This window comes from Scyliorhinus torazame, chromosome 11 (assembly GCF_047496885.1).
Source record: "Scyliorhinus torazame isolate Kashiwa2021f chromosome 11, sScyTor2.1, whole genome shotgun sequence".
NCBI lineage: Eukaryota > Metazoa > Chordata > Chondrichthyes > Carcharhiniformes > Scyliorhinidae > Scyliorhinus > Scyliorhinus torazame.
The window spans coordinates 71,566,243-71,710,421 of NC_092717.1; the positions used below are offsets into that span (position 1 = coordinate 71,566,243).

The following is a 144,179-nucleotide window of genomic DNA, read 5'->3' on the forward strand; positions in this document are numbered from 1 at the left end:
GGGGATCAGGGTGGAGCCATGCCCGAGAGCAGCAGTCTTCAGGGTATCAGCCAGATCTCTTCATGGGGAGGAGGGCCGTCGCCTTTTCCTTTGCTTCCCTAATTGCCCGCCGGAGAATCCTGGTTGGCTGGCAATCAGCAGCACCACCCAAAGCTGCCAACTGGCTGTCCGACTTGTTGGAATTTCTCCAGATGGAGAAAATTAAATTCGCCATCCGGGGGTCAGAAGAGGGCTTCCACAAAACATGGAGCCATTTACCCAGTTGTTCCAAGACCCATTTGCAGCCAAGAGCCAGTAAGCCAGAGAACGAGAGAAGGGAACCACGGTACAACAACGATCGCAAACGAAAAGGGGGAGGGAATAAAGGGTATGGAGCCCAACCATGCCCAGCACATAACAAAATACATGGCATCACACCCACCCAACAGGAACAGGATATACGAGTTGATGAGCGAAGAGAGCACGCCAGACAACGAAGGGGAGGGGGGTCAGGAAGGAAAGGGGGAAAGGAAAGGCAGGGGACCCAGCCAGAAACAAACACCGATTAGAGAACGCAAAGAGTTGTTGGCGGAGAGGAGGAAGAGGTTGCAGAAGCAGTTTGATAAGCTGACAACGGAGAAGGCAGTGGGGCAGTTATGTAGGGCGAGGGAGGTTGAATATGAATATGGGGAGAAGGCGAGTCGCATGCTAGCCAAATCTTAAATGTAAGAAGGGAGAGAGGGGAGGTAGTATCAGAGCCGGGGGGAGATAAATGAGGCATTCTGGGGGTATTATGAGAACTTATATAGGGCGGTGCCAGGTGGAGAGGAAGGGGACATGGGTCGGAATGGCTTGGAGTTCCTGAGGTTGGAGGAAGAGAGGAGGCAAGCATTTGATGAGCCGCTGGGCCTGACGGAGGTGATTGACAGTATTAGGGGGATGAAGTTGGGGAAAGCTCCGGGGACAGATGGCTTTCCGGCAGATTCTATAAGGCTCTTGCAATAGAGTTAGCACCGCATTTGTTGGGGATGTTTAATGAGGCACTGGAAGCTTCCAGAGACACCGAAGAAGGCATTAATTACATTAATCCCGAAAAAAGAGGAAGGATCCGCTGGAGTGTGGGTCATATAGGCCCATTTTGCTGTTGAACACCAATGTGATGGTGCTGGCTAAGTTGGTGCCTTAGATGTGTGCCAGGGATGGTGGCAGAGGACCGAATGGATTTTGTAAAGGGCAGGCAGCACGGCAGTAATATCAGGAGGCTATTGAATTTGGTAATGGCACCGTTGAGAGGGTGAGTGCCGGAGGTTGTTGTCTCCATGGGATGCAGAGAAGGCCTTTGATCAAGTGAAGTTAAGGTACGTATTTGAGATTTTGTGTATGTTTGGTTTGGACCGAAGTTCATGGCGTGGGTGCACTTGTTGTATACGGCTCCGGTGGCACATGTAGTCATGAGTGGGACGAGGTTAAGTAGTTTTGGGCTGCACAGAGTTATGAGACAGGGGTTTCCACTGTTGCCATTACGGTTTGTGCTAGCGATTGAGGTCTTGTCGATGGAGTGGCAGGGGATTGTGAGGAGTAGAGAACACCAGGTGTCGCTGTAGGTGGACGATTTGTTGTTGTTTGTGTTGGATCTGCTGGAGAGTATGGGTCGGATCATGGGAATACTGGAAAGGCTGGGGACCTTCTCAGGGTACAAGTTGAATGTTGGGAAGAGCGAGTTATTTCCGGCGAACGCAGCAGGGCTGGGGTTCAAATTAAGGGTGCTGCCATTAAGGGGGCTAGGGAAGGGTTCAGGCATGGGCGGCATGATAGCACAGTGGTTACACTGTTGCTTCACAGCGCCAAGGTCCCAGGTTCGATTCCCAGCGTGGGTCACTGTACGGAATTTGCACGTTCTCAGTGTCTGCAAGGGTTTCCTCCCATAATTCCCAAAAGACGTGCTTGTTACATGAATTGGACATTCGGAATTCTCCCTCAGTGTATCCGAACAGGCGCCGGAGTGTGGTGACTAGGGGATTTTCACGTAACTTTATTGCAGTGCTAATATAAGTGTGCTTGTGACAATAATAAAGATTATTATTTGGGGATCCAGGTGACGAGGGAATGGACTACAATACACAAGTGAAATTTGACAACGTTGCTGGAGGAGATCAGGGGGGACTTCAAGAGAAGGGGACACACTGCACCTGACTCTGGAAAGGAGGTTGCAGATTGTGAAAATTAATGTGCGTCCAAGGTTCCTGTTTGTTTTCCAGGCCCTCCTGATCTTTCTCGCGAAAGCCTGCTTTTGGAAATTGGAGCCGGTGATCTCAGAGTTTGTATGGGCGTAGAAGGTGCCAAGGGTAAAGTGGACCCGACTACAGAGGCAGAACTCAAACCTGCTACATTATTATTGGACAGCGAATGTGGAGAAGATGAGGCGATGGAGGGGAAAGAAAGCAGGCAGAGTGGGTTAGGATGGAGAAGTCCTGTTGGGGATCTAGCCTGAGAGTCATTGTGATGGCTCCACTGTCGTTTGCTCCAGGGAAGTACATGGAGAGCCCAGTGGTGTAATCGACAGTAAAGGTGTGGAATCCGCTGAGGAGGCACTTTAAATTGGAGGGGATGATGGTGTTGTGCAGAAACCATGGGCTGGATTCTCTGCCGTTTTGCCGGCAGCCCAGGGGTTTTCCGACAGCATGGGCAGCCCCACAATGGGGAAACTCCATTGACCGGCGTAACGGAGCATCCTGCCAGTGGGGGGGGAGAAACAGAAATGTGGCGCGGCGGGGTGGGAGAATCCAGCCCCATAGGTTTATGCCAGGAGAGATGGGTGGGAGGTGGAGAGAGGCAGGGCTGGAGAGGGTGAGGGACTTCTATCTGGAAGGTGAATGGCCTAGATGGTCTGCAGGAGAGATTGGAGTTGCCGAGGGGGCGTGAATTTAGTTATATGCAGGTGCGGTATTTCGCAAGAAAGGTGTGGAGGCTGTTTCCCAGGTTGCCGGGTGAGTTACCCTCAATAACGACGCTTAGAGTGTAAACGGTAAAGAAGGCTTTATTAGACTAAGAACTATGCTAGAGCTGAGACATGTGCTGACTGCTGCACAGCCCATGAGGCAGCCCTTTATATATGGCTCCCAGATGGGCGGAGCCAGAGGTGGAGTCCCCATAGTTCCAAGCCTGGTCTTAAAGGGGACATCACCTTACATGATGATAAGGCAGTAACCGTTCATCACACCGGGGTATACCCTGCTTGAGCAATTGCTGCTCCCGGATGAGTTGGGAAAGGGTAGAATTGGAGATATATATGGGAAGCTTGGGAGCAGTGGGGGGTGCCGGTGAGAGTGACGAGGATCAAGTGTAGATGGGAGATGGAACTGGGTGGGGCGGGGGGGGGGGGGAATAATTTGGGGTCTGTAGTGCGAGGCGATGTGTAGGGCGAATGCTACCTCCTCCTGCACGCGGATGAACTTGTTTCAGTTCAGGATTGTGCAGAGGATGCACATGGCTCAGGCAAGGATGAGTGGTTTCTTCGTGGGGTGGCTGACAAGTGAGAGAAGTGTGGGCAGGGCCGTCGAATCATGTACACATGTTCTGGGGCTCAGAGAAGCTGGAAAGGTCCTGAGAAGCGGTGTTTGTGACGTTGTCCAAAATTCATAGAACTATCATAGAATCCCTACATTACAGAAAGAGGCCATTTAGCCATCTAGTCTGCACCGACCCTTTGAAAGAGTACCCTACCAAGGCCCAATCCCCCGCCCTGCAACCTCACCCTAAGGGGCACGTTAGCATGGCCAATCTACCTACCCTGCACATTTTTGGACTGGGAGGAAACTGGAGCACCCGGAGGAAACCCACGCAGACACGGGGAGAATGTGCAGACTCCGCACAGACAGTGACCCAAGGTGGGAATTGAAACCTGGTCCATGGCACTGTGAGGTAGCAGTGTTAATCACTGTGCCACCATGCTGTAGAGGTGGAGGTCAGGCTGGACCCAATGGTGGCGACCTTAGGGTTATCGGAAGCTGCGGCCTGACTGGGGGGGCCCGTATAAGTTTCTACAATTGGAAAAGATCAAATTTGAGTTGAGGGGGTTTTGAGGCATGGTGGGGGTTGTTCATCGCGGGGAGGTGGGAGGATGGAGGTAAAATGGGGAAAAAGGTACAAATTGTAGGTTATTGATGACGTGTTAAAACTAGACCAGACTAGCTCTGATCCACGTGTAGAAGGTGTTGAATGATTTGGACACCCTGACTGTCACTACAGTTGTCACCAGTGGAAAGAGGCAGAGTGCTGATGCCTCGTGTGTTTTACAGTGGGAGACCACCTTCTAGTGTTCTGCCTGGTGATTGGTTGTGCTCTGTCCTGTGTTGATTGGCTGTACTGGGTGTCTGTCACTGCCTGTCTGTATCTCATTATGTGCATGAGTGCATATCATGACATCTCCCTTTTAAAAAAAACGTTGGTTGCTTGGAGCATATGCGACTGAATTTGCATGTAGAACTATTTACATGAAATGGCGAGTGGATGAATATATACACAAGAGGTGTCGAGCGTGCAGATACAGAACAAAATTTACAAGAGAAATGTCTATAAGTCCAATCTTTTGGGCTTGCGTCTGATCCTTGTCGACCGCCTGAGAGGTGGAGGTGGGGATGACGGCACCTTGACAGGCAGGATTGCTGCCAGATTGGTGGCCTCGTGGTGCGAGGTGTCCGGAGGAGGCACGACAACATATGGAGAAGTAGGATCTGGTGGTGGGCAGGCAACTTTGCGCTGTGCCCTTCTGTTGCGCCTGACAATGGACCCATCAGCCATACGAACATAGAACATAGGAGCGCAGTACAGACCCTTCAGCCCTCGATGTTGCGCTGACCTGTGAAACCACTCTGAAGCCCATCTACACTATTCCCTTAACGTCCATATGCCTATCCAATGACCATTTGAATGCCCTTTGTGTTGGCGAGTCCAGTACTGTTGCAGGCAGGGCATTCCATGCCCTTACTACTCTCGGAGTGAAGAACCTACCTCTGACATCTGTCTTGTATCCATCTCCCCTCAATTTAAAGCTATGTCCCCTCGTGCGAGACATCACCATCCGAGGAAAAAGGCTCTCACTGTCCACCCTATCCAATCCTCTGATCATCTTGTATGCTTCAATTAAGTCACCTCTTAATCTTCTTCTCTCTAATGAAAACAGCCTCAAGTCCCTCAGCCTTTCCTCATAAGATCTTTCCATACCAGGCAACATTCTGGTAAATCTCCTCTGCACCCTTGCCAATGCTTCCACATCCTTCCTATAATGCGGCAACCAGAATTGCACGCAATACTCCAAATGCGGCCGCACCAGAGTTTTGTACAGCTGCAACATGACCTCATGGCTCGGAAACTCAATCCCTCTACCAATAAAAGCTAACACACCGTACGCCTTAACAACCCTCTCAACCTGGGTGGCAACTTTCAGAGATCTATGTACATGGACACCGAGATCTCTCTGCTCATCTACACTGCCAAGAATCTTACCATTAGCCCAGTACTCGGTCTTCCTGTTATTCCTTCCAAAATGAATCACCTCACATTTTTCTGCATTAAACTCCATTTGCCACCTCTCAGTCCAGCGCTGCAGCTGATCTATGTCCCTCTGTAACTTGTAACATCCTTCCGCACTGTCCACAACTCCACCGACTTTACTGTCATCTGCAAATTTACTCACCCATCCTTCTACGCCCTCCTCCAGGTCATTTATAAAAATGACAAAACAGCAGAGGCCCCAAAACAGATCCTTGTGGTACACGACTAGTAGCTGGACTCCAGTCTGAACATTTCCCATCAACCACCCCCGTTTGTCTTCTTCCAGCTAGCCAATTTCTGATCCAAACTGCTAAATCTCCCTGAATCCCATGCCTCCGTATTTTCTGCAGTAGCCTACCGTGGGGCACCTTATCAAACGCTTTACTGAAATCCATATACACCACATCAACTGCTTTACTCTCATCCACCTGTTTGGTCACCTTCTCAAAGAACTCAATAAGGTTTGTGAGGCACGACCCTTCACAAAACCTTGTTGACTATCTCTAATCAAATTATTCCTTTACAGATGATTATACATCCTATCTCTTATAAACCTTTCCAAGATTTTTCCGACAACAGAAGTAAGGCACACTGGTCTATAGTTACCGGGGTTGTCTCTACTCCCCTTCTTGATCAAGGGGATAACATTTGCTATCCTCCAGTCTTCTGGCACTATTCCTGTAGACAAAGATGACTTAAAGATCAAAGCCAAAGGCTCAGCAATCTCCTCCCTAGCTTCCCAGAGAATCCTAGGATAAATCCCATCCGGCCCAGGGGACTTATCTATTTTCACATTTTCCAGAATTGCTAACACCTTCTCCTTATGAACCTCAAGCCCTTCTAGTCTAGTAGCCTGAATCTCCGTATTCTCCTCGACAACATTGTCTTTTTCCTGTATGAATACTGATGAAAAATATTCATTTAGCACCTCTCCTATCTCCTCTGACTCCAAGCACAACTTCCCACTATTGTCCTTGACTGGCCCTACTTTTACCCTAGTCATTTGTTTATTCCTGACATATCTATAGAAAGCTTCAGGGTTATTCTTGATCCTGCCTGCCAAAGACTACTCATGTTCCCTCTTGGCTCATCTTAGCTCTCTTTAGGTCCTTCCTAGCTAACTTGTAACTCTCGAGTGCCCTAACTGAACCTTCATGTCTCATCTTTACATAAGCCTCCTTCTTCCTCTTGACAGGTGTTTCGACTGCTTTATTAAACCATGGTTCCCTCGCTCGACCACTTACTCCCTGCCTGACAGGTACATACTTATCAAGGATACGCAGTAGCTGTTCCTTGAACAAGCTCCACATTTCCATTGTGCCCATCCCCTGCAGTTTTCCTCTCCATCCAATGCATCCCAAGTCTTGCCTCATCGCATCATAATTGCCCTTTCCCCCAGATATAACTCTTGCCCTGCGGTATATACCTATCCCTTTCCATCACTAAAGTAAACAAAATTGAATTGTGCTCACTATCACCGAAGTGCTCACCTACCTCCAAATCTAACACCTGTCCTGGTTCATTACCCAGTACCAAATCCAATATGGCCTTGCCTCTCGTTGGCCTATCTACATACTGTGTCAGGAAACCCTCCTGCACACATTGGACAAAAACAGACCCATCTAAAGTACTCGAACTATAGCGTTTCCAGTCAATATTTGGAAAATTCAAGTCCCCCATAACAACTACCCTGTTGCTTTCGCTCCAATCCAGAATCATCTTTGCAACTCTTTCCTTTTTTTTCATTTCCTCTACATCTCTGGAACTTTTCGGAGGCCTATAGAAAACCCCTAACAGGGTGACCTCTCCTTTCCTGTTTCTAACCTCAGCCCATACTACCTCAGTAGACGAGTCCTCATCAAACGTCCTTTCTGCCACCATAATACTGTCCTTGACGAACAATGCCACCCCTCCCCCTCTTTTACCACCTTCCCTGAGCTTACTGAAATATCTAAACCCTGGCACCTGCAACAACCATTCCTGTCCCTGCTCTATCCAGGTCTCCGAAATGGCCACAACATCGAAGTCCCAGGTACCAACCCATGCCGCAAGTTCACCCACCTTCTTCCGGATGCTGCTGGCATTGAAGACACACTTTAAACCACCTTCCTGCCTGCTGGTACACTCCTGCAACTTTGAAACCTTACTCATGACCTCACTACTCTCAACCTCCTGTATACTGGAGCTACAATTCAGGTTCCCAAGCTCCTGCTGAACTAGTTTAAACCCTCCCGAAGAGCATTAGCAAATTTCCCACCCCGGATATTGGTACCCCTCTAGTCCAGGTGCAGACCATCCCGTTTGTAGAGGTCCCACCGACCCCAGAATGAGCCCCAATTATCCAGAAATCTGAAACCCTCCCTCCTGCTCCATCCCTGTAGCCACGTGTTCAACTCCTCTCTCTCCCGATTCCTCGTCTCGCTATCACGTGGCACGGGTAACAACCCAGAGATAACTCTGTTTGTCCTAGATCTAAGTTTCCACCCTAGCTCCCTGAATTCCGGCCTTACATCCCTATCCCTTTTCCTACCTATGTTGTTGGTACCTATGTGGACCACGACTTGGGGCTGCTCCCCCTCCCCTTAAGGATCCCAAAACACGATCCGAGACATCACGCACCCTGGCACCTGGGAGGCAACACACCAACCGCGAGTCTCTCTCATCACAGAATCTCCTATCTATCCCCCTAACTATGGAGTCTCCAATGACTAATGCTCCTCTCCCCCCTTCCCTGGTGAGCAACAGGGACAGACTCTGTGCCAGAGACCTGTACCCCATGGCTTACCCCTGGTACGTTCTCCCCCCCCCCCCCCTCAACAGTATCCAAAGTGGTATACTTGTTACTAAGCGGAACGACCACAGGGGATCCCTGTACTGATTGCTTCCTCCCAGCCCCTCTCACCCTCACCCATCTATCTTTATTCTTCGGAGTAACTACATCCCGGAAGCTTCTATCTATGACCGCCTCTGCCTCCCGAATGATCCGAAGTTCATCCAGCTCCAATTCCCTAATGCGGTTTATGAGGAGCTGGAGATGGGTGCACTTCCCACAGATGAAATCAGCAGGGACACTGACGGCATCCCTCACCTCAAGCATTCTGCAGGAGGAACATTGCACTACCTTCCCTGCCAATCCCTCTAGAAAAAAATGAAAAAAAAAAAAAAAAAGAGCTTACCTGTTATTCACTCCTCTTCTCAGCAAGCACTCTCAGCAACCTCTGCGCCCCGCACGATAACACCGGAGGGAAAATAAAAGAAAAACTACTTACCAGTCACCAGCCAATCCCTTACCTGCAGGCTGTGACGTCACGGTTCAACTTCTTTCTACTGCTACCTGCAGTAGTGTCACTTGACAACCGCTCCTCCACAAACCACCTTCAAGGTAGTGACCGCGCCGGACGTATACAAATTTTCCCCGCAACAGCCAATCAGCAGCTCCGCTCTACTGCCCTCTGCTGGATGGAACAGTCATCCGCAGGTCTCTATTCATGAGGAGTTGAGCCGAAGACATACCGGTGGACAGAGGGGTTGCCCTGTACGCCAACAGCGCAAGGTTGAAGTCAGAAGCAGAGTCCACAGCCTTGCTGAGCTGTTGTTTCACTATATGGCCCCCTTTCTTAACCTTCCCGTTGGAGTGCGTGTAGTGTGGGCTTGAGGTGATGTGGTTGAATTTGTACGACTTGGCAAAATTGGACCACTCTTGGCTGTGGAAGCAGGGACCATTGTCACTCATGACAGAGAGTGGAATACCATGCTTGGCAAATGTCTCCTTGCAGGCCTTGATGACGGTCCTTGATGTGAGGTCTGTCAGCTTCACAACTTCCGGGTTATTTGAGAAGTAATCTATGATGAGCACATAGTCACGCCCATTGGCGTGAAAAAGGTCGATTCCCACCTTGGACCACGGAGAGGTCACGATCTCGTGTTGCTGGAGTGTTTTGTTTGTTTGAGCAGGTTGGAAACGCTGGCAGGTCGCACAATTGAGGACCATGTTGGATATGTCCTGGCTGATTCCAGGCCAATAGACAACCTGTCGGGCCCTGCGCCTACACTTTGACATCTAGGTGTCCCTCGTGGATTTGTTTGAGCACTAAGCTCTGCAGACTGTGAGGAATAACGATACGATCTAGCTGGAGGAGGATCCCCATGACGACTATCAGGTCATCCTTCACATTAAAGAACTGAAGGCATTGCCCTTTTTGCCAGCCATTTGCAAGGTGGTGCAGAAGAGGGTCTTTGCGAGTCTCTTCACAAGTGCTGATCACTCTTTCATCTGAGGCTGGGAGGTTGCTGGCACACAGCTGCACCTGTGCCTCAATCTGGGGAATGAAGTCAACCGGTTCACAGGGCGAGGTGATGGAGTGGGACAGGGCATCCGCAATTATCAGCACCTTGCCTGGTGTGTATACTAACTCAAAGTCGTACCTTCGGAGTCGAAGGAGAATGCGCTGAAGCCTGGGTGTCGTGTCATTCAAATCCTTATGAATGATATGGACCAAAGGTCTATGGTTAGTCTCCACTGTTAATGTAGGTAGACATGGAACTTTACAATGCCGGTTTGGAGGCCAAGGCACTCTTTCTATTTGGGCGTACCTCTGTTCAGTAGACGTCATGGCCCTTGATGCATAAGCAACTGGAGCCCAACACAAGGAGTCATCCCTCTGGAGGAGCACCGCACCAATGCCGTCCTGGCTTGCGTCCTTGGAGATTTTTGTTTCCCTGTCCGGGTCAAAAAATGCTAGTACCGGAGCAGTGGTGAGTTTTGCTTTCAGCTCGAGCCACTCTGCTTGATGTGTGGGTAGCCACTGGAATGCAGTGGACTTCTTCACCAGATGCCTGAGAGTTGTGGTGTGTGAGGCCAAGTTGGGAATGAATTTTCCCAAGAAGTTCACCATTCTGAGGGAGCGTAGTACCGCCTTCTTGTCTTCTGGGGTCTTCATGGCGTTAATGGCCTTGACCTTGTCAGAATCTGGTTGCACACCCTGCTGGGATATCTGGTCGCTCAAGAACCTGATGGTTGACATGCCAAAGGAGCACTTGGCCTTGTTCAGCTTGAGGCCGTTTGCAAGGATACGTCGAAAGACTTGTTTGAGACGAGATACGTGTTCCTTGGGAGTCGTGGACCATATGATTACATCACCTACAGAGACACACACACCCTCAATGCCCTCCATCATGTGTTTCATGATCCTGTGGAAGATTTCAGAGGCTGAGACAATGCCGAAAGGCATATGGTTATAACAGTACCTGCCAAATGATGTGTTAAAATGTGCAGAGCTTCCGGCTGGACTCGTCCAGTTGTATCTGCCTGAAACCACGCTATGCATCTAGCTTCATGAAGAATTTGGCGTGTGCCATCTCGCTGGTCAGTTCCTCCTGCTTCGGGATCGGGTAGTGTTCCCGCATTATCTTCTGGTTAAGATCTTTGGGATCTATGCATATTCGCAACTCTCCTGAGGGCTTCGTCACACAGACCATCGAGGTGACCCAGTCAGTCTGTTCCGTCACTTTGGAGATTATGCCCTGGTCTTGGAGCTCCTGTAGCCGTGCCTTTAAACATTCCTCCAGAGGAGCCAGCACCTGGCGTGGTGCATGGATTACAGGCGTGGCATCAGGCCTGAGTAGGATCTTTGTAGCAGTATGGCCCAGTTCCCATTCCATCAAACACATCCGGATATTGAGCAAGGATGTCATCAATGTCAGCCTGAAGATCCACATTGGAAGAAGACATGGCATGGACTCGCTGTACAAGGTTGAGTAGCTTGCATGTATGGGCACTGAGCAGGGATGCCTTATCAGGCTTGACGATTTTGAATCGCAGCGTGACATTGATGGTCTTGTTGGAGACAAATAGATGACAAGATTCTAGTGCAGTTATGGCATTGCCATTATAATCGAGGAGCTGGCAGGCTGGCGAAACAATTTCGGGTTGCTTTTTAATGCGGTCAAAATCAGCTTGAGAGATGAGATTGGCAGAAGCACCAGTGTCCAGCTTGAATTGGATGCTGCATTTATTAACTTGTATGACAGCACGCCATTTGTCCGCGGAATCCACATTGAGGATAGATAGACGTCTTGCTGAATTTGAAGAGGCATACTCACATGTAGTGATGATGCCCACACGATAGGGGGACTCCAGGCAGTTGTCCTCTGGATCCGTAGTGCTACCAGGATCAGAATCCAGTAAACCTTGCTGTACACATCGAACGCGCTGGCGTTGGAATTGGGATCGCTGGTCCTTAACTGGTGGTGCAGACCTGCACAAGGCTGCATAATGTCCAAGCTTCGCACAATTTAAACATTGCCTGCCTTTTGCAGGGCATTGCCGCTTTAAGTGGGCGGTGCCACAGTTCAGGCACATCATGACATTGACGTCGTTATGCTCAGTGTGTCGTCACACATGCGCAGCGCGGTCAGCGACGGTCGCACCTGCGCAGTTTGGTTTTCGGTCGCTTCATTCTCCCGTTCGTGTTGCGCATGCGTGGGCCCCCGGGAAAAGCGCACAAAATGGCTGCCTTCATCGATACTGAGGCGCTGCAGCCAGGCGATGGCCTGTACACTCTGCCTCGTGGGAGGCAAGTATTTTGTATTCTGCCGATTTGAACCGGGGTACCGATTTCTCGCATGCTCATGAACTGTAAACGTCTCGATTGTGACTGGTGGGGTCATGTGCTTAATTTTGAGGAGTTGCTCCCACAAGGAATCGGAGTGGACCCCAAACATGATCTGATCCCTGATCATGGAATCAGCGGTTGCACCATAATTGCAGGACTGCGCTAATTCACGGAGATTAGTTAGAAAGGATTGGAACGGTTCATCCTTACCCTGAAGGCGTTGCTGGAAGATATAGCGCTCAAAGGTCTTGTTTGCTTCGACTTCACAGTGACTGTCGAACTTCTCCAAAATGGTCTTGAATTTGGTCTTGTCCTGGCCGTCGGTAAAATTAAGCGAGTTGAAAATCTGGATGGCTTGGTCCCCCGCAGTTGATAGGAGCAGTGTGATTTTTCTGGAATCGACGCATCCTCGAGGTCAGAGGCCTCAATGTAGAGAAGGAACCTTTGCTTGAAGACCTGCCAGTTGGCGCCAAAATTGCCGAAGATGTGTAGCTGTGGAGGGGCCTGGATCTTCTCCATGCCGCTGGAAGGCACTTGCTGGTCGTCACGGTATCACTCGAGGTAAACCACTTAGAGATAGTAGACTACCATGTCGTGTTTATCACCCTGGGGTAACACGGACTGCAACTGGATGCAGTTGTACTTGAAAGTAGACTCCAAGCTTTGGTGTTGGTTCCATATGCTTTATTGAACTTGTTAAGCAGTGCACACAGTTCGCTGTTGGGTTTGACACTCTACTAATCTAAGCGTGCTTACTATAACTAACTAGACCAGACTAGCTGAGCCACGTGTAGAAGGTGCTAACTGATATATACACCCTGACTGTCACTACAGTTGTCACCAGTGGAAAGAGGCAGAGTGCTGATGCCTCGTGTGTTTTACAGTGGGAGACCACCTTCTAGTGTTCTGCCTGGTGATTGGTTGTGTTCTGTCCTGTGTGTTGATTGGCTGTACTGGGTGTCTGTCACTGCCTGTCTGTATCTCATTATGTGCATGAGTGCATATCATGACAATTGAGTGTGTTGCTGCATATGTTACTGTTCATTTTTATACATATTTGTAATAAAAAACATTTTAAAAAAAAGGTCTTGCATCCAATCTATCAGGCAGTGGGCGAGAGAGGAATGAATCACCATGATCTTCCTCCAGGTGCCCCATCGCATCCAAAGCCAGGGATGAGAAGGGGAACAGAAGAGTGAACATATTGCTCAGTTTTATCATGTACAAAGTAATTCATCAACAGCCAGAAAGCTGGCTAAAAAAAAGCTCCCTGCAAAGTTGCAGAAAATATTTTTGAGAATTAGTGAGATAAATTGCCCGTAAACATCAAAAAAGGTTTTGTGGATTACTACCTTTATTCAGTGCAGGTTTTTCAACATCTAAAATAAGAAAACCAATAGAAAAATCAGAAGTAAAACACTGTAAACCAATAGAAGTTGATAATAGCATATTGGGTGATGGTTACTTTGTGTGGGCAGATGGACAGTCTCCATTCACCTCCATTAAAAAACAATCGAGAGAAAAGCAATAAATTAAATTTCACCAAGCTGAGTCACTTGGTTGAACAACTAATATTTGTTCAGAGATGACTGAATGAGAAGATCTCCATGATAACAAATACCTACTTTCCTGATAGAACAAGGGAATGCAATCTGTATTTTTGGTCAAATAGAAACCCGAATGGAGAAAATCAGGAAGTTTGATCTGAACAATAAAATTGCTAATATTCAGGTGACTTTATTTCTCTCAAGGGGACAATTTTACCATCTGTGCTTCCATCGAATCCTGGCAATTCCAATGGGAAATTTAGACAGGAGTCGTGAAAACAATGGCCAGTGGTACTAGAACTCCATTGTGTTGCTTATTGGAGTGATTCCTCACTGGCCATGGACTGAGAAAGCCAATTCCTGTAATCTGGTCACAACTCTAAACTGTTACAGAAATGTAAAGGAAACAGAATTTGATATTTGGTGCAATCAGTTTCTTAAAACAATGGTCAATAAAGATATTTAAAAAGTAATGGTGCAATCAGTTTAAAACAAAACTTCTGTGGCAATGCAGAACTTGGAACAAGTGTCAGATGTGTGCAGTTTAGGCATTTTAGTTGTTGAAGCAGTTAGTGGCTTTCTTTAAAAATGAATTTTCAGAAAGCTTTATTGCCAGGTCATGGACCCCACCAATTCACCTGATGTTGAGACACAGATCACATTTGGCAAAACTACTTTAAACCCAACATGTCCAATACACACAAGGCCATTCTTGAAACCCTGGCACTTAGTTAAAAAGGTTCTTGACATTAAGAATTAGAAAACTTATTGTGGAATAATGGAAACATAATTGGAATAATCTGGTTTTACAAAAAAATACTTCCTATACTCAAAAGGATCAACAGTCATATGCTAATTATATGAAGTACATATAATAGTTTAGAAAATACAAATGGTTAATGATGCAACCTATGCAAAAATTCAAAACTGTTTAGCATGTGATCACAATCGTAACTATAGTCATGGGAAATGTCAAGCACACAATGAAAATGATTTACATTTTTAAGGAAGAAATGGGGAGTGTTCACAATCAAATAATAGACCAATAAAAAGTCTGAATTTTCTTCATCTAATCCCTTTGGATCTAATTTGCCCGAATTCAGGTTTACAGTAAATGAACTCCTGCTGTTACTGGTATTGGAATATTTTGTTTGTGAAAAGTATAAATATTTGGATGACACACTCGGCACCCAACGTTCAGATAAAGTGGAAACTACTTTTAATTTCCTATTTCACAAACTTCTGAACTTAACACTGAAAATGATCATAAAAAAGCTCTTAATTTATAAACAAAAGCCATCACTGCTGCAAAAATACTTCAGTGTAAAAACAGATTCAGCCTACGAAAGGACCACCCTTCTCTTGGGAAGCTTCTTCCATTGGTGTTTGAAAGAGTTTTGTGCCAATGATAATGAAACCAGCCATTCGCACCTTTCCAAACAGTTCATATGATGCAATTCACAGCTTCCATCTTCTCAAAGCAAGACCCAAACTGCACGCATAACACAGAGTAACGACAAAAGAAAATATCTGAAATAAGAGGGGGAGAAAATTAGTCTCACCATTAAATTTAAAACTGCATTGTTTTAATTTGGGGTTATGTTGTATTTCTCTGCAGAATTGTCTGCAGTTGTTAGTTTCTAAAATGTGTGCAAGTTACAACATGGAAACAAACCTTTTGTCAAACCAGTCTGCCTCGGTGTTTATCCTCCACGTGAGCAATAACTTTAATCTTATTTGCCTCTCCCACCCCTCATTGTTTATTCTCCTTTCCTTCAGCCACCTATATAACCAAATATTAATTATTGACATGCTCTTCTCTATTAAAGTGCCTCCGACAACCCCAAAACATTGAAAATTATATTTCCACATTCTGGAACCCTCATTCACTGTAAATTGGTCACTATGTCTGATCATGTTTTCAACACTTGTCAAATTAACATCCAATCTCCTTGGTTCCAAAAAACCTCAATTTACAAAAACTGTATTCCTTTCTCAAAGTGGACAGGGCAAGCCCTTAACCCATCTCCTTGCTTGCTCCAAAAAACAGTTCAAATTAAATCCAATTGATGAACCTCCCCCACAAAAAGGATGTATGAGACCCAAGTTAAGAATAAGCATTACACCTGATCATGGTCTTTCTTCCATTTTTGTATTTACATATGTCACTAAATTTGCATTGTTCCGTTCTTACCCAAGTGCCCATCTTATAGTGTGGAGCAACAGATTACAAAAAGAATATCCTAATTAATTTTTTAAATTTTCATTATTACATTTAGATTTAGATTTCACACTGCTCGGCATAAAATCCAGTATTCAGTTAGTTTTTTTAATAACGTTATAGTGAACTTGAATCCCCAATTCCCTCTGCTCTTCCAGCTATCACTCATTATATAATTTTAACAAAAATGTACTACCCAAGCTGCTATTGACAGTGGGGTAGCACAGTTGCTTCACAGCTCCAGGGTCCCAGATTAGATTCCCGGATTGGGTCACTGCCTGTGCTGAGTTTGCACTTTCTCCCCGTGTCTGCGTGGGTTTCCTCCGGGTGCTCCGGTTTCCTCCCATAGTCCAAAGATGTGCAGGTTGGATGGATTGGCCATGATAAATTGCCCTTCATGTCCAAAAGGTTAGCTGGAGTTACTGGGTTACAGGGATGGAGTGAAGGCTTGGGCTGAAGTATGATGCTCTTTCCAAGAGCCAGTGCAGACTCATAGGGCCGAATGGCCTCCTTCTGCACTGTAAATTCTATGATTCTATGAATTCAATCCAACACTTTTTACATTTTCCATCATCTCCTTAATATCCCTTGCAGTTCCTTTGGTTCTCACTTATTCACTGTACTATTTTGCAAATTGCAAATTTGCGCTCAGTGTCCTTTATCCTATATCCAAGTTGTTAATAAGCACTGAATATTTCTGTTTGGGTTGGTCATTTTACTACCTATGCATCACACAATAACTCCGTAATTAAAGAAACTCTCTGCAGTGAAGATATTCAAGCTTAGAACAGCAGGCTGAAGCATTAACAAAATATTCCTAACAGGTCGAGCAAGAACAATCCTATTTGTCATACCAAAAAGAAAATGCTGGAAAATCTCAGCAGATCTGGCAGCATCTGTAGGGAGAGAAAAGAGGTAATGTTTCAAGTCCAAATGACCCTTTGTCAAAGCTCGAAACGTTGGTCATTTTCTCTTACTACAGATGCTGCCAGACCTGCTGAGATTTTTCAGCATTTTCTCTTTGGTTTCAGATTTCAGCATCTGCAGTAATTTGCTTTGATCCACTATTTGACAAAGGCTGCTTTTTTTCTGGCGTTCGCTTAGGGTGATACTGATACAAGTAATTGCAGTATTATATAACAAGGCTAGATTCACAATCCAGACTCAAACACACACAAGCAAGAGCGCTTCAGGAAAACATAGTTTAAGGAATTGCTTTGAATATTAAAAACCGGGAAGTCATAGATATTAAATTCAAACATTTGTGAGCCCTGTTCCACAAAATTAAAGGAAATCTACTTCTTCCCAAATTCTATATTTGCAACATGCAAGTACTAGTTGGCAATCCACTAGCTTTTGTTCAGCATTGTTACAATTGCCCAACCTCTTAATCAGAAAAACTTGTTGGACTTGATCAGAGCTAGGTGGGAAAGAACTAACTAATACACGCAAACCAACGGTGAAGTGGATCTGTGTAATGTACACTCTCAGGCAGAGACTTAAAGTCCTTCAGACCATCCTTCTTGGGTAAACTCCAAGAAAAAGCAATATCTCAGGGCATTGTTATTCCAGATTCTCACAAAATAAACTTCTATATTTCAAGAGGCATTGAAAGCCCTACCAACATGCTGCTGACTTGCTCTTAACTATTGAGTTCAGTAGTCACTGAGTGGATGCATGAGCAGTTGGGAGAGGCATCACCCGAGTGAGACACAATTACAGTGAGTATATTTGGGAATTTGGGAAGAAGTGGGAACCCCGGGGGGGGGGGGGGGGGGGGGGGGCTAGGAAAGAGATGCTCTTTTGCTTTCTAACTTTTTCATCTTCAGAAAATGGTCTAAATATCCAGCATTTTAAACTTATACAAGAAAATATCAGAAGATTAAATATCCACATGAACAAAATCCACCAGACCCCAACCTCCCCGATACTAACACCCCACCCCACCTTCTTAATTTCACTGCCCCCCCCCCCGAGAATCTTGGAAATCACGACAGTGAACCCCCACCAGAATCTCATCAACCTCGGACATGTGGGTGTGATTCACGGGCAACCCTGCACACCGCCCACATCTATCCTCCACTCCTGCAAAGAGCCTGTTCATCCTCACCACTGTTATGTGGGCCCGATGCACCACCTGAAATTGGATGAGGCTTAACCTCGCACACGACGAGGATGCGGTCACAGGGCCTCTTCCCACGTCCCAGCCTCCACCAGAGCACTCTCCCTTTCCATCAACTCACTGTAGATATCCGTTATCATCCTCCGATAACAGCTTGTCCTGCAACATAGGAGGCAGCTGCCCCAGAAAGGGGCAGCCGTACCAGCCTGCCCGAACAGGCGCCGGAATGTGGCGACTAGGGACTTTTCACAGTAACTTCATTTGAAGCCTACTTGTGACAATAAGCGATTGTCATTCATTTCAAGGACGGACCTCGCTCCTCACAAAATCCCTCACCAAGTTCAATTTATGCAGCAGCGCCCAGCTCCACACTACCTGGATTCCTAGATACCGAAAACTCGCTCCCACCACCCAGAACGGCAACTCCCCAAACCTCCTTTCCTGCCCTCCAGCATTAATCGGGAACACCTCGCTCTTCCCATATTCATTTTACACCCTGTGAACTGGCCAAATTCCCTCAACATCTCCTTGATCCTTTCGAAGCTGCCCACTGGGACCAAAATAAATAAAACTGGGTGTCCGCATAGAGCAAGCCTCTATTCTCCGCCCTCCCCTCCCGCTCAATCCCTTTCCAAATGCTCGACGCCCTAACTGCCTTAGACAGCAGCTCTATCAGCAAGGCGAAAAGCAATGTGGAGAGCGGGCACCCCCTGCCTCGTCCCGGTACCCGGAACTCATCCTGTTCGTCCGGGCACTTGCCATTGGCGCTCTCTACAGCAGCCGAACCCACTCCACGAACCCCTGGCCAAACCTGAACTGACCCAGCACTCCACCTGATCGAAGGTCTTCTCCGCATCCATTGCCACCAACACTTCTACCTCCTGCCCCTCAGAGGGAATCATAATAACATGAAGCAGCCTATGCACATTCGTTGACAACTGCCGCCCCTTTAGAAGCCCCCTCTGGTCCGCCACTATCACCCCTGGCACACAATCCTCTAACTGCACCGGTAACACCTTTGCGCCCACACTAAGCAACGATATCGGGCGGTACAACCCATGTTGCTCCGTGTCCTTATCTTTCTTCAAAATCAGGCAAATGGATGTCTGCGACATCCACCTTCACCCCCCTCGCCCCTTTGTACATCCGCACTAGCAGAGGCCCCAACTCCGCACCGAACCTCTTGTAAAACTCCACTGGAAACCTGTCCAGCCTGGGGGCGTTCCCAGTCTGCATCGCACCAATGCCGTCCATCACCTTCTTCAGCCCGATCGGGGCCTCCAATCCCAGCACCCTCTCCTCCTCCACCCTAGGGAACTCCAATGCATACAGGAATCGTCTCATCACCTCTTCCCGGACGGATGCTTCAACTCGTACAACCTTCTGTCGAAGGCCTCAAATACCACATTCACCTCTTTGGGTCTGACACCACCTTGCCCTTCTCATCCCTCACCCTAACAATCTCCCTTGCCGCAGCCCGCCTCCTCAGCTGATGGGCCAACATGCGACTTGCTTTTTCCCCGTAATCGTACAATACCCTCTGTAATTACCCTACCGCCTTCCCTGTGGACACCAACCAAAACTCCATCTGGTGCCTGTTTCTCCTTTAACAACCCCTCCGCTGGCGCCTCCAATTACTTTCCATCCACCCTCAGAATCTCATCTACTAGCCTTGCTCTCTCCTCTTGTTCCACCCTCTCCCTAAGCATCCGGAACAAAATAAACTCGCCCTTAATTACTGCCTCAAGTGCCTCCCATAACGTGGAGGCATTAACCTCCCCGTGTCATTTAGCTCCACATAGCCCCGGCTGGTGGCCTTCACCCTCTTGCACACTTCCCCATCCGCCAACAACACCACATTCAACCTCCACTGTGGCCATTGGGACCCCCAGATCACTGCAAATCCACCCAGTGCGGCGCGTGGTCAGAAACCACAATCGGCAAAGATTCTTGAGTCGGCCACCCAACAGCAGCGCTTTGTCCATCACAAAAATCAATCTGGGAGTACACCTAGTTCACGCGAGGAGTACGAAAACTCCTTCGTCCTCGGCCTCTCAAAACTCCACAAGTTCCGTTCTCCGTTCCCCCCCCCCCCCCAACGATCCATGAACCTTCTCAGCTCCCTAGCCACTGCTGACACCTTTGATGACTTACGACTCGACCTCCGGATCCAGAACAGTGTTAAAATCGCACCTAGCGGGCAGCACGGTGGCGCAGCGGTTAGCACTGCTGCCTCACGGCACCGAGGTCCCAGGTTCAATCCCGGCTCTGGGTCACTGTCAGTGTGGAGTTTGCACATTCTCCCCGTGTCTGCGTGGGTTCGCCCCCACAACCCAAAGATGTGCAGGGTAGGTGGATTGGCCACGCTAAATTGCCCCTTAATTGGAAATAATTGAATTGGGCACTAAAATAAAAAAATTAATGAAATAAAATAAATAAAAAAAATGTAAAATAATTTTTTATAAAAAATCGTACCTTGCACCACCCCTTATTACCAGCTGCTGCGTGTCCAGGTCCCCATAACAGCCGCCTTTAAATCCTCATCGTCCCAATTTGGGGCATAAACATTCACCAGGACTCATGGCATCCCCTCCAGCTTTCCACCGACAACCACATACCTACTCCCTGGATCGGCCATAATGTTCCTCACCTCAAACGGCAGTTCCTTATTAACCAGCACCGCCACCCCCTCGTCTTTATGACAAATCCAGAACAGAACACCTGCCCCACCCTCCCTTCCTCTGCCTTGTCTGGCCCCTCAACTTCAGGTGCGTCTTCTGCGAAAACCTGTCAGCCTTCAAACTGGTGTGCAAAAATATGCGACCGCTTAAATGGCCCATTCAGCCCTCGCATGTTCCAAGTGACGAGCCTGGTCGGGGGGCTCCCCGCTCCCCTGATCAGCCATAACCCTTTTTAAGACAGCACCACCCCCACACACATGCCCGCATCACACACTCTGCCAAGCCCACTTCAAGATCGCTCCCTTCCCAACTGAGCCACACCAATCACACGCATGTCACTAACCCTCTTTCTCCACCCCCCCCCCTCCCTCCCCCACACCCAAACAAAGAAGCAACCCATTCTCCCCACCCACCCCTACCTCTTGGCAACACCAAACTTCACTCCCGTTAGCCAGCCCACCCAGCTATGGGTGGGCCCCTCAGCCCCTGCAGAGGCCTCTCCAGTACCCCTCACCCTCCCAACCCACCTCTCCCACCAACCAAAGAGAAACAAAAGTCACACTCACCATCACCACTCCCTCATCAGAACCTTCCCCAATTCACCCAGCCGATATGCCCCACAGTTTACAAAGATCTCCGCGACAAAGTTCAATGTCCTCACACTTCTCCCAGTCCATGGTCTCTGATAAAGTCCATCACCTCCTCCAGAGAATCAAACTAAAATTCTTGATTTTGGTGCAACACACAGAAGTGGACAGGGTGCAAACCCTGAACCTCACCGCCTTCTTGTAGAGGTCGGCTTTCATCTGATTATACACGGCCATCTTTTTGGCCAGCTCCACACCCAGGTCCTGGTAAATCCGCAGCTCACTCCTCCTTCCGCTCTCCCTCTTCCCCCCCCCCCCCCCAATACACTTTTGGTGGCCTCCTCCTCAGCGTCCTGTGCGCTCAGTCCGCCTCAAGGGGATGTCCAAAGGCATCTTCTCCCCTTCTCGGACATGCTTGCCACATAGTTGGGGGCCTCCGTACATTCAGTGCCTTCAGGCACCCTCACAATCCGTTGATTCTGCCTCCTGGAGCGGTTCTCAAGGTCCTCCAGCTTCTTCCACAGCCTCTTCTGGCTGCTCACCACTATACCCATATCCACCTCCAGTGAGGTCAACAGGTCCTCATGCTCCACCACCGACTCCTCTATCTTTTGAATCGCCAGGTCCCGAGTCTTCTGCCTCTGCTCCACCTGCTTGGTCACTACCCTAAGCGCCCCACCATCGCGGCCAAATCTTCCGAGGCCTCCTTCCTCTGCTGCTGAAATTTGGACTGCCCCCTTGCTCGCTGCCATCTTATCCTGTGTTGCACCCCTAAAACTTTTTTGCTCCAGTTTCTCGCTCTTCCTCATGGCATTCCTTGTCCACTGAACCCACCAAAGGAGTATTACAATCCCATGGCACTTGTGTACCTTTTGCCCTCAAACATCGCACAATTCAGGTGGGGGAGGACCAAAAAAAATCCACCTTGAGCGGGAGCCACCAAATGTGCGATCACACATTCCATGGCTGCCACTGGAAGTCCTGAAGTAGTGGGTACGTTGTCTTCTCATGTAAATCTACAGTAAGGAAAGCCAAGACGCTGAATGTGCTGCTTCCAGCCACTGCTGCAAATGGAAAAATTCCAGTTTGCGCCCGGCGCCGATTCTGATGCCATGATCCAGTCCCCTGTTGGCGATGTTATGATCGAGACCTGAAAATAGGGGACATGATCACTAAATTCACAGATGACATGAAAATTGGTGGGGTGGTTGTTGCTAATTGTATTCTCTTTACTTGGCTCTCAATATGGTGGTCAATATGGTTGCCTTCCTTAATTCTAATTAAGTTTTGCTCTAGAGTCGCCAGGTATCTTTCGATACCACCACAAGGTTCAAACCGAATACTGATCAAAGACTCTATACACCAGTTAGTTAGTTCAAAGTCGAATGCTTATTTATTTACACAGTTAAATATACTCATGCACAAATACTACAGACTAAACTATCACTACTGCTAAAGCCTATACTTAGCTTCGGGCACCCACTCAGTCAGAGGAACAATTGCCATTGTTCGGTTCTGAGGCTGCTGGGGTCAAAATGGTAGAGGGGAAACAGCTAAGGTCACCCGTCTGGTAGCGAGCATGGACCTTGGACTTACTTGTTCTGGTGCAGGTGTTGGGGAGGTCTCTCCTCGCTGAGAGCCGGAGCCAAGAGAGCGATTCTCTCTTGGGGGATCCTTCTTATACCCAAAAGGGGCTTCGCGCACTTTTGGGTGGGCCTTGAACTTGGCTCCAATTAATTGGGACGTTTCTCAATCGTTCCTATCTATTTCCTCCAATAAAGGGGTGGGTGCCCTGATGGCTGGGCGCGTCCTAGGTGGCCGTTGGCCTGCTTTGTTCTGGTCTCCTCTGGTGCCGGGGTGTCTGCCTTAGTATCGTTTACTCAAATGTTACGCTTTTGTCCCCGGAGATGGCCCATTAGTATGCTAATGGGTTTGCAGTTTTGGTCTTGTCTGGGAGTTGCGGCTCTAATCAACAGACACACCCTGAACCTGCTTCTTTTCTCAGTATTGTCCATTTTCCCTGCAATCTTTGCAAAGTGTCCATTTTGTAACCGGGAAGTGGCCATCCCATATGGTTACATGGTAAACAGCGGGGGAAGAAATCTTTAGATTACATAGATGGGCAAAAATGGCGAACGGAATTTAGCCCTTAAAAGAGGTGCATTTTGGGAGGACTAATAAGGCAAGGGAACACACAATGAACGTTAGGAAGTATAGAGTTGGGGTGCATGTCCAAAGATTCCCAAAGGCAGCAGGGCAGGGAGATAAGGTGGTTAAGAACGCAAATGGGTGCTGTTCGAGAGGGCCCACTAATCACACGGACATGTTTTAGTCCTGTCCCAAGTTTACGGGTTTCTGGGTCTCTTTTTTCAGCACCATGCTGGTGATCCTGAACATTTTTGAGCTGCTCTTTAGCGGCTATATTTGGGGTTCTGGAATGTGGATGGATGTGGGGGCAGACGTCCTCGCTTTCACCTTGTTGATTGTTCAGAGACAAATCTTGTTGGGTTGGAGGCTGGTGACGCCACCTAGTGCCTTGGTGTGGCTAGGTGACTCAATGGAGCTTTTGCACCTTGAGAAGGTCAAATACACCATGAGGGGGTCAACTGAAAGGTTCTACCAGAGATGGCAACCGTTAATATTGTGTTTCAAGGAATTTGTCAGTGTTTTCTGTTAGGGGGGGGGTTAGGGCTTGTTTACTGGAATATTGTTTTCATTGTTTAGTTTACTGTTGTCTGGATTTTTTGAACCTTTTGTATTTTATTGGTCTAAAATGACAAAAGTCTGAAATATTTTTTAAAGAACAAAACAAAGAAAAAATACAGCGCAGGAACAGGCCCTCCGGCCCTCCAAGCCTGTGCCGATCCAGATCCTCTATCTAAAACTGTCGCCTATTTTCTAAAGATCTGTATCCCTCTGCTCCCTGCCCATTCATGTATCTGTCTAAAGAACAAAGAAAAAAGAATGCATATGGGATACTTGTCTTTATTAGCCCAGGCACAAGAGCAGGGAAGTTATTATGGAGCTGCATTAAACATTCATTAGGCCACAGCTAGAGTACTGTGTGTAGTTCAAGATGCCACACTATAGGAATGATGGGACTGCATTAGAAAGGGTGCAGAGGAGATTCACCAGGATGTTGCCTGGGCTGGAGCGTTTCAGCTATGAAAAGAGGCTGGTTAGGCTGTGATTGTTTTCCCTACAGCACAGAAGGCCAAGGGAGGACCTGATGGAGGCATACATTTAAGGGTCAGGAGATTTGGGGGGGATTGGAGGAAAAACATTTTCGATCCACCCTCCCTGTTTGCGAACCTCACCCCGGAATGCAAACCCGTCGCCACTAGGGGCAGATGGTACAGTGCCCAGGACAAGACCTTCATCAGGTCGGCGGTCCAACGGCTCCTGTGGGAGAGGGTCATTGAGGCCAGCAGCAGCCCCTGGAGAGCTCAAATAGTGGTAGTGAAGACTGGGGAGAAGCATAGGATGGTCATTGACTACAGTCAGATCATCAATCGGTAACATGCAGCTCGACGCGTACCCCCTCCCACGCATATCTGATTGTTTTACTATTGACAACGACAAATCCCACTGCTTGGGCCCTAGGCTCTGGGCTTCCTTTCTTAAACTTCTCTGCCCCGAAAACCTAATTTTTGGTCACAGCCCCAACCTCCATTATGTGCCTTGGTGTCAAACAATATTCTTGGAAAATGCCTTGAAATATTTTATGTTACTTGCAATACTATAAATGCAAGCAATTGCTGTTCCCATCATCAGCTCAGGGATTTGCCTTGTGACCAGGTTGCAAAGCAGAAATTCCTGTCAACTAAGGCTGTTCAAGGTTCATGTACATGAAGCAACATGAAAATGCTAATTCTTGCACTGCCACCAAACCTAGGAGCAGAGAGGATTGATCCAAACATAGTCTTGCTTGGAGCAGGGAGAAAGGGGAAAAGGTAAAGCCTTGGTTAGAATCAAATCTTTCAAGACCAAATTTTTATTTTACAAAATGATCTGTACATTTGTATGCTCGGCTGGGATTTTTTAGAAAAAGGTCTTGGGCTCACATTGAAACCATCAACAAGCAGGCTTCTTCCAAGAAATCACCTGACTTTTATGGACTCGAGGAAGAATCTATCTGGTTGTCTGTTTTGAGCTGCAATCACTAATTATTAGGGAGAAAAATAAAATTGCAAAGGACAGTTGGTGACTTAAACCAAAAGAAAATGCTGGAAAATCTCAGCAGGTCTGGCAGCATCTGTGGGGAGAGAAAAGAGCTAACATTTCGAGTCCAGATGATCTCTTGTCAAAGCTGATTTTCTTTTCGGTTTCAGATTCCAGCATCCGCAGTAATTTGCTTTTTTCCAGTTGGTAACTTGCTGGAAATCACAAGGGGCGAAAAAAAAAAACTTTGCGGGCCTGCTGGTTTTCAAAGCAGTCTTGTTGGGGAACAAGCAGAGGAAGGAAGGTAATTTTAATTGGTGCTCTCTCTCTCACCCTCACCTACAATTGTGTGAGGCTATCAACCTGCAGCCAGATAACCTTCACCCGAGTTTAACTGCTCTGCATTTGAACCTGCAAAGCAAGACCAGTTGGTGAGAACACCCAGATGCCCAACGTTTCACAGAATGAACTACAGGTCGACGTCAAGACACAGAACTTTATCCTTTATAATGCCCATCCTCAAAAGCCCATTTCTGAAGACTCTACTGGTTTATCCTTTGTTTGTCTATGGTACCTATGTGTTCTGGGGAATTCTTTGGGAAAGAGATAGATCGTTATACTTTTCGATGACCATTGTGTGTCAACCAATGCTCGCAACTTGTTTCAAAAGTTTTATTTTATGATAAACAATCAATCATTCATTTTATTGAAAAAAGCCTGGTTAAGGTCTCTTCTATTCTGGGCACCAATAGGGGAAATAGACGATTGGTTATTTTGGTGTGCAAATTGAACTTTTAAATTAGTGGCACGATCTGCAGAGTAATAGGGCTAGTACACGCACTCTTTGCATCCTGGTTGTAATGCATTCCTCATGATATTCCTACTCAGCCATCTGCTGAAGATCAGTATAATGGCAATAGAGTTTGAATGGGAGTTTGAAGTCCAATACCACAATATCTCAAATGTACTGCCCTAGTCTACCATGTCCTCCTCACCTGCTTTAAGCTATCAATTTCATTGCTGGCACTGGCAGTAGGGGATCAGTTGTGCATTTTAGTTAATTGTAGAATTCTTTCACATTTGATAGGAAAGCAAAATGAACATTTTTGTTTATATTCAACAGACTAACATTACCCATTGCAAGTTACTTGAAGTTTTGTCAAATGAGCAAGTTAGTTCTTGCAAGGTTAAACACAAAACAAATACTTACTCATTGAGATCATCTTCATACCTTACTTATTTGACGGATCCCATTCCCACCCTGCTCTCAAATCCCCCTTATTCAGAGGCACTTCAGCCCATTACTCCTTTACAAAAGGCACACTTTTCATACACCTTGCTCAGAGACACTTTCCTTTCACCAGCCTCTGTACCACCCCGCGGTTCATTCTTTCTTCAAATTATACTTGCTATTTCTCCTTCTTGGAAGAATGCACTCTTCACTGCTGATCCTGTCAATCTCACTGGAACTCTTGCTTCATTGCAGGAGGGGGCTTTCTGCTCTATGCTGTGAGCAGGAATTTATGATGTGACCAAAAATATTCAAGTGTGATATGGATCAAGCCCATTCAAGCACAAAGCAGCAAATTTCACATGGGAGAAACAGCCTTAACCAGCAGCAAGGTTGGATCAGAGAGCACAGAGGGAGTTACCTTGCCCCCTCCTTCCACCCAAATTCACACTTTCTTTAGCTCAATTTTCTGGCCCAAACAGGAGTGTAATATTCACAGTGCCTAAACTAGTCATGGTTCGGGATCCTGTTGTCACTTGAGAATGACTCGGATGTGATGATTGTGTGTGGTTCAGGTACAAGCAAATGTTACCACACAAAATAAGAGATCATGTTGCAGAGGGATACATTTCAGAATGGGTAGAGGATTGCTCAGCTAACAGGAAGCAGAGTAAGGATAAATGGCCATTTTCAAGTTGTCAGAATGTGACTGGTGGAGTACCTACACCAGTGATCTAGATGAAGGAACCAAATGAGGAAAAGCTAAATTTACAGATGACAGATAGGAAAGCAATATGTCAAGAAGACAATGAGTCTATAGAAGGATATAGATAGGTTAAAAAGTGGGCAAAATTTTACTAGATGCTGTATAATGTGGGAAATTGTGAACTTGTCTACTTTGGCAGGAAGAATAGAAAAGAAGATTATTTAAATGGAGAGAGACTGCAGCGCTTTAAGGGTGAAACTAACTAGGGGGCACAGTTTAAAGATAAGATGCTTCCCATTTAGATCTAGAGAAGTAGATAAATATTTCCTAGTACCCAATTATCTTTTTCCAATGAAGGGGAAATTTAGTGTGGCCAATTGACCTACCCTGCACATATTTTGGGTTGTGGGAGTGAGACCCACGCAGACAACCACTGCACCACTCTGCCGCATTTGAATTAGTCATGATTTATCAAATGGCGAAACAGCTCAAGGGGCCGACTGGCCTGCGCTTGCTCCTAATTCTATGTTCATATAAATTAATTTTGCTTCACAATCTCTTATTTTTCCCCGATAGTTCCATACTGGGTTAGACATCAATGGAAGGGTTAGACATCAATGGGCAATAGAGTGATCAGAATGTTGAAATGGGTACTTGCTTTGTGCAGGTCCTAAACAGTGACTCATTTGTTAACCAGGTCTGGTCATTCAAGGTGCTAGATGTCTCCTGATAGTGACAAAATTCTTTGAATGGAGATGTTTTAAAGAATCAACAAAGACACCAAGTCTGACGAGCTGCAAGCTCTGAACAGTTCTCCTGGTCAAGAGGCTTTTATATCAAAGTTGGCTAGTGGACAATTTTTTTTGAAGTGTATGAATTGGAAATTAACTAATTGTACCAGTTGACTATTATACTTAGCATGGTGTACATTTTACCTACTGCTGAATAGAGCAGTTTACAAACTAGGCCATGTGATATCAGACCTTATATTGATTTGTCACCCCTTGGAGGTTAAAAGAACTGTTACAAGCCACGCTGACCCCATTGTTTTCTCTGAACCCGATAGGTGAATTCACATCTTAATTTCTCCAGACATCTGCCTCTCATCAACTCCGTTGTTTTAATCTTAGTTTTCCCCAATTCATAGAATAATCGTATCATAGAATTTACAGTGCAAAAGGAAGCCATTTGGCACATCGAGTCTGCACTGGCCCTTGGAAAGGGCACCCCACCCACACCTCCACTCTATCCCTGTAACCCCACACAACCGTTTTGGACACCAAGGGCAATTTATCATGGTCGATCCACCTAACCCACACATATTTGGACTGTGGGAGGAAACCGGAGCACCTGGAGGAAACCCACGCAAACATGGGGAGAAAGTGCAAACTCCACACAGACAGTGACCCAAGCTGGCAATCGAACCTGGGACCCAGGAGCTGTGAAGCAACTGTGCTAACCACTGTGCTACCCTAACACTACACATGCTTAAGATATGATCACTTGCCAGTTTTGTGCACATGCAGATTCTACAATCACCCTGCCAAATGCAGGGCCGAGAGTCAACTTATGGAAAAAAAATGCACAGACTGACTGACAGTACTGAACCCAAGCAGACACTGACAAAGAACCAAATTTTTAACATCTAACTCAGTAGTTTAGCAAACGTTGATCATACTGAATTTGCAATTTGTTTTTGTTCCTTCAAAGGTCATTGTTGTGTTCAGTGATCTAACCGTCGTGATGAGTACACAGAACATATAGTTGTTTAACTAGGAAGATGATTGATTAACAAACACGTCGAAAGATAACAAACTATAATACAAAGTGCAACTATCTTCTTTTACGACTTACTACCAACTGGCCGCTGTCTCGAGTCACGTGATAGATCTCCAGCACTACCTGCTGGTCGGAGGTCGTACCAGTAACTATGTGCACAGATAGACAACTATATACATTGATATCACCAGAGTCATGTTCCACCTGTTTAATCTCCTTGCTTAATATAGAGGGAAATATATTTTTACAGAAATTGAACTTGCCTTCCTCGACTTGGTCCCCAAAATACTAATTTTACCTTCATACCAAAGATCAAAATAATGTTTTATTTGTACATTAACAGCTGAAGTGGCATTGGTGAACAACTCAGTGGGACGTTGTTCAGATGTCCTGGATATTCCTTTCAAGTATCTGATACTTAGTTGAACATTTAAAATATTTGTATGCAAGTAAATTACAGAAGAGTACAGCATCTAGGATTGAGTTTTACCAACAAGGAGTGCATGAGCAGATGTATAAAGTTACTCTACTTGAAAATTAGACATTAACCCAATTATTTTGATAAATAGGATCTGAAAAAGAATTAATCTTCAATTCAAGGGATTATTTGATTAGAACATTCGAATATCTTCATCATTCTGACAAATAAATATTTCTATCAGTTGTATGTTAAAGCCCCATTTCAACATCTGTCGCAAATAGTCACTTGGTAGAACAGAATTTGAGTACTGCTGAAAGAGATATGGTGTTGAAGTTTTCATCTTGCAGTTGACTTGCCTGGTTTTAATTTAAACAAAAGCTTGGTAGTTAACTGTTCCTTGGCGCATTCTCCAATTGGGAATGTTTAGTAAAATACTTCTAATCATAGCTAATGTTGGACACTATGTTCTGAGCTCTGTAAGCACAGGCTGGTTGAGTATGGTCAATATTTTGCCTGTTTCGAACAGAAGGGACATGATGTTTGATGTAATCCACCAGTCGTTTGGTATAAAATGTTGTTCTGAGAATTGGTATTCTAGCATTGTCCTGATGAATGCAAGATGTAAAGCATCAACAGCATGTTTCCTTTTTCAGCAATATCTCAATCTCAGATATAATACAGATCAGAGACATTTTTCACACTGGGTCCTGCTGTTCAATCAGTAAACCAATCTCAGGTCTCAGGAATTTCCAAAAGCTACATTTGCATAGTTCAATCACCTCAAACTTAGGATCTCCATGTTTAAGAACCTCTACAGTCGACAAATGTTACAAATGTACTCTAAACACTATCCATGAGAAACACAGGATTTGGGTATTATACATAATTTGAAAGTTACAGTTTATAAGTAGATCAATTCTCAAAAACCTATATTGTGTTAAACAAAAAAAAAAAAAAAAAAAAAAAAAAAAAAAACTTACCGTAGCAGCAACATTTATACTGTATTGACGATAATCTAGAACCGTTACAAAAATAGCTGTAGTGGCATTGATGGCCTTGCGTTCTACAGCTGCAGCTGTTGTTGCAGCTTCAAGAACTGATGCTCCAAAGTAGAATACAAAGGCAACAAAATGATAGACGAAATCCTGCAATTAAAAAAGTGACCATTACAAACAGTACTCAGGATTAAAAGAAAACATCAGTGCACTACTTACTTTGAAATTTTGCCAGCAATTATTGAAAAACATGTCTGCCAATCTTACCTTATTAATAGTAATTGATTAAAAGGTTCTGCAAACATATGATAATTCTACAATCGTATGAATATATACTTTGAGAGAAACATCCATCATGGAACGGAACCATAAATTCTATGGCTGCCAAGACACATGTGGACAGAACCCCAAATGGTAATTTAAAAAAAAAACAAACAAACACCTAGTTCCCTTCGCAACTTAAGTTGGTTTGGGTAGAGAATCATTGAGTCAGTCATTCTTCAAGATGGTCCCTGGTTTGATCTGTAGCCTTCCAAGAATTCTCAAGCAAAATGTATTTAACTTCAGGATATCTGGGTTAAAGAGGGTCATCATTCCCCAATGCTATCCATTGATTAGCTAGGCATGTGGGTCAGGAGCAGATTGGCTCAGGCTCATTGATAACATATCTAGTTACTTACTGAGCCGACAACCAATTAAATAAGGTTGTAGTATATATTGAATATATTCAAGAGGCGGCTGGATATAGCACTTGTGGAGAATGGGATCAAAGGCTATGGGGAGAAAGCAGGATTGGGCTACTGAGTTGGATGATCAGCCATGATCGTGACGAATGGCAGAGCAGGTTCAAAGGGCCAAAAGGCCTCCTTCTGCTCCTATCTTCTATGTATCAATGTATCTAGAGAGCAGCTATAACACCAAACACAAAAATAAGCCATATTCAACAAGAAGTCCTTGCTTTCAGGAAACATGGGAGAAAGAGAGGAAAATCTTCCATCATTTTCAAGATGAAATGACCGTTTCAAAAATGTATTTAACCTAGAGTTAGGCTCCTGTGTGGAAACAGACACATGTAGCATTTGCGAAAAGTATAAATTAACTGTGCTGGTAGAAATAATGAGGGTGAGCTGTCATTTAAAACTCTGTGCAGCAGGACTTACACAAGAGTTGAAACAATTAAGAACGATCAGAGACTTAAAGCCTTATGTCGTCCAATTGTGACGAAAACAAATGTAGGGGCTGGTTTAGCACAGGGCTAAAGAGCTGGGTTTTAAAGAACACCAAGGCAGGCCAGCAGCACGGTTCAATTCCCGTACCAGCCTCCCCGAACAGGCGCCGCAATGTGGCGACTAGGGGGTTTTCACAGCAACTTCATTTGAAGCCTACTTGTGACAATAAGCGATTTTCATTTTCATTTCAAATGTAACGTCGAAGTACCCAGTTAACGAGTGGGAAGAATCCATGAGACCCCATGGCTATAGCTCCTCTACCTTTGCAAAACAGATATGATGAATGAAGATACTAGTTTTTTTCTCACTATGCTTTTGTAAACTCGGCATAATTTACCAGCCAAGATGGGGGTTTCCTCGGCAGTTCTGAAACAAGGTGCTTCAAATAAGCAAAGTAACCTAGCCATTTTCCGATTTTCTTTGACAGCTTGCAAGGATTCTATTCTGCTTGGGCCTGTTCCAGGTAAGTGCAGCTGTGATCACAGACTGTGGACACGCACACCAAGAACAGAAACACCCCCACACACCAATGCAAGGCAACAAGGGTGTAAATGGTAGTTGGGCAAGACACGAGTAGGGTCATAGAACATAGAAAATACAGCACAGAACAGGCCCTTCGGCCCACGATGTTGTGCCGAACCTTTGTCCTACATTAATCATAGATTATCATTGAATTTACAGTGCAGGAGGCCATTCGGCCCTTTGAGTCTGCACCGGCTCTTGGAAAGAGCACCCTACCCAATCTCAACACCTCCACCCAACACCAAGGGCAATTTTGGACACCAAGGGCAATTTATCATGGCCAATCCACCCAACCTGCACATCTTTGGACTGTGGGAGGAAACCGGAGCACCCAGAGGAAACCCACGCAGACACGGGGAGGACGTGCAGACTCCGCACAGACAGTGACCCAAGCCGGAATCAAACCTGGGAACCTGGAGCTGTGAAGCAATTGTGCTATCCACAATGCTATTGTGCTGCCCTTAAGAACAAATAAATCTACACTATATCATTTTACCGTAATCCATGTACCTATCCAATAGCTGCTTGAAGGTCCTTAATGTTTCCGACTCAACTACTTCCACAGGCAGTGCATTCCATGCCCCCACTACTCTCTGGGTAAAGAACCTACCTCTGATATCCCTCCTATATCTTCCACCTTTCACCTTAAATTTATGTCCCCTTGTAATGGTTTGTTCCACCCGGGGAAAAAGTCTCTGACTGTCTGCTCTATCTATTCCCCTGATCATCTTATAAACCTCTATCAAGTCGCCCCTCATCCTTGTCCGTTCTAATGAGAAAAGGCCTAGCACCCTCAACCTTTCCTCGTAAGACCTACTCTCCATTCCAGGCAACATCCTGGTAAATCTTCTTTGCACCTTTTCCAAAGCTTCCACATCCTTCCGAAAATGAGGCGACCAGAACTGTACACAGAACTCCAAATGTGGCCTTACCAAAGTTTTGTACAGCTGCATCATCACCTCATGGCTCTTAAATTCAATCCCTCTGTTAATGAACGCGAGCACACCATAGGCCTTCTTCACAGCTCTATCCACTGGAGTGGCAACTTTCAAAGATGTATGAACATAGACCCCAAGATCTCTCTGCTCCTCCACATTGCCAAGAACTCTACCGTTAACCCTGTATTCCGCATTCATATTTGTCCTTCCAAAATGGACAACCTCACACTTTTCAGGGTTAAACTTCATCTGCCACTTCTCAGCCCAGCTCTGCATCCTATCTATGTCTCTTTGCAGCCAACAATAGCCCTCCTTACTATCCACAACTCCACCAATCTTCGTATTGTCTGCAAATTTACTGACCCACCCTTCAACTCCCTCATCCAAGTCATTAATGAAAATCACAAACAGCAGAGGACCCAGAACTGATCCCTGCGGTACGCCACTGGTAACTGGGATCCAGGCTGAATATTTGCCATCGACCACCACTCCCTGACTTCCATCAGTTAGCCAGTTCATTATCCAACTGGCCAAATTTCCCACTATCACTTGCCTCCTTACTTTCTGCAGAAGCCTACCATGGGGAACCTTATCAAATGCCTTACTAAAATCCATGTACACTACATCCACTGCTTTACCTTCATCCACATGCTTGGTCACCTCCTCAAAGAATTCAATAAGACTTGTAAGGCAAGACCTACCCCTCACAAATCAGTGCTGACTATCCCTAATCAAGCAGTGTCTTTTCAGATGCTGAGAAATCCTATCCTTCAGTACCCTTTCCATTACTTTGCTTACCACCGAAGTAAGACTAACTGGCCTGTAATTCCCACGGTTATCCCTTGTCCCTTTTTTGAACAGAGGCACGACATTCGCCACTCTCCAATCCCCTGGTACTTGGATAGGCTGGTATTTCTAGGTAGTGAAGGATAGATAGGACTTGATGAGAAGCAGCAGCTTGGTGAGTGAGCTTGGAAGTCTGAAGGCAAACAGAGTTTCAGTGACAGTTCAGGTGCAGACCGACAGGGCATTTTATGGAGTTAGAAACTGGCAGTTTTGGATTTTGGAGAGATATAGAACATAGAAAATGCAGCACAGAACAAGCCCTTCGGCCCACGATGTTGTGCCGAACTTTTGTCCGAGATGAAGAACAAATTAATCTACACCCCATCATTCTACCATAATCCATGTACCTATCCAATAGCCGCTTAAAGGTCCCTAATGTATCCGACTCAACTACTTCCACAGGCAGTGCATTCCATGCCTCCACCACTCTCTGGGTAAAGAACCTACCTCTGACAACCCCCCTTTCTCTTCCACCATTCACCTTAAATCTTTGGCCCCTTGTAATGGTTTGTTCTACCCGGGGAAAAAATCTCTGACTGTCTACTCTATCTATTCCCCTGATCATCTGAGAAACCTCTATCAAGTCTCCCCTCACCCTTTTCCGTTCTCATGAGAAAAGGCCTAGCACCCTCAACCTTTCCTCGTAAGACCTACTCCCCATTCCAGGAAACATCCTGGTAAATCTCCTTTGCACCTTTTCCAAAGCTTCCACATCCTTCCTAAAAGGAGGCGACCAGAACTGCACACAGTACTCCAAACGTGGCCTTACCAAGGTTTTGTACAGCTGCATCATCACCTCACGGCTCTTAAATTCAATCCCTCTGTTAATGAACGCTAGCACACCATAGGCCTTCTTCACAGCTCTATCCACTGGAGTGGCAACTTTCAAAGATCTATGAACACAGACCCCAAGATCTCTCTGCTCCTCCACACTGCCAAGAACCCTACCGTTAACCTTGTATTCCATATTCATATTTGTCCTTCCAAATGGACAACCTCGCACTTTTCAGGGTTAAACTCCATCTGCCACTTCGCAGCCCAGCTCTGCATCCTATCTATGTCTCTTTGCAGCCGACAACAGCCCTCCTTACTATCCACAATGCCACCAATCTTCGTATCGTCTGCAAATTTACCGACCTACCCTTCAACTCCCTCTTCCAAGTCATTAATGAAAATCACAAACAGCAGAGGACCCAGAACTGATCCCTACAGTACGCCACTGGTAACTGGGCTCCAGGCTGAATATTTGCCATCGACCACCACTCTCTGACTTCCATCAGTTAGCCAGTTCATTATCCAACTGGCCAAATTTCCCACTATCACATGCCTCCTTACTTTCTGCAGAAGCCTACCATGGGGAACCTTATCAAATGCCTTACTAAAATCCATGTACACTACATCCACTGCTTTACCGTCATCCACATGAATTCAATAATACTTGTAAGGCAAGACCTACCCCTCACAAATCCGTGCTGACTATCCCTAATCAAGCAGTGTCTTTCCAGATGCTCAGAAATCCTATCCGTCAGTACCCTTACCCTTTCCATTACTTTGCCTGCCACTGAAGTAAGACTAACTGGCCTGTAATTCCCAGGGTTATCCCTATTCTCTTGTTTGAACAGGGGCACGACATTCGCCACTCTCCAATCCCCTGGTACCACCCCTGTTAACAGTGAGGATGACAAAATCATTGCCAATGTCTCTGCAATTTCATCTCATGCTTCCCATAGAATCCTTGGATATATCCCGTCAGGCCCGGGGGACTTGTCTATCCTCAAGTTTTTCAAAATGCCCAACACATCTTCGTTCCTAACAAGTATCTCCTCGAGCTTACCAGTCTGTTTCACACTGTCCTCTCCAACAATATGGCCCCTCTCATTCGAAAATACTGAAGAAAAGTACTCGTTCAAGACCTCTCCGATCACTTAAGACTCAATGCGCAATCTCTCGCTACTGTCCTTGATTGGACCTACCCTCGCTCTAGTCATTCTCATATTTTTCACGTGTCTAAAAGGCCTTGGGGTTTTCCGTGATCCTACCCGCCAAAGATTTTTCATGCCCTCTCTTAGCTCTCCTAATCCCTTTCTTCAGATCCCTCCTGGCTATCTTATATCCCTCCAGCACCCTGTCTGAACCTAGTTTCCTCAGCCTTACACAAGTCTCCTTCTTGCTCTTAACAAGACATTCAACCTCTCTTGTCAACCATGGTTCCCTCACTTGACCATCTCTTCCCTGCCTGACAGGGACATACATATCAAGGACACGTAGTATCTGTTCCTGGAACAAGTTCCACATTTCAATTGTATCCTTCCCTGACAGCCTATCTTCCCAACTTATGCACTTCAGTTCTTTTCTGACAGCATCGTATTTACCCTTCCCCCAATTGCAAACCTTGCCCTGTTGCACGCACCTATCCCTCTCCATTACTGAAGTGAAAGTCACAGAATTGTGGTCACTATCTCCAAAATGCTCCCCCACTACAAATCTATCACCTGCCCTGGGCAGCACGGTAGCATTCAGGGTCCCAGATTTGATTCCGGCTTGGGTCACTGTCTATGCAGAGTTTGCACATCCTCCTAGTGTGTGCATGGGTTGCCTCCCACAGTCCAAAGATGTGCAGGTTTGGTAGATTGGCCATGATAAATTGCCCTTAGTGGTGTGTGGGGTTACTGGGTTATGGGGATAGGGTGCAGGTGTTGACCTTGGGTAGGATGCTCTTTCCAAGAGCCTGTGCAGCTTGATGGGCCGAATGGCCTCCTTCTGCACAGTAAAGTCTATGATTATCAAGTACCAAATCCAATATGGCCTCCCCTCTGGTCAGACAATCTACATACGGTGTTAGAAAAGCTTCTTGACACACTGCACAAACACCACCCCATCCAAACTATTTGATCTAAAGAGTTTCCACTCAATATTTGGGAAGTTGAAGTCATCCATGACTACTACCCTGTGACGTCTGCACCTTTCCAAAATCTGTTTCCCAATCTGTTCCTCCACATCTCTGCTACTATTGGGGGGCCTATAGAAAACTCCCAACAAGGTGACTGCTCCTTACCTATTTCTGACTTCAACCCTCAGTAGGCAGATCCTCCTCGAACTGCCTTTCTGCAGCTGTTATACTATCTCTAATTAACATTGCCACCCCCCACCACTTTTACCACCCTCCCTAATCTTATTGAAACATCTATAACCAGTAACCTCCAACAACCATTTCGGCCCCTCTTCTATCCAAGTTTCCGTGATGGCCACCACACGGGTGAGTAAATTTGCAGACGACACTAAAGTCGGTGGTGTTGTCGACAGTGCGGAAGGATGTAGCAGGTTACAGAGGGACATAGATAAGCTGCAGAGCTGGGCTGAGAGGTGGCAAATGGAGTTTAATGTAGAGAAGTGTGAGGTGATTCACTTTGGAAGGAATAACAGGAATGCGGAATATTTGGCTAATGGTAAAGTTCTTGGAAGTGTGGATGAGCAGAGGGATCTAGGTGTCCATGTACATAGATCCCTGAAAGTTGCCACCCAGGTTGAGAGGGTTGTGAAGAAGGCCTATGGAGTGTTGGCCTTAACTGGTAGAGGGATTGAGTTCCGGAGTCATGAGGTCATGTTGCAGTTGTACAAAACTCTGGTACGGCCGCATTTGGAGTATTGCGTACAGTTCTGGTCACCGCATTATAGGAAGGACGTGGAAGCTTTGGAGCGGGTGCAGAGGAGATTTACCAGGATGTTGCCGGGTATGGAGGGATCATCTTATGAGGAAAGGCTGATGGACTTGAGGTTGTTTTTGTTAGAGAGAAGAAGGTTAAGAGGAGACTTAATAGAGGCATACAAAATGATCAGGGGGTTAGATAGGGTGGACAGTGAGAGCCTTCTCCCGCAGATGGAAATGGCTAGCGCGAGGGGACATAGCTTTAAACTGAGGGGTAATAGATATAGGACAGAGGTCAGAGGTAGGTTCTTGACGCAAAGAGTGGTGATGCCGTGGAATGCCCTACCTGCAACAGTAGTGAACTCGCCAACATTGAGGGCATTTAAAAGTTTATTGGATAAGCATATGGATGATAACGGCATAGTGTAGGTTAGATGGCTTTTGTTTCAGTGCAACATCGTGGGACGAAGGGCCTGTACTGCGCTGTATCGTTCTATGTTCTATGATAGCCCCAAGTACTGATCCATGCCTTAAGTTCACCCACTTTATTCCTGATGCTTCTTGTGTTGAAGTATACACACTTCAACCCATCACCGTGCCTGCAAGTACTCTCCTTTGTCAGTGTTCCCTTCCCCACTGCCTCACTACACGCTTTGATGTCCTGAATATCGGCTACCTTAGTTGCTGGACTACAAATCCGGTTCCCATTCCCCTGCCAAATTAATTTAAACCCTCCCGAAGAGTACTAGAAAACCTCCCTCCCAGGATATTGGTGCCCCTCTGGTTCAGATGCAACCTGTTCGGCTTGTACAGGTCCCACCTTCCCCAGAATGCACTCCAACTATGCAAAAACCTGTAGCCCTCCCTCCTACACCATTCCTGCAGCCACGTGTTCAACTGCACTCTCTCCCTATTCCTAGCCTCGCTATCACGCTATTGCGGGTCAGCACGGTAGCCTTGTGGATAGCACAATTGCTTCACAGCTCCAGGGTCCCAGGTTCGATTCCCGGCTTGGGTCACTGTTTGTGCGGAGTCTGCACATCCTCCCCGTGTGCGCGCGTTTCCTCCGGGTACTCCGGTTTCCTCCCACAGTCCAAAGATGTGCAGGTTAGGTGGATTGGCCATGATAAATTGCCCTAGTGTCCAAAATTGCCCTTAGTGTTGGGTGGGGTTACTGGGTTATGGGGATAGGGTGGAAGTGTTGACCTTGGGTGGGGTGCTCTTTCCAAGAGCCGGTGCAGACTTGATGGGCCGAATGGCCTCCTTCTGCACTGTAAATTCTATGTAAAAAAAAAATCACGTGGCACCGGCAACAAACCAGAGATGACAACTGTCTGTCCTGGCTTTTAACTTCCAGCCCAACTCCCTAAACTCTCAGTACAAGGTTAATAAGGACACTAAAGGTTGTAAACTCTCAGTTCAGCCCAAGGTATTGGCCAGGGAGGGGTAGTTGAGTCAATGGCCAATGCAACCGTTTGCGGCAAGGACCACAGATCGCAAGCCTGGCATTCCTGATATTTAGCCATGGAAACAAATTTGAAGACAAGAGATTCCTAACAAATAACATCTTAGCAAATCAAGGGAGTGGTTTGATGACTCCACAAGTTGTAACATAATGGCACAATATTCCAGTCGATGATTTTTGAAGGCATCTTTATACTTGACACAATAAACCCAATATTATTAGCCAAAATTCTTCACATTCCTATTTCTAATTCCTGTCAAGAGAAAAGATGAAAAAAGGTCATGTACTATCCTCGGAAACAAAGAAAATTTACCAATAGTTCCAAAAAATGGACAATTTAGAGCTATCTGATTGAAGGCATTCATTGTCCATGCATAATTCTGCTCGAGTTCTTTGAGGATGCAACTAGCAAGGTGGATGTAGCAAATCGAGATTTCCAGAAGGCGTTGCATAAAAGACTGATCCAGAAGGTGAGATCGCAGGGGATTGGGGGTAGAGTACTAGATTGAATTAGGATTGGCTGATTGACAGAAAGCAGAGGGCCGGGATAAACGGGTTCTTCTCTGGCTGCCAAACTAACTAGCGGGATGCCGCAGGGGTCAATCCTCGGACCTCAATGGTTTACAATTTATATAAATGATCTGCAAGCAGGGACAAACTGTAATAAAGCTAAATTTGTGGATGATACTAAAATAGGTAGGAAGCAGGCAGTGAAGAGGGGATAAAGATTTTACAGACGGATATCGAATCACAGTAAAATACAGTGCATAAAAGGCCCTTTGGCCCATCGAGTGTGCACCATTGCATGAAAAGCACTTTGTCTGCCCATCCTAATCCCATTTGCCAGCACTGGGCCCATAGCTCGAATGTTAAGACGTACAAAGTGCTTATCCAGGTACTTTTTTAAAGATGTGAGGCACCCGCTTCTACCACCCTCCCAGGCAGTGCATTCCAGACTGTCACCACCATCTGGGTTAAACAGTTTTGCCTCAAATCCCCCAAGGCTCCGCCCCTCACCTTGAACCGGTGTCCCCTTGTAACCAACCCTTCAACTAAGGGGACACTTTGCAAAGATTGCAGGGAAAATGGACAATACCGAGAAAACAAGCAGGTTCAGGGTTTGTCTGTTGATTGGAGCCGCAGCTCTCAGACAAGACCAAAACTGCAAATCATTAGCATACTAATGGGCCATCTCCAAGGACAAAAGAGTAACATTTAAGTAAACGATTCTAAGGCAGACACCCCATCGCCAGAGGAGACCAGAACAAAGCAGGCCAACGGCCACCTAGGACATGCCCAGCCATCAGGGCACCCACCCCTTTTTTGGAGGAAATCGATTGGAACGATCGAGAAACGGCCCAATTATTTGATGCCAAGTTCAAGGCCCGCCCAAAAGCACGCAAAGCCCCTTTTGGGTATAAGAAGGATCCCCCAAGAGAGAATCGCTCTCTTGGCTCCGGCTCTCACCGAGGAGAGACCTGCCCACCAACTGCACCAGAACAAGTCTGAGGTCAACGCACGCTACCAGACAGACGACCTTAGCTGTTATCCTGTACCAGTTCCACCCCAGCAGCCTGAAAACCGAACAATGGCCATTGTTCCTCTGACTGAGTGGGCACACGAAGCTAAGTATAAACTTTAGCGGTAGTGATAGTTTAGTCTGTAGTATTTGTGCACGAATATATTTAACTGTGTGTAAGTAAATCAGCATTTGACTTTGAACTAACTAACTGGTGTATCGAGTCTTTGATCAGTATTCGGTTTGAACCTTGTGGCGGTATCGAAAAATACCTGGCGACTCTAGAGCAAAACGTAATTAGAATTAAGGAAGGCGACCATATTGACCGCCATATTCAGAGCCAAATAAAGAGAAACACAAATTAGCAACATTTACTGGTGACTCCGCCGGGACTCGACCTAGAAGTGGTCCAGTCACTCCGAGAGAACCCAAATTTGAATTGGAATCCAATTGGAAACAGAAAAACCATAAGTGTAAGAACAATACTGATCAAACCTCCAAGATTCGGAAGTGTGTTAATGCATGCGTACTAACAGGGATATAAGGTAAACCGGAGAGATTTTATTGCGTAAAACGGTCAGGAGGTTTGTAGGCCAGAAAATAGCATAAGCCGTACCCGTGTTTATATCACCACTTTATCACCCCCTGTTCCAAATTCAGTAGAGAACCCAGAGAGAGAAAATGGCAATGAAGGCAATGAAATGCCTTATGAACCCCCAAGAATTCTCGGACAGTGTCCCGTGTGGGAAGAGGAAATCAGGAAGTACCTTAAAGGGAAAGGATGGCCCCTTTGGAGCGAATTCTGCGCGAATGATTAAACAGGTCCCGGGAGGACTTACTTGGTGGGAGAACCTGTCAGAGATCCACAAGAAGAGCTTAGGGAAAGCTCACAAGCCGATGGCAATCGTGTCCTGCTTGGCACAATGGCGAGGCACAGAGGAGGTTGTTAGGACGCTCCGTAGAGAGATTGAGGAGAGACACAGAAATAGTGAGGGAGATGTGAGCGAGTTTGAGAAGGAGAATAAGGATTTGAGAGAATAGTTAGGAGTGAGGGACAAAGAGATGGATGATACCAAGAGGGCACACCAGTCTTGTCTCGCCCATTTGAGTAGTTTTCAGACCCAGTACGATAAGGCTTACCAGGACGCGCAACGTGCGGTCTTGGTAAGACAAGAAACCGAGCAACAAGTAGAGCAATTGCAGAAACAGTGCAATGATTTGAAAGCAGCCCTACGAGCACTCCACACTTCCACGACGGAACAAAGGCAGAACTCAGTCGATCACGCAAAGTGCAGGAAGCAAACTGCAATCTCTGCTTTCTGTCCAGAATTGGTTTCAAAGTACGTTTGGACCCCAATCAGACCAGGAAACAGCCCACAGAAACAAACATGGGACAAGTACGCAAGAAAAACACAAGAGAAAAGCACCCCAACCCCCGACTGAACAGACTGAACCCTGTAGCCACACACCGCAGGGCCGCAGCAGAAGGAAAAACAGATTTCCTGTATACAACCCCTGTAACCGTGACCCAATTACAGGACGCGTGTGGAAAGATTACACTGTTCCTTCCCACATCAGACCCCCACCAGTTTTTCGCTAGAGTTAAACAGCAGGCTACCATGTACGGCCTGAACGAAAAGGAGCAAGTGAAGCTCACAGTTTTAAGCCTCGACCCTTCAGTCGTGGTAGCCCTTCCCGACTCACAGAATGTAGGTGGAGGCACACTCCAAGAGATGCACACAGCGATCCTAGATGCGATCGGCTGTAACAGTGGAGACCCCGTAGAAGGCCTAAACAGGTGTAGGCAAAAGAAAACCGAGCACCTCAGTGTTTGCTGGACCCTTGCGGATACATTTTACAGCGGTATTCGGAGAGTTAGCCCGCGCCCATTTGTCCACAGATAATATGGCCGAATGGACTTGAATCCTAGTCTCCCATGCGACAGAGGCAGGACAGAGGGCTTGCGCAAATTACGACCCCTCAGACGAGGCCCACAACGAGAAATGGGTTTTGAAGAGATTGTCCAGCACTTGGGAACAATCAGTCCAAGGCAAAACCGCATTTGCAAAAGCCGAGGAAGAGCAGGTAGACATGAATCCAGTTGAAACGCACCAGAACCCCGCATGGGTAAATGAGGGCAGGAACAGCCCACTGCAACCAAAATCCCAGGACTGTTACAACTGTGGACAATTAGGACAATTTGCACGAGAGTGGAACGCGCCCCAAAAGCAGCAGAGAAACCAACAGACAGGCACCCTAAATAAGAATAGGGCAAAGCCAATCCATAGCGTTAGCGCCCGTTCAGAGAACATAGACATGAATGGCACCGACTGACGGTGTTCGGGCTCCCCAACTTGGGTCTGCGGCACCCTTTGGGACAGGTCCGGTAGACCGGTCGTAGCAGGCAAAGTTCGGGGACACCCCGCAGAATTTCTTTGGGACACAGGAGGGTCCCGCACCACACTCAATTCTTCCACAACGTTTCAGCGAGACACGTGGCCCACAACAGACACCATCACACTCAGCGGCTTTACAGGTCATTTACAACAAGGACGCATCACAGCCCCTGTAGCGATACAAATAGGGAACATTACAACTAAACACCCTGTAGTTTTGGTCGATCTACCCCAGACAGCTGAACACATCCTAGGAATCGATTTTATGAGCTCCCACAACCTCTTTTGATCCAGTTAATAAATGTGTATGGAGAATGGCAGAGACAGCACGAGCCCCCACCACGCTCACAGTTAAAGACTATGAAAACAGGATTAGCTCAGTCGGAGACTTCTGGTTTGACCCTCGAGCCATTAGTCAGAATAAAGAAGTTAGGGAAGTCCTGCAGCAACACAAAGCAGCATTTGCACAGCACAAGCACGACTGTGGCAAAATAGCTGGCTTGGTGAACATTACAGGTCCCGATCCCAGACCCCAAAAGCAGTATGGTTTTCCCCAAGAGGCAGAGGGAGAAATCTCCAAAGTAATAGAGAGTTTGCTTGATCAAGGCATACTCCAATCAGTAGACTCCACGAATAATGCACCAATTTGGCCCTTCAGGAAACCCGATGGATCATGGCGACTGACCATTGATTACCGGGAACTGAACAAAGCAACCCCAGTAGCAGCCCCCACGGTAGCCACGAGTCCCGAGACAATGCTCAAACAGGGACTCCAGTCAATTTTTTTTTTCGGTTTTGGACATTAGCAATGGCTTGTGGTCCATTCCATTGGATAAAGCTTGCCAATATAAATTTGCCTTCACATTCCAGGGACAATACACGTGGACGCACCTTCCACATCTCCCCCTCCATTTTTCACCGACAGCTGGCAAATGGACCAGCAAAATTTTGCCGACCTGATTGTCTGGTCCAGTATGTAGATGACTTGCTACTACAGACAGACACAAAGGGAGAGCACATTTCGCTTCTCACCGAACTCCTAGCACTCCTAAAAGAAATTGAATGTAAAGTCAACCCCAAGAAGGCACAGATTTTGCAGGAAATAGTGATTTACTTGGGTACAGTAATCACAGGGTAAACGGGAGATCGAACAAAAGAGAATTGACTCGCTCGTCAAATTGCCCCTTCCCCATAATGTCTCAGCCCTCCGGTCATTTTTAGGACTGGTTGGCGACTGCCGAAACCACATTGACGGTTTCGCCACAAAAGCAGCGCCCCTATCCGAACTTCTCAAGAAGCAGGCACCTTGGGAATGGTTTCCACAGCACAGGGATGCCATGGGTGCTTTAAAAAGAGCCCTCAGCACAGCCCCCGCATTACAGGTCCCAGATCCACTTTCCCCATACGCAATCAAAGTAGCAAGCACCGACCAAACCCTTTTGGTCGTGCTCCTCCAGGAACACCATGACCGATTGGGCCCCGTGGCATACGCCTCACGCATGTTACATCCTATCGAGCAAGGATTTTCTGCCTGCGAAAGGCACCTGCTCGTAGTTTTTTGGGCAGTACAGTACTTTGCCTACATTACAGGACTCAACCCCATCACCATTCTCACTGAACACACCCCAACACAGCTATTATTAGACGGTCGACTTAAAGATGGTACAGTCAGCCAAATCCGCGCAGCCCGTTGGACCCTTCTTTTACAGGGCCGGGATATTACAATTAAAAGAACCAAGACCCACACTTTCCTAGCCGATAATTTGCAATATGCAGGTGCCCCACATGAGTGTGAGATCATCACCACAAAGCACAACGCAGTCCCTTTTATACCCAAGTCAGCTCCAAGGAAAGCAGGCAATATTCCCCAGAGACCCCAACACGCAGCTGATAATTTATGTGGATTGCTCCTTCACAGTTTTGAATGGAAAGAGAATTACCGGTTGCGGCATTAATGTAGAGGACGCGCAGGGACGCGCCCTAGATGAGATTTCACTAAAGTTGCCAGGACATCTAGGCTCGCAGGCAGCAGAACTGGCAGCCATAGCGTACATTGTAGACCACCCTGACTCGTTTCCGACCCCAGCAGACATCTATTTGGACAGCTTATATGTCTGTAATAGCTTAACGGAATTCCTACCCCTGTGGGAAACTAGAGGATTTGTTTCCGCAGACGGAAAGCCCCTACCCTCAGCTCCATTACTCCGGCATATCCTAGAGACAGCTAAAAATAGGAAAAACGGCATAATGAAGGTTTGCAGTCATCACCGTTCTTCCCCCCACTGGTAACGTTAAAGCAGACGCCCTGGCGAAGGCAGGTTCCAGACATGGTTACTTTTGGAACCCCCCCCCCACCAGAAAGCACCCCAGTACACGCGGTTCGGGTCTCACAGGCCAACATTCAGGATCTAGCGAAAGCCCAAAAGGAAGATGAAAAACTCTCGGAAGTTTTAAAAGGAACCTTCCCAGCCCCGTATGACAAGTTTAAGAACACAATAATCACACATGACTGTGATTTTGGAAGACGGCATTTATATAGTTCCCAGCCAGGACCGGAACCAGATTATTTGTCAGTTCCATGACAATCATGGACACCAAGGCATTGAACCCACCCTTACCCACGTCAGACCTCTCTGCTGGTGGCCCGATTTAAAAGCCGATGTAACCCATTACATTGAAAATTGCTTGATCTGCCCCCAGAACAAAGCCGGACAGATAGAACATAGAACATTACAGCGCAGTACAGGCCCTTAGGCCCTCGATATTGCACCGACCTGTGAAACCACTCTAAAGCCCATCTACACTATTCCCTTATCGTCCATATGTCTATCCAATGACATTTGAATGCCCTTAATGTTGGTGGGTCCACTACTGTTGCAGGCAGGGCATTCCACGCCCTTACTACTCTCTGAGTAAAGAACCTACCTCTGACATCTGTCCTATATCTATCTCCCCTCAATTTAAAGCTATGTCCCCTCGTGCTCGACATCACCATCCGAGGAAAAAGGCTCTCACTGTCCACCCTATCCAATCCTCTGATCATCTTGTATGCCTCAATTAAGTCACCTCTTAACCTTCTTCTAACGAAAACAGCCTCAAGTCCCTCAGCCTTTCCTCATAAGATCTCCCCTCCATACCAGGCAACATTCTGGTAAATCTCCTCTGCACCCTTTCCAATGCTTCCACATCCTTCCTATAATGCGGCGACCAGAATTGCACGCAATACTCCAAATGCGGCCGCACCAGAGTTTTGTACAGCTGCAACATGACCTCATGGCTCGGAAACTCAATCCCTCTACTAATAAAAGCTAACACAACATACGCCTTAACAACCCTCTCAACCTGGGTGGCAACTTTCAGGGCTCTATGTACATGGACACCGAGATCTCTCTGCTCATCCACACTGCCAAGAATCTTACCATTAGCCCAGTACTCGTCTTCCTGTTATTCCTTCCAAAATGAATCACCTCTCACTTTTCTGCATTAAACTCCATTTGCCACCTCTCAGCCGAGCGCTGCAGCTTATCTATGTCCCTCTGTAACTTGTAACATCCTTCCACACTGTCCACAACTCCACCGACTTGTCATCTGCAAATTTACTCACCCATCCTTCTACGCCCTCCTCCAGGTCACTTAGAAAAATGACAAACAGCAGTGGCCCCAAAACAGATCCTTGTGGTACACCACTCGTAACTGGACTGCAGTCTGAACACTTCCCATCAACCACCACCCTTTGTCTTCTTCCAGCTAGCCAATTTCTGATCCAAACTGCTAAATCTCCCTGAATCCCATGCCTCCGTATTTGCTGCAGTAGCCTACCTTGGGGAACCTTATCAAACGCTTTACTGAAATCCATATACACCACATCAACTGCTTTACCCTCATCCACCTGTTTGGTCACCTTCTCAAAGAACTCAATAAGGTTTGTGAGGCATGACCTACCCTTCACAAAACCGTGTTGACTATCTCTAATTAAATTATTCCTTTCCAGATGATTATACACCCTATCTCTTATAAACCTTTCCAAGATTTTGCCCACAACAGAAGTAAGGCTCACTGGTCGATAGTTACCGGGGTTGTCTCTACTCCCCTTCTTGAACAAGGGGACAACATTTGCTATCCTCCAGTCTCCTGGCACTATTCCTGCAGACAAAGATGACTGAAAGATCAAAGCCAAAGGCTCAGCAATCTCCTCCCTAGCTTCCCAGAGAATCCTAGGATAAATCCCATCCGGCCCAGGGGACTTATCTATTTTCACACTTTCCAGAATTGCTAACACCTTCTCCTTATGAACCTCAAGCCCTTCTAGTCTAGTAGCCTGAATCTCAGTCTTCTCCTCAACAACATTGTCTTTTTCCTGTGTGAATACTGACAAAAAATAGTCATTTAGCACCTCTCCTATCTCCTCGGACTCCAAGCACAACTTCCCACTACTGTCCTTGACTGGCCCTACTCTTACCCTAGTCATTCTTTTATTCCTGACATATCTATAGAAAGCTTTAGGGTTATCCTTGATCCTAATTGCGAACATAAAGGCAGCCCAGCTCACAGCAGCTGTGAGACTTGGGACCAGGAGGAAACAAAGCAAAGCTTGCTTCGATAAAACGGTACATGCCACCAAGTTTGTAGTAGGGCAGCAAGTGATTATTTCCCTTTGCAACCCCAGTTCATTCCTTTCCCCCAAATTTTCAGGACTGTACTCCATTTCGGACAAAGTAAGCCCCTCTGTGAACAAGATCACATATCCCAATGGCAAGTCTGCGTGGTTCCACATAAACCAGCTTATGGCTCGCAGAACAACCATGCACAACATATCTCGCTCACAGCAACAGACGGGCCCGCCCCTCCCACAGATGACGTATTCCTCCCCTCCCCCAGCCAGCCCAGCCCGTCCTCAAACACAACTTCAACTCCACCCCCAGAGGCATGACTCTGCCTCTCCCTTCCTTCAACCAGCAGTGACAGCGACAGTGATAACGATGGCAATGACGACAACCACAGCAAACCACGTTATGATTACACCCCTGCACCAGGATCCACTCCCAGCTAATCCAAGCATGATTCCAGTGACCCTTTCTAAATTACGTACATCAAAGCCCCTGACCCAGACCCATCGGCTGACGATTGCGGATTACAACGTAGCAGCTCCAACCTCTACTCACTATTCTGGCACCTCGACAATTTGTTCAGGCTCATCCGGAATGATGAGATGGACCCCAATTCACCCCAAGCAGCTTTAGCCAAACTACTCCAGTCAAGAGTATGGCAGCCAGGAGAAGATGATCAGATAGAGTCTGACTCCCACCAAATGAATCCCTTTGCGACCCTGTTCGCTACTGAGCAACGAGGTGTCCACATGATGAAAAAAAAAGGAACCGATGGAAAGATACGGTGTCCTTTCTGATGGAACCTGCACCATGTTTGTTGTATTTTGTTTGTTTAATGTACAAGTTTGTTGTTTGTGAATATGAAATTTTTTCATGGCCCCACACCACCACCCTTTTAACGCCCAATGGCTGTCAGAGGAACCAGTTTGTCGGCAGACACCACTCATAGCTACTCTCCTGAGGTAGCCCCCACAACATGCATCCAGGTAGGACGCACCAGAACCTCGCATGGGTAAATGAGGGAAGGAACAGCCCACAGAAAACCAAATCCCAGGAGTGTTATAATTGCAGCCAATTAGGACACTATGCACGAGAATGCAATGCGCCCCAGAAGCAGCAGAGAAACTAGCAGACAGGCACCCTAAATAAGGGTAGGGCAAAGCCAATCCACAGTATTAACTCCCGTGTGGACAGCACAGATATGAAGGGCACCGACTGACGGAGTTTGGGCTCTCTAACTTGGGTCTGCGACACCCTTTGGGACAAGTCCGGTAGACCGGTAGTGGCAGGCACAGTCCGGGGACATCCCGTAGAATTCCTTTGGGACACAGGAGGGTCCCGCACCACGCTCAGTTCCTCCACGATGGCCCACGACAGACACCATTACACGCAGCGGTTTTACAGGGCATTTACATCAGGGACACATCACAGCCCCTATAGCAATCCAGATAGGGAATATTAAAACAAAACACCCGTAGTTCTGGTCGATCTACCCCAGACAGCCGAACACATTTTAGGCATTGACTTTATGAGCTCCCACAAACTCTCATTCGGTCAAGTAAATAAATGTGTATGGAGAATGGCAAAGGCAGCACGAGCCCCAGCCACGCTCACACTTGGAGAGTATGAAAATAGGATCAGCGCAGTGGGAGACTTCTGGTTCGACCCTCGAGCCATTAGTCAGGACAAACAAGTTAGGGAAGTCCTGCAGTGACACAAAGCAGCATTTGCACAGCACAAGCACGACTGTGGCAAGATCGCTGGCTTGGTGAATATTACAGGTCCCGACCACAGACCCCAAAAGCAGTACAGTTTTCCCCAAGAAGCAGAGGGAGAAATCTCAAAAGTGATACAGAGTTTGCTTGATCAAGGCGTACTCCGATCAGTAGCTTCCATGAATATTGCACTAATTTGGCCAGTCAGGAAACCCGATGGATCATGACGACTGACCATTCATTACTGGGAACTGAACAAAGTAACCCCAGTAGCAGCTCCCACCGTAGCCATGAGTCCCAAGAGCATGCTCAAACAGGGACTACAGTCAAAACATTTTTCGGTTTTGGCCATTAGCAACGGCTTTTGGTCCATTCCATTGGATAAAGCGTGCCAATATAAATTTGCTTTCACATTCCAGTGACGTGCCTTCCACAAGGCTTCCACAATTCCCCCTCCATTTTCCACCGACAGCTGGCAAATGGATTAACAAAATTTTCCCGACCCGTTTGTCTGGTCCAATATGTAGATGATCCTATCTTTGGCTACTACAGACGGACACAAAGGGAGAATACATTTCGTTAACTATTAGGACTCCTACAACAAATTGGCTGTAAAGTAAACCCCACGAAGGCCCAGATTTTGCAGGAAAAAGTGATATACTTATGTACAGTAATCACGCATGGCAAATGCGAGATAGAGCCAAAATGAATCGACTCGATCGTCAAATTACCCCTGCCCCATAATGTCACAGCCCGCCGGTCATTTTTAGGACTGGTTGGCTACTGCAGAAACCATATCGACGGTTTCGCCACAAAAGCAGCGCCCCTATCCAAACTTCTCAAGAAGCAGGCACCTTGGGAATGGCTTCCACAGCACACGGATGCTGTGGATGCTTTAAAAAGAGCCCTCAGCCCTCAACCCCGCATTACAGGTCCCAGATCCACTTTCCCAGTACGCAATTGAGGTTGCAACTACCAACCGAACCCTTTCGGCCGTGCTCCTCCAAGAACGACATGATCGATTAGGCCCCGTGGCATACGCCTCATACATATTAGATCCAGTCGAGCAAGGATTTTCAGCCTGCGAAAGGCACCTGCTCGCAGTTTTTTGGGCAGTACAATACTTTGCCCACATTACAGGACTCAACCCCATCACCATTTTAACTGAGCACACCCCAACACAACTCCTACTTGATGGTAGACTTAAGGAAGGCACAGTCAGACAGATCCGCGCAGCCCGTTGGACCCTTCTCTTACAGGGACAGGACATAACAGTTAAGAGGACAAAGACCCACACTTTCCTCGCTGACAATTTACAATATGCAGGCACCCCACATGAGTGTGAAATCATCTCCACTAAGCACAATTCAGGACCCTTTGTACCGAAGTCAGCTCCCTCGAAAGCAGGTACCCAGTGCGCACCCCTAAGAATCTATGTGGATGGCTCCTCCACAGTTTTAAACGGGAAAAGGATTACCGATTGTGGTATTTAGGTAGAGGACGCGCAGGGACGCGCCCGAGAGGCGATTTCGTTAAAATTGCCAGGACATTTAGGCTCGCAGGCAGCAGAAGTGGCAGCCAGAGCGTACGTTGTAGAACACCCCGACTTGTTTCCGACCCCAGCCGACATATATTCTGATAGTTTATATGTTTGCAAGTTTAACCGAATTACTAGAGGATTAGTTTCCGCAGACAGAAAGCCCCTACCCTCAGCCCATTTGCTCCAGCATATTCTGAAAACAGCCAAAGATAGGAAATATGGAATCATCAAAGTCTGTAGCCATCATTGTTCTTCCCCAAGGCAGATGCCCTAGCAAAAGCAAGTTCCAGACACGGTCACTTTTGGAACCCACCCAAAAGCGCCCCAGTACACACGGTTCAGGTCTCTCAGACCAACATTCAAGATTTAGCACAGGCCCAAAAAGACACAGCTCAGGGACGTTTTAAAAGGCAACTTCCCAGCCCCCTATAAGTATAAAAACACGTTAACCACACATTACAGTGTGATTTTAAAAGATGGAATTTATGTAGTCCCCAGTCAGGACAGGAATCAAAGTATTTGTCAGTTCCATGACAACCATGGACGCCAAGGCATAGAAGCTACCCTAGCCCACCTCAGACCTCTCTGCTGGTGACCTGATTTAAAGACTAATGTTACACATCACATTGCGAATTGCTTAATCTGTGCCCAGAACAATCCGGACAGATACGCAAAGAAAGGTCAGCTAAGCCACACCCGCCCCGTAATGGCCCCTGGATGAATTTGCAAATCGATTATATAAGACCCCTTCACCCTCTGCAGGAATGGTTTCAACTATGTGTTGGTGGTCATCGACACCTTCACAAAATGGGTGGAAGCGTTTCCATCCAGAAAGAACAAGGCCAAAACAACAGCTAAAATCCTAACACAAGATGGGGCCTCCCACGCAGTATAGAGTCCGATCAAGGCTCCCATTTAACAGGATGAGTGATGAAAAACGTTCTTATAATTTTTGGCATAAAACAAAAATTCCATATTGCATACCACCCCCAATCAAGCGGTATAGTAGAAAGAATGAACAGAACTTTAAAAGCGACCCTCAGAAAAATAGTGCAACACCACAAAAGCACCTGGGACACCATTCTCCCATTTGCATTAATGTTCATTTGAAATACAGTATCCACGTCCACAAGATACATCCCCACCCCACACCCTCATGACCGGATGCCCCATGAAAGGGACAGAATATTTATTAGGACTGGATTTGGCCAGCAGCACAGTCACCGCCCACACACGAGAAAGCCGTACAACAGATTTTAGAAAATGTGAAAGCAGCCCAGCTTGGAACCCGCAAGAAACAAAGCAAAGTTTGCTTTGATAAGACAGTACACGCCACTGAGTTTGTAGTAGGGCAGCAAGTTATGCTATCCTTATACAACCCCAGTTCATTCCTTTCCCCCAAACCTACCGGACCGCACTCCATCCCTGATAAAGTCAGCCCCTCTGTATATAAAATCACCTATCCGAATGGCAAGTCTGCGTGGTGCCACATAAACCAGCTTAAGGCTTATGGCTCGCAGAACAACCATGCACACCACATCTCGCTTGCAGATGAGCACGCCCCGCCCATGAGCGACCTATTCTTACCCTCCACCAACCAGTCCAGCATTTCCTCAAACACTACTTCGAGTCCACCCCCAGAGGCACGACTCCACCTCCCCCTTCCTCCAACCAGCAGCGACAGCCCCAGCACATCACGCTATGATTATACCCCTGCACCAGGCCCCACTCCCAGCGACTCAGAGCATGATTCCAGCGACCCCTTTGAAATAACGTATATTAAAGCCCCTGACCCAAACCACTGCCCGATGATTATGGATCAACCCCTAGCAGCTCCAACCTCGATACAAAATTCTGGCACCGAGACAATTCATTCAGGCTCATCCGGAATGAGGAGATGGACCCCAATTCGCCCCAAGCAGCTTTAGCACGACTACTCCAGTCAAGAGTATGGCAGCCGGAGAAGATGATGACATAGACTCTGACTCCCACCAAACAAATCCCTTGCGACTCTGTTCGCTTTAGAGCAATGAGGTGTCCAGATGATGGTAAAAAGGAACCGATGGAGAGTTACGGTGTCCTTTCTGATGGAACCTGCACCATGTTTGTTTGTTATTGTGAATGAGTAAGTGTTGTTTGTTCATTTAAAGTTTTTCATGGCCCCACGCCACCACTCTTAGCGCCCACTGGCAGCTAATGGAACAGGTTTGTCCACAGACAAGCGATCATAACTGCTCTTCTGCTTTGAAGGTAGAAGTTAGCAACAAATGCAACCCCCACGACGACCACAAATTCTTACCGTTCCTGCTGGTCACTCAAGCAGTGGAGAAACGGCACTGGTCCCCGCCCTGCCTGAGGACTCCCATCTGGACAGCTACGCTCGGGTAGAGCACATACGGCACTGATCACCGTCCTACCCGAGGATTCCATCCATTCTTACCAGCCCATACGCACCCCATTTGACACTTTTTGTTCAAAAAACTCTTCTGTTTGTTTATGGTGACCCTGAGGTTGCTTCAAAATGCTATTTACATCCTCAAACACTGGGATGAAAGAAAGGAGAAAAGATTAAGACAATCATCATGCTCTACAGTTGGGTCTTAGCTTGATCCCTCTAGGTGCGCGTGGATGCTACCCCTATGACCCCCACCACACAGGCCATGAATGTTTCCCACCCCGTCAATACACTACACCCAGAGATAGTTACCGATACACCGACCTGGTGTGACAAGTTTATAACTTGGTATTCCCTGTCCTACGTCGTGGAAGCACTGTTAGTAATTGCAATACTCTGCAGTGTCGTTCAGACCCTTAGACTCGGGAAATGGCAGAGGAAAGCCTCCCGCACTCTAGTATACACCTTCAGATCCCCTATTTTCGGACTTCAACAAACCCCCCAACCCCTTTAAGTGAATTAAAGTACATCCATGTTCTTGTGTGTTTGTTGTTCTAATAAAAGAAATGTAAAACTGTGCTTGACTGCCAAGCCAGAGAAACCGGTGTTGCTGCTATCGTACAGTTTAAAATGTTGTAAATTCTTTTGATTGATTAAGGATAGTTTAGTTAAGGACAGTAAGAGGTTCCAGTTTTTTTTTGTAATGAATGCCTGAATGTCATAGCGCCCCATAGAATTTTATAATGATGTGTGTACATAAAGTAATTTAGGTAAACCTTTCAATTCATAGGACAGAGTAGTGTAGGGCCTGACCTTGCTTATGGGTGCCTGTCTTAGGAGGAGAACAAAGAAGATGCAGTAATTTGATCCTTCACGCTTCGCGTTGAGGATCACAAGGAGGGTGTGTAGCCATCTGGGATGGCCACTTCCAGAATACAAAATGGATGCCCGCAATGAATGAAGGGAAACTATGGACAATGTTAAGAAAGCAAGCAGGCAGAGACTGTATGCATATTGAAGAAACAGCTCCCAGTCAGGACTGAAACTGTAGGGTAATTAACATATTGATGGCCCATCTCCGGGAACAAAGGAAAGACACTCAAGCAACCGACACAGCTCCAGACATCACGGCGCCAGTTCCCCAAACCGAAAGCATAAACAAAGCAAGGCCAACGGCCACCTAGGACATGCTCAGCCATCAGGGAACCCACCCTTTTATTGGTCAAGATCAGTACGAGTGATCAAGATACGGCCCAATTAATTGGGGCCAAGTTCAAGGCCCGCCCAAAAGCACGCAAAGCCCCTTCTGGTATAAGAAGCCCCGAGAGACAATTGCTCTCTTGGAATTGGCTCTCAAAGCGGAGAGACGCTTCCACCGGCTGCACCAGAAGTAAGTCCAAGGTCAACGCTCGCTACCAGACGGATGACCTTAGCTGTTCTCCTGTACCTCTTCGAACCCAGCAGCCTCAGATCCGAACAACGGCCATTGTTCCTCTGACTGAGTGGGCACCCGAAGCTAAGTACAAGCATTAGAGTTTGTAGTAATTTGTGCACGAGTAGAGATTACTGTGTGTGTAAATAAAGAGTATTGACTTTGAACTAACTGGTGTATCGGCTCTTTGATCAGTATTCGGGATTGAACCTTGTGGCGGTATCAAGAGATACCTGGCGACTCTAAAGCAAAGGTAATTACGATGAAGGAAGGCGACCATATTGACCGCCATATTTGGAACCAGAGAAACAGAGCAACACCAGAAAGCCTTTGACAAGGTGCCACACAAAAGGTTGCTGCATAAGATAAAGATGCATGGCATTAAGGGTAAAGTATTGCATGGAGAGAGGATTGGTTAATTAATAGAAAGCAAAGAGTGGGGATAAATGGGTGTTTCTCTGGTTGGCAATCAGTGGCTAGTGGCGTCCCTCAGGGATCAGTGTTGGGCCCACAATAGTTCACAATTTACATAGATGATTTCGAGTTGGGGGACCAAGGGCAATGTGTCCAAGTTTGCAGACGGCACGAAGATGAGTGGTAAAGCAAAAAGTGCAGAGGATACTGGAAGTTTGCAGAGGGATTTGGATCGGTTCAGTGAATGGGCTAGGGTCTGGCAGATGGAATACAATGTTGACAAATGTGAGGTTATCCATTTTGGTTCGGACTAACAGCAAAAGGGATTATTATTTAAATGATAAAATATTAAAACATGCTGCTGTGCAGAGAGACCTGGGTGTGCTAGTGCGTGAGTCACAAAAAGTTGGTTAACAGGTGCAACAGGTGATTAAGGCGGCAAATGGAATTTTGTCCTTCATTGCTAGAGGTACGGAGTTTAAGACTAGGGAGGTTATGCTGCAATTGTATAAGGTGTTAGTGAGGCCACACCTGGACTATTGTATTCAGTTTTGGTCTCCTTACCGGAGAAAGGACGTACTGGTGCTGGAGGGTGTGCAGAGGAGATTCACTAGGTTAATCCCAGAGCTGAAGGGGTTGGATTAAGAGGAGAGGATGAGTAGACTGGGACTGTACACATTGGAATTTAGAAGGATGAGGGGGGGGGGATCTTATAGAAACATATAAAATTATGAAGGGAATAGATAGGATAGATGCGGGCAGGTTGTTTCCACTGGCAGGTGAAAGCAGAACTAGGGGGCATAGCCTCAAAATAAGGGGAAGTAGATTTAGGACTGAGTTTAAGGAGGAACTTCTTCACCCAAAGGGTTGTGAATCTATGGAATTCCTTGCCCAGTGAAGCAGTTGAGGCTCCTTCATTAAATGTTTTTAAGATAAAGATAGATAGTTTTTTGAAGAATAAAGGGATTAAGGGTTATGGTGTTCGGGCCAGAAAGTGGAGCTGAGTCCACAAAAGATCAACCATGATCTCATTGAATGGCGGAGCAGGCTTGAGGGGCCAGATGGCCTACTCCTAGTTCTTATATGCCTTCCTCACCACCCTATTAACCTGCTCGTGCCTTCAGATATCTATTTACAAACACGCCAAGGTATCTTTGTTCCTCAGGACTTCCCAGTGTAGTGCCATTCATTCAATATTTTCTCGTCAAATTGCTCCTTCCAAAGTGTAACACCTCACACTTTTCAGGATTAAATTCCATCTGCCATTTTTCTGCCCATTTCACCATCCCATCCATATCATCCTGTAAGACACTCAGCTTCACTGTTAACCACCTGGCCTACCTTTGTGTCATCCGCAAACTTACTGATCCTACCCCCCAAATAGTCATCTAAGTCGTTTATATAAATGACAATTAATAAGGGACCCAGCACAGATTCCGGTGGTTCGCCACTGGACACTGGCTTCCAGTCACTAAAGCAGCCGTCTGTCATCTCCGTGTTTCATACAGTTCATCTACCTTATCAGGTTCTCCTGTATCCCAGGTGCATTTGCCTTCTTTATATGTCTCCCATGTGGAACCTTGTCAAATGATTTGCTGAAAACCATGTAAACTACATCAACTGCACTACCCTCATCTACTCAGTCACATGCTCAAAAAACTCAAATCAAATTTGTTAACCTCCCTCTGAAAGCCATGCTGACTATTTCTGATCAAATCTTGCCTCTCCAATTGGAGATCGATTCTCTCCTTCAGAACTTTCTCTATTAGTTTCCCCACCATTGACGTGATACTCACTGGCCAATTATTCCCCAGCTTACCCCCACAGCCTCTCTTAATGAGACCATATTCCCGGTTTTCCAATCCACGGGCACCTCTTCCGTGGCCAGAGAAGAATTAAAAATTGGGATCAGGGCTCCTGCAATTTCCTCCTTCGCCTCCCACAGTAATGTGGAACACAATTCATCCGGACCTAGAGATTTCGCCACTTTCACGCCTGCCAACACATCAATACCTTGTCCCTCCCTACGATAACTTGCTCAATAACCTCACAATCTCTCTCCCAGAGTTCCATGATCTGCCTCCTCATTCTCTTGGGTGAAGACAGATGTGAAAACTCATTTAACACCCTACCAATGTCCTCTGGCTCCACCCACAGATTCCCCCCTTGGTCCATAATGGGCCCAACCTTTTCCCTAGTTATCCTCTTCCCATCAAAATACTTATTGTACATCTTGGGATTTTCCCTACTTTTACCAGCTAGAGATTTCTCATATCTCCTCTTTGCTCTCCAAATTGCTTTCTTAAGCTCCATCCTGTACTTTCTGTACTTCACTGGTGCCTCTGTTGATTTGCTCCCTTTGTACGTATTAAAAGCCTCTCTCTTCCTTCTCATTGTATCCCGAATATCTCTGGTCACCCATGGTTCTCTGGGTAGACTAGGAGATAGACAAGTGTGAGGTTATCCATTTTAGCCAAAAAAAAAAATCTAAAGGCAAAATTATCTAAATGGAAAGCAGATTCAAGATGATTCTAGGCAGAGGGATCTGGATGTCTTTGTTCATGATTCGCAGAAAGTCGGTATGCAGGTATAGCATGGAATTAAAAAGGCAAATGGAATGTTAGTGTATATTGCAAAAGGACTGGAGTGTAAAAGGAGAGAAGTGTTGTTGCAATTGTATAGAGTGTTGGTGAGATAACATCTGGAATAGTGTGTCCAATTTTGGCCTCCTTATTTGAGGATGGATGTGGTGGCATCAGAAACAGTTCAGAGGAGGTTCACCATATTGTTTCCAGGGATGAAAGGTTGACATACGAGGAGAGATTAAACAGTTTGGGCTTATGTTCACTGGCATTTAGAAGGATGAGAGGGGATCTGATCAAGGTGTAAAAAATACTAAAATAAATAAATTAAATAAATAATTAAAGTAAATGTAGACCAAATGTTCCCCCTTGTGAGGTAATCTAGAACGAGAAGTCAAGGATATAGGTTCAGAGATGGTAGATTTAGAACTGAGATGAGGAGGAACTACTTCTCGCAGAGGGTGGTGAATTTGTGGAACATGCAGCTCCATAGTGCGGTGGAATCTGACTCATTAAATGGTTTCAGGAAGGAGATAGATATATTTCTGATTTTAAAAATGGGTTAAAGGGATATGGGCAACAGGTGGATTTGATACCGGGAAGAGATCAGCCGTGATCTGATCGAGCCTGCTCTGTCATTCAAAGCATTTCCTTCTGCTCCTAATCCTTATGTACCCTTGAACCGAGTGGCTTGGTAGGCCATTTCAGGGGGCATTTCAGAGCCAATTACATTGCTGTGGATCTGAAGGCACACGTAGGTCAGACCAGATTAGGATGGATTTCCTTCTATAAAAAGGGTATTAGTGAACCAGATGGGCTTTTATAATTGTTGATGGTTTGATAATCGTTTTTGTCACAAGTAGACTTACATTAACACCGCAATGAAGTTACTGTGAAAACCCCAGAGTCGCCACATTCCACCCCTGTTCGAGAACACATAATTCGGAATGTCCAAATTATCTAACACCACATCTTTCGGGATTTGTGGGAGGAAACCGGAGCACTTGGAGGAAACCCATGCAGCCACGGGGAGAACATACAGACTCTACAGACAGTGACCCAAGCCGGGAATCGAATCGGAAGCCTGGAGCTGTGAAAAAACATTGCCTAACCACTGTGCCACCATGCTGCCCCTTTTACCCTTGACCCTTGTTGTTTCTATCCCTTTCCACCCGTGTTTGTCTGTCTTGTGTGGGTAGAGGTTGGGACCGTAAAGGGGCAGGGTAATAGGTTAGCTTGGCATTATTCTGTTGTAACTACTGCATATTTAATCTTTATTTTGGTTATATATGAACAGTAATTGTGTTTCAACTTACAAACCTGGTGACTAAATCATTGGACAGCCAAGGGCCAAAGATTGCAGGAATTCTAAATGGGTTATTAGTTCAATCAGTTCTGTTGGGACTCCTGGACCTGTGGGGCTGGAATTGATCGTGCACTAGCCAAGGGTGTTGTAACAAAAGGAAGTGTAGCTTAAGAACAAAGGTCATGAGTGTGACAGGCGTGCTAATGGAGAGGACAGTCATTTGTCGGCATTTGACATGTTGCAATCTGTAGAGGCTCTAGATCAAGGTCATTAAGTTTAGGGTTGGGGAATGAGTCTTATACCAGTGGAGGTAGGGGAAGAGGTGTGCATTTTTAGAACTTAAATAATGCAATATAGTTATCTATAGGAGAAAGCTGCAGATATCGACATTCAGCACATCTGGAATTCATGAGGTGGCTGTCAGAGAAGTAAATGGGTCAAGATCTCAAGCAGCCTTTCCGTTACCAGATCATTTTGGTGAAAACAAAATTGAATGTGGAAATGCAAACTCCCAGCAATGTGAAATATATGAAACTTTGGAAGGTCACGGTTGTGTGTACTTTCCAAAGGTTAACAGGCAGGCTAATCTGACGCAAACGTTAATAAGTGTTCCATTAAGTACTGTTTTTGAGTAAGACGGAGCAAGATTAATTTGGTGTCAAGCATTCTTTCAAATTAATGTCAAATGATTAGTCCAATTGTTAATTTTAAAAGATCCTCAGAAATTCACGCATATCATTTAATGTAAAATAGAAACAATTTTCACTCAGATCGGTACATTCGTTCACTAAGTGGGAAAATTATTTTGTGCATGCATTTTACAATTTGATTTGTATCTTTTCACAGTCACTTCATTGCAACGTAAGCCGACTTGTGACAATAAAGATTATTATTAATAAAGTTTTGGCTTAGCAACTGCATCCATGAGGCCTCAACAAATCAATTAAACACATTTAATCAGCTTCTAAATATACTACTGGATATTACAATTCATGACAAAATGACGACTGTGCACTTTTTAAAAAAAACGCGTATCTGGTGGGGTTTGGAAACAGACGTTGATTAAACAATACGGCAATCGCTCACAGGGTCGTGGGAAATAGTCATTCCTGGCAGACGGCTGTGTTTGCTCTCTTTATAACTTTTATTTTAAAGCAGTACTTTTAGCTAATGTGCATAAAAGGAAAATTTAACTTAAAATTGAGCAGTCTTGATATCAAATCAGAATTTCAAATGTTTATTTTTGCTTTATTTGTGATTAGTAGGTGCACATGAAAAATCTACCCTAAACCATCTAAATTTTCCAGTTTTTGGGAGGCATTGCGGGAGGAGGTTGGCAGTGGAGGGCAGAGAATAACCATCCTAAAGTACACACAAAAACAGAAGACAAATAAACTATTTGGGATGATTAAGCCTTCAATTAGCAAGTCCTCAACCTATTTTTTGTTCAGACTTGTCAAATTAACAATTTGCACCTGGTTATATTTTCAGAGCACCATCATATGTTTTGCTAGTTATCCAGTGTGTTGGTGAGACTACGTCTGGAGTACTGTGTACAGTTTTGGTCGCCTTAGTATAAATACATTAGCAGTTCAGAGAAGGTTCACTCAACAAGAGACCTGGGATTGGGCATGGCGGTGGTGATTATCTTACGATTAAAAATTGAACAAGATGGGCTTGTAGCCATTGGAGTTTAGAGGATCAAGGTGATCTCACTGAAACATTATATTCTGAGGGGACTGGACAAGGTGAATGCTGAAAGGGTGCTTCCCCTTGTGGGAGAGACTAGAACTAGGGGCACAGTTTAAAAAGAAGGGATCTCCCATTTAAGGTGGAGATGTGGTGAGTCTTTTTCTCGGAGGCTCGAGTGTCTTTGAAACTCTCTTACTCAGCTGGTCTAGCCAATTGAGCTGAACTGGCCCCCAACTTATCTAGTCTCCTCTTAAATGCATCTAATATCTGCCTCAGCCATTCCCTATGGTCGCAAGTTCCACATTCTCACCACTCCCTGGATAAAGAACTTTTTTATGAATTCCCCATTTGGTTTCTTGCTGACTATCTTACATTGATGGCCTCCAGTGTTGTTCTTCCCTACAAGTGGAAATATCTACTCGTATCAAAACCTTTCATAATTTTTAAAGACCTCTATTAGGCTTCAGTGTTCACTTTTCAACAGAAAGACCGAGACTATCCATTCTTCCTTGACAGACAATCTCCTGTTCCTCATATCATCCAAAGCTTGTTGCACCCACTCCAGAACCTCTTTTTAAAAATAATATAGCGACCAAGATGGTACACAATAAATGTGGTCTAACTGAGGTTCCATACAGGTTTGGAATTATTTCTAGACTTAAATCAGAGTGCCTAGTTTGCTTTTTTAAAATTAAAACTGAACTTAACCTACATTGCTACATTTAGTGATTTGTACTACCAGATCACTTTGTTCCTGTACTCCATTTAGATTATTTTCTAAATTGTGTTCAACATTAGCTGTGTTGAAATTCATCTGCCAATCATGTTTGTTCCGCAAGTTCAATAATGGCCTGTAACTTCCTGCAGGATTTACGACTGTCGCTGGTGCGCTGACATGCACGGTGTGATAACCCAGAAATGTGTGTGTTCAGGCATGCGTGCTAAAAGCACACTGCGTTTAAATTCCCAGCCGGTTTATCTCTCCCTGCTGAATGAAAAATCCAGCTGCAGCGCAAGTTATGGGTATTTATCCGGATAATTGGTGAGATGCTTTGTAAAATAAATTTATTGGCATTTTCCAATTCTAACAGTATAACAGTTTAACATATAAAGCAAATAATATTTATAAAGTATGATGTTTCTTATGTACACTTTTACATGCACCCCTTCCACTACAGGAACTACAGGAACACTACAGTGATCATTTGGTAACAATTTGATTGTCCACCTAAGATACTCAGTGTTACTGGCCACGGGTTCTGTGGGTCCTTGTGGCTGATGAGCCCGATCCTAGAGCTGCATCTTCAATCACTCACTTGCCAAAAGGTGGGATCGGTCCTTGGATGCTAAGTCGCGGGTATTCCTTTCTCGGGCACCTTTTCCGGGTCTCCTCTTGCCATCGGGTGTTCTCGAAGAATTGTGTCCCTTCAATCAGGAGGCTGCTTCAAGTAGGTCTCCTCTGAGCAAATGTCTCCCAGGCATTGACATCTATGTTCCATTTCTTGATGTAAGCCGACAAGATGTCTTTGAAGAGCTTCCTTTGTCCTCTTGTTCGGGATCCTTCCTTGAGCTGGGTGAAGAAGATTTGCCTTGGCAGTCGGGACTCTGACACCGTTAGCATATGGGGGGCCCAGCGGAGTTGGTTTTGGATGATCATGACCTCGATACTGGTGCTATTGACTCCTTCAAGCATTTCTTCAAGGACACCAATGTTAACACGCCTGTCCTCCCAACTGATTCAGAGCTGAAGTACATTGGAATTTTGCAATGTATTTTAAGCTTGAGTTGTTTACAAGTCTCCTTGATGTAATGTTCATCTTTACATATCTGCCTCACAACACCAGGAACCAGTGTTCAATCCAGACCTTGGGTGACTGTGCGGTGTTTGTATACTCTCCCCATGTCTACATGGGCTTCCTAGAACCATGGAATAGCACCATTGAATTCCTACAGTGCAAAAGGAGGCCATTCAGCCCATTAAATCTGCACCGATCCTCTGAAAAAGTACCCTACCTGGGTCCACTCCCCCACCCTATCCTGAAAACCTAACCTGTACATCCTTGGACACCAAGGGGCAACTTGGCATGGCAAACCACCTAATCGGCCATTTCCTCCAGGTGCTTCGGTTACCTCCCACAGTCCAAAGATGTGCAGGTTAGGTAGATTAACCTTGCTAAATTGCTTTTTAGTGTTGAAAGGTTAGGTGGGATTATGCGGATAGGGCAGGAGCAAGGAATTTCAATATGGTACTCTTTCAGAGTATCAGTGCAGACCTGATGGGCCGAATGGCTTTCTTCTGCACTGCAGTGATTCTATAAACACTAATCAGAAAAAAATAGATGTTACAAGCACAGTGACAGCAAAAAGCCTCAGGACTCTTTTAAAATCTTATGACCATAATCAAAATGAAAACATAGGAACATATTGAAGCATGCCACACACAAAATAATATAATAGAGCAGATTTAAATAGTTTCACAGATTTAAAACTAATAACCAAACCTATGTTCTCTTATAAATAATCACCCGTCATAAAAAAAATTAAAAATTACTTTAATCAATAAAAAAAAATCTACATACTGTAGCCATCTGAGATGGCCACCTGCAAAGGACCATGGGAATTATGGCCAACCCAGGACTCAGACAGATACAGAGCTTGTGTATTTGAAACACAGGTAGCTAGACCTGATCGAAACCCCTGCTCGTTTGCATTCTAATGGCCCATTTCCCCAGAACAATAGGACTGCACTCAAGAAACCAATACAGCCACCGACTGATCGACGCCACTCCCTTTACTCAGAGAGCCCGACTGCCAAGGTCAATGACCGCTAAGGACCCGCCCAGCCACCAAGGCACCCATTCCTTTATTGGCCGAAATCAAAGGCAGTGATCAAAGCCCTGTCGAATTATGTGCTCAGTCTCTTTTGGACCCGGCCTGTGCCAGCCTCCTTTGAATCCGACCTGTGCCAGCCCAACTGCAGCATAACGACCAGACAGCCAAGTCCAAGACCAATGATCGCTACCTGACGGCTGACCCCAGCAGAGACAGAGCCACTTCTTCAAACCAGTCACGTGAGATCAAGATAAAGTCCTTATCCACTTGCACGGTGCCGGTCGCATGAAGTTAAGTATAGGTTATTGTAGTTGATAGGTGTAGTTTAACTTGTAGTATATTGTACTTGCATGTCGAAGTAACCCGCGTGTGTAAATAAACCATCTTTGAACTTGAACTGACTAACTGGTTGTGTGGTCATTTGACCGATATACGGAAAAGCCTTGTAGTTCAGAGAAACAGAAACACCCACAGTATTGGCGACGCTGTTGGGACAGAACATATCATAAAAAGAACCTCAGTATCATATTGGCGACTCTAAAGAGCAACATTATTGGTGACGTTCGTGGGATAGTATTCCATTAAATTGGCAACATTATTGGCGACCCCTGGCGGGATTCGATTTAGAAGTGACTTCATCACTCCGAGAGAACCCACAAAACTTTGAAATCCAATTGCGAGAGAAAGAAAGAACCACAAGTGCAAGCTCATATCGACCAAATCACCGAATTTCGGAAGTGTGTACTAACCTGCATGCATACTAACAGGGATCTAAGGTAGATTGTGTCAAAACTATCGACGGAATTGTGCACCAGAAAATAGCTTAGGCCATACCTGCAGTTAAAATCGCCGTCTAAAATCCCCCTGTCCCAAATTAACGATAGGAAACAGAGATTAACGGTAGGAAACGAGAGAAGAGAGAAATTAAAGAGATATTAGAAGCGATGGCCACAAAAGCGATGGAACGTTTAATGAACCCACAGGAACCAGAGGTCGCAGCGACCAACACAGCAGAGCAATGCCCCATATGGGAGGAAGAGTTGAGGAAGTATTCGAAGGGGAAGGATGGCCCCTTTGGTCCAATTTTTGTGCAAGTGACGAGTCAAGTCCAGGAAGCATAGGACAAACTTGGTGGGACAATCTAAGTGAGGTCCATAAGTAAAATGCAGCGATAGTCCGAAAGCTCCGCAGGCAGTTAGTTGTGAAAGACGAGAAGAATGAGGGAAACTATAGTGAATGTGAAAAGATTATTGAGCAACTCTGGGATCAGTTGGCAGCTACAGATAAAGAGATGGCTGATGTAAAATGTGCACACCAATCTGGTTTAGTTCACCTTAGCAGCTTTCAGACCCAGTACGATAAAGCCTACCAAGATACACAGCACGCAGTCCTGGTAAGAGAAGAGACAGAACAGCAGGTAGCACAGTTAATGAGTCAATGTGCGGACTTAAAAGCAGGTTCGCGAGCGCTCCACAGCTCCACGAAAGAACAGAGACAGAGCACAGTAGACCACGCGAAACGCAGACAACAAATAGAGAAACTACAGTCGCTGCTATCAGTGCAGAATGGATTTAGATATACCTTTGGACAAAGTTTAGAGGAGGAAGATGCCCCCGATTGGCAAGAATTAAATGAAAGCGCCCGGAGATATGTTGAGGATACAGGAAATCAGAATCGAGCCCCCCATGCCCCAAAAATAAAAGCACCCACACCACCGACTGCACAGGCAGCACACACCCCCATGAGTCCGGTTACCACGCAGCGCAAGTCCTCGGATCAAGATGAGCCTGATTTCATTTACTCCACCCCACTATCCATAACCCAATTGAGAGAGGCTTGCAGAAAAATTATTCCATTCCAGCCCACCACAGACCTGCACAGCTTCATTGAGGAAGTGCGCCAACAAAAAGTTATGTACGGCCTAGACGCAAGAGGGGAAGTCAAACTCATAGTTATGAGCCTTAGCCAGTCCGTAAGATCAGCTTTGCCTGAAGCCCAAAATGTAGCAGGAGGAACCCTACAGGAAATGAAAACGGCCATATTTGATGCAATTGGGTACAAGGGAGATCTGGTAGAAGGTTTAAATCACTGCAGGCAAAAGAAGGGAGAGCATCCGACCGCATTTGCAGTTCGCCTTTGGATCCATTTTAAGGTAGTATTTGCGGATTTGAACCGGGCACACCTAAATGAGGACGACACCACTAAATGGTCCTGCACTTTAGTCTCATATGCCACAGAAGCAGGTCAAAAGGCTTGTGTGAATTACGACCCCGCAGACCACACACAATGAAGTTTGGGTTTTAGAGAGACTCTCCAGCGCATGGGAATAATCCCTACACAGACAGGCAGATCAGGAACAGATAGAAGAAAACATGCACCTAGTTAGAACTAACCAGGACCCAGCATGGATATACAAGGGTTGACACGAAGGACTGCACCCCAGAGCACAGGCACCATGATGTTGCTACATTGTGGACACATGGGACATTATGCCCGCAAATGCCGACAAAACCCCTTGAACCAGCAATGATGCCAACAACCAAACCCCCGACCTAGGAACAATGTTAGGCCCATACACAGTGTTAGTGCCCGTTCAGACAATTCAGCAGTCAATTCCACAGATTGACGGTGTTCGGACTCCCCAACTTGGGTCTGCGACACACTCTGGGGCAAATCAGGCAGACCAGTAGTCACAGGCACAGTCCGGGGACAACCAGTTGAATTTCTTTGGGGCACAGGAGGGTCCCGCACCACTTTAAATTCCTCCACCATATTTCAACGTGACAAGTGGCCCACCACAGACACCATCACCCTTAGTGGATTTACCGGACACATACAACAGGGATAAATCACAGCCCCCGTAGATTTCAGATAGGGAACATTAGCACCAGGCAAAAACCCCGTTGTTTTAGTCGACTTGCCCCAAACAGCCGAGCACATTCTAGAAATCGATTTTATGAGCTCCCATAATCTTTCCTTTGATCCAGTGAATAAATGTGTATGGAGAATGGCCAAAGCAGCTAGAGCCCCCGCTACACTCACAGTAGGGGGTAATAAAAACAGGATTTGCTCAGTAGGAGACTGTTGGTTTAATCCGCAAACAATTAGTGCAGACCAGACGATTAGAGGTCCTCATAAAACACAAAGGCTTCATTCGCACAACACAAACACGATAGTGGGAAGATCCCAGGTACGGTCACAATTTCAGGTCCCGATCCAAAGCCACAGAAGCAATACGGTTTCCCACAGCAAGCAGAGGGTGAAATTTCTAAAGTTATCAATAGTTTTAGACCAAGGAGTAATTTGGCCCCGTAGCATCAACAAATAATGCCCCAATTTGGCCCGTAAGAAAACCCGATGGTTCATGGCGATTAACGATCGACTACCGAGAACTTAACAAGGTAACTCCTTTAGCAGCCCCCACCATTGCCACGAGTCCCGAGACCATGCTCAAACAGGGAGTACAGGCAAAGTACTTCACAGTGCTTTTGGTCCATCCCATTGGACAAGGCCTGTCAATATAAGTTCGCGTTTACATTTCAAGGGCAGCAGTACAGGTGTACATGCCTCCCGCAAGGATTCCACAGCTTCCCGCAAGGATTCCACAACTACCCCTCCATTTTCCACCGACAATTGGCCAACAGACTTTCCAAATTTTCCCGACCCGAATGCCTTATACAGTATGTGGACGACTTACTCCTACAGACGGACACAAAAGAGGAGCATGTACAGCTCCAATCGGAATTACTAGGTCTTTTGCAATCCATTGGATGCAAGGTCAACGCCAAAAAAGCCCAGATCTTAAAAGAAAAGGTTCTTTACTTAGGCACCATTATCACCCACAGGAAGAGAGAAATTGAACACAAACGAATTGAATCAATCGTTAAATTGCCCCTGCCCGACAATGTCACTGCACTCCGGTCATTCCTGGGTTTAGTAGGATATTGCCGCAGTCATATAGATGGTTGCGCCACAAAAGCAGCCCCACTCTCAGAACTCCTTAAAAAGAACGCCCCATGGGAATGGCTTCCGCAGCACACAGGTGCCATTGATTAATTAAAACGTGCCCTAGGCACAGCCCCCACTTTGCAAGTTCCAGACCCACACTCGCCCTATGCCATCGAAGTGGCAACCACCGACCAAACCCTATCAGCAGTACTCCTGCAGGAAAGACGTGATCGCTTAGGACCCGTAGCATATGCCTCACGAGTTTTGGACCCCCCTAGAGCAAGGATTCTCAGCCTGCGAACGGCACTTGCTTGCAGTCTTTTGGGCAGTACAGTATTTCGCGTACATCACAGGCCTTAACCCAGTAACGATCTTAATCGAGCACATCCCAACGCAATTCGTTAGATGGTAGATTAAAGTACGGTTCAGTCAGCCAAATCAGAGCAGCTCGCTGGACATTGCTATTACAAGGAAGGGACATTACAGTCAAATGTACCAACACCCACACATTTCTGGCCAATAATCTCCAATATGCAGGGACCCCACATGAGTGCCAGATCATAGCAGCCCAACACCACACAGGACCCTTTATTCCAAGGTCACTACACGCACGAGCAGGCAGTAAAACACAGGATTCCCAGACCACGGACAACATTTAACGATTTATGTAGACGGTTCCTCCACGATAGAAAATGGAAAGAGAATAACTGGTTGTGGAATTCATGTAGAAAACGCGCAAGGATGCGCATTAGAAGAAATCTCTTTAATTGCCCGGCCACCTCGGTTCACAAGCAGCAGAACTCGCAGCCATAGCATATGTAGTGCAACACGCAGATTCTTTCCCAACGCCCTCAGACATACATTCGGACAGTCTATATGTATGCAATGGCTTGACAGAATTCCTGCCCCTATGGGAATTTAGAGGATTCATTTCAGCCGATGAAAAACCCCTACCCTCTGCCCCATTGTTGAAACACATTCTTAGGACAGCCTCAGACCGCACGTACGGTATAATTAAAGTGAGAAGCCATCATCATAGTTCGTCCCCACCAGGTTATGTAAAGGCAGACGCCCTAGCCAAGGCAGGATCACACCAGGATCTGGAACTTTTGGCAGCCCCCCCGAAAGCGAACCGATACACGCAGTCCAGGTTTCATAGACCAATATTGAGGATCTATCCCAGGCCCAAAAGGCAAACGGCACCCTCAAACAGGTTTTATACGGCAACTTCCCAGCCCCCTATGATAAATGGAAGGACGCACTGACGGTACAGGACGGCATAGTTTTAAAAAATGGAATCTATGTGGTCCCCACCCAGGACAGAAATCAGCTCATTTACCGGTTATGATGGTCACGGACATCAGGGGATAGACAATACCATTGCCCATTTAAGACCATTGTGTTGGTGGCCCGCTTTAAAAACCGATGTAACACATTGTGTAGAAAATTGTCTTATCTGTGCTCAAAACAATCCGGAACGATACACAAAGAAAGGACAATTACGTCACACCCGACCTGTTAATGGCCCCTAGACAAACTTGCAACTCTACTTCATTGGCCCCTCCCCCCTTTCAGAAATGGTTTCAAGTAGGTGCTAGTTGTAATCAACACCTTTACTAAATGCGTAGAAGCATTTCCCTCACGGACAAACACAGCAAAAGCCACCGCTAAGATTTTGACCCAATAGATATTTACACGCTGGGGTCTCCCCCGCAGCATTGAGTCAGACCAAGGTTCCCACTTCACTGGCAGAGTCATGCAAAATGTTTTAACGATTTTTGGAATCAGGCAAAAATTGCACATAGCATATCACCCCCAATCCAGTGGCATTTTTGAATGAATGAATCACACTTTAAAAGCGACCATTAGGAAGATGGTGCAACAGAACAATACCACATGGGACACAGTTCTCCCATTTGCCCTTATGTTTATTCGGAACACCGTTTCCAGTTCCACAGGTTTTACCCCCCACTCTCATGACCGGACGACCCATGAAGGGAATTGAATATTTCTTAGGCCTCGATTTGGCAAACCCCACAGTCACTTCCCTCACCCATGAAAAAGCGGTCCAACAAGTCACAGAATATTAAAGCAGCACAGCTCACTGCAGCTGTCTGACTAGGCGCTAGAAGAAAGCAGAGTAAAGCTTGCTTTGACAAAACCACCCACCCCGTAGAGCATACAGTCGGTCAACAAGTGATGGTTTCACTTTACAACCCCAGTTCTTTCCTCTCCCCCAAATTTGAGGACCCTACTCCATTTCGGACAAAGTCAGCCCCTCAAATAACGTACCTCAATGGTAAAACTGGTTGGTTCCATATCAACCAACTCAAAGTCTATGGAACCCAATGTAGCAACTCCCACCACATCTCTCTGGCAATAGGAGAAGATTCCACCCCGCCCATCGACAACCTAGTCCAACCCTCCCCCAGCCATGCCAGCACGTCCACAGACCCGACCTAGTCTCCACCCACAGGTGCGACCTTCCACCTTGAGCTTGACTCTGACGACAGCGACAACCTTCCCGAATTGATTGGTTTGGTATGATCTCTCTGCCCCCAGTCACCCCAGGCCCCGGTACCACAACAAGGATATCTTCGCCCCCCCCCCCCCCCCCACAGCCACTGCCACAGCCCGACGACAGTAACTTGCCCTTCACTGCCACCGCCCCTTCGCCTCACGACAAACAAGTCCCCCTATGGCACCACGGCAACTCTTGTAGACTGGTAAGATATGACGATTCGGATCCTACGACGGCCCACGTGGCCACGGCACAAAAACAGCAGAAACGAGTCTGGAAACCTCGAGATGGTGATGATTCATATTTGGGCTCTCGTTTCGGTAATTCTTTTACAATGCTGTTTGGTACAGAACCCAGAGGTGTCCAGATGAGAAAGAGACACCGCCTAAGTATTAAGATGTCCAAAGTAGTGATGGAGCCTGCCCACCTTTTTCCTTCTTCTTTTCTTGTCACATGGTTTTAATTGATGTCGACCTAACACTCAATTTCTTGATAACAGTCATAGTTACTCTTCTCAGACACAGATGCAATTTACTGACCAATGGCTGTTAAAGATACAATTGTTGGATCTCATATGACTACAAATTCTTTCTGCTCGTTTCGGTCACCCAGGTAGGGAATCACGGCACAAATCCCCGCCTTACCCGAGGACCCCAAATGCATGCGGTCAGTTAAGCTCGGGTAGTGGATCAACGGCACTGATCACCGCCCTATCCGGGTATTCCACCGATTCTTGCCCTGCTGCGGCCCACACGCACCTCATGTTCCCGTCACTTTGAGTACTCTGGAATGGTTCTTTACACTGTTCACGGTCTTTGGCAGGTCTTAGTTTTCCCTTCTCTGCTCTTTTATTGTGGTTTGTACACGCTCTGTACACTCATGCCCTCTTTCCTTTACCTTCCGCTACCCTTTGGTCGCACCCCACCTGCTATTACACATATGACACACTTGGTTTCCACATATGCTGCTACACGCAAACTACCTCTGGACCCTGGGACGAAGAAACTTTATAAAACTGGCCGCCCTAAAATTCGGCTGGTTAACATGAGCCTCAACTACCACTGGTTGCAGGTAAAGAAAAGACTGGTCGGAGAAATTGTCCACCCACTCCCCGCATCGACCACAAGCTGCGAGAATCTCTATACTTTAAAAATTGGTATTTCTGGTCTCTCAAAACGTTATTTCAACAAAAAAAAAAAAAAAAAAGAGTCACACATGGTGACGATCATAATGGGTAATTGGAATAAAGAGAGAAAGACAAATAAAACGAGATATTACCCGAAGATAATAACAGATACTATGCTTGCACCCCCAGGATCACACAGAACACGGAAGAAGACGAGATGAAGCAAGGACTGCTGACATAAGTTTGATCTTCGCTGGACTCCAACAACTGCGTGCGCAACGGACTATTTTAATGTACACCACACCAGGCCCGAACACTACCATGCAACATGACACCCCTAGCCCGGACACTACACCACACATGGAGATAGACATTGACACCCCCACTTGGTGCAAAAATATTGCCAATTGGAACCCCCTTTCATACACAATAGAGGCCCTTTTAGTAATTGCAATAATCTGCAGTGTCATTCAGACATTTAGTCTCTGTAAATGGCGAGCAAAAGCCTCCCGGTCCCCGATATATACAGTTCGAGCCCCCTTTTTCGACATTCAACAAAACTGAATTTCCTGCTGTAAGAATTATAACCATGTACCTCTGTAAACTTTGCTAGATTAAGTAGAAATGTAATGCTGCGGTTTAAAAATTTTTGTATTGTACACATGTTCTTTTTGATATTTGCCAGCAGCATGAGTAGCTTAGATAGTGTTAGTTAGTGATCAACGGTACGGACAAGTTAAATGTTGTAGTGACCAGTTAGAAATTAGTAATTTGTGATGTGTTAATAGAATTAGGTAAATGCCCCAAAATATAGGACAGAGTAGTGTAGAACCTGTCCTTGACCAAGGGTGACCGGCACACCAAGGATGATAGGGATCAATAGTGTGATCCACCACGCTTCGCGTTCAGGACCAAGAGGACGGGATGTAACCATCGGAGATGGCCACCTGCAAAGGACCATGGGAATTATGGCCAACCCAGGACTCAGACAGATACAGAGCTTGTGTATTTGAAACACAAGTAGCTAGACCTGATCGAAACCCCCACTCGTTTGCATTCTAATGGCCCATTTCCCCAGAACAATAAGACTGCACTCAAGAAACCGATATAGCAACAGACTGATCGGCGCCACTCCCTTTACTCAGAGAGCCCAACTGCCAAGGTCAATGACCGCTAAGGACCCGCCCAGCCACCAAGGCACCCATTCCTTTATTGGCCGAAATCAAAGGCAGTGATCAAAGCCCTGTCGAATTATTAGGTCCAAGATTAAGGACCACCCGAAAGAGCGTGAAACCCAGGAGGGATAAAAGGGGACACAGCCATGTGCTCAGTCTCTTCTGGACCCGGCCTGTGCCAGCCTCCTTTGAATCCGACCTGTGCCAGCCCAACTGCAGCATAACGACCAGACAGCCAAGTTCAAGACCAACGATCGCTACCTGACGGCTGACCCCAGCAGAGACAGAGCCACTTCTTCAAACCAGTCATGTGAGATCAAGATAAAGGCCTTATCCACTTGCACGGTGCCGGTCGCATGAAGTTAAGTATAGGTTATTGTAGTTGATAGGTGTAGTTTAACTTGTAGTATATTGTACTTGCATGTCGAAGTAACCCGCATGTGTAAATAAACCATCTTTGAACTTGAACTGACTAACTGGGTGTGTGGTCATTTGACCGATATACGGGAAAGCCTTGTAGTTCAGAGAAACAGAAACACCCACAGTATTGGCGATGCTGTTGGGACATAACATCATATCATAAAAAGAGCCTCAGTATCATATTGGCAACTATAAAGAGCAACATTATTGGTGACACTCGTGGGATAGTATTCCATTAAATTGGCAACAATACCTTGGAACAGTTGCTAAAATAGTTGCCTGTTGTTTTCTATCTAAATCTATTGGTTAAATGCCTGCCCTCAATGGGTGTTTCCAAGCTGGCCACATCATAAGGGGGCGGGGCTGCACTTACCCTGCGCTGGAGCCTGAGCAGACCAGGGCGTTGGTGGACAGTGGCTGCCGCAGGGAAAAGAACAAAGAAAATTACAGCACAGGAACAGGCCCTTCGACCCTCCCAGCCTGCACCGATCCAGATCCTTTATCTAAACCGGTCACCTATTTTCCAAGGATCTACTGCCCTCTGTTCCCCGCCCATTCATATATCTGCCTAGATGCATCTTAAATGATGCTATCATGCCCGCCTCTACCACCTCCGCTGGCAAAGCGTTCCAGGCACCCACCATCCTCTGCGTAAAAAACTTTCCATGCACATCTCCCTTAAACTTTCCCCCTCACCTTGAAATCGCGACCCCTTGTAATTGACACCCCCACTCTTGGAAAATGCTTGTTGCTATCCACCCTGTCCATACCTCTCAATTTTGTAGACCTCAATCAGGTCCCCCCTCAACCTCCATCTTTCCACCGAAAACAATCCTAATCTACTCAAGGAGGCAGAACGCATCAGAGCGCAGGTAAGTGTGCAGATTTCGCTTTTAAAATCAGTAGTCGTGGCTTCCCGCTGCTAGCAGTAAGTAATGGGCCAATGTCGTTTTGCAACAGCGCTCCTCGGTATTTACTATATCCCCAACCCATAATTTGTTTTCATTCACAAATTTATAAACCATTTTTGATTCAAACAACAATGGCATTGAACCTTGTGGGACCCTACCTTTCACCTTCTGCCACTGTGTTTACCCCTACTAGATTTGCCTTGAAACCAGCTAGCTATTCCTTCTGCTACTTGTCCTGATTCTGCATACACTGGCCTTGTATATCAATTCATTAATCTATATTGTGGCAATTTGCTGAAGGTCTTTTGGAAATCTAGATAAATTACATTCACTGCATTACCCTTATCCACTCTCATAACTCCAAAGAATTCAACAAGATTGATCAAACAAGACATTCCCTTTTGAAATCCATGCTGACTGTTATATATTTGGCCAACAGATGTTTTTCTATTTTCAGATTCAACAAGGATTCCACCATTTTGTTTTCTAGCTGTAAATATTAGGCTGGCTTAGACCCTGGACATGTTCCCTCTTAAACAAAGGTATGTTAGCTATCTGCCAGTCTCTGGTACTACACCATTTCTATTAAATGATTGGATATGCAGAATAGTACCCTTTCTATTCCTTCCCTAGGTCATTTTAAAGCATGCAAATACAATCTGTCCCAACCAAGGTTCTGTCGTGAGTTTAATTAGTTTTTAAAAAACATTTTAACCAGTTACATCATTTCTAATTTCATCTTCTGATGTCATGTCCACTTGATCCCTCTCCCTGTAACTATTGAAGCAATTCAATTAATATTTCTCCCTATTCACCATTGCTGTCTGCAATTTTATCCTGGCCATTCCTTAGTGACCCGATTCACAACCTGCCCATCTCTTTTTTCCATTATGTACCTGTAAAATATTTATTTTTCAAGGTTCCTTGGTAACAATTTTAGAGTTCATCCTTGCCTCAGTTGTCATTTCTCCTAATCTCTTTGTATTCCCCCTCATGGTGCTTTTCCCTGCTGCCATGTGCTTTATTCATTCAGTGTGTTTCATTGGTGCTTAGATTTCTCTCGTTTCTTTTAATACATTTTTTTTCCTGGAATCTGTTTAACACCATTTAAAAGGTTTCCCATTTCTGTTCTACATAGTCAGTATTGTGGATGATTTTATTTTTGTCGAATTCCACTCCCAGCCCTTCAAAAATCACCTTCTCTCCAATCGAGTGTCCTGGTTTTCACCGCACGCATGACTTTCTCAACTACGATTTTGAAGTGTATATTTTGGGCGGCACGGTAGCACAGTGGTTAGCACTTTTACTTCACAGTGCCGGGGACCCAGGTTTGATTTCCGGCTTGGGTCACTCTCTGCATGGAGTCTGCTCGTTATTCCAGTGTCTGCGTGGGTTTCCTCCAGGTGCTCCGGTTTACTCCCACAAGTCCCAAAAGACGTGCTGTTAGGTGAATTGGACATTCTGAATTCTCCCTCGGTGTACCCGAACAGGTGCCGGAATGTGGCAACTAGGGGATTTCCATAGCAACTTCATTGCAGTGTTAATGTAAGCCTACTTGTGACAATAAAGATTATTATTATGGCCATGATTACCTGGATGTTCCCTTACTTTTACTTCTCTTACCTGTTCCAATCCAGTCCCCATTTCCAGGCACAGTACCATTTCATGGCTTAACTTCAGTAGTAGGGAAGATGCTGGAATCTATCATCAAGGAAGAAATAGCGAGGCATCTGGATGGAAATAGTCCCTTTGGGCAGACGCAGCATGGGTTCATAAAGGACAGGTCGTGCCTAACAAAGTTAGTGGAATTTTGTGAGGACATTACCAGTGCAGTAGATAACAGGGAGCCAATGGATGTGGTATATCTGGATTTACAGAAAGCTTTTGACAAGGTTGCTGCATAAGATAAAGATGCATGGCATTAAGGGTAAAGTAGTAGCATGGATAGAGGATTGGTTAATTAATAGAAAGCAAAGAGTGGGGATTAATGGGTGTTTCTCTGGTTGGCAATCAGTAGCTAGTGGTGTCCCTCAGGGATCAGTGTTGGGCTCACAATTTACATTGATGATTTGTGCAATGTGTCCAAGTTTGCAGACGACACTAAGACGAGTGGTAAAGCAAAAAGTGCAGAGGAAACCGGAAGTCTGCAGAGGGATTTAGATAGGTTAAGTGAATGGGCTAGGGTCTGGCAGATGGAATACAATGTTGACAAATGTGAGGTTATCCATTTTGGTAGGAATAACAGCAAAAGGGATTATTTAAATGCTAAAATATTAAAACATGCTGCTGTGCAGAGAGACCTGGGTGTGATAGTGCATGAGTCGCAAAGAATTGGTTTACAGATGCAACAGGTGATTAAGACAAATGGAGTTATGTCCTTCATTGCTAGAGGTATGGAGTTTAAGACTAGGGAGGTTATGCTGCAATTGTATAAGGTGTTAGTGAGGCCACACCTGGAGTATTGTGTTCAGTTTTGGTCACCTTACCCGAGAAAGGAGGTAGTAGTGCTGGAGGGTGTGCAGAGGAGATTCACTAGGTTAATCCCAGAGCTGAAGGGGTTGGATTATGAGGAGACGTTGAGTAGACTGGGACTGTACTTGTTGGAATTTAGAAGGATGTGGGGGGATCTTATAGAAACATATAAGATTATGAAGGGAATAGATAGGATAGATGCGGGCAGGTTGTTTCCACTGGCGGGTGAAAGCAGAACTGGGGGGCATAGCCTCAAAATAAGGGGAAGCAGATTTAGGACTGAGTTTAGGAGGAACCTCTTCACCCAAAGGGTTGTGAATCTATGGAATTCCTTGCCCAGTGAAGCAGTTGAGGCTCCTTCATTAAATGTTTTTAAGATAAAGACAGATAGTTTTTTGAAGAATAAAGGGATTAGGGGTTTTGGTGTTCGGGCTGGAAAGTGGAGCTGAGTCCACAAAAGATCAGCCATGATCTCATTGAATGGTTGAGCAGGCTCGAGGGGCCAGATGGCCTACTCCTGCTCATAGTTCTTATGTTCATCTTTCTCAGGCTTCTTACATACGGAATCAGGAGTCCTGTGTATTAGAACAAAGAACAAAGAACAAAGAAATGTACAGCACAGGAACAGGCCCTTCGGCCCTCCAAGCCCGTGCCGACCATACTGCCCGACTAAACTACAATCTTCTACACTTCCTGGGTCCGTATCGTTCTATTCCCATCCTATTCATATATTTGTCAAGATGCCCCTTAAATGTCCCTATCGTCCCTGCTTCCACTACCTCCTCCGGTAGTGAGTTCCAGGCACCCACTACCCTCTGCGTAAAAAACTTGCCTCGTACATCTACTCTAAACCTTGCCCCTCTCACCTTAAACCTATGCCCCCTAGTAATTGACCCCTCTACCCTGGGGAAAAGCCTCTGACTATCCACTCTGTCTATGCCCCTCATAATTTTGTATACCTCTATCAGGTCGCCCCTCAACCTCCTTCGTTCCAGTGAGAACAAACCGAGTTTATTCAATCGCTCCTCATAGCTTATGCCCTCCATACCAGGCAACATTCTGGTAAATCTCTTCTGCACCCTCTCTAAAGCCTCCACATCCTTCTGGTAGTGTGGCGACCAGAATTGAACACTATACTCCAAGTGTGGCCTAACTAAGGTTCTATACAGCTGCAACATGACTTGCCAATTCTTATACTCAATGCCCCGGCCAATGAAGGCAAGCATGCCGTATGCCTTCTTGACTACCTTCTCCACCTGTGTTGCCCCTTTCAATGACCTGTGGACCTGTACTCCTAGATCTCTTTGACTTTCAATACTCTTGAGGGTTCTACCATTCACTGTATATTCCCTACCTGCATTAGCCCTTCCAAAATGCATTACCTCACATTTGTCCGGATTAAACTCCATCTGCCATCTCTCCGCCCAAGTCTCCAGACAATCTAAATCCTGCTGTATCCTCAGACAGTCCTCATCGCTATCCGCAATTCCACCAACCTTTGTGTCGTCTGCAAACTTACTAATCAGACCAGTTACATTTTCCTCCAAATCATTTATATATACTACAAAGAGCAAAGGTCCCAGCACTGATCCCTGTGGAACACCACTGGTCACAGCCCTCCAATTAGAAAAGCATCCCTCCATTGCTACCCTCTGCCTTCTATGGCCTAGCCAGTTCTGTATCCACCTTGCCAGTTCACCCCTGATCCCGTGTGACTTCACCTTTTGTACTAGTCTACCATGAGGGACCTTGTCAAAGGCCTTACTGAAGTCCATATAGACAACATCTACTGCCCTACCTGCATCAATCATCTTAGTGACCTCCTCGAAAAACTCTATCAAGTTAGTGAGACACGACCTCCCCTTCACAAAACCGTGCTGCCTCTCACTAATACGTCCATTTGCTTCCAAATGGGAGTAGATCCTGTCTCTAAGAATTCTCTCCAGTAATTTCCCTACCACTGAAGTAAGGCTCACCGGCCTGTAGTTCCCGGGATTATCCTTGCTACCCTTCTTAAACAGAGGAACAACATTGGCTATTCTCCAGTCCTCCGGGACATCCCCTGAAGACAGCGAGGATCCAAAGATTTCTGTCAAGGCCTCAGCAATTTCCTCTCCAGCCTCCTTCAGTATTCTGGGGTAGATCCCATCAGGCCCTGGGGACTTATCTACCTTAATATTTTTTAAGACACCCAACACCTCGTCTTTTTGGGTGACAATGTGACCCAGGCTATCTACACCCCCTCCTCCAGACTCAACATCTACCAATTCCTTCTCTTTGGTGAATACTGATGCAAAGTATTCATTTAGTACCTCGCCCATTTCCTCTGGCTCCACACATAGATTCCCTTGCCTATCCTTCAGTGGGCCAACCCTTTCCCTGGCTACCCTCTTGCTTTTTATGTACGTGTAAAAAGCCTTGGGATTTTCCTTAACCCTATTTGCCAATGACTTTTCATGACCCCTTCTAGCCCTCCTGACTCCTTGCTTAAGTTCCTTCCTACTTTCCTTATATGCCACACAGGCTTCGTCTGTTCCCAGCCTTTTAGCCCTGTCAAATGCCTCCTTTTTCTTTTTGACGAGGCCTACAATATCACTCGTCATCCAAGGTTCCCGAAAATTGCCGTATTTATCTTTCTTCCTCACAGGAACATGCCTGTCCTGTATTCCTTTCAACTGACACTTGAAAGCCTCCCACATGTCAGATGTTGTTTTGCCCTCAAACATCCGCCCCCAATCTATGTTCTTCAGTTCCCGCCTAATATTGTTATAATTAGCCTTCCCCCAATTTAGCACATTCATCCTCGGACCACTCTTATCCTTGTCCACCAGTACTTTAAAACTTACTGAATTGTGGTCACTGTTACCGAAATGCTCCCCTACTGAAACATCTACCACCTGGCCGGGCTCATTCCCCAATACCAGGTCCAGTACTGCCCCTTCCCTAGTTGGACTGTTTACATATTGTTTTAAGAAGCCCTCCTGGATGCTCCTTACAAACTCCGCCCCGTCTAAGCCCCTGGCACTAAGTGAGTCCCAGTCAATATTGGGGAAGTTGAAGTCTCCCATCACCACAACCCTGTTGTTTTTACTCTTTTCCAAAATCTGTCTACCTATCTGCTCCTCTATCTCCCGCTGGCTGTTGGGAGGCCTGTAGTATACCCCCAACATTGTGACTGCACCCTTCTTATTCCTGATCTCTATTGTTGGAACCTCATTCCCTATCCCTTTTATGACCTCTTCCGGCCAATTAATTTCAGCGTAGGTTGAAATCCCCCATTTTAATTGTTTACTATTAATTTTGTTAATGTTTGTGCTCTTTTTCACCACCTTCCTTGCACTATTAAGTGACCTGTAGACTTCCCAATGAGTGTGATTTCTAAAATCTCTAGCCACATGAATTATATTTATTTATTACTGATAGCTATTCAACTAATAAATTACATCCTGTTTATGCCAACATTCCCCGTAATTTCAAGATTAATGGATTTTATAATCCTCTCATTGCAACACCATGAAACCTGGCATTTTAGGATCTGGCCATCAACAGCAGTTACAGCACCACTGACAAACTGAATGGCTCAGATTATAGCTGTTTGGTATTTTATTCAATCACGGATAGTTGTGAGAAAACAATATAAAATTCAATTTTAACCGGGGAGCATTTAATTTACATTGCATCAAGCTGCTAAACGACAACTTCTATCGCTTAGTTTATTGGAGTACTTTTCTGCATAGTGAGCCAAATTAATGTAGCATTGCCTAAAAATATCAAGATGCAAGATGTAAAACTGAGATGACAATTGAATTATGTACATTATCAGGCTTCATATTATATTAATGATTCTATCTAGTGAGACGAAATAGTAATATAACGAGAGACTTGAAAAGTTGGAGCTATTTTCATCAGAATAAATGGGTGATTTGATGAAAGACGTTTAAATTTAAGGGAATAGACTTGGGAGATCGAAACAGAATGTTTGCAAGCGTTAAACAGTATAGAATTAGGATTGCCAATTCTGGTTCGACATACTCCTGGAGATTTGATCATCTGGCATTCAATCAGATGACAATTTTCCCACTTGAGTGTCTCACTAAGAATCGAATACAATAAGACTTTGTGCTGGGGAGATGAACAATTCATAGATTAACACAATAAAAGAGAATGGCTAGATTCTCCGTTCCGGAGATTAATTGTTGACGCCGGGGCAGGATCCATGGACTTCTACGACAGCAAAGCTGGCACCGTACCTGAACCGATTCAGCAACTGTTAAGGGGCTAGCACAATCTATTCCAATGAGAAACTGTGCTGGATTCACGATCAACAGTCAGGAGGTTAACAAACTGCAGCAGCATATATATATTTCGCGCCCCACATACACCATCCCAGCCAACAAGATGGCAGCGAGGACAGCGGCACCTGTTTCACAGGCGCCGAGCTGGAGACCCTCCTGGACGCAGTGGAGGACGAGAGGCGGGCTACCCTGTACATCGGCCCAGAAAGTGGCTGCCAATCACCGCCGTTTGCCGTGCCTAGGTACAGGTGGCAGAGGCAGTCAGTATCACCACCCAGACCAGCCTGCAGTGGAGGACGAAACTGCAAAACCTCCCTATGGGGGCCAGGGTGATTAGGTAGCACTGTCCCTCTAGCACTAACCCCATCGTCACCACGCACCTCCCTTACCCCACGCCCCCCAGGAGAAGGACGCTCATAATAGCTCGGAACAGGAGAAGACTAGAAGGTGACCACCGGATCTGCGGCCCCTCACCATGCCTGAGCAGAGGGCCTTGGACGTGGCCAGATGCAAGGATGGTCACCAGGGTGGAAACCGGCCGCAGGCGAGGAAGTGAGACCCGGCTGCGTTGCGTTTCCCAATGCCAAATGTGTCACCAGCCTGAGCCCCACCGTGTGCCAACCAGCAATGAGGAGGGCAGCACTTGACTAGAGACCAAGGTATCCCAGAGCTCAAGTCAGGAGATGACACCGATTTCCCATCACAGCTGTCTCCAACACCCACTATCCCAGAGACACTCACCTCGGTTGGACACTTTAATGAAGAGGCTCCTGGGACACTCTGGTGCGCAGCACACAGCAGCAGGTGGAGGTAGGAACACCTAAGGGGCGGACGTCGGAGGGCAGGCTGACCCCAGGGGCTAGCTGCCATCCAGACGGGTTTCAGGCTCCCGGAACACACCATGCCATCTGTCGTGGAGATGCAGTCACAGAGTCAGAGACTACATGAGGGGTTGTCAGCGAGCATCCAGTACCTGCAGGTGCAGCTGGAGAAGTCCAACCACATGGAGGAGCTGAAGGTGGTGCCGACCATGCGTGCTGCCCAGGCCAACACCGCACGGTTACATCCGCAGTGGAGGCTTGGGGGGGGGGGGGGGGGGGGGGGGGGGGGGGGGTTGGGTTTTGGCTATGGGTCAGCATGACCAATGCCTGGGGCATTCTGTGCAGGCGTCAGCCGAGGCCCAGGACAGGAGCCACCTGGAAATAGCAACGGCGCTCCAGAACTGCATCTTCTGGATGCCGAAGCACTGCTGAATCACGCCCTTGGTCGCTGCATGGGCGTCGTTGTAGCGGCTCCCCTCGTCGGCCTGTGGCCTCCGGATAGGCGTCAACAGCCATGACCGCAATGGATAGCCCTCGCCACCCATGATCCAACCCCTCAGCCGGGGCAGGGGGCCCTCTCGAATATGTCAAGAATCATCGAGTGTGCCAGGATGAAGTGTACACTGCCCAGATATCGGGCGCAGACTTGCATGATGTGCAGCTCATCGTCATGTATCAGCTGCACGTTCATCGAGTGGAACCCATTTCAGTTTGTGTACAGTGGCCTGTCATCTGCATGTGCTCGTAAGGCTACATGCATCCCGTTGATCACCGCCTGGACTCGGGGCATCCCGTCGATGGCAGCGAACCCCGCTGCCTGGGCATCCTGGAGTGCTCGGTCCACATTGATGTGGATGTATTGTGTTGACTGGACATATAGGGCCTCCATGAATGCACGGACACACCTGCGCATCGAGCTATCGAGTTCCCACGTGACGCCTGGATGAAGCCCGTGGTGAATAAGTTCAGGGCGACTATAATCTTGACAGTTGTCCTCCCCTATTCTCCCATGGTGCCAGATATGCTATGATCTGCCAGATATGTCCCCCTGCTCCTCGAATGACAGGCGCTGCCTGTACACACGAGACCTCATGCAGCGCCTCCTTTGCACCTCCTCCGCGGCCTGTTGGGCACACGGCTCTCCATCCTGGGCGGCTGCCTCTTGTTCCTCTGGGGCACACACTGCTGCTGCAGCTTCCTCCTCCTCGAGCAGCTCCAGCTCCTACAGCCACATTGCATTCCCCAGGGCTGCAGCAACTAGGAGGAAAGCCACCATTGTTGGTTGAATTCCAATATCCATTATCTGCAGGGGGTGAAAGGCACGCACATTAGCATTGTGCATACCTCCTTGCCCAACCAGTCCAATGGCCTATATGGTGGTCCCTGTTGGCATTGCGGACCCTGCCCCTCATGTCACCCCCCCCTAACCCCACACTCCTGGCCCCATGAATGCCCATATTGTGGGGACTCTGGCCCTGGCGACCATCCCTGCTGCCAGTGATACCGTTGGCTGGCACTGCCCTTGCCAAGCGTACGCACCATGGCCCCGGTCTGGTGCCCCCATAGGGGCGACAGCAGGCGTTGCCCTGGGTGGGCTACCTGATGCTCCGCCAGTGAGTGGCAGCCTGTTGGGTGGTGAAGAGTATGGCAGAGGGTGGGATGCAGGTCCCTATATGGCTCGTGTCACTCTGCAGAGCCTGGGGCAAAGGTAGGTCATTAGGTGGTCAGTGGGGTGCCCAGCATGATGGCTGCCTTGCAGTCCGTGCTTGCATACCACACGAGTGCCATGGGGGTCACCCCAGCCACACAGCCCATTCCCCCATCACACCCTTCTTTCCCCACCCCCCCCCCTCCTCACCACACATGCCAGCCCGATCAGTGTCCGACCCAGCAGCACGCCTCTCCGTGTCCCAACTCCTCTCTGCCCCTCATCAGCCACAAGGCCGGTTTCACGATTTTTAAAAGCACAAGTGAACCATGCCATCGGGAATTAGGTCCATCGGAGGCAGAGAATCGCAGAGGCCCCGGAGAATACCAGCTCGCGCCTGCTAATGATATACCAACGGCATTTACTGTACATACACTCCGGAATGCATTGACGGTGCTGTCGAGGTGACGGAGAATTGCCATTTGACATGAAAACTGGCGCCCGCCACGATTCCGGCGTTGGCCGACAGAGAATCCCACCCACTCTGTCTCTACAGTATCAACTTCAAGAAGAATCAAGTGAATACCACAAACACAAGGAGCCTCTGATATTTTCATACAAATTTTATGACTGTTTACGCTACATATCAAGTCATAAATTGGGGGGGACCGGATTGAGATGTATAAAATTATGAGGGGCTTAGATAGGCGGGAGGGAAGGAACTTTTCCCCTTAGCAGAGGGGGTCAATAACCAGCGGCATAGATTTAATGTAAGGGGTAGGAGGTTTAGCGGGAACGCAAGGAAAATATTTTCACCCAGAGGGTGGTTGGAATCTGGAACTGACTACCTGAAAGGGTGATAGAGACGGGAACCCTCACACATTTAAGAAGTATTTAGATAAGCACTTGAAATGCCATAGAATAGAAAGCTATGGGCTGTAAAATGGGATTAGAGTATATAGGTGCTTGATGGTCAGCATGGACATGATAGGCCGAAGGGCCTCTTTCCTTGGTGTAAAATCTCTATGGATATAAAAACCACAAGTCGATGACTTCCGGTGGCGGCTATGAAGGAGTAAGTCGCACATTTGGTGGCTCCCGCTCTGGTCGGACTTTTGGACCTTTCCCCCAGATCTTTTAACGGACTTGAATTGGAGAACGGATGTCAGTGGCAATTCTCTACTGAATTCCCACTTCGATGCATGGAGAAAAGGACGAAAGTGTTCGTAAGGGCAGAAATAAGAAGACAGAGAAGACTTGGGCTGTAGTTGCAGCAGGGAGCAGCATGGCGGAGGGGCGAACCTCTGGCTTGTCGACACAGCAGTCTACGGAGCAGCTGATGAAAATCATCCAGGAGGGCTTTGCTACGCAGAAACGGGACTGCTTGGACCCGATAAAAGCATTGATTGAGCGGTTGGAGCTCAGGTTGGACGCCCAGGATCGGGCGACCCAGAAGGTGGAGAAGGCGCTGGCTGAGCAGGAGTGTTGTTGCTGGAGGGGGGGGGGGGTTCTGCTGAGGGACAGAGAAGGGGGCGGGGGCTGCCTGGGGATGGACCGGTGGAGGCGCGCAGCACGGGCTGGTGGCGGCCTAAAAAAGGGGATCACTGATCGGTGGAGGGGGGCAGTGAGCCCCCCAACTAGGCTGATCACCTGGAATGTTCGAGATTTAAATGGGCCGGTCAAAAGGGCACGTGTGTTCGCACATCTTAGGGGATTGAAGGCGGACGTGGTGATGTTGCAGGAGACGCACCTTAAGGTAACAGGCCAGGTTAGACGGAGGGAAGGCTGGGTCAGCCAGGTGGGTTTCATTCGGGACTAGATTCAAAGACGAGAGGGGTCGCGATCCTGATCAATAAGCGGGTGGTGTTTGAAGCAGGTAGAATAGTCTCGGACGTGGGAGGTCGGTACATTATGGTCAGCGGGAAACGGGAGGGGGTGCAGGTGGTGTTAGTGAATGTATATGCGCCAAATTGGGATGATGTGGAGCTTATAAAGAGGATGCTGGGAAAGATACCGGATCTGGACTTGCACAGGTTGGTCATGGGAGGGGACTTCAATACAGTTATGGACCCGGGCTTGGACCAATGTAAGAAGGCTGTTAAACGTGATCATGATGCCCCCGGAAGGTAGGGAGGTTGAGGTAGTGATTGCAAGGGCTTTTGATCAGGTAGAATGGGACTGTGGGAGGTGCTGGGATGGTTCGGATTTGGGCGGGGCTTTATTGACTGGGTCAGGTTACTGTATCAGGCTCCGGTGACAAGTGTGCGGACGAACAGGACATCTTTGGACTACTTTAGACTGCACCGGGGGGACGAGACAGGGATGCCCCTCTTCCCACTGTTGTTTGTGCTGGCTATAGAACCATTGGCAATTGCTCTGAGAGCTTCAAGGGGCTGGTGGAGCACATGTTTCGCTCTCTGCGGATGATCTGCTTTTGTACGTTTTGGACCCAGTCGAGGGGATTGAGGAAATCAAGAAGATTTTAGGGACATTAGGCCTGTTTTCAGGGTATAAGCTAAACATGGATAAGGGTGAGATGTTTGTGGTTAAGGCGAGGAGACAGGAGGTGCGACTGGGAGAGCTGCCATTTAGGTCAGTAGGGGGTAGTTTTAGGTACCTTGGCATCCAAGTGGCATGGGAATGGGACCGGCTGCATAAATTGAATCTGGCCCGGCTAGTGGACCAAATGAAGGACGATATCCGGAGATGGGACGCGCTCCCGTTGTCGCTGGCCGGGAGGGTACAAACGGTGAAAATGACGGTCCTCCCGAGGTTGCCACCTATTTGTATTTCAATGTCTCCCCATTTTTATTCCACGGTCCTTTTTTAAGTGGGTCAAAAGCGTGATCACGGTCTTCGTCTGGGCGGGCAAGACCCCACGGGTAAGGAAGGTAATGCTCGAGCTGAGCCGGGGAGAGGGCGGGCTGGCGCTGACAAATTTTCGTAATTATTACTGGGCGGCTAATTATAGCCATGATCAGGAAGTGGGTGGTGGGGGAGGGGTCGGCGTGGGGGCGTATGGAGGCGGCTTCATGTAAGGGCACCAGTCTGGGGGCATTGGTAACTGCGTCTCTGCCGCTCCCGCCGGCGCGGTCCTCCACCAGCCCCCTCGTGGTGGCGGTCCTGAGATTTTGGGGCCAGTGGAGGCGGCATGTGGGAGCATCGGTCTGGGCCCCAATTTGTGATAACCACCGGTTTGCCCCGGGGAGTATGGATGGGGGGTTCCGGGTATGGCGGAGAGCGGGGAATGAGAGGATGGGGGATGTGTTCAGAGAGGGGAGCTTTCCGAGTATGAGGGCGCTGGAGGAAAAGTTTGGGCTGGCAAGGGGAAACAAATTCAGATACTTGCAGGTGCGGGACTTCCTTCGTAAACTATCCAAAGCTTCAGGGATTTTGGCAGGGGTTTTCGGACGTCATGTCCAAGGTTTTAAAAACAAGGGTGGCGCAGAGTCCAGAGGTGACGATTTTCGGGGTGTCGGAAGATCCGTGAATCCAGGAGGAGAAAGAGGCAGATGGTCTGACCTTTGCTTCTCTGGTAGCCCGGAGACGGATACTATTGGATGGAGGGACCCAAAGCTCGCGAAGTCGGAGACCGGATTATTGGACATGGCTAGCTTACTCTGTATAGAGAAAATTAAGTTTGCCTTGAGAGGTTCACTGTTAGGGTTCACCCGGAGGTGGCAACCATTCGTCGAATCCTTGCGGAAAATTAACAGTCAGCAGACAGGGAGGGGGGGGTGGTAGTTTAGGTTAGAGGCGGGGGGGTAATAAGGGTGGGACCTGCACGAAAGGTAAACGTTTTTTGCACTATGTTTATGGTTTCTTGTATCTTGTTTATTTTGTTGTTGTTCTATACAAAAAATACCTCAATAAAATATTGATTTTTTAAAAAAAAGTAAATAAAAACCACAAGTCGATTCGCTGACTTCCATAACCCACCACTGAAGGCCAGCATCAGGGCGGTTAGTATCAATCACATGAGAAAGCCACAAAGAACTGTCCGATTCCCATGATAAAACAAATTGTACAATTCACATCACAGGGTGTTAAGTGAATAATTATACAAAAACAGTTCCAAGTTAAACTGTCTCTTATTCTTTAATATTTTTTCTTCCATGTGTCATGCAATTACCTGAAGTCACTCACACAATGAAACCCCCAGTTAAATTCCCGCTCAGTATTTAGTCAGCTGATCTGATGCAAGAGTGAATTTTCATTGCAGCTACTGCTCTATGAAAATTCAATTATGGGAACTGCCCATATTTCTGATGAGTAATGACTTTCTGTTTACCGAAGTAGGAACACACTGTTTACCCAATAAAGCAATTTAATATTGAAAGGATTATGTTGAACATTTGTGTTTCCCTCACCAAGTTTCGTCCCTACACATAGCCTGAGCTACCATGTGTAAGCCACTAGGACTAGGTGATCGGACTGCAGGGGGCATCACAGACATGTCAGATCCTGCCCATTTTCAGGAGTGGTTGCTGGATAATGATCTCGGCAAAGTATCACGATGAGTCATTAAGAAAACTTCAGACAATAGGCCAATGTAAAAAGTATCACATGTGATTCAGATGAATCTGGGTGAACCCTCCTTGATGCAATATTAAGCTCCAAGGAGCAAGAAAGGTTCAAAGTTCAATCTTTGGTCCACGTAGGTTCAGAATTTGGGGCACTGCAACTAGGCTCAACATCTGTCTGCACTGGAGGAAAAGAGGGAATTGGAAGCAAAATTAAGCCAGGATCTTGCTTATCACTATCGGATAACATCTGCCAGAAATGGATGAAGGCAAATAGATCTTGGGTGAGTGCATTTATGATGAGTCTCAATGATGGAGCAGCCTTTCAATACTCACCATCTATGCCCAAGCAAGAATCAAGGATCATAATGGATCATAGATCCACGGGCATCCATGGAATTATCTCCAACATAAATCAGCATTGAATATGAATCAGCATGGAGTCAGAGTTTTACAGCATAAATAGCCCCATCGGCATTTGATGGTTGGCATGGAAACTATCTATGCGAATCACATTTCCCTGCATTTGGTCTGCAAACTTGTACGTTATGGCATTTCAAGTACTCATTTAAATGATTGTGACCCCTCGACAACCCTTTCAGGCAATTAGATCGACTATCTATTTAGGCAAATTGGGGGAAAAAGGGAAGATTCGCTGTTGGAGCAACTGATGGACAGATAGCCCAGCAGAAGATGGAAGTTTGAAGAGATGTGGTGAGATGGAAGCACCAAAGTAGTGTTATAGACCAGAAATGAAAGCCGTAGAGATAGGAAAATTGCAACAGGATGGGCCTACAAAGAGGCATCAAAATACAAAAAGCTAACATCAGTTTTGAAAAAGAAAATACAGAATGAAAAGGCCAGTCGTCCATCAAATTTGTTGCTTCTAATCCTCATTTATATTGAGAGAGGCGAGCAGCCCTCAATTATAACAGTGAAAGATCATGCCAGACTCCACTGTGTGCCTGTAGAGATCAACAGCGGTGGGGAAATGTTAACTTTGATGCTATAGAAATAGGTAGAATGTAAATTCAAATGGAATTTCCTTGGAATAACAGCTGTTGAGGAAAGATATGGCTGTGAAAACAAGTCTTGGAAGTCAGCAGATCAAACATGAGAAGGAACACGGCAAACATCATAAAGAAATAAAGAAGATAAATGAGATAAACTGAAGTCTCAGACAATTATTGAATGATTACAGAATGCCATTAGGCCCATCAAGCCCACTCCAGCGCTCGACAAGAGCAATTCAGCTCGTCCCACTCGCTGCCCTTTCCCTGTAACCTGCAATTTTAAAAACATCTTCTGGTTCTGATCTAATTCCTTTTTGAAAGTCGTAATTATAATCAGCCTCTACCATACTTAGATCAGCCTCTACCATACTTAAGACAGTGCATTCCTGATTCTAATCATCCGCTATGTCAAAAAATGTTCTCATTTCACCTTTGGTTCTTTTGCATTGCACAGTGAATGAGCACGACCAGCAATATACTTAATTGTTCATAATACTTGAAAATATCAATAAAAAGATTTTTCTTTTAAAAATGCGCTTTATGGTTCTCAACCCCTCAGTCATGTGGTTAGCATGGAGGAGTCCCACATGGAACCTCGCACAACTGGACATCCCAAACTTAGATATAAAGACAATTTGAAGTCAGTCTCCGAGCTTGCAAGTTGGATCCCAATATATTGTTTGGTGGGGGGGGGGGGGGGGGGGGGGGGTCGTCGTCGTTAACCTATCTTCTCATTTCCTATTTCACTTCCCCTCTGAACATGCTATATTTAGCCCGCTGCTCATTTGTATCATTAACCTGGTATCTGTCATACTTTTCTGCTTAAGCTCAGTCATACTTTTCTGCTTCATCTTACTCTATCTCTTTCATCCACAGAGCTCTGGCTTTGTTTGGTCTACCTTCCCTCTCATGGGAATGTAACTCTATTGCACCCAAGGCATCTCCTCTTTAAAGGCAACCTATTGTTCAGTCACAGTTCTGCCTGCTAATTTTTCAAACCAATTCACCCCAGGGCAGGTGAAATTTGCCTTCCTCCAAATAAGTATTTTTATTCCAGATTGTTCCTCATCCCTCTCCATAGCCAACCCAAATCTTGTGATACTAAGATCACTGTATCCTAAATGTTTTGATTGACACATCATTCGCTCGACCCATCTCATTCCCAAATAATTCCTCGTTGGAAGTGCACTTTAGAAATTTTTCTTCTGCTCTATCATTTATCCTAATATAAACTGGGATTGCATCCATATTATCACTGCTCTATGGTTCTTGCCTCTCTAATTTCCCTACCAGTTTGTTCCTCTATATCTTTCCGATTAATTGTTAGCCTATAGAATACAGTGCTGAAATAGCACCTTTCTCCCTCAATTCTAACCAAACAGATTCTGTCCCTAATTAACCATACTGGGATACCTGCTCTCTCCAACATGGTTATATACACTTGATTGCCACTCCTCCTCCTCTCTTTCCACCCAATCTTTCCTGAACATCTTGTATCCAGGAATATTTAATACCCAGTCCTGTTGAGTTTGAGCTCGGTTTATCCATTATCCCCTAAACATCACAGTCCCATCTGCATCTACAGCTTATCAACCCTATTTATCACATGTATTTACAACATGTACTGTAAATCTGAATTTGGTCTTAATGTTTGAACCCGCCTAATACTTTACCATTTCGTACTTACTCTAGTGCTATCTGCTTCTTCCAGTCCTTGGTGTAACCTTGTCTTTCCTGTCCTGCTGTCAAATTAGTTTAAACTCAATAGCACTAGCAAACTATCCACAAAGACATTGGTCCCAGCCCTGATGAAGTGCAAGCCACCTCAGCTGTGGAGATCCCATCCCTCAAGAAGCAATCTCAATACCTCAGGAATCTGTAGCCATCCCCGCCCCTGCCCCATTTATCTCCAAACATACATTAAACTGCTCCAATCCTTTATTTTTGTACTCACTAGAACATGGTATTGGAGCAATACAGAGATTACTATCTTCGAGGTCCTGCTGGCTATTCTCCTTCCCAGCTCCCCAAAAATCAGGCTGCACCTTTTTTTTAACCTATGATTTTGGTACCGAGTGCTCAGAGTATCCTGAAGTAAGTCACTCAATTACACTCTTGTCCCTGGCACCAGGGAGGCAACAATCACAGAAAGGCCTCTCATGAAAAGAATAGTAGAACATCAAAAGGTTGACATACCGACAAGACAAGTGGCAATGGATGAAGCATTAATACGAAAGCAAAGTACTGCAGATGCTGGAAATTAGAAATAAAAACAAAATGCTGGAAATCCTCAGGTCAGGTCAAATATATGGGGAAAGAACAGAGTTAACAATCGGGTCACTGACCTTTTGTCAGAACATGAGCGTTTCTTTCTCCACTGATGTGGCTTGACCTGCTGAGCATTTCCAGAATTCCCTGTTTTTATTTCAGATTTCCAGCATCTGCAGTGTTTTGCTTATGTATATCTATGGACTTCAGACAAAATAGGAAGCATTGTGGTGAGAAGACGGAACAATTACTACAAAAATAAGGAGTACGCTATTTTTAAGCTTGCCTACTTTCTTTGCAATGTGTATATTTAAAAATCAAACTTCACAGGCAAGAAAATCTCAATACAAATAAAGTGTAAACATGAAACCACATGCAGTACACCCATAAATTTAAATACAAATAGACTGCATGAACAACCACTTTTTATGCCAGGCAAACATTTACTTCAAGGATCAGCAGGAAGCAGGATACACCAGTTGTAAAAGGTGGCAAGTACAGCTCGGATTCAATCTACAGATTTTGTAGTCAGCAGCAAAGTAAGGATGTAGCAGTTATTATGCTCATAGCTGGCCACACACTTTGTAAACTTCTGAGCAGCAAGTATGCTGGAGATCATTTTCAGCATGACAGGCTCTACAGAGAATCCGTGATGAGGGAGAAGGGCAAGCAATAGTGTGCTTTTCCAACCAAAATGAAGAATCTTCAATGAGACACACGAGTCTGGGCGTCATGGTGGTGCAGTGGTTAGCACTGCTGCCTCACAGCGTCGAGGACCCGGGTTCGATCCTGGCCCCGGGTCACTGTCCGTGTGGCGTTTGCACATTCTCCCCGCATCTGCGTGGGTTTCACCCCCACAACCCAAAGATGTGCAGGTTGAGTGGACTGGCCATGCTAAATTGCCACTTATTTGGGGAAAAAATAATTGGGTACTAAAAAGACAGTCTATTTCAGGAGATAATACGCAATTCAATGCAACATTTACAGAAAACAAAATGGACACAAAAATGATTAGACCATACAGCCCACAAGCCCGCTCTGCCATTCAACACGATCATTGCCGATCATCGGCCTCCACTCCACTTTCCCACAAATTCCTCCACCCTGAACTCAGAGGCCGTAAATCTGTATCTCAGCCTTAAATAGTCAACAAAGGAGTATCCACAGTCCTCTGCGATAGAGAATTCCAAAGATTCACAACCCTTTGACTGAAGAAATTTCTCATTTTAATTCTAACTGAACTGTCCCAATGTCTTACATTCTTTTGCCAGGGGAAAATGAAGACAGGAAAATAAAAGATTGGATTAACAGTGAGAGAAAGAGACAGAATTAAGCTATATTTTTAATAATCGACTTCTGAAGGAATGTGACTCCATACTTGTATAATAATATTTTCAGGGCCAGAGGTGTGGCTTGGCAGTACTCCAGATTTACCATACTGTTAAAAATTTCACTTACAGCTGCCTGCACTAGTCTAACATTGATAGCTGTTTTTAGTCATTATTTAGTGAAGAGTACCTGCAACCTCACAACCTTCATGTATTTGGTGCCAAACCATACAAGGTATCAGTGACCAACACAATCCTGGCAGCAACTTTGGATTTCTGCATTTAACCAAAGTGCAGGTGGCAGATGTTGGTGTCCAATTTACTTCATAATGGTGAACACCATTAGCGTCAGTGTTATGCTGAACACAAAAATCTGAGCCAATAGTTTTCCCTCCCTCAACTATAGCCACGCACCCTGGAACCCAAAAAGGAGAGTTACGCAAGCACAAATATCTAGGTCACTTCTCTCTCCTGGTGCAAATTAGTTCATTATTCCTCAGATTTAATTTAGTCAGATACTAGATACACTTCTGTCTGCAAAATTAGCTCAGTAGAAAACAATTCCACCTAAAGTTTTCATGAAGGGGAAAATGAAAATCGCTTATTGTCACAAGTAGGCTTCAAATGAAGTTACTGTGAAAAGCCCCTAGTCGCCACATTCCGGCGCCTGTTCGGGGAGGCTGTTTCGGGAATTGAACCATGCTGCTGGCCTGCCTTGGTCTGCTTTCAAAGCCAGCGACTTAGCCCTGTGAGTATGAATCCAATAAGGCAGATAGATCGTTCACCATCATAGCATAAAATTAGTGAATAAATTTCATCCATCTTCGATGAATAAATGAGTCATACAGCTATCCTCCATACTAGCCTTTTCTTGGACATTTATTTATGGAATAAACATTGTACAATACCCTATCTATAACATGCTCATGTTATGCTGTGTGCATGTTCAACTGAATTTATGGTAATATCAGCTGTCAGCTTATTCCAAACCCACAAACAGAATTGGAAAGGCAAGAAACATTTAAGAACACACTGGATAGTTTAAAAAAAAAAAAATCACATCTATTCTATACTTTATTTTGTACAAGAGTTTCCTTAAATAAAAACAATTTTATGAATTAAATCCACAATTGTCACACCAGCAGACATATTCCTCAATTTTTAAGTCACCAAGCGTGAACAAGTCCAGATGTGTTTCAATAATGTGTCAAAAGCTAACTTTTCCAATCTAACAAAAATGCCAGAATTACAAAGCAAACTGTAAACGGTGCATAAGCATTCGCACCATCATAGTACATGGTGTAACTTATACTTGATCTATTAAGGGTGGGGGGGGGGGGGGGGGCGGGAGAAATTTATTTGTGCAACTCCATATAGATTAAAAACGTTTAAGAGTAACTATATAAAATTATGCATGAGGGGGGCGGGGTTAGGAGACAAGGCCAATTTCAGGAATTATTAATAATCTTTATCATCATCACAAGTAGGTTTACTTGTGCAATGAATTACTGCAATGAAGTCACTATGAAAAGCCCCAGTCGCCACATTCTGGTGCCTGTTCGGGTACACCGAGGGAGAACTCAGAATGGCCAATTCACCTCACAAGCATATCTTTCGAGACCGTGGGAGGAAACTGGAGCAGCCGGAGGAAACCCACACAGACATATGGAGTCTGCACAGACATTGACCCAAGCGGGACTCTAACCCGGGACCTTGGCGCTGTGAAGCAACAGTGATAACCACTGTGCTACCGCCCCACCCCTGTGTACAACTAGGCACAGGATAATGCCCATAATTCACAAAATAATATATACAAATACACTTTTCCACAGAAGATATTGAAGGGTTTTGGGGCATGAGCATTGGAATGGGCCTAAGTGTGCAGCTCTTTCAAAGTGCCACCACTGGCTAAATGGTCTGCTGCTGTGCTGTATGTTTCTAGGATACTATTATTACCTTTACACTTTAGGTACAGCACACTGATTGGAATATACAGTCTCTAGCCCAAGAGGTAAATCTTAACCTAACAAGCTAATTGCACTGAGTCACAGCTATAAATTAAAGCCCAGTGGAAAAGTCTAAAAGCTACTTCACTTATGCTGACATTTATACTTTGTTGTCTTTATTCTTCTGCTTTCAAGTCTCTTCATGCTTGAGCTTACTCATTTCACATTTTCTTTTTCCTACACCATAACAGAATCATAAAGTCATACAGTTCATGTCCATATAATCATGAACTCATTTATTTTCCTTATTATCAATCTTTCTTGAACTATTACCTGCTTTTCAAACCCAAGTTACCGATCTGCTCCTTACTCATCTGTACATCAGATACGAGATATGACCTTAATAACTAATTTATCCTTTACAAACGGGATTTTGTTTGGTATAATGTGTTCTAATGCTTTACAATATCAACCATTGCTTAGAGGGACCAGAAATGTGGTGAATATGGACAAAACACACAGAATTTGGTTAAGTGTCTCCCGTTAGCACAATTAAACTTTTATAATGATCTCCATTTTGTTTGGATTGTTTTTGTCACATTTCTCCCATCTGACAAACTGAATTGTTGGATGTACAAATGCTTATTTCAGATCCAATGTTGGAAAAAGATTAATCGCCGATAGCACCAAATCCTTTCCAAGACACAGCAGGAATACAAACCAGCATTTGTCCATCTTATTGGTAGATCCCATTGAGAATTTGATAGATAGGTGTCAATGTAATAAGGACATAAAGTTAATGCATGTGTTTTTCACCCATACACAAGGAATTATGAATTCAACCAGCTAAAGGAGCCAAACAGCTGCAGTTTAATCATAAATCAACTAATTTTGGATACCTATTGCTATTTAATAATCCAACCAGATCATGAAACTTTCACAATGACAGCTCAGATGGTTTCAGAAACAGAAAGAGAGAGCTGCCAGCATTCTCACTCTTATGAACTTGTTTTTTTTTCTTTCATCGAGAACTAGAGGTCATGGCCTCAGAATACAGTGTTGGCCATTTAAAGACTGGAGCTGAAGTTTTTTTTCCTCAGGTTGCGAATCTTTGGAATTTGCTAGTTGAGAGAGCGGAGGATGCTCAACCATTGACTCTATTCAAGACTCCAAACAATAGACTTTTCGGGCACAAAGGGAATCAAGATACACAGGGAAAGTGAAGTTGATGTAGAATATCAGTCATAATCTTATTGAACAATGGGGCAGGTTCAAGGGGCCACATTGTCGACTCCTGCTCCTATTTAGATCGCCTTTGCCACTGTAGATTACTGAATAGGGGAAAAGTAAAAAAAGACAAATAAATGAAACCAGGACCCATGTCGGTGCTAAATTAGCTTATCCGTACCAAAGGTGCAGCCTACTTGCGTCAAGTTGTTGGCTTACAGATGAATAGGAAAGAGGAAAGCATCAGACCCATAAATACCATCTACTGCTCACTGTAAAGCAGTTATTTTAAAACTCAAGGTCACGACCCGCTTGTGGGTCGCGGAATGATCGGTCGCGGTGGCGAGAAGTAGTGCCCAATGGCCAGGATCGGCTTTTAAAACTGCCATCCGCGACCAGCTTTCAAGAATGACAGCAGTCCCACGCATGCGTGCCCCTTCAGTCACATGTAACAATGCACAGGCCCGGGGCCCAGCCAGGCAGACAGCTTTCTCCAGACGCCTGTACACTGTCCCAGGAACAGATTTTTAATAATGGAGTTTCCCGCCAGCAGCGTCGGCAGAGAGCAGATCATGCGCCCTGTACACTGATATCACGTGTTCTGGGCGTGAAATCAGAGCACAGATTCCTCCATTTGTAGCTGCCAGCAAGCAAGTAACAGGACGGAAGAATTTAAAATGGATAGTTTTGTAATTTAAAAAAAAAAGAGCACCATAGGTAAATAGGCCAGGATCCCACAACTAAATCTGGAGAGAGTTGCCCAGGAGAGGTCACAGCAGGACAAAGCAGTGCTGATGTGAGCTCATAAGAACCAAGCAGGCTCACCTGCCGCATTAAAGGCAAGAGAAAATGGTCTATGGTGGTCGGCCGGCATTGGTCCTGAAGGTCAGCCAGTTGGTAAAAGTGGGTCCTGGGGAAAAAAAGTTTGAAAAATACCGCTGTAAAGTGAACATGCGGGGCCATCTGTGGATAAGATTGAGTTTGATCTGTGATGTGGTCCCCCTCCCTCCCAGTCCCCCCTCCCCATGTAGAATAGCTAAAACAGTCATCAAAAACAACCCTTTTGCTGAGGTGCTGGAAATGAGCTAGACTTGGGAGTTCCCTCTGCATTTACACCAAGATATATCGGTGACTGGGAGAAAACAAAATGCATGGCTTAATAGATTGTGCAATTTTGGATCTAAGTGAATTTCATCCAAAACATCACACTATAATTTTGCCCAAATGGTCTTGATCTTTATGGATGTCCATCAAACCCTGTATCCAAACAAATCTCTGTCCAAAAAACTGGCCACACCAGCCGCTTAAATCCTCCAATTATACTTGTTTGGGAGAAAAGCTACAATTGTTCTTGTATTTTATTTGCAAACCAGAGTGCTTTCATAAGAAAAAACACCTGCTTGGCATTTTCTCATTTATTTAATGCATTTTTATGCTTCAAAGTGCAAGTCATAATAAAAACTAAAATTAAAACCCTTCCAAAATGCAACTTCCTAAATGTTCTGCATCTTAGATGCACAATCAAACTTAAATGAGATGGTCTGGCATTTTCTTGCACCCATAATATTACTGATTCTTGGTGCATAATACCACTGATGGTGGTGGTGGGGGGCGGGGGGGGGGGGGGGGGGGGGGGGGGGGGGCGGCGGTACTTGGGCATAAGTTGACTTAGTCAAAATTCCAACAGTTTCCGGGTTGAGAAGCTGGTTTTACTTCGGAAAGTTGCGCAAACTTGCCATTTTCCCAATCCATTCCTAGCTCCCATAGATCAATATTTATGAAACTCGAAATTACCACAATCAATTTCTTCTGAGGTTTCTGAGAAATTACAAAGATAAATCAAAATCAAAATTTCTCAAATGAACAGTTCTCAAGTATTCTGCCTCCCAAACAGCTCCTGGGCTCACTTATTCTCCAAACCAGCATTCAAACCCAGACATTGCTACTGCCTTAAATGGCTGACTGAGACAACATTGCTCAGCTGTGTCTGCCTCATACCTTTTTCCCCCTTGACCAGGGTACTAAATTTCCTGCCCCTTCTCCAGGCCAGACTTGCAACTTTCACTAGTTTCCCCATCTTTCTTAACATTCATAGAAGCATGGCTTATCTACCTAACCTGCACATCTTTGGACTGTGGGAGGAAACCAGAGCACCCGGAGGAAACCCACACAGACATAGGGAGAACGTGCAGACTCCACACAGAGTGACCCAAGCCAGGAATCGAATCTGGGGCCCTGGAGCTGTGAAGCAACAGTGCTAACCACTGTGCTACCATGTCGCTCAAAGTTCGGAGCACATTCGGCCAAGAAGACTTTACGCCCAATTCCTTATTCATATATGCACTCAACTGCCATAATATCACCCAACTTCCCTTCTAGGCCCCATGCTAATTCTCATAGCAAATAATTCCATCTCAGGTACTGTTCCCTTTCCCTTCAAACCGGCTATCATTTTCCTACTCCAGAAAACTTCTCTTTGACCTCTCTGTCCTTGAAAACTATAATCCTCTCTCCATATTCACTTTCTTCTCAAGTCCTTGAGAGCATCGTCAGTTCCCAAATCCTTACCTAACTTTACCACAACTCCACATTCGAACCTCTCCAGTTAGTTTTTGGTCTCATCCCTGCCTCATCAATGAAATGGAAATGGCCCCAAAGTCATAAATGAAAGGATGTGAACCTTAACTTTCTCAACCACTGCAATGTTTTACATGGTCGACAACACCATTGCCCCCTGTTCAACTTAGTGATGCTGCCTTGACCTATTCCCACTCTTATCTATTCAGTTAAAACCAGAGATTTTCTAGCAGTTATTTCATATGCTGCTTCAGGACCATTACACTCCCAAGTACTTATTCTTGTCTCTCAAGTGATATAATCTCAAGACATGACATCAGATTCCACACAAATGCTAACACAGCCCAGTTCTTCAATACCCCGCTACCTCTTCACTGCCTGACATCTAATCTTGGTTAAACTGCGGTTTTCTGCAATTAAACATTGGGAAGCCCAAAGCCAGTGCCTTTATCCCCTGCCACCAACTTTGTTTCCTTTACGGTTCCATCCGCTTCTTGACCCCCATCTCAGGATGAATACAGTTTTCAAATCTTGGCAAACTTTATCCCTTCATTGAAAGTCTGACCCCACATCCTTTTCCACTACAAATACAGACTACTTCAATTGCCATTGTTGTCTCACCCATTGCAATGTTCATCCACGTTGTTCGTCACCTCTAGTCTTAACCAATGTTCCCTGTAAACTGCACAGCGAGGTATCCTGGTGGGCAATACAGGGAACTTCAAGCTAGATTTTGGGTGTGATTGGAGGAGGTGGTTGGTTTGAAGGATAAGAATAATGGCCACCAGAGCGTGACAAGAAGAGACAAGCGTGTACAAACATAAGTACACCAGCCAATGTGGTTAGAGAAAGGAAAAATGGTTGTAAACTAAGAGGGAAGAGGTTCAGGTGAAGGGAGATTTAGCCATCTATAAATAAAAGTTGAGACAATAGAAAAGTATTGATATTGGTAAACACAAGCTGTGTTGGACAGGAGGGTCCGGGATTTGAACAGCAATAGTGCAGAGAATAAGTCCATGCATGACATAGCAATAAAAAAATTAAATTGAATTCATTTTTTTCTGAATGTGTGGAGAATCCACAATAAAATAGCTGAACTCGTGGAACAAAAGAGATATATGGTTTAGATCTAGTCATCATTATAATACATGGTTGTAAGGTGACCAAGGTTGAGAAATAATTACTCGAGGGCACTTTAAGGGACCTTCCTGTTGATTTTCTTATTTTCCCTTTCTTTATTTTTGCTGTTTTGATCCATTGTGCAATGAGGCAGCGTTAATTACTAAAAGTCATAGTGAAAGATTCACAGGGAAACAGTGATCATAATACAATTGAATTCCACATTTGAAAATGAATCTTAAACCAAGCTAATTATATAGGTATGAGGAGAGAGCTGGCTAAGGTGGACTAGGAAAACTGAAAGGAATGGTAGTGAATAAACAATAAACCTTTAAAGAAACAATTCAAAAATGTTCAAAAAAATGCATTCTATTCAAAAAAAACTTCATCAACACAGAGCCATCTGTCGCTTACTATGGAGGTTAAGGATAGTATTAGATTAAAAGACTAGATTAAAAAATGAGGCTTACAATGTTGCAAAGAATAAGAGCAAGTCTGAGGATTGGGAATGGTGAGCTCCCAATCCTCGAGTGGTTTTGAAACCAGCAAATGGCCACTAAAATGTTGGTAAAAACAGAAAAAACAGAATGAGTGTTGAATTGGCCATGAATATAAAAAAGATTGTAAGAGCTTTCACAAGTATTTAAAAAGGAAGAGTGTAACTAAAGTAAATGGTGGTTCCCCTGAAGCCGACTCAAGAGAAATAATCAGAGAATAGGAAATGGCACAGAGAGGCAGAAAACTAAAGTTACAAACCAGAAACATATAGTAGCTGAGGGACTAGGAGTAGGGAAATTAAGATAAAAGTAATTAATAATCAAAGAAAAGGTATTGGAGAAACTCAAGGGATTAAAATTCAAGAAACCCCAAATGAGCTGAAGGCCTACATCATAAGGATCTGAAAGAGGGAGCTGCAGAGATAGCGGACAAAAAACTCCCTAGATTCTGGAAAAAGTCCCAGATCAGGAAATGATCATCATTATTCAAGGAAAGAGGGAGGGAAGATGGCAGGGAACTACACGCTAGTTTGCTTGCCAGCAGTTATAGTGAAAATACTGGAATCTAATGTTTAGGAAGTCTTTAAGGCACTTTTAAAAAGCATAGAACGGTTAGAACAAGACATGGCTTTACAAAAGGGAAATCCTGTTTGACTAATTTGTTAAAATGTTTTGAGGATGCAAATACAGGCAAATGAAAGGGAAAGAAAAGATTGTAATATACATGGATAAGGGCAGCACAGTGGTTAGCACTGCTGCCTCATGGCACCGAGGTCCCAGGTTCGATCCCGGCTCTGGGTCACTGTCAGTGTGGAGTTTGCACATTCTCCCAGTGTGTGTGTGGGTTTCACCCCCCACAACCCAAAGATGTGCAGGGTAGGTGGATTGGCCATGATAAATTGTCCCTTAATTGGAAAAAATGAATTTGTACTCTTAAATTTTTTTTAAAATTATATATATATATATATATATATATAAAATATATATATTATATATATAAATATTAAAAAAACATACATCGATTTTCCAAAAAAAAAAACATTTGAGATTGCACCACAAAAAGGTTAATACACAGGATAAGGGCTCACGGAGTCGAGGGTGATAGATTACCTACAGTGTTGAAGTAGGCCATTTGTCCCAATGAGGCTGCACCGACCCTCTGAAGAGTACTCTACCTAGGCCCATTATCCTGCCCTATCCCCGTAACCCCACCTAACCTTTGGACACTAAGGGGCAATTTAACATGGCCTATCCACCTAACCTGTGGGAGGAAAGCAGAACACCCGGAGGAAACCCACGCAGACACAGGAAGAATGTGCAAACTTCACACAGTCACAAGGCTGGAATTGAACCCAGGGCCCTGGCACTGGAGGCAGCAGTGCTACCCACTGCACCACCATGTTATCCTATAACATTAGCACAGGTAGAATATTGGTCATTAACAGGACGCAAAGAGTAGGGATAAATGGCTTATATTTTCAAGTTGGGAGGCTATATCCATTGGAGTGCCATTAATATCAGTGTGGAGGCCTCAGCTATTTACTTCTTCAAAAATGTATCGAAGAGCCGGTGCAGATCCGATGGGCCAAATGGCCTCCTTCTGCACTGTAAATTCTATGATAATAGATTCTTTCCCTTTTTCACCCCCCCCCCCCCATCGCCACGAACAGCTCCTCAAACAGTCACCAACATCCCCCACCTTTTCTCAAAACCCCCCTGCAGAGCCCCTTAACTCATACTTTATCTACTTTATCTTCTCCAACCGCAGGAAGTCGTACTCTCGGTGGCGATGCCGACTGCCACGCCAGTAAAATTCGCTGCCGTGCGATCAGAGGCAAAGGCCATGACATTGGCTTCTCTGAAACCTCAAATATCGCCAAAGGGTCCGGGTCCACCGCCTCCTCCACTATCCTGGCTAAGACCGCAAACAAACACATGGATAGGATGGGTATAGAGGGATACGGCACAAGGAAGTAGTGAGGGTTTTGGCAAACGTTGGTATCATGACAGGTACAGGCTTGGAAGGGCTGAAGGGCCTGTTCCTGTGCTGTATTTTTCTTTTGTTCTTTGATGCCACTATTCCATCTCCCTGTATTACTGTAACCCAAGAGGAACTTCAAACGTAGCCCCCACAGCTGAGAAAGAGTGGTGTACTGAAGTTTTCCAAAACCACACCACTCCTTCCAAAGGTGCAGCACTTCTCCCTTCTGACTGAAAGAACTTCAACTTTTCCAATAGCAATATTACCTCCTGCCCAGAATCTTCCCAAGTTTTCACAACCCCAAAACATATGCGTGTGATTCACTGGCCCCCGCCCACACCTCTCACACTCATCTGCTACCACCTGAAAGAACCCACTCATTCTCACCCGAGTCATATGCACCCTTTGCACCACCTTAAACTGTATCAGGCTCATCCTTGCACAAGAGGAGGTCCTGTTTACCGTTCGCAATGCCTCACTCCATACTCCCCAATTGATTTCCCCTCCCAACTCCGCTTCCCATTTCTTCTTGATCTTCACCACCCACTCGCCTCCCTGCTCCCCCAGCGACTTATATATATCCCCAGTTTTCCCTCCCCTTCCACATCCAGAAGCAGCAGTCGCTCCAGCAGGGTGTATCCCGGCAACCTAGTGATCCCCCCCCCCCCCCGCCCATTCGCGCAAAGTCCCTAACCTGAACATACCTGAACTCTCTCCCCTTGAGCAGCACTACCTCTCCCTTAGCTCCTCCCGACTGGTGAACCCTTCCTCCAATTACAGATCCCTCACCTTGATCAGCCCCACTTCCCTTCTCCGCCTATATACACTATCCATCCCCCCCACCCCGGCTCAAACCCATGATTCTTGCAGAGGCATTAACACTAACATCCCTTCCATCCTAAAATACCTCCTCAACCAATTCAATTTCTTCACTTTGGACTGCACCACCGGGCTCAAACTTGACCCCTTACTAGATTTCCCCTCCATCCTAACCCACTCTACCACGTCTCCTTCCCACCACCGCCACACCTCGTCCACATTAGCCGGCCAACAAAATAATGAAGCAAGTTTGGCAACGCCAAACCCCCTGCTGATTCTGCCTCTGTAGCAGGGTTCTCCCCACCCTCTGCACCTTCCCACCCATAAAGTCCGATATGATGGCCTTAGCTACTTACAATCTGTCTTTTCATTTAAATCATTAACAGAGTAATTTAACAGTTTGCTAATTTATCAAAGCTAGGTGGGATTGCAAGCTGTGAGAAGAGCCAATAAGATTGCAACGAGATAAAGGCAAGCGAGTGGGCAACAAGGTGACAGGTGGAGTATAATGTGGGGTGTGCTATGTTATCCACCCAATCATTAAAATAGAACATCAGAGTACTTTCAAAAAGGTGTGAAACCCATAAATGCTGATGTTCAGAGAGACTTGAATGTACTCATAGAAGGAAAGCTAAATTAGCATGCAGGTACAGCAAGCCATTAGGAAACCAAATATCATGTTGGCCTGTATTGCAAGGAAGATGGAGTACAAGAATAAGGAAGTCTTGCTGCAAGTACACAGGGATTTGATGAAATCACACCTGGAATATTCTGTGCAGTTTTGGTTTCCACATTTAAAAAGTAGTATACTTACATCGGAGGCAGTACAGCAAAGATTCACTGACTGATTCCTGAGATGAGGAGGTTGCCCAATGATGAGACTGAAAACTGAATCTACTCTCTGGATTTTAGCAGTATAAGGGGTGATCTCAATGAAACATACAAGGTATGAAGGGGCTTGACAGGGTAGATGCAGAGATGTTGTTTACTTTGGCTGGGAAATGTAGAACAAGGGAGCACTGTCTTAGGATAAGGGGCCAATCACTTTAATATATAATCTTTATTATTGTCACAAATAGGTTTACATTAACACTGCAATGAAGTTACAGTGAAAAGCCCCTAGTTGCCATACCCGAGTGCCTGTTCGGGTACACGGAGGGAAAATTCTGAATGTCCAATTTACCTAACAGCACGTCTTTCGGGGCATGTGGGAGGAAACCGGAGCACCCGGAGAAAACCCACGCAGGCACAGGGCGAACATGCAGATACGGGAAGAACATGCTGACTCCGCACAGACAGTGACCCAAGCGGGAATCGAACCTGGGACCCTGGCACTGTGAAGCAACAGTGCTAACCATTATGCTACTGGGACTGAGATGAGGAAAAATTACTTCAGTTATGAATCTTTGGAATTCTCCAGCTGAGTGGGCAGTGAATGCTCCATCATTGAAAATATTTAAGGCTAAGGTAGACAGATTTTCAAAATCTCAAGGAATGAAGAAACGCGAGGAACAAGCAGGAAAGTGGAATTGAAACCAAAGATCAGCCATGATCATATTGAATAGGGGAGCAGGCTCGATGGGCAACCAGAAAGTCCCCACATAAAAGGGATCATCTTGCGCATGGTTTTAAGTTACTATACACTTAAATAAAACATCTGCATACTCCAAAAATAAATTAGACAGCATAAAGTCTTGATTGGTCTGAAATCTCCATTTGCCATAACTGAGCTCATTTGATCTCCTTTGCCCAAAAAAACACAGTAAATCTCATTGAGTTCAAATCTCATTTAGCCAAGAGGGTGCTGTAGCATGTATTTGGAGTAGCAATCCAGAGGCCTGGACAAATGAATCGTAGCAAGTTAAAATCTCACCATGGCTGTTGGGGAATTTGAATTCAATTAATGACAAATCAGTTAAAATAAAAAGCTAGGGGGCGATTCTCCGAGCCCCACGCCGGGCCGGAGAATCGCTGCAACCGCGCCACGACGCCGGCGCGTGATTCTCTGAGGTGCTGAGAATCGCGCCATTTGCGCCGGCGCGGCCACTGGAATCGGCGGGGCCGCCGATTCTCCGGCCGGATCGGCCGAACGGATACGACAGAGTCCCGCTGGCGCCGTTCACCACTGGTCGCTGTCAGCGAGAACTCTGCGCGAACGGTCCGGGGGGGGGGGGGGGGGGGTCTTCCGATGGGGTCTGACCTGCGACCGGGGCCCACCGATCGGCCGGCCTCTCCCCCCTGGGCCTACTTTACTGCGTGGCCAGCCCCTGAACACCGATGCCATGTTGAGTCAGGGCCAACGCGCGGAAGAAGTCCCCCACGCGTGCACAGGTTGGCGCGGTCCAGCTGCGCTTGTGCGAGTTGGTGCCGGGAAGGGAGGCTGGAGCAGCGTGAACCGCTCCAGCGCTGTGCTGGCCCCGTGGGGGCCAGAATCGGTCGTCCCCGTGCCCGTTTTGTGCCGTCGTGAAACGTGACGGCATTCACGACGGCACGAACACTTGGCTCCATTTGGGAGAATCGCCCCCTCGTCTCAGTAATGGCGACCATAAGCCTTGCACATTGTCACAAAACCCATCACATTCACCAATGTCCTTCAGAGAAGGAAATCTGCCTTCCAAAGCAAGTACAGACAAACGCAACTCCAGATTTATGACAATGTGGTTGACACTGGCAAGGCAAGTCATTAAATTCTAACCAAGCAGCAGCTCACCACTATTTTATCAAGAACAATTAGGAATGGCTGATAAATTCTGGCCTTACAGCAAAATACCACATCACATGAATGAATTTTTAAAAAAACATGATTGCAGACCTACATGGACTCCCAGTTTTGCCCCTTCCTATTTCTGTAACTTCCTCCAGCTTTACAATCCACAATAACTCTGCTTCCTTCCAACTATAGCCTGTAATATAACCTTTCACATCTGCACTTGCAGCATGCTTTCAGCCCTCCAGCTCTCTCTTCCATATAAAACATACTCTTGATCAATTACCTGACCCAATATCACCTTGTGTTAACATTTTGGGATTACACGTGGCACATTTGACTACATTAAAGAGGTATTATATAAATGGTCATTAGAATATCTAAGATGAGGCCATACATAATTCCCAAAGCACTAGTGATGTCAGACAAAATCAAATCAGGAAGTCTCCAGTTGAATTTCCAATCAGGTTTGAGATAGCTATTTTAGCCAGGATGAGCACGGAGGCATTAAATTGACCGCAGTACAGTGGTAGAAACACAAGAGATCAGATAACTATTCACTAATCCTGCTGGAATTAAACGAGGCAGCTTGTGTGGTGAAAAATACTGGATGCATATTTTAATGAATATAATGACCACATTTCTGTGCTACACCATTGGATAATCGAGATTTACACCCAAACCAAAAACTTTTCAAGTTCTTTCATATTCTCACTAATTTTTACTGCAGGTGAGGAAACCTGGTTGCCCTTCTAACAAATCAAAGTAAAACCACTTTGGAGATGCTCTCGCACCCTGCAATACCACTGTAGACCGACAGTCAAACAATGTGACTTTTTAAATTCACACGGTGGTCAAAAAAACAACAGGCGGCTTACTTACATGACTAGACAAGATGTCAGACTTTTACAGAGTAATAATTGTGTTTGCAGACAGGTTCATTTAGCGATAGCCTCACACTACAGTTTAGGACGATGCCAGGGACTGACTATGAGACCAGGGTATCGGGATGCCCAGCGATCACTCGGTGACAATAAGGGACATTTACTCACCACCAGATTCCAGTCGGTATCCAGCCGGTCTGCCAGTCCGCACAGATACACACACAGGTACAGGGTCGAGCACAGGAACATGGTGACGGACACAAACATTACCCAGCCTTGCATCAGGGGCACCGGGACATTAGACGAGGCGATCAGAATCCAAACCAACCCTCCGAATAGCTTGAGGTAAAAGAGAGAAAGATTTATCTGCTGGGTAAAGACACTGGGCGTCACCACCCAGCAGCTTTTGCTATAATCATTACCAACTACTCACAATCTCCAAACAGATTAAAGCTCCGGAATAGGTTTGCAGCACCGACGTTCCGAGAGGTAAAGTTATCCGAGGAGCCGGGAAAGCCACGGCGTTAGAGTTCAGGCTGGGAGTTGTAGCGGGAGCCGACATTGTTCGTGTGACCGTCAACAGGTGAGGCAGAGAGCTGGGAGCGGCAACACGTGACAGCGATCCCGGACAGGTGCTGGTGATCCGGGGAGCCCCGCCCACACCCAGTCAGCCCGCTCACAGCGGCTCAGCCCCGCCCACACCCAGCCAGCCCGCTCACAGCGGCTCAGCCCCGCCCACACCCAGCCAGCCCCGCCCACACCCAGCCAGCCCCGCTCACAGCGGCTCAGCCCCGCCCACACCCAGCCAGCCCCGCCCACACCCAGCCAGCCCCGCTCACAGCGGCTCAGCTCCGCCCACATCCAGACAGCCCCGCCCACAGTGACCCAGCCCCACCCAGAGAGACTCAACCCCGCCCCACCTTTTTATGGGGTATGTGGAACATTCCTTGTTCCAGGCCTATCCGGGGCCCCTCCCCACAACTCCTTTACCGATACATGCTCTCGCCCGGACCTGGAAAAATTCATCAACTTCGCTTCCAGTTTCCACCCCTCCATCACTTTCACCTGGTCCATCTCAGACACTTCCCTTCCCCTCCTTGATCTTTCTGTCTCCATTTCCGGCAATAGACTATCCACTAATATCCACTACAAGCCCACTGACTCCCACAGCTATCTGGACTACAGCTCTTCGCACCGGAGAAAGGACTCCATCCCTTTCTCTCAACTCCTTCGCCTCCATCGCATTTGTTCCGATGATGCCACTTTCCAAAATGGTGCTTCGAAAATGTGTTCCTTCTTTCTCAACCGTGACTTCCCACCGACAGTTGTGGACAGGGCCCTCAACAGTGTGCGGTCCATTTCCCGCGCCACTACCCTGGCCACCTCTACTCCCTCCCAGAACAAGGATAGAGTCCCTCTCGTTCTCACATTTTATCCCACCAGCCTCCGTAAGCAAAGCATAATCCTCCGCCATTTTCGCCAACTCCAGCGTGATGCCACCACCAAACACATCTTCCCTTCACTCCCTCTGTCAGCATTCCGCAGAGACCGTTCCCTCCGAGACAATCTAGTCCACTCCTCCACCATACCCAGTACCTCTCCCATCACCCATGGCACCTTCCCATGCAATCGCAGAAGGTGGAACACCTGCCCCTTTACCTCTTCCATGCTGAACATCCCAGGCCCAAAACACTCATTCCAGGTTAAGCAGCGTTTCACTTGCATCTCTTCCAATTTGGTCTACTGCATTTGCTGCTCCCAATGTGGTTTCCTCTATATCGGAGAGACCAAACGCAGACTGGGTGATCGCTTTGCTCAGCATATTCAGTCTGTGCGCATTCAGGACCCTGACCTCCCTGTTGCTTGCCATTTTGACAAAAGACCCTGCTCCTATGCCCACATGTCTGTTCTTGGCCTGCTGCAATGTTCCAGTGAAATGCAACGCAAACTGGAGGAACAACATCTCATCTTCCGGTTAGGCACGCTACAGCCTTCCGTCCTGAACATCGAATTCAACAACTTCAGATGATCAGCTCACCCCCACCTTGACCCATTTGTTTTCATTTTGTTTTAACTGTCTTTTACCATTTCTTTCTTTCTTAATACATATTTAATTCCCCCCCCCCCCCAATCTTATCTACCTTTCCTTCATCTTTCTCGTCTTTGCTTCCCCTCCCCCCCACATCTATAGTTCATCCTCTGATGTTAGTTTCCCTGCTGTTTGGCCTTTCACATCTTTTGTCCTCTCTGGGGACTGCCATTAGCACTCTTTCCCCTTGGTTTCTGTGGCCATTAGCACCTGGTTTCCCTCAGTTTCTGTGGCTATGACTCATCTTTCATTCTCACTCCACAGAAAAATATTTCCCACTTTCTCTGTCTGTTAGCTTTGACAAAGAGTCATCGGACTTGAAATGTTAGCTCTTTGCTCTCCCTACAGATGCTGCCAGACTTGCTAAGATTTTCCAGCATTTTCTCTTTTGTTTCAGATTGCAGACCCGCAGTAATTTGCTTTTATTTTTTACACATCGACCCAGTCCCGCCCACAGCGGCTCAGCCCCACCCACAGCCACCCAGCCCCGCCCACAGCGAACCAACCCCGCACAGCGGCTTAGACCCGCCCACCGCGACTCAGCCCTGCCCACCGTGGCTCAGCCCCTCCCACAGTGGCTCAGCCAACCATCAAAGCCATGCCCACCCCAACATGGCCCTGCCCACACCAGCACAACCCCACCTAGACGAGCACGATACTGCCCACACCAGCTCAGTCCTACTCACACAAGGTCAGCCCTGCCCACACTTGAACAGCCAAGCCCACACCATCACAGCCCACACCATAAACCCGCCCACACCAGCTCAGTCCTGCCCACACCAGCCCAGCCCCATCCCCATGAGCCCAGCCTTCCCACACCAGCTTAGCACTGCTAACATCAGCACAGCCCTGCTAACACCAGCTCAGAACTGCCCACACCAACACCACTACACCAGAACAGCCCCACCCACACCAGCACAGCCCCACCCATACCAACACAGCTCTGCCCATACCAACACAGCCTGGCCCACAGCAACTCAGCACAACCCAGCACACACCAATACAGCCCTGCCCACACCAGCACAACCTTGTCAACACCCACCTCAACCTACACCAGCATAGCCTCGCCCATACCAGTTCAGCCCCATCTAAACCAGCTCACCTACACCAGCACAACCCTGCGCATACCAGCACAGATCACCACGCTGCAACAGCACAGTCCACACTAGCACAGCTCCACATGCACCAGCATACCCACATCAACACACTCTACAGCAACACAGCCCACACCAGCACAACCCCACCCGCACCAGCACTGCCCTGCTCATACCAGCACAGTACCGAACTGTAGAGCCCCACCCACAACAACTCAGTTCCACCCAGCATAGCCTCACCCACACCAGCAGCCCCAGCCAGCACAGTCTACACCAGTACAGACCATCCACATCATCACAGTCTACCCCAGCACTGTTAGTCAACGCCAGCACAGACCCGTCCACACCATCTCTTGGCCAGTCCCTCAGGGACGAGGATGAGTTGCTTCCACTCCGGGGAGGTGGGTTTTGCGGTGTACTGAAGAGTCCAATCCTGGATCCGCAGACTCTGCCACAAATTTGGCAGCTGGTGTTTGATGAGGTGGGTGGGATGCTCTGGATTCTGAGCTCTCTGCTGTTTACGCTTAGCCTCCGTATGCTCCACCCTACGAAGTTTGAGTGATTGATGCCTTTGCGGATGCTTTTTCTCCAGTTTGAACATTCTAAGGCTTGTTGCATATATTTAGGGAGGCTTTCAGAGTGCCCTTGTAGCGTTTGATGAGCAGAGAGATCTCGACGTCCATGAACATAGATCCCTGAAAGTTGCCACCCAGGTTGAGAGGGTTGTTAAGAAAGCGTACGGTGTGTTAGCTTTTATTGGTAGAGGGATTGAGTTTAGGAGCCATGAGGTCATGTTGCAGCTGTACAAAACTCTGGTGCGGCCGCATTTGGAGTATTGCGTGCAATTCTGGTCGCCGCATTATAGGAAGGATGTGGAAGCATTGGAAAGGGTGCAGAGGAGATTTACCAGAATGTTGCCTGGTATGGAGGGAAGATCTTATGAGGAACGGCTGAGGGACTTGAGGCTGTTTTCGTTAGAGAGACGAAGGTTAAGAGGTGACTTAATTGAGGCATACAAGATGATAAGAGGATTGGATAGGGTGGACAGTGAGAGCCTTTTTCCTCGGATGGTGATGTCTAGCACGAGGGGACATATAACGGATGATAGATAGTGAGATGAGCTGTGCCATTTATTTAAATTGTATCTTGAGCACTATAATCCTGAACAGGGCAGCATTACAATGCAATAATTGAGTGTTGCGAAATGCAAAAATCTATGCGATAGATTAAAGTGATCACCCGGTAAAATGTGCCAAGATATCCTTGAAAGCAGTGATTGTGCCTGCTGGAGAAGGGGGCTGAGGAAAAAGGCAAACACATGGTGCCCTTGATGACGTCTTTAAGGTCGCATCATATTTCAGCTGGATCTGGCATGCTTTACAAACGAACAATGTTTAGTGACTTCAGGGCTAAGTGGCACCGCCAGATTTGTTGTAAGTAACATCAACAGGCGTTGTTTGTGGTATCCAGGGAAGCATCATTGGGTATTGTCCCTGACAACAGCCAGCACAAAATCAAGCTTGCAATGCACTGAAAGTTAAGTGATGCAGCAACTCTCCTTCAACAAACATTTCCTTATATTCTCTGACGGAAAAATCCCATGTCTGATGTTCTAAAGGAATTGTATATATTCCTTAGTATCATTCAAGGCAGATTTGCTAACATTGCTCATATTACCCACAACATGTGAAAAAGCAAGGGGGAGGGTAAGGATATTGGAAGCAGATGGGTATAGGAGACAAAAGGAGGATGGGGGCAAAAGAAAAAGTGCAAGGGGGCAGAAAAGGAATCGCTAAAGGAAACACAATTTCCACAGAGAGGATGGATTTCAGTGAGATTCGATGAAATTGGGGGTGATGATGGTGGTGCCAAGGGTGAACTGCCCTCTTTCCCTCCCACCAGAATGGGGCGAGGTTAGGATGAGTTGCACTTCGACACTAAAACTTCAACAGGAAGGAACATGTTGCACTGGCAGCTCTGAATCTAAATCCAGTACATGGCAAGCAATTGTCGAATCTGAGACTAGAGAAAGGGAGGAACAGGATAAAATATTAACCTGCTGGGAAGTGGATGGCAGCATAGTAGTAACATTATGGTGGGGCAGGCAATAAACAAAGAAATAACGGATGCATGTAGAAATGGTGCAGCAGTTATCATGGGGGATTTTAATCTACATGTCGATTGGTTAACCAGGTCGGTCAAGGCAGCCTTGAGGAGGAGTTTAGAGAATGTATCTGCGATAATTTCCAAAACAGTATGTAATGGAACCTATGAGGGAACAAGCGGTCCTAGACCTGTTCCTGTGTAATGAGACAGGATTGATTAATGATCTCATAGTTCAGGATCCTCTTGGAAGGAGCGATCACAATATGGTAGAATTTAAAATACAGATGGAGGGTGAGAAGGTAAAATCAAACACTAGTGTTTTGAGCTTAAACAAAGGAGATTACAATGGGATGAAAGAAGAGCTAGCTAAGGTAGACTGGGAGCAAAGACTTTATGGTGAAACAGTTGAGGAACAGTGGAGAACCTTCCAAGCGAGTTTTCACAGTGCTCAGCAAAGGTTTATACCAACAAAAAGGAAGGATGGTAGAAAGAGGGAAAATCGACCGTGGATATCTAAGGAAATAAGGGAGAGTATCAAATTGAAGGAAAAAGCTTACAAAGTGGCAAAGATTAGTGGGAGACCAGAGGACTGGGAAATCTTTAAGGGGCAACAGAAAGCTACTAAAAAAGCTATAAAGAAGAGTAAGATAGATTATGGGAATAAACTTGCTCAGAATATAAAAACAGATAGTAAAGGTTTCTACAAATATATTTTTTAAAAAGAGTGGCTAAGGTAAATATTGGTCCTTTAGAGGATGAGAAGGGAGATTTAATAATGGGAGATGAGGAAATGGCTGAGGAACTGAACAAGTTTTTTGGGTCGGTCTTCACAGTGAAAGACACAAATAACATGCCAGTGATTGATGGAAATGACAGGTGAGGACCTTGAGATGATTGTTATCACTAAGGAGGTAGTGATGGGCAAGCTAATGGGGCTAAATGTAGACAAGTCTCCTGGCCCTGATGGAATGCATCCCAGAGTGCTAAAAGAGATGGGTAGGGAAATTGCAAATGCACGAGTGATAATTTGCCCAAATTCACTAGACTCTGGGGTGGTCCCGGTGAATTGGAAATTAGCAAACGTGACACCACTGTTTAAAAAAGGAGGTAGGCAGAAAGCGGGTAATTATAGGCCAGTGAGCTTAACTTCGGTAGTAGGGAAGATGCTGGAATCTATCATCAAGGAAGAAATAGCAAGGCATCTGGATGGAAATTGTCCCATTGGGCAGACGCAGCATGGGTTCATAAAGGGCAGGTCGTGCCTAACTAATTTAGTGGAATTTTTTGAGGACATTACCAGTGCGGTAGATAATGGGGAGCCAATGGATGTGGCATATCTGGATTTCCAGAAAGCTTTTGACAAGGTGCCACACAAATGGTTGCTGCATAAGATAAAGATGCATGGCATTAAGGGTAAAGTAGTAGCATGGATAGAGGATTGGTTAATTAATAGAAAGCAAAGAGTGGGGATTAATGGGTGTTTCTCTGGTTGGCAATCAGTAGCTAGTGGTGTCCCTCAGGGATCAGTGTTGGGCCCACAATTGTTCACAATTCACATAGATGTTTGCACTGGAGTGCTGAATTTGGTGCATTTGAGCGCTATAGTGAGAGTTTCGTGATTGAGGGAGTTCGGTGAGGAGGGAGTAAGGTGCTCCGTTCATTTCATTTCCGCAAAGAGCGAAAAGGGAACCAGGAGTTTACAGAGTACAGCTGACTGGGAGCAGAGTCAGAGGGTGGAGGTCCAGTTGGTCCATAGGGCAGCTATATTCTGTAAGGTAAGAGGGGATAGAGGCTAGGGCAGTTGCATGCTCCTCCTGTAGGATGTGGGTGGTAAGGGATACCTCCGGTGTCCCCGCTGACTATACCCAAGTGCACCCAACTCCAGCTCCTCAGAGGCCGTGTTAGGGAACTGGAGCTGGAGCTGGATGAACTTTGGATCTTCTGGGAGGCAGAGGGGGTTATTGAGAAGAGTTACAGGGAGGTAACCACACCCAAGGTACAGGGCAAGAGTAGCTGGGTTACAGTCAAGGGAAAGAAAACAAACAGGCAGACAGTTCAGGGATCCCTCGTGACTGTTCCCCTTCAAAACAAGTATACCGTTTTGGATACTGTTGGGGGGGATGACCTACCGGAGGAATTCCCTAGGGGCCAGGTCTCTGGCACTGAGTCTGGCTCTGGGGCTCAGAAGGGAAGGGGGCGAATAGAAAAGCAATAGTAATAGGAGATTCAATGGTTAGGGGAATAGATAGGAGATTCTGTGGTCGCGAGAGAGACTCCCAGAATGTATGTTGCCTCCCGGGTGCCAGGGCCAGGGATGTCTCGGATCCTGAAAGGGGAGGTTGCGCAGCCAGAAGTCGTGGTGCACATTGGTACCAACGACGTAGGTAGGAAAAGTGGTGTGGAGGTAATAAACGAGTTTAGGGAGTTAGGCTGGAAGCTAAAAGCCAGGACGGATAGAGTTGTCATCTCTGGCTTGTTGCCGGTGCCACATGATAGCGAGGCTAGGAATAGGGAGAGAGTGCAGTTGAACACGTGGCTGCAGGAATGGTGTAGGAGGGAGGGCTTCAGTTATTTGGATAATTGGAGCGCATTCTAGGGAAGGTAGGACCTGTACAAGCAGGACGGGTTGCATCTGAACCAGAGGGGCACCAATATCCTGGGAGGGAGGTTTTCTAGCACTCTTCGGGAGGGTTTAAACTAATTTGGCAGGGGAATGGGAACCGGATTTGTAGTCCAGCAACTAAGGTAGCCGATATTCAGGACGGCAAAGCATGTAGTGAGGCAGTGGGGAAGGGAACACTGACAAAGGAGAGTACTTGCAGGCACGGAGATGGGTTGAAGTGTGTATACTTCAACGCAAGAAGCATCAGGAATAAGGTGGGTGAACTTAAGGCATGGATCAGTACTTGGGACTACGACGTGGTGGCCATCACGGAAACTTGGATAGAAGAGGGGCAGAAATGGTTGTTGGAGGTTCCTGGTTATAGATGTTTCAATAAGATTAGGGAGGGTGGTAAACGAGGTGGGGGGTGGCATTGTTAATTAGAGATAGTATAACAGCTGCAGAAAGGCAGTTCAAGGAGGATCTGCCTACTGAGGTAGTATGGGTTGAAGTCAGAAATAGGAAAGGAGCAGTCACCTTGTTGGGAGTTTTCTATAGGCCCCCCAATAGCAGCAGAGATGTGGAGGAAACGATTGGGAAACAGATTTTGGAAAGGTGCAGAAGTCACAGGGCAGTAGTCATGGGTGACTTCAACTTCCCAAACATTGACTGGGAACTCTTTAGATCAAATAGTTTGGATGGGATGGTGTTTGTGCAGTGTGTCCAGGAAGCTTTTCTAACACACTATGTACATTGTCCGACCAGAGGGGAGGCCATATTGGATTTGGTACTTGGTAATGAACCAGGGCAAGTGATAGATTTGTTCGTGGGGGAGCATTTTGGAGATAGTGACCACAATTCTGTGACTTTCACTTTAGTAATGGAGAGGGATAGATATGTGCAACAGGGCAAGGTTTACAATTGGTGGAAGGGTAAATACGATGTTGTCAGACAAGAATTGAAGTGCATAAGTTGGGAGCATAGGCTGTCAGGGAAGGACATAAGTGAAATGTGGAACTTGTTCAAAGAACAGATACTATGTGTCCTTGATATGTATGTCCCTGTCAGGCAGGGAAGAGATGGTCGAGTGAGGGAACCATGGTTGACAAGAGAGGTTGAATGTCTTGTTAAGAGGAAGGAGGAGACTTATGTAAGGCTGAGGAAACAAGGTGCAGACAGGGCGATGGAGGGATACAAGATAGTCGGAAGGGAACTGAAGAAAGGGATTAGGAGAGCTAAGAGAGGGCATGAAAAATCTTTGGCGGGTAGGATCAAGGAAAACCCCAAGGCCTTTTACACATATGTGAGAAATATGAGAATGACTAGAGCGAGGGTAGGTCCGATCAAGGACAGTAACGGGAGATTGTGTCTTGAGTCTGAAGAGATAGGAGAGGTCTTGAACGAGTACTTTTCTTCAGTATTTACAAATGAGAGGAGCCATATTTTTGGAGAGGACAGTGTGAAACAGACTGGTAAGCTCGAGGAGATACTTGTTAGGAAGGAAGATGTGTTGGGCATTTTGAAAAACTTGAGGATAGACAAGTCCCCCAGGCCTGACGGGATATATCCAAGGATTCTATGGGAAGCAAGAGATGAAATTGCAGAGCCGTTGGCAATGATCTTTTTGTCCTCACTGTCAACAGGGGTGGTACCAGGGGATTGGAGAGTGGCGAATGTCGTGCCCCTGTTCAAAAAAAGGAATAGGGATAACCTTGGGAATTACAGGCCAGTTAGTCTTACTTCGGTGGTAGGCAAAGTAATGGAAAGGATACTGAGGGATAGGATTTCTGAGCATCTGGAAAGACACTGCTTCATTAGGGATAGTCAGCACGGATTTGTGAGGGGTAGGTCTTGCCTTACAAGTCTTATTGAATTCTTTGAGGAGGTGACCAAGCATGTGGATGAAGGTAAAGCAGTGGATGTAGTGTACATGGATTTTAGTAAGGCATTTGATAAGGTTCCCCATAGTAGGCTTATGCAGAAAGTAAGGAGGCATGGGATAGTGGGAAATTTGGCCAGTTGGATAACAAACTGGCTGACCGATAGAAGTCAGAGAGTGGTGGTGGATGGCAAATATTCAGCCTGGATCCCAGTTGCCAGTGGCGTACCGCAGGGATCAGTTCTGGGTCCTCTGCTGTTTGTGATTTTCATTAATGACTTGGATGAGGGAGTTGAAGGGTGGGTCAGTATATTTACAGACGATATGAAGATTGGTGGAGTTGTGCTTAGTGAGGAGGGCTGTTGTCGGCTGCAAAGAGACATAGATAGGATGCAGAGCTGGGCTGAGAAGTGGCAAATGGTGTTTAACCCTGAAAAGAGTGAGGTTGTCCATTTTGGAAGGACAAATATGAATGCGGAATACAAGGTTAACGGTAGGGTTCTTGGCAATGTGGAGGAGCAGAGAGATCTTGGGGTCTATGTTCATAGATCTTTGAAAGTCTCCACTCAAGTGGATAGAGTTATGAAGAAGGCCTATGGTGTGCTAGCATTCATTAGCAGAGGGATTGAATTTAAGAGCCGTGACGTGATGATGCAGCTGTACAAAACCTTGTTAAGGCCACATTTGGAGTACTGTGTGCAGTTCTGGTCGCCTCATTTTAGGAAGGATGTGGAAGCTTGGGAAAAGGTGCAAAGGAGATTTACCAGGATGTTGCCTGGAATGGAGAGTAGGTCTTACGAGGAAAAGTTGAGGGTGCTAGGCCTTTTCTCATTAGAACGGAGAAGGATGAGGGGAGACTTGATAGAGGTTTATAAGATGATCAGGGGAATAGATAGAGTAGACAGTCAGATACCTTTTCCCCGGGTGGAACAAACCATTACAAGGGGACATAAATTTAAGGTGAATGGTGGAAGGTATAGGGGGGATGTCAGAGGTAGGTTCTTTACCCAGAGAGTAGTGGGGGCATGGAATGAACTGCCTGTGGAAGTAGTTGAGTCAGAAACATTAGGGACCTTCAAGCGACTATTGGATAGGTACATGGATTACGATAGAGTGATGGAGTGTAGATTAATTTGTTCTTAAGGGCAGCACGGTAGCATTGTGGATAGCACAATTGCTTCACAGCTCCAGAGTCCCAGGTTCGATTCCGGCTTGGGTTGCTGTCTGTGCGGAGTCTGCACATCCTCCCCCTGTGTGCGTGGGTTTCCTCCGGGTGCTCCGGTTTCCTCCAACGGTCCAAGGATGTGCAGGTTAGGTGGATTGGCCATGATAAATTGCCCTTAGTGTCCAAAATTGCTCTTAGTGTTGGGTGGGGTTACTGGGTTATGGGGATAGGGTGGAGGTGTTAACCTTGGGTGGGGTGCTTTTTCCAAGAGTCGGTGCGGACTCGATGGGCCGAATGGCCTCCTGCACTGTAAATTCTATGATAATCTATGATTAATCTGGGACAAAGGTTCGGCACAACATCGTGGGCCGAAGGGCCTGGTCTGTGCTGTATTTTTCTATGTTACATGTTCTATGATTTGGAGTTGGGGACCAAGTGCAATGTGTCCAAGTTTGCAGACGACACTAAGATGAGTGGTAAAGCAAACAGTGCAGAGGATACCGGAACTCTGCAGAGGGATTTGGATAGGTTAAGTGAATGGGCTAGGGTCTGGCTGATGGAATACAATGTTGACAAATGTGAGGTTATCCATTTTGGTAGGAACAACAGCAAAAGGGATTATTATTTAAATGATAAAATATTAAAACATGCTGCTGTGCAGAGAGACCTGGGTGTGCTAGTGCGTGAGTCACAAAAAGGTGGATTACAGGTGCAACAGGTGATTGCGAAGGCAAATGGAGTGTTGTCCTTCATTGCTAGAGGGATGGAGTTTAAGATGAGGGAGGTTATGCTGCAATTGTATAAGGTGTTAGTGAGGCCACACTTGGAGTATTGTTTTTCAGTTTTGGTCTCCTTACCTGAGAAAGGACGTAGTGGTGCTGGAGGGTGTGCAGAGGAGATTCACTAGGTTAATCCCAGAGCTGAAGGGGTTGGATTATGAGGAGGGGTTGAGTAGACTGGGACTGTACTCATTGTAATTTAGAAGGATGCGGGGGGATCTTATAGAAACATATAAAATTATGAAGGAAATAGATAGGATAGATGTGGGCAAGTTGTTTCCACTGGCGGGTGAAAGCAGAACTAAGGGGCATAGTCTCAAAATAAGGGGAAGTAGATTTAGGACTGAGCTTAGGAGGAACTTCTTCACCCAAAGGGTTGTGAATCTATGGAATTCCTTGCCCAGTGAAGCAGTTGAGGCTCCTTCATTAAATGTTTTAAAGATAAAGATGGATAGTTTTTTGAAGAATAAATGGTGTTCGGGCCGGAAAGTGGAGCTGAGTCCACAAAAGATCAGCCATGATCTCATTGAATAGCGGAGCAGGCCCGAGGGGCCAGATGGCCTACTCCCGCACCTAGTTCTTATGTTCTTATAATGGGGGAGGGTTAGGTGGGGATGGACCTTGTGAGCAAAATAAAAACCTTTGGGGAGTAGCTGCTTATGGAGTTGCATGCAGGACATTGGCACTGCCTGGGTTTGTCAGCTGTCTGGTCCAGTGCTGCCATTGAAGGGGCTTGGTGAGTGTCTTTGGATGTGTTGCCATCATATCGTGTTCCCATTCCAGCTATGTACTGCTAGTGGGCACCGCAACACGGTCAAAACTAAATAACTTTATTATTCTCAGGATGTGGGCATGACTGCCAAGGCCAGCATTTATTGCCCATTCCTATTGAGTAGGTACAGCTGAGCCACTTTGAAGCGATGCGGTCTGTGTAGTACTGTGGAGTACTGTTAAGCCAAGAAGTCCAAGATAATAATAATCGCTTATTGTCACAAGTAGGCGTCAATGAAGTTACCGTGAAAAGCCCCTAGTCACCACATTCCGGCGCCTGTTCGGGGAGTCCGATACGGGAATTGAACCCACGCTGCTGGCCTTGTTCTGCATTACAAGCCAGCTGTTTAGTCCACTGTGCTCAACCAACTGAACCAGATTGTGACCAATGGATGAAGGAATAGTGACAGATGTGCAAGTGGACTCTTGGGGAGTCTATGGGACCTTGGAGGAAAAAAGTCTGAGAGGAGATTTGATTCAAAATCATGAGGGGCCTGTTGCTCATTCGGCACCAATTCGGCAATAATGTTGCCAAATTAACTAGATATGGCAGTTATTAATGATAATATTGCTTTTCAGAGTCGCCAGGTATCAAATGATACCACCACAAGGCTTTACTGGATATCGATCAAAGGACCAAACAACCAGTTAGTCAGTTCTAGTTCAAAAATAGTTTATTTATACACAAGGATTACTTCGACATGCAACATAAAACACTATAAGTTAAACTACACCTAACAACTACAATAACCTATACTTAACTTCAGGGCAACTGGCTCTTTGGAGATGAAGAAGGCCTTTTTTTGGATCTTGCGTGGCTGGGGAGAAGAAGTGGCTTCGTTTCTGCTGGGCTCAACCGTCTGGTAGCGATCGTTGGTCTTAAACTTGGCTTCTGGTCGTAATGCTGCATTTGGTTTTAGGCGTAGGTCGGAGCCAAGACTGTGTCTCTTTTTATCCCTCTGGGATTTCGCGCTGTTTGTGGCGGTCCTTAGCTTTGGACCCAATCATTTGACAGGCTTCGATCACTACCTTCGGTTTTGGCCAATAAAGGGGCAGGTGCCTTGATGGCTGGGCGTGTCCTGAGCGGTCATTGACCTTGGTTGTTTGGGCTTTCTGAGCAAAGGAAGTGGCGCCGGTTAGTCTGCATCTGTATCGGTTACCTGAGTACAGTCCTTTTGTTCTGGGGAAATGGGCCATTAGAATGCAAACGAGCGGAGGTTTCAATCGCGTCTGGCTATCTGGGTTGCAAATACACACACAAGTTCTGAGTGTGTCTGAGTCCGGGGTTGGCCATAATTCCCATGGTCCTTTGCAGGTGGCCATCTGAGATGGCTACAACTCGTCCTCTTGATCCTGAACGCGAAGCGTGGTGGATCACACTGTTGGTCCCTCATCCGTCCTTGGTGTGCCGGTTACTCTTGGTCAAGGACAGGTTCTACACTACTCTGTCCTATGTTTTGGAGCATTTGCCTAACATCTTTACTAACACATCATACATTCATAATTTCTAACGGGTCACTATAAAATATTTCACTGTTCCGCACAATTGAATATCTAACTAGCACTATCTAAGCTACTCTCATGCTGCTGGCAAATATCAAAAAGAACTTATGTACAATACAAGATTTAAAAAAAACAGGATTACATTTCTACTTAATCTATCAAAGTTACAGAGGTATACTGTCTTTATTGTTATCAGCGATTACAGTGTTTGTTGAGTTAGGTGAATTCCAAAGAAGGGGGCTCGGAGTGTATATATCGGGGAGCGGGAGGCTCTTTTTCGCCATTTGCGGAATCTAAGTGTCTGGATGACACTGCAAATTATTGAAATTACCAGTAGGGCCTCTACTGTGTATGAAAGGGGGTACCATTTGGCAATGTTTACGCCCCAAGTGGGGGTTTCAGTGTCTATCTCTATGTGTAGTGTGGTGTCCGGGCTAGGGGTGTCCTGTTGTGTGGTGGTGTTCGGGGCTGGTGTGGTGTGTGGTACAGAGGCTTTTAACGCGAGCAGTTGTAGGAGTCCAGCAATGATCACAATGTAGGTCATCAGTCCTCTCTTCATCTTGTCTTCTGTCTTCCATTTTCCGTATATTCCTGGGGGTGCAAGCATAATATCTGTTATTATCTTTGGTTAATATCTTGTTTATTTGTCTTTCTCTCCTTAACTTCAATTACCCATTAGAATCGTCACCATGTGTGCCTCCCTCATTTTTGTTTTTTTGAAATAACATTTTGAGAGACAAGACATTGCCAAAAAAATTTTATTTGTAAGTGCAGGGATTCTCGCAGCTGGTGGTCGATGCGGGGAGTGGGTGGACAATTTCTCCGTCCGGTCTTTCCTTTACTGCAACCAGTGATGGCTGAGGCTCATCTTAACTAGCCGAATTTTAGTGCAGCCAGTTTTATAGAGTTTCATCGTCCCAGGGTTCAGAGATAGTTCGCGTGTAGCAGCATATGTGGCAACCAAGTGTGTCAAACGTGTAAATAGCAGGTGGGGAATGACCAGAGGGTCGCGGAAGGTAAAGGGATGAGTGTTCAGACTGTGGCAAAGGGCATTGTTCAAACCACAATAAAGAGCAGAGAAGGGAAAACTAAAACCTGCCAAAGACAGTGCAAAGTGTAAAGAACCATTCCAGAGTACTCAAAGTGACGGGAACGTGAGGTGCGTGTGGGCAAGAATGGGTGGAATTCCTGGGTAGGGCGGTGATCAGTGCCGTTGCTCCACTGCCCAAGCTTAACTGACCGGATGCATTCGGGGTCCTCAGGCAGGGCGGGGATTAGTGCTGTTATTCCCTACCTGGGTGACCTAAACGAGCGGAAAGAATTTGTAACACATGTGAGATCCAACAATTGTTCCTTTAACGGCCATTGGTCAGTAAATGGCGTCGGAAGAGTAGCTATGACTGTATCAAGAAATTGGGTGTCAGGCCGACATTAATTAAAACCATGTAACAAGAAGAAAGAAAGAAGGGAAATAAAAAGGCGGGCAGGCTCAGTCAGAAAGGAGGACACCGTAATTCTTATGCGGCGTCTTTTTCATATCATCTGGACACCTCAGGGTTCTGTATCGAAAAGTGTTGTAAAAGGGGAGTCAGACTCGGAATCATCATCATCTCCCGGTTGCCAGACTCATGTCTGTCATTTTTGTGCCGTTGCTGCGTGGGCCATCGTGGAATCCAAATCGTCATGTCTTACCAATCTACAAAAGGTGTTTTGGTGCCAAAGAGGGGTTTGTATGTCATGAGGCGTAGTGGCGGTGGCAGCGAAGGGCAAATTACTGTTGTCGGGCGGTGGCGGTAGCTCTGGCTGTGTAAGGGGATATTGGGGGCCAAACATGTCTTGGTCGTGGTTCCAGGGGCTGGAGTGACAGGGGCCGGGGAGGTTGTACCAGTGGTCAGTGATCGTGGTCAATTCAGGGAGGCTGGCGCTATCGTCTGAATCAAGCTCAACGTGGAAGGTTGTACTTGTGGGCGGAGACAAGGTCGGATCTGTGGGTGTGGATGTGCTGTCATGTCTGGGGGGGGGGGTTGGACTAGGTTGTCGATGGGCGGGGCGGAACCGTCTGCTATTGCCAGGGAGATGTGGTGGGAGTGGCTACATTGGGTTCCATAGATTTTGAGCTGGTTGATGTGGAACCAACCAGTTTTACCATTGGGGTACGTTATCTTGTCCACAGAGGGGCTCACTTTGTCCGAAATCGAGTAGGGTCCTGCAAATTTAGGGGAGAGGAACGAACTGTGATTGTACAGGGAAACCATCATTTGCTGACTGACTGTATACTCTATGGGGTGGACTGTTTTATCAAAGCAGGCCTTACTTTGCTATTTTCTAGCACCTAGTCGGACAGCTGTAGCGAGCAGGGATGCTTTAATATTTTCCGTGACTTGTTGGACTGTTTTTGCATGGGCGAGGGCAGTGACAGTGCGGCTGGCCAAATCGAGACCTAATAAATATTCAGTTCCTTTCATGGGCCGTCCGGTCATGAGAGTGTGGGGGGTGAAACCTGTGGAACTGGATACTGTGTTCCTAATAAACTCAAGGGCGAATGGGAGGACTGTGTCCCATGTGGTGTTATGCTGTTGCACCATTTTTCTAATGGTCGCTTTCGAGGTGTGATTCATTCATTCAACAATGCCGCTGGATTGGGGGTGATACGCGATGTGGAAGTTTTGCCTTATTCCAAAAATCGTTAAATTTTGCATGACTCTGCCGGTGAAGTGGGAACCTTGGTCTGACTCAATGCTGCGGGAGCGTCCCCAACGTGTAAATATCTGTTGGGTCAAAACCTTAGCTGTGGCTTTCGCTGTGTTTGTCCGGGAGGGAAATGCTTCTACCCATTTTGTAAAGGTATCGATTACTGCTAATACATATTTAAAACCATTTCTGCATGGGGGGAGGGGAACGATGTAGTCAAGCTGTAAATTTGCCCATCGGCCATTAACAGGTGTGTCTCAATTATCCTTTCTTGGAGTACCTTTCAGGATTGCTCTACGCACAGATTAAACAATTCTCGACATAATGCGTGACGTCTGCTTTTAAATCGGGCCACCAGCACTAAGGTCTTAAATGGGCAATGGTATTGTCTATTATCTGGTTTCTGTCCTGGGTGGGGACCACATAAATTCCATTTTTCAAAACTATACCGTCCTGTACCGTCAGTGAGTCCTTGAATTTGTCGTAGGGGGCTGGTAAGTTACCACCTAAAACTTGCTTAAGGGTGTCGTCTGCCTTTTGGGGCTGGGCTAAAGCTTCGATATTGGTCTGTGATACCTGGACTGCGTGTATCGGTTCACTTTCGGGGGGTTGCCAAAAGTGACCATGTCATGATCATGACTTAGCTAAGGAGTCTGCCTTTACGTTACCGGGTGGGGAGGAACGATGATGGCTTCTCACTTTGATTATGCCATATGTGCGGTCTTTTGGTGTTTTAAGGATATGCTTCAACAATGGGGCTGAGCGTAGGGCTTTACCATCAGCGGATACGAATCCTCGAGATTCCCACAGGGGCAGGAATTCTATCAAACTATTGCAGACATATAAACTGTCCGAATGTATGTCCGCTGGGGGCGGAGAGGAATCTGGGTGCTGCACTACATATGCTATAGCTGCTAATTCGGCTGTTGTGGTCCTAGGTGGCCAGGCAATTTTAAAGATATTTTCTCTAATGCGCGTCCCTGTGCATCTTCCACATAAATTCCACGACCATTTATTCTCTTTCCATTCTCAATGGTGGAGGAACCGTCTCCATAAATCTTTAAAGCGTTGCCTATGGTCTGGGGATTCTGTGTTTTACTGCCTGCTCGTGTGTGTAGTGACTTCGGAATAAAGGGTCCTGTGTGGTGTTTGGCTGCAATGATCTGGCACTCATGTGGTTGCATACTGAAGGTTGTCTGCTAAAAATATGTGGGTCTCTGTACATTTAACTGTAATGTCCCTTCCTTGTAACAACAGTGTCCAGCGAGCTGCTCTGATCTGGCTGACTGAATCGTCCTTTAATCTACTATCTAACAATAGCTGCGTTGGGGTGTGCTCGGTTAAAATCGTTACTGGGTTAAGGCCTGTGATGTATGCAAAATACTGCACTGCCCAAAAGACTGCGAGCAAGTGCCGTTCGCAGGCTGTAAATCCTTGCTCTACGGGATCCAAAATTCATGAGGCATAGGCTACGGGTCCTAAGCGGTCATGTCTTTCCTGTAGGAATACTGCTGATAGGGTTTGGTCGGTGGTCGCTACTTTTATGGCATAGGGAGAGTGTGGGTCTGGAACTTGCAAAGCGGGGGCTGTGCCTGTCGTGTTATCCACCCTGGGGTAACACGGACTGCAACTGGATGCAGTTGGACTGTAAAGCATACACCAAACTTATACGTTGGTTCAATACGATTTATTGAACTTCTGTAACAATGCACACAGCTGGCTGTGGGTTGACACTCGACTACTCTAAGTGTACTAACTCTAACTAACTAGACCAGACTAGCTCTGATCCACGTGTAGAAGGTGCTGACTGACATATACACCTTGACTGTCACTACAGTTGTCACCAGTGGAAAGAAGCGGAGTGCTGATGCCTCGTGTTTTTTCTAGTAGGAAACCCCCCTCTAGTGTTCTGTCTGGTGATTGGTGTGTTCTGTCCTGTGTGTTGATTGGCTAACCTGGGTGTCGGTCACTGCCTGTCTTTACCTTATGATGTGCATGGGTGCATATTATGACATCCCCCTTTTTAAAAAAAGTTTTTCGGTTGCTTAAAGCACATACGACATATATACAGGTATGACTATTTACAGCAAATGGCGGGTGAATGCATCTGTACATGTAAGGTGTCTAGCATGCAGATACAGAACAATATGTACAAAGGAAATGTCTATAAGTCCAATTTCTGGGGCTGGCGTCGGATCCTTGTCGACCGCCTGAGAGGTGGAGGTGGGGACGACGGCGCCTTGACAGGCGGGGTTGCTGCCAGATTGGTGGCCTCGTGGAGCGAGGTGTCCGGAGAAGGCATATGACAGCTGGAAAAGTGAGATTCGGTGGTGGGCAGGCAAGTTTACGTAGTGCCCTTCTGTTGCACCTGACAATGGGAGTTGTGGAAACCTTGCGGGAGGCATGTCCACGTATACTGCTGTCCTTGAAATGTGAACGCAAACTTGTATTGACAGGCCTTATCTAAGGGAATGGACCAGAAACCATTTCTAATGTCCAGCACTGTAAAGTACTTTGCTTGTACTCCCTGCTTGAGCATGGTTTCGGGACTCGTGGCAACGGTGAGGGCTGCTAATGGGGTGACCTTGTTGAGCTCTTGGTAGTCAATGGTTAATCTCCATGAACCGTCGGGTTTCTTTCCGGGCCAAATTGTGGCATTATTTGTTGAGGCTACCGGCCGAATTACTCCTTGATCAAGTAAGCTATTAATGACTTTTGAGATCTCACCCTCAGCTTGCTGTGGGAAACCATATTGATTCTGGGGCGTGGGATCAGGACCTGAAATTGTGACCATGCCTGGAATCTTCCCACAATCGTGTTTGTGTTGGGTAAAGGATGCTTTATGTTTTCTGAGGACCACTCTAATTGTCTGGTCTGTACTAATTGTTTGCGGATCAAACCAATAGTCTCCTACTGAGCAAATTCTATGTTCATAGTCCCCTACTGTGAGCGTAGCGGGGGCCTGTTTTGGCCATTTTCCATACACACCTATTCACGGGGTCAAAGGAAAGGTTGTGGGAGCTCATAAAGTCGATTCCTAGAATGTGCTCGGCTGTTTGGGGAAAGTCGACTAAAACAACGGGGTCCCTGGTGTTTATGGTTCCTATCTGAAATCTACAGGGGCTGTAATGTATCCCTGCTGTACATGTCCTGCAAATCCACTAAGGGTGGTGGTGTCTGTGGTGAGCCATTTGTCACGCTGAAACATTGTGGAGGAGTTTGAAGTGGAGCAGAACCCTCCTGTATCCCAAAGGATCTTTACTGGATGTCCACGGACTGTGCCTGTGACTGTTGGTCTGCCTGATTTGTCCCAGAGTGTGTCGCAGACCCAAGTTGGGGAGCCTGAACACCGTCAATCTGTGGTGTTGATTACTGCATTATTTGTTCGGGCGCTAATGCTACGTATGGGCCTAACATTGTTCCTAGGTGGGGCGTTCGATTGCTGGTGCCGTTGCTGGTTCGGGGGCTTTGTCGGCATTCGTGGGCGTAATGTCCCATGTGTCCACAATTATAGCAACCTCGTGGTGCCTGTGCTCTGGGGTGCTGTACTTCATGTCTGCCCTCATTTACCCGCGCTGGGTCCTGATTAGTCCTGGACTGGGTGCATGTTCGCCTTCGTCTTCTCCTGATCTGCCCTCCTATGTAGGGATTGGTCCCAAGCTCTGGAGAGTCGCTTTAAAACCCAAACTTTATTATATGTGGCATTTGCGGGGTCGTAATTTACGCAAGCCTTTTGACCTGCTTCTGTGGCGTGGGAGACTAAAGTGCGGGCCCATTTAGTTGTGTCGTCATTATCTAAGTGTGCACGGTTCAGATCCCCAAATACTGCTGTAAAATCGATCCAAAGGCGACCTGCAAATGCAGTCGGATGCTCTCCCTTCTTTTGCCTACAACGTTTCAAACCTTCTACGGAGTCTCCCTTGTTGTACCCAATCTCATCTGAAATAGCCGTTTTCATTTCTTGTAGGCTTTCTCCTCCTACATTCTGGGGTTCTGGTAAAGCTGAGCTAACGGACGGGTCAAGGTTCATGACTATAAGCTTAACTTCCTCCCTCTCGTCTAGACCGTACATAACCGTTTGCTGTCGTACTCTCTCAAAGAAATTATGTGAGTCTGCGGTGGGTTCGAATGGTTCAATTTTGGCGTAGGCATCTCTCAATTGGGTGATGGTTAATGGGGAGGAGTAAACAAAATCAGGCTCATCCCCATCCGATAACTTGCGCTGTGTGGTGACCGGATTCATGGGGGTGCGTGCTGCCTGTGCAGTCTGTGGTGCGGGTGCTTTCCTTTTCGGGGCCTGGGGGACTCTATTGTGATTTTCGGTATTCTCCACATATCTATGGGCGGTTTCATTTAGTTCTTGCCAACTGGGGCCATTCGCCTCACCTAAATCTTGTCCAAAGGTATCTCTGAATCCGTTTTGCATTGACTGCAACTTCTCTATTTGTTGTCTACATTTCGTGTGATCTACTGTGCTCTGTCTTTGTTCTGTAGTGGAGCTACAGAGCGCTCGTAAAGCTGCCTTTAAATCTGCGCATTGTCTTGTTAATTGTGCTACCTGCTGTTTTGTCTCTTCTCGTACCAAAATTGCGCGCTGTGTATCTTGGTAAGCTTTATCGTACTGGGTCTGAAAGCTGCTAAGGTGAACTAAACAAGATTGGTGTGCCCGTTTGACATCAGCCATCTCTTTATCTTTAGCTGCCAACTGTTCCCCGAGTTGCTCATTAATCTTTTCACATTCACTATAGTTTCCCTCATTCTTCTCTTCTTTCTCAACTAGCTGTCTGCGAAGCGTCCTCACGACCTCCTCTGTGCCTCGCAACTGTGCCAAACAGGACACTATTGCCATCGGCTTACGAACTTTCGCTGTATTCTTCTTATGTACCTCGGTTAGGTTGTCCCACCAGGTTTGTCCTATGCTTCCTGGACCTGACTCATTATTTGAACAAAACGCGGACCAAAGGGGCCATCCTTTCCCCTTCAAATACTTCCTCAATTCCTCTTCCCATATGGGGCACTGCTCTGCTCTGTTGGTCGCTGCGACCTCAGGTTCCTGCTGGTTCATTAGGCGTTCCATCGCTTTTGTGGCCATTGCTCTGTTTTTCCTACCGTTAATCTCTGTTTTCCTACCTCTAAGTTCTCTTTTGCTCTGCTTCTAACTTCTCTTTTCCTACCGTTAATTTGGGACAGGGGGAATAAGGCGGTGATTCGAACAGCGTATATGGCCTAGGCTATTTTCCGGTTCACAATACTCCCGATAGTTTTACGCGAAATCTAACGAGTTTACCTTATATCCCTGTTAGTACGCATGCAAGTTAATACACACTTCCGAATCTTGGTGATTTGATCGATACGGGCCTTACACTTGTGGTTTCTTTCACTATTCCTCAATTGGATTTCTCTTTTTTTTAAATAAATTTAGAATACCCAATTCATTTTTTCCAATTAAGGGGCAATTTAGCGTGGCCAATCCACCTAGCCTGCACATCTTTGGGTTGTGGGGGCGAAACCCACGCAAACACGGGGAGAATGTGCAAACTCCACACGGATAGTGACCCAGAGCCGGGATCGAATCTGGGACCTCAGTGCTGTGAGGCAGCAGGGCTAACCCTCTGCGCCACCATGCTGCCCTCTCAATTGGATTTCTAATGCAAAGTATTGTGGGTTCTCTCAGAGTGACAAAATCACTTCTAGGTTGAGTCCCATCTGGGTCGCCCATAATGTTGCTCTTTCGGCACCAATAATGTTGCCAAATTAACTAGATATGGCAGTTATTAATGATAATATTGCTTTTCAGAGTCGCCAGGTATCAAATGATACCACCACAAGGCTTTACCAGATATTGATCAAAGGACCAAACAACCAGTTACTCAGTTCAAGTTCAAAGATAGTTTATTATACACAAGGATTACTTCGACATGCAACATAAAACACTATAAGTTAAAGTACACCTAACAACCACAATAACCTATACTTAACTTCAGGGCAACCGGCTCTTTGCAGAAGAATAAGGCCTTTGGTCAGATCTTGCGTGGCTGGGTAGAAGAAGTGGCTTCGTTTCTGCTGGGCTCATCCAGCTGGTAGCGATCGTTGGTCTTGAACTTGTCTTCTGGTTGTAATGCTACACTTGGTTTTAGGCGTAGGCCGGGGCCAAGAGAGACCAAACATGTGGCTGTGTCTCTTTTTATCCCTCTGGGATTTTGTGCTGTTTGGGGCGGTCCTTAGGTTTGGACCCAATAATTCGTCAGGCTTCGATCACTGACTTCGATTTTGGCCAATAAAGGGGCAGGTGCCTTGATGGCTGGGCGTGTCCTGAACGGTCATTGACCTTGGCGCCGGTTAGTCTGCATCTGTATCAGTTACCTGAGTACAGTTCTTTTGTTCTGGGGAAATGGGCCATTAGAATTCAAACGAGCAGGGGTTTTGATCGCGTCTAGCTATCTGGGTTGCAAATACACACGCAAGCTTTGAGTGTGTGTGAGTCCTGGGTTGGCCATAATTCCCATGGTCCTTTGCAGGTGGCCATCTGAGATGGCTACAGACTGGACAGAGCAAATAGGAGGAAACTGTCCCCATTGGCATAAGGGTCGAGAACTCGAGGATTTAAGGTAATTGGTAAAAGAAGCAAAAGCATTTTCACACAGCAAGTGGTTAGTGTCCGGAATGCCCTGCCTGATAGTGTTCTGGAGGCAGGTTCAAAATTGAGGGAATTATATGATTATTTGAAAAGAAACAATGAGCAGGGCTATGGGGAGAAGGCAGGGGAATGGCACTTGGTGAAGTGCTCATTTGCAGAGCTATGATGGGCCGAATGGTCTCATTCTGCGCTGTAACTGAACTAGACTAGCCACATTAATACTGTGGCTGCCAGGGTAGGTCAAAGGCTAGGAACCCTACAACAAGTAACTCACCTCATGACCCCCAAAGCCTGTCCACCATGTACAAGGCACAAGTCTAGACCTCGAATATTAACATAGAACATAGAACAATACAGCGCAGTACAGGCCCTTCGGCCCACGATGTTGCACCAAAACAAAAGCCATCTAACCTACACTATACCATTATCATCCATATGTTTATCCAATAAACTTTTAAATGCCCTCAATGTTGGCGAGTTCACTACTGTAGCAGGTAGGGCATTCCACGGCTTCACTACTCTTTGCGTAAAGAACCTACCTCTGACCTCTGTCCTATATCTATTACCCCTCAGTTTAAGGCTATGTCCCCTCGTGCTAGCCATTTCCATCCGCGGGAGAAGGCTCTCACTGTCCACCCTATCTAACCCTCTGATCATTTTGTATGCCTCTATTAAGTCTCCTCTTAACCTTCTTCTCTCTAACGAAAACAACCTCAAGTCCATCAGCCTTTCCTCATAAGATTTTCCCTCCATACCAGGCAACATCCTGGTAAATCTCCTCTGCACCCGTTCCAAAGCCTCCACGTCCTTCCTATAATGCGGTGACCAGAACTGTACGCAATACTCCAAATGCGGCCGTACCAGAGTTCTGTACAGCTGCAACATGACCTCCTGACTCCGGAACTCAATCCCTCTACCAATAAAGGCCAACACTCCATAGGCCTTCTTCACCACCCTATCAACCTGGGTGGCAACTTTCAGGGATCTATGTACATGGACACCTAGATCCCTCTGCTCATCCACACTTTCAAGAACTTTTCCATTAGCCAAATATTCCACATTCCTGTTATTCCTTCCAAAGTGAATCACCTCACACTTCTCTACATTAAACTCCATTTGCCACCTCTCAGCCCAGCACTGCAGCTTATCTATATCCCTCTGTAACCTGCTACTTCCTTCCACACTATCGACAACACCACCGACTTTAGTATCGTCTGCAAATTTACTCACCCACCCTTCTGCGCCTTCCTCTAGGTCATTGATAAAAATGACAAATAGCAACGGCCCCAGAACAGATCCTTGTGGTACTCCACTTGTGACAGAATTCCATTCTGAACATTTCCCATCAACCACCACCCTCTGTCTTCTTTCAGCTCGCCAATTTCTGATCCACATCTCTAAATCCCCCTCAATCCCCAGCCTCCGTATTTTCTGCAATAGCCTACCGTGGGGAACCTTATCAAACGCTTTGCTGAAATCCATATACACCACATCAACTGCTCTACCCTCGTCTACCTGTTCAGTCACCTTCTCAAAGAACTCAATAAGGTTTGTGAGGCATGACCTACCCTTCACAAAGCCATGCTGACTATCCCTGATCATATTATTCCTATCTAGATGATTAAGTGCAGTTTTGGTCTCATTTTCTGAGGAAGGATGTTCATGCTCTCGAGGGAGTGCAGTGAAGGTTTGCCAGGTTGATTCCGGGGAGGGTGGGACAGTCATATGAGGAGAGATTGACTAGGTTAGGATTGTTCTCGCTGGAGTTCAGAAGAATGATCTCATAGAGACTTCTAAAATTCTAACAGGACTAGACAGGGTAGATGCAGTGAAGATGTTCCCGATGGTGGATGTGTGCAAAACCAGGGGTCGCAGTCTGAGGATTCAGGGTAAACCATTTAGGACAAAGATAAGGAGACATATCTTCACCCAAAGAGTGGTGAGCCTGTGGAATTCATTACCACAGGAAGTAGTTGATGCTAAAACATTGAATATATTCAAGAGGTGAAGCACTTGGGGAGAATGGGATCAAAGGTAATGGAGGGAAAGCAGGTTGAGGCTATTGAGTTGGATGATCAGTCATGATCGTGATAAATGTCGGAGCAGGCTTGAAGGGCTAAAAGGCCTCCTCCTGCTTCCATCTTCTATGTATCAATGTATCTACGTGTAATGGAATACTCTCCACTTGCCTGGATGAGTGCAGCTTCAACAACACTCAAGAAACTCAACACCATCCAGGACAAAGCAACCGCTTGATTGCTCCCCATTCCACAAACATTCAAACCCTTCACCACCAAAGAACAGTGGTAGCCATGTGTACCATCTACAAGACGCACTGCAATAACTCACCAAGGTTCCTTAGACAGTACCTTCCAAACCCATGACCACTACCTTCCAGAAGGACAAGAGCAGTAGATACCTGGGAACCCCACCACCTGGAGGTTCCCCTTCAAGTCACTCACCACCCTGACATGGAAATGTATCCCCGCTCCTTCACTGTCGCTGAGCAACATCCTGGAACTCCCTTTCTAACAGCACTGTGGCTGTACCTACACATCAGGGACTGCAGCAGTTCAAGGAGGCAGCTCACCACCATCTTTTGAAGGGCAACTAGGAATGGGCAAGCTTCGCGTAGAGATCCTCTATGCGAGGCATTGGATATCGGTCGAGTCGCGAAGCCGCATTCACTGTAAGTTTATAGTCGCCGCACAAGTGAACTGTGGCATCTGGCTTCATTACAGGTACAATTGGTGCTGCCCAGTTAGCGAAACGGACAGGCCTGATAATACCCAAAGTCTCCAAACGCGTGAGCTCCCCTTCTACCTTCTCGGGCAAGGCGTAAGGCACCGGGCGCACCCGGAAATAGCGCGGCGTGGCTCCTGGTTCAACTTGGATATGGGCTACGGCCCCTTTTATTTTCCCCAAACCGGGCTGGAATACATCTGGGTATCGTCTTAGCACCTCAGTCAACCCTCCAGAAACTGTTTGGAGGATGTGCTGCCACTGCAACTGCAAATGGCGCAACCAGTCCCGACCCAACAGGCTGCGCCCATGGCCGCGCACCACGATAAGTAGGAAACTCCCCTCCTGGCATCCATAAACAACAGAGGTCATCGTAGTTCCTGCAATGTCCAATGGTTCCCCCGTGTAGGTGGTCAACCTGACCTGCGTGTCGGTTAATGTAAGGGTCTGTATACCCTGCTTGATGCGGTCAAATGTCTTCTGGGCGATCACGGAGACCGCTGCGCCAGTGTCCAACTCCATCTCCAGCGGGTGACCATTGACCCACACTGTCACCTTAATGGGGGCCACACGGGGAGCTGCCACACAATGCAGCTGCAGGCAGTCGTCCTCCATCTCCACGTCCTCAGGAGTAGTCGCCGCAGGTTCATCCACATGGAAGGTACGGCCCCTGGGCTGGAACGAGTTTCGGTCGGAACAACGGCGCCCCCAGGACTGGCGTCTGCGATGGGGTCGGCACCTACAAGTCTGACACGGACATGGCTCCTCATCCATTGATTCTGGAGAAGGCTCCCTTCGGGGAGGAATGTCCGACAGCCACTGGCGTCGATCCGGATGTCGCCTCGCCCAAGGTACCGCAGGAGTGCGGGGGACGTTTTCCGACAGAAGGGGTTGCGCCCCAAGGCATGCACCTCCATTCTCTGTAGCTCCTGCACTCCTCGTTCTGCGCTCTCTCGGGACAATACTATTTGAATGGCCTGTTGAAAAGTCAATGTTGGCTTAGCTAACAACTTTCTCTGGGTGGCCGCATTGTTAATACCGCAAACCAAATGGTCGCGTAACATTTCTGACAAGGACTCACCATAGTCACAGTATTCAGCAATCCTGCGTAGCCTGGATAGAAAGTCGGCAAGGGATTCTCCTGGGGTCCTCTCAGCGGTATTAAACCGGTAACGTTGGACTATCGTGGACGGGGTTGGGTTAAAATGTTGGCCCACTAAGTTCACAAGTTCATCAAACGTTTTGGTATCCGGCGCAGCCGAGTACGTAAGGTTCCTAATCACTCCAAACATATGCGGGCCTCAGGCGGTCAGCAATATGACCACCTGGCGCTCGTTTTCGGTGATGTTGTTTGCCCGGCTGGTCCTGTTTAGGGAACGACAATTCCACAGAGCCAGCGAGAACTGTCGTTGAAGTTACAAACGAACACCACGTCGTCAGGTATGAAATGTGAAAGAGGTCGACATGGAACTGGGCACCGCCCTTGCAAATCTTGGTTATGGTGCACCATTGTTCCGATGTTTGGAATAATCAAACTCAGTCGCGTACGAGGCCTGCGACCCAGTAACATCTCAGCAGGGGCCAGCCCAGTTATTGCGACTGCATCTGGCATGGTCCTGTATGAGGACAAAAATCTTGCCAGCATGGTTCCCACTGAGCCCGAAGTCCCCGTTTAACTATTTGCATGGCCCTCTGCCAAGCCATTCAAGGCTGAATGGTATGCGGCAGTGCGGGCATGTGGAATCCCGTTGTTCTTAACAAAAGTGGAAAACTCTTCACTCGTGAAAGAGACCCGGTTATCTGTCCCAAGCACCTCAGGGATTCTCTGAGTGGAAAAAGAAATGCGCAATCGCTCGGCGGTCACCCCAGAGGTGATCGTCACCATTCTGTGGACTTCCAGCCACTTCGAGTGGGTGTCCACCAGGATGAGGAACATCAAACCCAGTCATGAACTGACAAAATTGGCATGTACGCGAGCCCAGCCGCGTCCTGGCCACTTCCAAGGATGGAGTGGTTCCGCCGTAGGGAGATTCCGGTGCTCCAGGTAGATTGAGCCTGAGGGGCTTGATATCCGTGTTCAAACCTGGCCACCAGATGCAGCCTCTCACCAGCATCTTCAATTTGGACACTCTGGTGTGCCTGTTGTGAAGGTCCTCCAACATGATTGCCTGGCCCATCCTCGGAACAACAACAACCCCGGTGCCCCACAGGAGGACACCATCTTTCACGGTCAGCTTCGAGAGTTTGGAGGAGAAAGTTTTAAACTCCCCGGTAGTTGTCGGTGGTGCCCACCGTATTGCACCGGATGCTGCACCTTGGCAAGGGCGAGGTCAGTTTGCGCCCAGTCACAAAAACACCACGCAGTGGTGGGCAAGGAGTCCCATAAAATTCAGGACCGCGACTATTTGGTCTGCCACAGAGTGGTTTGTGGATTCAGAATGCAGGAGAAGACGGCTCAATGCATCGGTATGTCCAATCTGGGTGTCTGGGCGGTGCTTGAAAAGTATTCCTAAGCAGCAAATAATAAGTGCTGAATTCTCACCAATGCAATTGGCGAGGTCACTCTGTCTTGTCTTCATGGAAGAGGCCCAGCAGTGGCCTGTAATTCGTGACAATAAAAAAATGGTGGTCATAGACATTGTGCTGAAACCGCTTAAGCCCAAACACGCCCACCAGGCCTTCCTTCTATATTTGTACGTATTTTCTCTCAGCCACAGCCAGTGTTGGGGAAGCAAAGGCGATTCACAGCCATCGCTCATCCGATGGGACAGGACTGCCCCAATCCCGTACCGCAAAGCATCGCACGTGATGTACAATGGTTTCGAATGGTCGAAATGTTTCAACACCCCCGAAGAGAACAACTGTCATTTCACCTTCCGAAACGCCTCATCCTGGGCCTTGCTCCATTGCCATGGCCGATGCTTCTTGAGGCGCAAGTGAAGGGGGTGTCACATTCATTTTGGAAAAAAAGTGATTTTCTCGGCGAGTTAAGCATTTTGAGTAATTTGCCGATTGGTTTCAGAACGGCTTGCATCAAAATTAACTATTTTTTGCCAAACATTCATATTGGAAAAAAAGTTATTTTCTCGGTGAGTTAAGCATTTTGAGTAATTTGCCGGTTGGTTTCAGAACGGCTTGCATCAAAATGAATCAAGAAAAGAGTGAATTTCAATGGTGTGTCGCGGGATGCGGGTCATTTAAAAAAAAAAAATTTAGAGTACCCAATTCATTTTTTCCAATTAAGGAGCAATTTAGCATGGCCAATCCACCCAGCCTGCACATCCTTGGGTTGTGGGGGTAAAACCCACGCAAACACGGGGACAATGTGGAAACTCTACAATGGCAGTGACCCAGAATTGAACATGGGACCTCCGCGCCGTGAGGCAGAGTGCTAACCACTGTGCCACCATGCTGCCCTGGGCGTGGGTCATTTTGATGGCCCTCACCTTCTCGCTGACTGGGTGTAGGCCTTCCCAGTTCACCCCAAATATACCGCTTCCTTCGCATAAAATGCGCACATCGCGCGGCACAGGCAGTCCCCATACTAGAGCTCGAGGTCTATAAATGTTCTTGCTCTGTGGTTCTCATGACGAGAACATCGTTCGAATAAACGGCAATGCGTGGCAATCGGTGCAGGATGTTCTCCATAACGTGCTGGAACACTGCACACGCAGTAGTTACTTTGAACAGATGCTGGGTCTACTCATAGAGCCTCTTGTGTGTATTGATTATGACGTTCTGTCGAGATGATTCCTCAATCTCCAGCTGTAGATAATAATAATAATAACCTTTTATTGTCACAAGTATGAAGTTACTGTGAAAAGCCCCTAGTCGCCACATTCCGGCGCTATTCGGGTAAGCTGGTGCAGGAATTGAACCCGTGCTGCTGGCCTTGTTCTGCATCACAAACCAACTGTCAAGCCCACTGAGCTAAACCAGCCCTTGCTCATGTCCAATATCATTAATGTACAGCCACTGGCCAATGTCGCAAATAGATCCTCGATAGCAGTCTAACCTCAAAGCCATGTTCATTGTTAATTTATAGTCCCCGTAGAGATTGTCTTATCCAGCTTCATTACGGGAACCGCCAGCGCCGCCCACTTGACGAAGCGCACAGGCCTAATGGTGCCCAAACTCTCCAAATAACGAAGTTTGGACTCAACTTTCTTCACTGAAATGTAGAAAACCAGGCAGGCAGGAAAATATTGGGGTTAGGCCTCCGGGAGCATGGCCACAGCCTCTTTAATTGTACCCAAGCCGAGCTGGGAAATCTCAGGGATCTTGCTCAGTACCACGCACAGACCGCCAGATCCCACTTGGAGGACATTTTGTCAATCCAACTGTAGCTAATGTAGCCAATCACGGCCCAACAGGCTAGGATCACTTCCCTGCACAACAATGAGGGGAAGGAGAACTGATTGGCACCCATAAACTGTTAGAGCATATAAGTGGCCAATCAAGCAGTTTTGTCAGCTAAAGTCAAAGTACATCATTTCATAAGATCAAAGGTGCTCTCAGCTACCATGGAAATGGCAGCTCCCGTATCCAACTCCATTTGGAGCATATGGCCATTCACCTGCATCGGAACAAGAATAGGGGCCACGCGGGGCGCTGCCAAACAGTTCAGCTGCATCTCAGCCTCATCCTCAGCGTCTTCTGGTTCAGCCAGAAGCAAGGCCTGGCACTGGGGCTTGATGCCTACCTCGATTGGGATGCCTGGAGCGCTGGCCTTCTTGCTGCTGGCGAGTATGCCTAGACCGGCCACATGTTGTGCACGGGTCGGAATTGCCTTCAGCCTAGTCCAGTGACACCGCACATTTTGGCTGGCTCTTCGCTCAGAGGTTGCCATGGTGTTTGATCTGGGCCGCGGGGGATATCACGTGAGGGCCACCCTAAAACGTTCATCCCCATCTCTTATATCTCTTGGACACTGTGTTCCGTGCCTTCCGGGACAAGGAGATCTCCAGTGCCTGCTGAAAGGCCAGGGAGAGTTTGTCCAAAAGTTTCTTTTGTGTTTCCATATTGTTTATACTTCAGGTCAAACGATAGTGGAGCATATCGGATAAAGCAGATCCATACTCACAAAACCTAGCTATCTTCTGGAGTTGTGATGTGACTCAGTGACGGACTCACCGGGGGACCTCACCATCGTACTAAACTGATATAATTGAAAGATTACCAAAGGGGTAGGGTTAAGGTGTTGCTTCACAAGTGCTACTAGTTGGTCGAATGATTGCATATCTAGCAGCACCGATTACGTGAGACTCCAGATCACCACGAGCGTGTGCAGGCCATCAACAGTATGACCGCCTGGCACTCATTCACCATGATGTTGTTGGCCCAGAAGAAATAACGCATCCTTTCTGCATTCTGGTCCCAGTCTTCAACACCTCCATCAAATGCATCTAACCACCCAAACATCGTCATGTCGAATCCAGTAAATCCAAATCCCTGTCCAGAAAATCGGGGATTTGGCTCAGTTGATTAGGTCGCAGCATCTACAGCAAGCCAGTTAACTCCTCATCACCAGTTTAATAAGGACAGTGAGAATTCACACCAAGTAAATGTTTTTATTTACAGCACAATAAACACAACCCAGTAGATCCCTACCGAGTTCCTCTCTCTGGCTGGTGACTTACTGGCCGAACTTCTTTACAAATAGAGATCCCCCGCCCCTTGCAGGGGAGCTCATACTCTGCAAGGGCCATGGGGAAGATTATCGTTCCCACCTCGTAGGCTCTGTGTGGGCTATTACACTAAAGAACCCCCACAAGGGTGAGGACTGAGGGCGCATGCGCACATTGAATTGGCCTATGTGCTGACTTCCTGGGGGGGCTGAAATGCGGCCACAACACGTCTCATTTTAGGGCTGTCCGCTGACCCTTGTATTGGGGGCTAACCTGTGTCACCTCTCTCTTATCAAGAGGTGAGTGGAAGCCACGCCGTTCAATGCTTGAGTGTTCCACTCCCAAGGGGCTAACTAGTGGGCGCCAATCAGTGGCACAATCATGCATTGCAATACTGATTTAATGGGCATGATTGACTGGTCAGGGGAGGTTCAGGGATATTGGGGAAGTGGCTTCCTCTGTGGCAGGTGAGGCTCAGCTGATTAATTTTCGGACTTCAAATTACACTCAACTTTAACCTTCATTCCCCCAGCTGTCATGGGTGGTGGATAAAATAAACCTTCCATCTTGAACCCATGATAAGGTGCCTGATAGCCGGGTCTCCAGGACCATTGGCAGTGGCTTTCCATGCTCCTCAAGCCCTTGCAGCCTGAGGCTAGGGAATAAATGTGACAGGCCCCTTTGTCCCTTCTGTGTTAGTGTCCTATTCCCCTCATGGAGCTCATCATCAACCCATGTCAGAGTCCCCCACATTGCCCATCCAACATGGCGTGTCACCGAACCCCACCTTCGGACCTCACAGTCGCTCCCTGTGCTGAACTTGTAGATTTTCCCGCTCCCACCACTTCCAGCTGCCACTCCAGAAAGGCTATCATTCTGAGGAATCACTGCTTAGACACCAGCAAAGGTGACCCGGGATCCACAACGTCCTGACTTTGGTGACCAAGAGCACCATGATAATGGAGGCCTGCGAGGACCAAAACCTTCCCCCTGCCCCAACTGCAGAAATGCAACCATACTTCATCCCCGAGAATAACTTTGCTGGTTCTCAAAAGTCCTCTTCGGTGCCACCTCTCCATTGGACTGGTGGGTAGTGATGACCAGTGCCATCATCTCTGATGTCCCTTCGGAGGTGAGGTTGCCATCTTCACCTTTTTATGGAGCTGTTGTAAATTAAAGGGTGGAAGTACTGGCGGCTCACTAATCACATTATAATGTACTAAAATTAGGTTCCCGATCTTCCTGGGCGGGGACTTCATTAAGTCACAGGCGAGGGGCATGAGAAATCAGGAAACAAGATCTCACTGGTGAAAATCTCGTTTCCCAACTCTTGCGAGATTATGGGCCTGCAACGTCATTGACGCTGACGGCTAATGTGGGCGCAAAATTCCGCCCATAGTGTTTAGTTAATATTGTGCATCAATTGTTTAATTATTCATATATAGAATAACATTTGTTTTATGTTTCAAATCATGAAAACTTGTAGTGTAGTACTGTTGGTAAATTTCTGGGTTTATTCTTTAACTGTTAACGATCCCTCACAGAATCATAAGTTTTTTGCATTTTAATTTTATTCTTAAATCCATGATTGTACAGACTGCACAAATCACAACCTGCCTAGCGAGCGTGAAAGGGCCTGGAATCACAGTTTTGCTTTTTGGGTAACACATAAGTGTCATTTTGAAGGCTTGACCCCCAAAAGATCTCAGGATGTCCTTGGATTGATTTAATATTATTTCTTTGCACCGGATCCACCTTGTTCACTACTGACAAAGCATGCAAACTGTTTAATTCCTCATTATTTCCAGATTCTTTAATGTGCAATCTCCATCAAGATTTTTCCATTCAGTGTGTTGACATAACATGCATTTCAATCTAGGATTTCCTCATCAAGATTGCTATTGAGGAGTTTGAAATGCAAGAATGAGAGGGTCAATCTTGTAAAAGTTCCCTTTTCAAAAAGTGACAGCCATTTCGGTGGATGTTCCTGTTCTTCATTATTGTCCAATACTTTCTGAAACATTTCTTCCAATATTTTAAACATGTGCTACAAGATTGTATGGTCAATTTTAGAGAAGAATGAGTTGTTTAGGAGCTAAGTATTTCTTGAATTGAGGGACACCTGAGCTTTGCATACTTATGAAGGGACAGGAAGTGGCTGATGGATTTGGCAGTCAGCAACGAATCTCCCCAATAAGATGGCAGGTTTTCATTGTAATGTTCAGCTACAGTTCACAGAGAAATAAATGGCTATTACCACAGCAAGACCAATGCCACAGAATAAAAATATGCTTTGGTAATAGGTGAACTTTGTGTGGGGCAGCACAGGGGCATAGTGGTTACCACTGCTGCCTCACGGCACCGAGATCCCAGGTTCAAACCCGGCTCAAGGTCACTGTCCGTGTGGAGTTTGCACATTCTTCCCGTGTTTGCGTGGGTTTCGCCCCCACAACCCAAAGATGTACAGGCTAGGTGGATTAGCCACACTAAATTGCCCCATAATTGGAAAAAATGAATTGGGTACTCTAAATTTATTTTTTAAAAGGTGAACTTTGTGTGATGTTGAAAAAGAATAGAGAACGTTACATTTTATAGGTCGATTTGGCTGTCTTCAGAATGTCCCAAAGTATTGTTGGTTAATGAATTATGTTATGCTCAGTGTGATTTCCCTCACTTGGTTCCAGTCTTATCTATCCAGACACAGACAGAAAATCTTTAGTAATGATGTCTCTTCCCGTGCCTACGTTATTACCGCTGGAGTTTCTCAAATGTCAATTCTTGGTCCTCTCAAATTTCTCACCTGCATGCTATCCCTCGGTGACATCATCCAAAGACATAATCCCATTTTCTACATTTACACTGGCAACATCCAGCTCTATGACCCCCCTGCCTCACTTGACAGCTCAATTGGTCCTGATTTGACAAGCTGCTTGTCTAACTTGAATTTGTGGGCTAGCAGGAATTTTCTGCAATAAAATGTTGGTTTATTGTCACGTATACCGAGATACAGTGAAAAGTATTGTTCTGTGGACAGTCCAGACAGATCGTTCCATACATGAAAAAACATAGGACATACGGTAGATACACAATGTAAATACATAGTGAAGTTAAAAACTCACCACTATTCTTAGAATTCCCCCTATACCAAAAAGGGTCGATATTCTAAATGGTGAACAGGGATTCTCACTCCCCGACTCCTGTGCAGGTTTCAATGGGTGCTATTCAGGTCAAACTATATTTTCAAGTTATCCCCGGTATAACCCATATCTTCACAGAAGAATTTTACCTACTTACCCCTTAGTTGCATTGATATCCTGGGTCCTGCATTGCTAAGTAAGTAAAGTAGGCTAATAACCACTGTTAAAACTTTTAAGTTATTTTATTATTATTATTTTTTTCTTTTAAAAGATGCAATCACTGTCTTTACAGAAAAGTAAAAAGAACTTGCTTCTGGATCCTTCTGGTTGGTTGAAGGGACCTTCAGGCCCACATTAACAATCAATCTTCTTTAAAGTCTGGTCTTCTTTAGATATATTCGCTGGTTAGCTCGGTTGCTATGTCCCATCTTTCCCATGTACTGAGCTGTGAGAGCTGGCTCTGCTGGCTGTCTCTGAGCTGACTCTGCCTCCTCTTTAAATTCTGGTCTTCCTTAGATGTATTAGCTGTTTTAGCTCAGCTGCTTTGCTCTGTACCATGACCGAGCTGACTGTAAGCTGACTCTGCTTGCTTCTCTTGTTCCTTTTCTGCTTCTCTGCCCCTCTGCTTCTCTGCCCCTCTCTCAGAGTTTATATATTTTTCGAACAGTTATTAAGTTTTTATGACTTTATTGTAAAGTAATTTTTATTTCACTTGGATTGGAAAAGGTACCTTTAATCTAAATTTTTCTAACACGACTAAGTATTCATTTTGGGCATGACCTCAGCTCATAGATCTCTGATTACATTGTTTCCTTTGTGATGTCCAAAATGCTTTGATTTCAAGAGACATGTGAATTTTGATCCCTGTAATTTCTATAGTTTTATTTTCCAATTGTGTCCCCAGCTCATAATTTTGACTTTGATTTTGGCTTTAAATTTTGTTTCTCATAGATTGATAGTCTCCAATTTTCTTTTAATTTACCTGATGTCAGCAGAGCTTCACACCTATAATTGTCACCTAATTCAACTGAACCTTTATCCATTCTTTTCCATCTGCTTACTAAGATAGTTAATTTCAATGAAGGTGTGAAACATTGCTTTTAGCTGTGTGCTAAAATCCACTTGGTTATGACATGAATGATCTGCCTGTTTTAAACATTTATCACCTAATTCAATTGAAAATTTTATCCATTCTTTTCCAGCTGCTTACTTGACTTCAATGAAGGTGTGAAATATTGCTTTTGGCTTTATACTAAAGATTCACTCGATTGTGACTTGAAAGATCTGCTGTTTTGTTTGCTAAGCCTGTTTGACCAAGGCTATCTGCGTTTTACAATCCTCTCCTGGCAGCTGCTGTTAACCCTTCATGGGATTTTTCCTTATATTTTCCAGGGAACTACAGGCCGGTGAGCCTTACTTCAGTGGTAGGGAAATTACTGGAGAGAATTCTTCGAGACAGGATTTACTCCCATTTGGAAGCAAATGGACGTATTAGTGAGAGGCAGCATGGTTTTGTGAAGGGGAGGTCGTGTCTCACAAACTTGATAGAGTTTTTCGAGGAGGTCACTAAGATGATTGATGCAGGTAGGGCAGTGGATGTTGTCTATATGGACTTCAGTAAGGCCTTTGACAAGGTCCCTCATGGTAGACTAGTACAAAAGGTGAATTCACATGGGATCAGGGGTGAGCTGGCAAGGTGGATACAGAACTGGCTAGGTCATAGAAGGCAGAGAGTAGCAATGGAAGGATGCTTTTCTAATTGGAGGGCACCAGTGGTGTTCCACAGGGATCAGTGCTGGGACCTTTGCTCTTTGTAGTATATATAAATGATTTGGAGGAAAATGTAACTGGTCTGTGTGGTAGTATGCATTAGGGGTCATGTGGGACTGTGAAGCCGTGATGCTATTGGCTGACAGATCCCGGGTCCTGGTTGGCTGTTGATCCCTAGCTCCGCCCTGAAGGCGGAGTATAAGAACCCGGGCTTCTCCCCGCAGCTCCAGTCTATTGCTGAACTGCGGGGAACAAGTCACGCTTAATAAAGCCTCATCGACTTCATCTCTATTCGTCTCTCTCATAAGTCATTGTGCGCTACAATTTATTAAGCGTGCTGAAAGGACTATGGAGCTCAGGATCGCCCCGGAATGCCTGCGGATCAGCCCCCAAGCAGTGAACTCAGCAGCAGTTTTTAAACACTGGCAGGCTTGTTTCGAAGGCTACCTCCGAACGGCCCCCGGCCGGATCACAGAAGACCAGAAACTACAGCTCCTGCACTCAAGGGTAAGCCCGGAAATTTACCCTCTCATAGAAGACGCAGAGGATTTCCCGACGGCGCTCGCAGCACTAAAGAGCGTCTACGTTCGCCCAGTGAACCAGGTCTACGCACGCTACCAACTCGCAACGAGACGGCAAAGTCCCGGAGAATCACTAGAGGCGTTCTAAGCCGCGCTGCTAATTTTGGGACGGGACTGCAGCTGTCCGCCGGTAAACGCGACTGAACACACGGACATGTTAATTCGCGATGCGTTTGTGGCAGGTATGAACTCTCCCCAAATCCGCCAAAGACTTTTAGAAAAAGAGTCGCTAGGACTCTCAGAGGCACGGGCCATCGCAGCTTCCCTAGATGTGGCCTCGCAAAACGCCCGCGCCTACGGCCCTGACCGTGCGGCAGCCCCTTGGGCTCCGTGGACCCCCGTCGCGACAAACCCCCCCCCTCCCTCACAGGCTTGCGCGGTTAAGACGCCAGATCATCCCGGGGGGGCCCGCTGCTATTTCTGCGGGCAGGCGAAACACCCCCGGCAGCGCTGCCCGGCCCGCGCAGCGATTTGCAAGAGCTGCGGCAAAAAGGGCCATTTCGCGGCTGTGTGCCGGTCCCGGGGGGGTCGCCGCTGTCCCCGGAGAAGAAAGAGTCCAGCGCATCCCAAACGCTCCCCAACCCCCCCAGCGCCCCAGGTGCGACCCGCGGGCGCCGCCATTTTGGGTCCCGGCCACCACGAGGGGAGGATGGGCGCCGCCATCTTGTGACCCCCCAGCCAGGTGCGATGCATGGGGGCGGCCATTTTGTCCACCCCCGACCATGTGCGATCCGTGGGGGCGGCCATTTTGTCCACCCCCGGCCGCGTGCGATTCATGGACGCCGCCATCTTGGATGACAACAATGGACCCCAGCATCGACGGCTCCACGGGGTCCGAAGAAGACGCTGAGACACTACGACCACATCTGGCCTCGGTGACGCTGGATCAAGCACGGCCCCGGATGCTCCAGACGACGACAACAACGGTGCTGATCAACGGACACGAGACACCATGCCTGATCGACTCCGGGAGCACCGAAAGCTTCATCCACCCCGACACGGTAAGACGCTGTTTTTTGACCATCCGTCCCAGTACGCAAAAGATTTCCCTAGCTGCAGGATCCCACTCCGTAGAGATCAAAGGGTTCTGCATAGTGACCCTAACGG

The 144,179-nt window shown here is 46.4% G+C and overlaps 1 protein-coding gene across 1 annotated transcript; it reads right to left on the minus strand.

Moving 5' to 3' along the window:
• Nucleotides 1-13,482: 13,482 nt before the first annotated feature.
• mal2 (mal, T cell differentiation protein 2) lies at nucleotides 13,483-106,544 on the minus strand. The gene is made up of 4 exons (XM_072467402.1): nucleotides 106,333-106,544; nucleotides 106,068-106,238; nucleotides 30,583-30,747; nucleotides 13,483-15,223 (listed from the first exon to the last, which is right to left on the minus strand). The coding sequence occupies exons 1-4, from the start codon at nucleotides 106,459-106,461 to the stop codon at nucleotides 15,152-15,154; spliced, it is 537 nt and encodes a 178-aa protein (XP_072323503.1). The 5' UTR covers nucleotides 106,462-106,544; the 3' UTR covers nucleotides 13,483-15,151.
• Between the last annotated feature and the right edge of the window lie 37,635 nt (nucleotides 106,545-144,179).

Coding starts and splice junctions, on each gene's coding strand:
- mal2 (XM_072467402.1), bottom strand. CDS start 106,461: ATGTCGGCTCCCGCTACAACTCCCAGCCTGAACTCTAACGCCGTGGCT. Junction 106,239..106,332: donor CTTTAATCTGTTTGGAGATT/GTGAGTAGTTGG, acceptor TTTTACCTCAAG/CTATTCGGAGGGTTGGTTTG. Junction 30,748..106,067: donor ATACCGACTGGAATCTGGTG/GTGAGTAAATGT, acceptor TTTTAATTGCAG/GATTTCGTCTATCATTTTGT.